Source organism: Trachypithecus francoisi, unplaced genomic scaffold, assembly GCF_009764315.1.
Source record: "Trachypithecus francoisi isolate TF-2019V2 unplaced genomic scaffold, Tfra_2.0 Lachesis_group0, whole genome shotgun sequence".
In the NCBI taxonomy this organism is placed as follows: Eukaryota; Metazoa; Chordata; class Mammalia; order Primates; family Cercopithecidae; genus Trachypithecus; species Trachypithecus francoisi.
Window position 1 is genome coordinate 143,164,830 of NW_022681453.1, and position 144,179 is coordinate 143,309,008.

The 144,179-nt window shown below is 39.6% G+C and overlaps 3 protein-coding genes, 1 long non-coding RNA gene and 1 pseudogene across 4 annotated transcripts; 3 read left to right on the plus strand and 2 right to left on the minus strand.

Annotated features, from left to right (window-relative positions):
* Nucleotides 1-1,524: 1,524 nt before the first annotated feature.
* Nucleotides 1,525-37,366, minus strand: SELENOT (selenoprotein T). Its single transcript, XM_033212324.1, has 6 exons — nucleotides 37,133-37,366; nucleotides 10,521-10,631; nucleotides 9,531-9,657; nucleotides 7,518-7,605; nucleotides 5,276-5,429; nucleotides 1,525-4,303 (listed from the first exon to the last, which is right to left on the minus strand). Exons 2-5 carry the CDS (start codon nucleotides 10,592-10,594, stop codon nucleotides 5,305-5,307), a joined length of 414 nt encoding a protein of 137 aa, XP_033068215.1. The 5' UTR covers nucleotides 10,595-10,631; nucleotides 37,133-37,366; the 3' UTR covers nucleotides 1,525-4,303; nucleotides 5,276-5,304.
* Nucleotides 19,600-20,236, plus strand: LOC117084023 (annotated as a pseudogene).
* LOC117084025 lies at nucleotides 34,858-38,168 on the plus strand. The gene is made up of 2 exons (XR_004437292.1): nucleotides 34,858-35,083; nucleotides 36,916-38,168. It is a non-coding gene; the product is annotated as an uncharacterized LOC117084025 (long non-coding RNA).
* Nucleotides 38,169-56,121: 17,953 nt separating this feature from the next.
* EIF2A (eukaryotic translation initiation factor 2A) lies at nucleotides 56,122-92,056 on the minus strand. The gene is made up of 14 exons (XM_033212325.1): nucleotides 91,436-92,056; nucleotides 85,191-85,260; nucleotides 81,954-82,028; nucleotides 77,806-77,924; nucleotides 76,861-76,960; nucleotides 75,777-75,859; nucleotides 72,096-72,169; nucleotides 71,819-71,963; nucleotides 71,568-71,684; nucleotides 67,030-67,601; nucleotides 63,454-63,567; nucleotides 58,562-58,690; nucleotides 57,098-57,163; nucleotides 56,122-56,518 (listed from the first exon to the last, which is right to left on the minus strand). The coding sequence occupies exons 1-14, from the start codon at nucleotides 91,461-91,463 to the stop codon at nucleotides 56,453-56,455; spliced, it is 1,758 nt and encodes a 585-aa protein (XP_033068216.1). The 5' UTR covers nucleotides 91,464-92,056; the 3' UTR covers nucleotides 56,122-56,452.
* SERP1 (stress associated endoplasmic reticulum protein 1) lies at nucleotides 92,047-96,257 on the plus strand. Its single transcript, XM_033212326.1, has 3 exons — nucleotides 92,047-92,246; nucleotides 92,503-92,578; nucleotides 93,783-96,257. Exons 1-3 carry the CDS (start codon nucleotides 92,163-92,165, stop codon nucleotides 93,821-93,823), a joined length of 201 nt encoding a protein of 66 aa, XP_033068217.1. The 5' UTR covers nucleotides 92,047-92,162; the 3' UTR covers nucleotides 93,824-96,257.
* Nucleotides 96,258-144,179: the final 47,922 nt, after the last annotated feature.

Below are 144,179 nucleotides of genomic sequence, written 5' to 3' on the forward strand. Positions count from 1 at the left end.
AGTCATTCTATACATGTGATGCATCTAGGACGAGTCATGAATCTTCTGCATTCTGCTGTGGTATGGTGCTACTCAGTGTAGACCAGCGGTCCCCAACCTTTTCTGGCACCAGGGACTACTTTTGTTGAAGACAAATTTTCCATAACAGACGGGGGGGGGGTTGGGGGGATGGTTTCGGGATGAAACTGTTCCACCTCAGATCATCAGGCATTAGGATTCTCAAAAGGACCACACAACCCAGATCCCTCGCAGGCACAGTTCGCAATAGGATTCGGGCTCCTATGATAATCTAATGCGCTGGTCTGACAGGAGGCAAAGCTTAGGAGGTAATGCTTGCTTGCCTGCCACTCACCTGCTGGTGTGCAGCTGGGTTCCTAATAGGCCACAGACCACTACCAGTCCATGGTCCAAGGATTGGGGACTCCTGGTATACACCACAGACTAACAGTATTTGCATTATTTTGAGGCTTGTTTGAAATGCAAATTACCTGGCACCATTTCAGATCAACTAAATCAGAACCATTAGGAGATCCAGAAATTTGTCCCAGTGATTTTTAAGCACATTAAAATTTTAAAACCACTACTGTTTGCGTGCTTTTTTATTCTGCTCATGCTTAACATAGGCAAAAGAACACGTTCTATTAGTCTTGATATAGAATGGATGACTTTACAGCTTTCTACTGTATCTGAAACCAGTTCATATTTTTCTTCAAGATACAGTTTGGAGCTGAGTCTGTCTCTTTTTTGTTGCTGTTTTTTGTTTTTTGTTTTGAGACAGGGTCTTGCTCTGTCACCTGCAGTGGTACAATCTTGGCTCACTGCAGCCTCGACCTCCTGGGCTTAAGCAATCCTCCTGTCTCAGTCTCCCAAGTAGCTGGGCCTACAGGTGCATGCCACCATGCTTGGCTAATTTTTTTTTTTTGTAGAGATGGAATTTCACCATGTTGCCCAGACTGGTCTGGAACTCCTGGGCTCAAGCAATCCACCCATCTTGGTCTCCCAGCCATGAGCCACTGCACCTGGCCTGTGGATCTATTTGTTTCTATTTGCTTTTCTGAAGCCTAGGGGAAAAGGAGCCAGCTGAATTTTTTTAAGAAGTCTGATCTTTGCTCTTTCTTCCGAGATTGTTAAATTGTCTATACTAGTTAATAGAGGGAAAGCATTCATTTTTGTTTCTCTCCAGATTTAAGGATGTTAGTGTGTTTCAGGAATTCTGCAGGTTGGGGGTAAAGACGGACAGTGATGTAAACTGTTCCACTTTAGACCACTCCAGCATAGAATACATCACAGAGCTATTGACAGTTCAGCAGCACTGAAGCACAAGTAGACTGTAAGTCTTGAGAAGTAGCGTAAGGTCCAAGAGGGTGCTAAGACTTGAGTGCCAGGCTGACAGTGGGTGGTAAACACTGGTCAGGTTAAGAAGCCATTAAAAAGTAATGACAATAATTTTTATAATGCAAAATTTTGCAAGTATAGTTACCATATAAAGTGCTCTAGTGTAGATTTAATTCCACAAACTAGGAGTTCCTTTCAAATCAGCTTAATAAAAGTTTATTTTCACAATGCTACAGAGGTAAGTCCCCAAACTTTACAATCCTCATTTGTTTCTTTCAAAAAGCTCTCTTTTTTAAAAAAAGGCTTTAGAATACCACACCATGTTTAAAATCCTGTAAGCTATTTTTGAAACCTAAATTAAATTCTGACAATGATAAAATGTTTGCCAGTCAATCAAAGTCCCAAACTAATTAACATTCAAAGAAAGAAAGGATCATCATTGGGATCTCATTATATTTTGATAGCTATAAAGGCTGACTGACTTCTGTCATTAATAATGTTAGTGTCATAAGCAAATAATATCACTTATATTCTAGAAAAAGAAATAAGCATATTTGTCTTGCACTTCTTACACACTGAGGTATAAAGCCATGTTTTACCAATTTTTTTTATTAATGTACCAAATAATTTCTTCCACAATGGCAACAGTGTTAAAAACCCCCATAGCATTAGCCAACCTGCTGGCATGTTCTATGGTCTTCTAATTAATATAGTGCACAGACATTTATAAACTACACTGCCACAGTAATTTACAAGTAACTAATAAATATTGAAATGTTGGGACTATAACAAAACTACATTCTAAATAGTTTACTTTCCCTTTTTCCTTATATTATTACTTTTATATTCATTCTTCTCACTCATTTTTTCACTAGACTCTATTAAAGTCAACATTTAAATATGGCTAAGCATAAGACAAAACAGGTTAAGTGTCAACAATATAGCTGAATTTTATCAGTGTCTAAGCCACTTAAAGCTATTCTCCAAAAGACAAGTTATTCAACCCAAGGCAAACAGAGAAAGTTGTATTTGAATCTTAGGTTCTTTATATATTTTTAACTGTCAGGTCCACAGGAACATCCAAGGCTCAAGTTCTGAATGTCTACATGTCATGAAGTTAACTGTGGCACTAGTGGAATGTCGATTACTGAAGATGAACCCCTAGACACATTCAGCAAGACATTCAACTTGCAGAAGGCAGGGAATTTGGAGTGGTACACAATCAGATAACAAGATTTCAAGCTCTAGTCAAAGATAAGATGATGTTATACCTGAATAACAATTTCTAAGGAACTTGAATAACCATCTCTAAGGACTCTTGTCACTATATGAAAAACTGAGGTTAATGGCTCCACACTCTTAATTAAAAGGACAGTCATTTAATCAATTTTCTACAGTAAATTATTAAACTAACTTCGTAGCATCTGGAGATTACAGTATGTTCCACCTTGAAGCTATCACAATCAAGACCATTACCTGACATGCATTCAACAAATATTCAATGACAAACTATAAGGTTAAATGTTACAGAAAGTTAGGTCTTTAATATCTAAGTGTTAGGTGGACTTAATGTTGAACCTTTCTGAGTGCCAACATGACACTTAAAGGAAATGCTCATGGAACATTTCAGATTTCATATTTGGGATGCCCAACTGGAAGTATAATGCAAATATTCCAAACTTTGAAAAAATTATGAAATCTGAAATATTTCTTGTCCCAAGCATTTTTGGAAAAGGGATACTCAACCTGTACCTTATAATTTTTCCCTAAATCACTTTTGGCTCTACCACTTATATTCCTATATGAAAGCTGAAGTATGTTATGACTGCTGTTACATGACTATTTTTCTACATTCTAGTTCTATTTCTGCAAAGTTTTTAACAATTTAAGTTTTTTAAAAAACTGCCTTTTTAGAACTCTGAAACAGTATTTAAAAATTAAATTTAAAAAATTTTAAGTTTTGTTCATCATATACAATAAAATTCTGATATATGATGTTAGACAAATTATTAGTCAGGTAATTTCCGTTCACCTAGTATCAATGCTGTAAAGAGGTTCAAGTGAACTTTCTTTAGTGAGATGAGTTTCAATGATCCTACAGATGGTAAATGAACCTATTATTTGTATATCTAAAGTGTGTACTCTTATGAAATTATCCATAAATCAAAAACAAAAATTTCAGCAGACAATTGTTAAATATAATGTTAACAGGTACATTGAGCAATAAATTGAAACTTTTAAATTTAACTCATATCTGCTTAGTTTTTTATTTAGTTAAGTATAAAGGCCCAGTTAATTAATCAACTCATTAGATTGGTCAAGGCATGACACTTGAACTACACAACAGGATTTAAAAAGCAGTTGGTTTTTTTTAGTAGTTCTCTGGTAATCACACGCACATACATACATACACAAAAATTTGTAGAGTACTCTGAATATAGGATTTCCCCCATAATCTTGCATCTGCTATATTTTGTAAACTATATAAACTGGACATGGCCAAATTAGAGATGTCTGATAAACTCTTATAAAGTATTTGGGAACTTCAACTGGATTCCCAAATAATCAATTTTAAACTATAAAAAACAAACATTTATATAAAAGCACAACAGATTTAACAGACATCTTTGGAAAAAAAAATCAAACTGTAACTCAATTTTCTACTTTTTCATATACAACTAAGAAAAAAAGTTACAGGTAGTAATGCCTACCTGAAAAAAAAAAAAAACAACACACGTTAACTGGGTGATTTTGTGGGGGGTGGGGAAAACTATACAGTATTATTGCACTCCATGAATGTGCAGAATTCCAAAATATGCCAGCACTGAAAAACTATCTTGCATTGAGGTTTTCCAAGAGGTACAACGAGCCTGCCAAGAAAGCATCTGGTCTGTACTAACAGCTTGCTGTCTTCAGTACAGGCCTTCATAATGTCAGTCACGCTGCTCTTGCAATGATCCCTTAATGCCTGAAAGATATATAGAAAAAAAAAAATATTTTATTTCAAAATCACTCATAAAAACTCTTTAGAAAGCCAATTCATTCATCAGAAAGAAACTGAGAACACCTCCGCTAAGCAAAAGTTAACTAATACCTCTCTGTGTTCACACATTAGCCTATAAATTTTTTATCTTGAGTATGTTCAAAGAATTTGCATACTTTCAGGAACTAATTACTTGAAGGTAAGGACAGGAAGTATACACACCTCTAGCATAATATATCAACTCTGGCCATTAGGAATTTAGAGTAAAGAAAATAAGGTTTTCAGATCCAATTATTAAGCCTTGAAGATAAAATTACTAACAACCTGACTTTATTTTGGCAGGTCCAAACTCTCTTCATACACTTCAACATTTTAATGAAGAATATATTCCTCTGTTTAATCTTAAATTGAAAACTCAAGTGATAATTGTCAGGCCTCTGAGCCCAAGCCAAGCCATCGCATCCCCTGTGACTTGCACTTATATGGCCAGATGGCCTGAAGTAACTGAAGAATCATAGAAGTGAAAATGCCCTGCCCCACCTTAACTGATGACATTCCACCACAAAAGAAGTGAAAATGGCTGGTCCTTGCCTTAAGTGATGACATTACCTTATGAAAGTCCTTTTCCTGGCTCATCCTGGCTCAAAAAGTCCCCCCACTGAGCACCTTGTGACTCCCACTCCTGCCTGCCAGAGAACAACCCCCCTTTGACTGTAATTTTCCTTTACCTACTCAAATCCTATAAAACGGCCCCACCCTTATCTCCCTTCGCTGACTCTTTTCAGACTCAGCCCACCTGCACCCAGGTCATTAAAAAGCTTTATTGCTCACACAAAGCCTGTTTGGTGTTCTCTTCACACAGATGCGCATAACAATAATATACGTAATATTTACTAACTTGCTGAGTCATAAGAATAAACAGGAACCTATACATTAGCTATATTTTAAACAACTTACAAAAGAGTTTTCAGTGCTGATAGGTGGTGCTATGATCGATGGTGTGGGATTGAATCCATATGCACATTGAGCTTCATTTCATTGTCAAGAATTTGAACAAGTTGTTGCATGGATGGAAGATGACCAGATTCCAGCTTAGACCACACAGGTACATCTATAAAAATAAATGGCACCGCCCCCCCCCCCAAAAATTAAAGATGATTTTATAATATGCACTCATCCCACAAATATTTATCATCTATGTACACAACTGGGGATACAAAAGTAAGCAAAAAAGTACACTGCTTGCTCTTAGGGAATTTACATTCCAGTAGGGGAAATGTCAAAAGAACTACACAAATGGCTACAAAATTACAACTGTGTACTTAGAGCTAAAACTGAAAGGCACTACTGTACTAGGAGGGACATACACACAAGGCTGTCCCTGTCTAGTCAGATAAAGAGTATCATTTAAATGAGATCTAAAAGATAAAGAAAAATTACCATGACAGAGTGGGGATTCATGAGAGTAGAAAACCTTTAAGGGAGAGAACAGAAATGTAAAGACCAGAAAGGAGCTTGGCACATGAAATGTAAGAGAAAATCAGCATAGCTGAGAGAAATATAGAAGAGGAGTGATATAAGGGAAGATGGGAAGGTAGAAAGGATTCGACTGGGGTCAATAAACTGTAAAGGGACAGAGAATAAACATTTTGCGCTAGGGAAGATATACAGTCTCTGACACAGCTATTCAACTCTTATAGCCTAAAAATGCAGTTGTAGCAATGCATAAACAAATGGGCATGGTTGTGTTCTAATAAAGCTTTATTTACAAAACAAGCAGCAGAGGATAAGATCCATAAGACCTTTGTTTGCTAACCCCTAAACTAGATAATACAGAGTCTTTTGGACACATTAAATGTTCCGGTCTTTATCTTGAGAAAAAAGTCAAGTCATTTAACGAATTGGGAACACTGAAGCAGCAAGATAAAATCTGCATTAAAAAAGTTATTGTTTAGGCTGGGCACAGTTGCCTGTACTCCCAGCACTCTGGGAGGCCTAGACAGATGGATCACGACATCAGGAGATCAAGACCATCCTGACTGACAGGGTGAAACTCCGTCTCTACTAAAAATACAAAAAATTAGCCAGGCGTGGTGGTGGGCGCCTGTAGTCCCAGCTACTCGGGAGGCTGAGACAGGAGAATGGTGTGAACCCGGGAGGCACAGCTTGCAGTGAGTTGAGATCGCACCACTGCACTCCAGCCTGGGCGACACAGCAAGACTCCATCTCCCCCAAAAAAAAAAGTCATTGTTTAGAACAGATATTGGTCAATTTTTCTGTAAGAAGGCAGATGCTAAATATTTTATGCTTTATGGACCAAGAGATAAAAATCAAGAACATTATGTAGGTACTTATATAAATTTCTATGAATTTTTCATTGATGCAACTCAAAACTTTAGTTATAAGCACAGAAGTTTGAATTTCATATAGTTTCCATGTGTCACAAAATATTACTTTTATTTTTTTTAACCAAAAAATGTAAAAAACACTGTTAGCTCATAGGCCATATTTGCCAACCCCTGGTTTAGAGAATGTAGAAAAGGGTAACAAGTTAATTGTGGCCTCGACTAGGGTGGTGGCAGTTAAGATGAACAGAAGGTAGATTTTTGAAAAATTTAGGAGGTGGAATTGAGAAGACTTGGTAATCCATCAAATAGGGGGACTAGGGAAGACGATGATGTTATCATAGGTTTCTGGCATGGGCAACTGAGTAGACAAATGATGGTGTCATTAAATAAATGTGAAATGTCAGAGGAGGAGCAAAAGAGTTTACAGACATTATAGAAAGGAGAAGTAAGCAAGCGTTTATTTTAGAATAGGTTATGTTTAAGATTCCTGAGCACAGCATTTTAGGAGAGAGACTGACAGATACACATTTAGGGATCATCATACAGATGTTATTTTAAAGCCATGGGAGTACATAAAGTTCACAGAGACAATCTGATCTAAGAAGAGGGCCAACTCCTCAAGGAATTCAAAGATGTGAAGTTCCAGTAGAGGTAAAGAGATTAAGCTGAGGGAGCGAATTTAAAAAAAAATAAGTTAAAATTTTCTAAATTCTTCTATCTCCTGAATTTTCAAATAAACTTATTTTTATACAAACACTAAAGAAGTTTCTCTTATTATAAAAGATAAAAACTTGATACTCATTATAAATCATTTAAAATCTATCACAAAATGCAAACTATTCAGAACCTACCATTTAAAGTTATCTCAAATGCACCTGTTGACATACACTGGTTCTCAATCATGTTGCTCAAGAAGAAAACCATCATACATGCATAGACCTAAAAGAAGATATAATTAAGCACAACAGGCAAAGTCATTTTTGGCAAATGCTCTTTTCAATCTACTTTAAAAATTCCCATAAAAACTATTACTGCTATTCCATATGTTCAGATAACATATATAAAGCAAAAGTAAACCAATATTAATTTGCAGCTCTACACATGCTGAAGCACTTATAGATGATATTCATAATGTACACAGAATTTCTAAGAGATTTCATAATAGCCTTAATAAGCTAAACAAAAAAAATAAGCATAAGAGTTCACTTTACCATTTTTATAATATATGAATTCATAAGAGACTTGTGATGCAAAATTAGTAACTCCATATAATATTCAATACAACCTGTATATGTTTCAAACAAATCATTTTAAGTCAAACTAATAAAGTACGTTAGAAAGCATAGGCATATCAAAGTACATTCATTCACCTTTCAAAGGCAAATCTATACTCTCCTAAAAGTGGCTAGGTGTTTCTTGTTGGACAGCAAAGTTTTACGTCAACAAAATCACCAGACTAAAAGTAGGATGCAGTGAGAATGCCAATTCACAGCAAGCTGTTTCAGAAAAATAAATCAAATGTTCACAGAAGATGAGAAAGAGCTTTCCCTACTACCCCACAGGAGCTAGGTGGGGTTTGTTTTTACAGGAATTACTTTACCATTTGGGAATGTTAAGTATATTTTCATGGGAACAATACACAAGGAAATGTCATAAAACCTACCAGGTAGAGATATATTTCAATTAGAGATACCACTTGAAGATATTTATATTAAGAAGTCCTGCCTGTTACTGGAAAGAAATGGTTACCAAAGAAAAAGAAGTACAGCTATGCAGGAGTCCGCTAAAGATATTCAGCCTGGCCGGGCGCGGTGGCTCAAGCCTGTAATCCCAGCACTTTGGGAGGCCGAGACGGGCGGATCACCAGGTCAGGAGATCGAGACCATCCTGGCTAACACGGTGAAACCCCGTCTCTACTAAAAATACAAAAAAACTAGCCGGGCGAGGTGGCGGGCGCCTGTAGTCCCAGCTACTGGGGAGGCTGAGGCAGGAGAATGGCGTAAACCCGGGAGGCGGAGCTTGCAGTGAGCTGAGATCCGGCCACTGCGCTCCAGCCTGGGCGACAGAGCGAGACTCCGTCTCAAAAAAAAAAAAAAAAAAAAAAAAAAAGATATTCAGCCTAGAATTAAAGGACAAGACCAGATAGAAGACTCCAAAAAGGAAGACTTCATAAAAGGAAGCCTAGAAAAATCTAATCCATGAGAAAAATAAAAATTAGACCCATTTTAGACAGGATGGTAAGCCCTCCAGAAAAATTATTTTAAGTAAAATAAATTAAAATAAGAGTAATCTAGAAGGAATGTATGTGGTAACAAGACCCTACAAAGGAAAAGAGAAACAGGACAAAGTTCTTAAGTATATTTATATTGTTTCTTTCAGGCAATTATTCAAACAGATCCATAAACAGAAGAGGCAAAGGACAAAGAATTTAAAAAGAGACAGATGAGTTTTGATAAGAAGAAGTTAATGGGAATCCCCTTTTTAATGTGAATCAACCCACTAATATGACATTAATTGGTTTAAAAGGTCTACATTATGTATATATGTTTTGTTGGATATGATTTGACCTAAGTAATACAATCAAAATCAGATAACAAATTATTTTGTGCCTAGGTTATACTAAACTAACACCTCCCTGTCCCCCAAAACTAAAAAGGATAAGACCTAATCATTCTTAATATATCAATATGGAAATGAAGGTCAAGGGAGGTTAAGTGACTTCCCCAGAGATAAAACGGGTATAAATTAAAATAATACATGCTAACAGTTTAATCAATAACAAGTATTCAAAATAAGAAAATCTATTAGAATATTTCATTGACAATGTAAAAACCTACAGTTACCAAAGCTATTAAGTTACATACCTTATTTTCTTGGCCCCACTGCCAGATGCTAGGAGCTTGCATGCCAAAGAAAGCAAAAGGATCCTTGCCAACAATTATTAAGCCTATTAATACTAGTTTGAAGACTGATAGGAAAGATGCTATGTGTCTATCAAAAGAAAAGAAAGAAAATCATCAGAAGCCACAATTTCCAACCTACTTTAAAATTTAGTAATTCAAGTGTATGTAAAGATTTTCTAGACACCAAATCTAAAAGTTACTTATAGAAAAAGCAGGCTGGGCGCGGTGGCTCAAGCCTGTAATTCCAGCACTTTGGGAGGCCCAGGCAGGCGGATCACAAGGTCAGGAGATTGAGACCACCCTGGCTAACACAGTGAAACCCCGTCTCTACTAAAAATACAAAAAAAAAAAAAAAATAGCCAAGCGTAGTGGCGGGCGCTTGTAGTCCCAGCTACTCAGGAGGCTGAGGCAGGAGAATGGCGTCAACCCGGGAGGCGGAGGTTGCAGTGAGCCGGGATTGTGCCACTACACTCCAGCCTGGGTAATAGAGCAAGACTCTGTCTCAAAAAAAAAAAAAAAAGAAAGAAAGAAAGCAATTAAAGTTTATTGTGCAGTTTTAAAACAAAAAAGTTTAATATATTTAAAATAAACTGAAAAATTAACCCACAAATTTATATAGAATTGGTCTTTAAAAATACTATTATTTTATGAAATACAGAATACCAGTTTCTGTAAAAATTTAGGATTGTTATTCTATTTCTACAATTAAAAATACATAGGAAAATACATCTTTAGAAGGGTTGCCATCTCTGAAATGACCCTATTCCTTCTTAAAGAAAAAGCCTTCTATATTGGGTCAAATAAACTTGTTACATATAAAACAGCATTCTCTGTATATTATTATAACCAACTAAGTAATTACAATAACTAAGGACAGTTAATGAAACCAATTCACAAACATTTATAAAATCAAATAAATTATTTTCCTTTTAAGTTATTAAAATTTCTTACCTATATATTGGTTGAGGGAGGTAATTCTCTCCTTCAATGCGGATGTCTGGGTACCGCTGGCTGATAACCCGCATGTACTCCTCAAACACCCGCCTATAACCTCAGGAGACACTGTAGAAAAAATAAGTGTTTCTATTAAGTCATTTAGCATATACCTAGATTTATTTTGTAGTTAGATAAAGCCTAAAAATTATCAAGATTACAAATTTTTCTCAAAATCAGTCACAAATTCATAATTGAACCAGGATGACAAATACATGGAGTTTTTTTTATAATACATTTCACATATTTCAGTTACCACCCCCTCAAATCCTTCCATTAAGACATTAAACTTTATATATGCCAGTAATGCGGCCTGATTTTTTTTAAGTTAGAAAGAAAAAAAGAACATTAAACTTTATAGATTTGGGTTACTGTTGGACAACAACAAACACCTATTCACATTCAGCATACTTTGAGCTCTCACACAGATTTGGCCATTTTGGGGGAGTATCAATTACTTGTATAAACAGTGAAATGAAAACAATTCTTCTTATTCATCTGAACTAGAGACTTTCAAATTTGGGACACAAGACTTAAAAAAAAAAAAAAAAAAAAATCAAGGCATGAGAGAATGAAACTCTGGTTCTTATTCCCATTCTGCCCCTAACCAGGCAAACTTGTCTGCCCAAGCACAACAAAAGGAACTTAGACTTAGATCCCTTCTAACTCTAAAATTTGATTTTACTTTGCAAAGGAAAATGAAGATTGGGAACATAATTTTCAGTAATATGGACAGAAAATCTTTATCATTACTCTAGAGATGAAAATTCTTATCATTACTCTAGACTCTCTAAAGTCTCTTAAGCAACTCACTTTCAGATATATGTTGCACCAGCCCCCCCCACCCAAAAAAAGGAAATATGCCACCAGAGTGCATATGAGAGAAAAAAGAAGATGGTACCATTATATCAACAGAAGAGCTTACAAATTCAGGTAATATTGTTAAACACTAAAGTTCACTAAACTCTAAGTTAAGGAACAGATAAATATCATAAGGTACCACTTGGTACAGAGGAAGTAGGGTCAGTAATTAAGTTACAGTAAAACCTGAAGTGCCAGCTTTGTCAATCAAGTAAAAAAATGATAACCACTACTACCAACCCAAAGGAACAGCATGGAGTTTCTATCTGACAGAGTAAAATGGTAAAAAATATTAGTAGATCTCAATTTAAGAAAACCTGTGTTTTTTTGGGGGGGAGATGGGGGAGCAGTAAGTGAGAAATTCACCAGTCTTTCTTTATAGTGAATATTTCCTTTACATTTAGAATGAATGTCCCTTACAAGTCTAAATATTTTGCGAAGAGATGCAAATCTCTATACTTAAGTGAACTTATAAATCTCTAAATACTATCCTTAACATCCACCTAATGTTTTATTATTACCATTGTTGTACTTTTTATTCTGTCTTGCTACATGCTGGGCTTTTCTGAGTTCAAATTACTAATTTAATATAATTTCAAATTTACAGGAAAGGTGCAAGAATAGTATAAAAGATCTTACATAAACACTTCATCTAGATTCATCACATATTAATATTCTGCCACAATTGCTTTCTCTGCAAAAAGTTTTATAAATCCTTTCTTTACACCAAAAAAGCAAAAGCAAACATAAAAAAAAGTTTAATATTGCTTTTTACAAAAATAATCTAGATAACCTATAAGCCTAACTACCTTAAAACCAAGAAATGCCACCAGATATCAATGCCCAAGTTTGCACTGGTGTTTACAATGGAGTTGATTATCTAAAATAACTGTATCTTTCTAACTTTTAATGCAGTAATTTGAGAACTAGAGACTTGGTTAGTCAAAACTTGTATTTTATAGATGAAGGGAGGAAAATGAAACCCAGAGAGATAAAGTGACTTTTCCAAAGTTATGCATTCAATGTATTATTTCACTCACTCAAATATTTACCGAATGCCTATTACATGGTAAGCACTGTAGTAGGCAGTGAGTATTTAGTGGTGAGTAACACAGATACGGTCCTGTCCTCACTTAGTGCCAGGGCTGGGACAAGAACACAGTCTTTGTGATTTGGGGTCCTAGGCCCTTTCCATGAGACCCCAAATTTAACAATTTGATGATTCAAGAGCTATCCTTCATATGTCCAGGAAGTAAGTTCTCTTTGTCCACAATGCCACCATCGGGTACCCATAAAATTGGCCTCCTGGGTTTTTCCATGATGAAGATACAGAGATTCTTCTGAGAGGACCAAGCTTATGAGCCCCAAGAAGTCCCTTAAGGGAAACCCTAAGAGACTTAACTAGAGATGTGCATATGCGCAGGCTGAACTAACAGTCAGATTCCCCCTAGTTACCCACTTTTCTGGCTAATGTGTTTAGAAGCATAAATCTACTCAGTTCATCAGGCCCTAAATCTTCAGTTAAGTCTTAGACCTTTGTGTGAAACTCCAAATAGAATTCAGCTAACAATCTCAGATTCCAAAAAGGACTTTAAAATGGAATTTTTCTTTCTTCTGAAAAATAAAGCAGTTTATAAGATGGCCACAACATATTTTTAGACAAGTTTACTTATGCATATTCCTCCTTATATTTGCTTCCAGACTTGTGAAGAAAAACCAAGGAACTTTTTTTCCTATATAATTGCTTTCCCTAAAATAATTTTTCTGTTGTGAAGCAGCAATCACTACTACTAACAGATGTTTTCCAAAATGTAACATACCAAAGTGGACAAATGTTAAAGGTATAAAGAGCTAGTAACCATCACCTCTACCACCTCACCCAGTTCTTTCAAATGATTCCACTCTTTCTAGGTCAATGAGTTAAAACTGCCTCTCCCAGTACACCTCCAAAGAAATATATGAACATAAAAATGTTGCATCAGCTGCCTATCCTTCTGCCCCTGGAATAAATGTCCTTAGTAATTAAACCTAACTCCTGAAAAGAAATCTTTTTTTTTTTTTTTGAGACGGAGTCTTGCTCTGTTGTCCAGGCTAGCGTGCAGTGGCGCGATCTCGGCTCACTGCAAACTCCGCCTCCCGCGTTCAAGCGATTCAACTGCCTCAGTCTCCTGAATAGTTGGGATTACAGGCGCCCGCCACTGTGCCCAGCTAAATTTTTTTTTGTATTTTTAGTAGAGATGGGGTTTCACCATGTTGGCTAGGCTGGTCTTGAATTCCTGATCTCATGATCCACCTGCCTCGGCCTCCCAAAGTGCTGGGATTATAGGCGTGAGCCACCACGGCCGGCCGAAAAGAAATCTTAAGCGCTATCACTTTGCAAATTTCCCTTTCTAGTAATACAGAGATACCTTACTATATGGAATCAACTGTTGCAATTGCTTGATTTAAAATATTTTGGAAACTGTACTTTTCTAAAAGAAGATCTTGCTTACATATTAGATGATCTATGCATAACAGAAAGGAAATATTGAAAATACAGCAAAATCTCTTGTCCATGCTATTTTAAATTGATTTTGTGGTTTTTAAAGTCTATCATAGGCTGGGCATGGTGGCTCACATTTGTAATCCCAGCACTTTGGGAGGCTGAAGCAGGAGGAGCACTTGATCCTAGGAGTTCAAGACCAGCCTACGCAATATAGTAAGACTCTGTCTCTAAAAAAAAAAAAAAAAAGAAAGAAAGAAAAATTGGCCGGGCGCGGTGGCTCAAGCCGGTAATCCCAGCACTTTGGGAGGCCGAGATGGGCGGATCACGAGGTCAGGAGATCGAGACCATCCTGGCTAACACGGTGAAACCTCGTCTCTACTAAAAATACAAAAAACTAGCCGGGCGAGGTGGCGGGCGCCTGTAGTCCCAGCTACTCCGGAGACTGAGGCAGGAGAATGGCCTAAACCCGGGAGGCGGAGCTTGCAGTGAGCTGAGATCCGGCCACTGCACTCCAGCCCGGGCGACAGAGCAAGACTCCGTCTCAAAAAAAAAAAAAAAAAAGAAAAATTAGCCAGGTATGGTACCACATACCTGAAGTACCAGCTACTAGGGAGGCTGAGGGGGAGGATCATTTGAGTCTAAGAGGTGAAGGCTACAGTGAGCTGAGATCACACTACTGCACTCCAGACTGGACGACAGAGCAATATGTGTTCAGTGTCCTAATTCATAGTGCCAACCATCCCACTTTTACCTTCTCTATTACATTTGCTGCTAATTGGAGTCAAATGCCTACTTATATCAAACCTGGGCCAATCATAAACCCCAGTCTCTCACATCCTCATTAAAAGACAACATGAACAAGATCGCAGATATTTACTGTTACAAAATAAATATTTGTTTGTGGTTTTCTGTTTTCACAATATCTCCAATTCACCCTCTTGTTTGATTCACAACAGTCATCCACGCATAGCGTTGGGTCTCATTTACACAATGAGGCCCAATTCCTTGCCATAGCTGATGCTCCAGAAATACAAACCTGTAACAAGAAGATCCAAACAGAGTTCCTTCTCTAGAAATGAAGAATTGGGATTTTAAAAAGTGACTATCGGCCAGTGCAGTGCTATAATCCTAGCACTTTGGGAGGCTGAGGCAGGTGGATCAGCTGAGATCAGGAATTTGAGACCAGCCTGGCCAACATGGTGAAACCCTGTCTCTACCAAAAATACAAAAATTAGCAGGGCATGGTGGCACGTGCCTGTAGTCCCAGCTACTTGGGAGGCTGAGGCATGAGAATCACTTCAACCCAGGAGGCGGAGGTTGCACTGAGCCGATACTGCACCACTGCACTCCAGCCTGGGAGACAGTAAGACTGTCTCAAAAACAAACAAACAAACAAACAAAGAAACAAACAGCTGTAAACACTCTGAATGAAGATAAAAAGCGTGCTCAGTTATTTTAAGTTACAAAAACAACACTACACAAGTAGTAGCTTATCAGGTTAAAGAACGATAGTACATGAGACCAGGTGATTTCTCTTACAGCTGCCGCACTCTTAGAGCATTACAGTGTCTACCACTGTAGAAATACACACAAAATGAGCCTAACACGTGGCTTCTAAGACATAGAAAGTCCTAGCTTCTTTATTGGGTTTATTCAAATGTCACCTGAAATCAATCTACAACCAACAGGTAAAAGTACAAGATAAACAGGAAATAAGCAATCCTTCCACCTCAGTCTCCTCAGTAACTGGTACTATTGGCATGTGCCACCATGCCCAGCTATTTTTTAAGTTTTTGTCGAGATGAGATCTCACTATGTTGTCCAGGGTGATTTCAAACTCCTGGCCTCAAGTGATCCTCCCGCTTCGGCCTCCCAAAGTGCTAGGATTACAGGCATGAGTCACCATGCCTTTCCTGAATTTGTTAAAACAAACTTTTTTTTTTTTACATTTCCATAATTACTAAATAAGAGAAAAGACTTAAGACTAGTTATAAGAAACACAGGTTGGAGAGATGAGAGGGAAAAAAGGAACACAGACTGAGAGAAACAAATGTACTCTGAACACAATATTCCTTACATATCCAGCCTTCTTCTCTCAAAGCAGTCCTCCAACTCAGCTCCATTATTTGCTTTTTCTATTGCAACTGGGCTTATCACCACATACCCATAGCCGCCTTTCAACTATTATAATAATTGGTATGCTGCTTTCCACCTATCCTTCCTCCAATCAATTCAGCTGCCTGAGTGTAGATTCCATCATAGTATTCACCTGCGTAAAACCATGTCTCACTTTGGCTGGATGCAGTGGCTCATGCCTGTAATCCCAGCACTTTGGGAGGCCAAGGCAGGTGTATTGCTTGAGCTCAGGAGTTTGAAAGCAGCCTGAGTAACATGGTGAAACCCCGTCTCTACAAGAAATATAAAAATTAGCTGGGCATAGTGGCATGCACCTGTAGTCCCAGCTACTTGAAAGTAGACATTCAAATAGCACTTGATTAATATTGACACAGGCCCATTTTATTCAAATGACAATGAATTACAGAATCAATTTTCACAGATGTTTTATAGAAGTATTTATACGGTCTATATAATTTCCATTGTTTTCCCACTTCAAGCCCTCTGTGAAACAACTCATAAATTCTAAATTAATAATATCTATTTCTTATAAAAATAATTTTAAAATTCTTCCATCTTCTTACCTACTGGATTGTTCTCTTACCTCTTTCCTATACCTATCAAGGTTCATCTTAATTACCCTGGCTTCTTTAAATATTCTTCCTAGCTGAATTAACCATGAAAGAGAAACCCTGGATCCTAGTTCTAGCTCTGTCACTAAACAAAAATCTTAGATAAACCTACAAAGTCTACTTTTCGTATTTTCATGTGTGAGATCCTTTCTAGCTCTAAATTCTACACTACTCCTTTCTAAAATCCTCCATTAAAAACAAAACAAAACAAAACAAAACAAAAAAACCCTCCATTTCTAGTCACATCTGACCTGCTTTTCCAAGCAAGAAACTTCAGGTATATTTATTTTGACTAACATTTAAAATCTGACAAGCTAATCTGTAGCTTCTAAGAATTACTAGCAGGAAGGACGTGCCTTACTTGAGCTTCCTCGCACTAGTCATCCCCCACCTGCCTCCATTCACAGCTCCTAAGAGTCTCCAACAGAATACCCAGCTAACTCGAATAAAGTTTTATATATCTGTTTCCTTTGTATTTGTTAGCATTCTCATTTTATAATGTTTATTATAACAGCATCTATAAGCCCAATTTATCTTTTTCTGGCACTGTGGTGCCACTACTCAAAACTGTTCAATAGCACCTTACCCTCTCTTGATCCCAAAGCCTTAGATTTTTAAAAAAATAAACATGAAGTGTACTCTCTTGATGAATAACTGCATGTGCTTTCTCCTGTGGCCAGGGTGGCTTGATCACCATTCATCTTTTGCATCTTGTACAAAACCAGTAACATACCTATCTGTACCTGTAACTACTGCCAGTCTTCAAGAGCAGAAGAGCCATCTTGCAAAGATCTTCTCTCCAAAAAACCTGTGAATCAATCAAGTGGCCAACACACCATTGGTTGGGAATCTTAGGGAACCTAATGAGATGAATGCACCATCATGTTAATTTAACCTGAACCTCTCAATCATCTCTGGGTCTTTTTCTCTTAAAAAAAAAAAGGGGGGGGGAGGAGGGAGGGATTGCATTGGGGAGTTATACATGATATAAACGTCATGCACATGTACCCTAGAACTTAAAGTATAATTAAGAAAAAAAAAAAAGAGATAAGAAAACAAAACAAAAAAAAAAAGTTCCCATCTTCTGCATAGTTTAGTGAACAGAACGTCCCTAAAGTATTTAACCTTAGATGCATCAAATTTTACAATTACCTTCCTTTATTCACTTTTGTGCAACTGCAATTTATATGACATAACACTCCACAAAACACATCAAAAAATGTATTAAGATGTTTGTACTATGTCCACTTTTTCGTCAGAAAACTACCTTCAGACTATTAAGTTATTACTAGGCAATGCTTTCCACATATAACAAGGAAATATGCTTTAACAGTGATTTAAAATTTTAACAAGTATGTTTGTGCTATGGTTTGAATATGTCCTACAAAAAGCATAGGATGAAAAGAAACCTAATGCAACACTGTTGGGAGGCAGGGTCTAATGGGAGGTGAGGCTGCAAGTTCAATCACCTGCTTTCGCTTGCCCTCTCTTTGACCTTCCACCATGAGCTGACTCAGAAAGAAGGCCCTCAACAAATGCCAGTACCTTGACAGTGAACTTCCCAGCCTCCAGAACTATGAGAAAGAAATTTTTCTTTATAAATTACCTTGTCTGTGATATTCTACTATAGCAACACCAAACTACGACAGTTTTTTATGTATAATTCTGCTCAAAAACCTTTAAATCTTTTGGACTCTTTCATCTTCAAGAAGGTACAGTAAAAATGTGAATAATGCCAAGAACTCTAACTTAGATCTTGAAAAATAGATAAGCTGGAGTTTGTGTGTGGGGAGGGATTCTGTCTAGAGTCACAAACAACCTTAATGAGAAACATAAAGTATCTTTTAAAAACTCTGCTTCAGAAACACGGCTTTTTGGTTTTAGACAATGTATCTAAAGGATAAGCACAAGAGATGAACATAACCAAAAATAAACTGGGCTACTTAAAATAATAAAAGCTAAAACAAAATGAACTTTGGAGATTGGTGCAGAATATAACAAAAGTGGCTTTCTAACTATGGGCAAAATAGAAAGATGGACAAAATAGGCTTACCAGCAGTTTTAACTCTTATTTCTGTTTTGATTCAGCCAACAGGGGAAAAAACATTAAGATTTATCAGATACCTATGTCCTTGAACAAACTAGCTAGCTAGCTATATTCTTACTAAACCCTCAAGACAATCCTTTGAAGTTCTATCATGCCCACTTTATAAATGAGCAAACAGACTCAGAGAGGTTAACTTGTTTTAGTCATATAACTAATAGGTGGCAGATCCAGAATAAGACTCGAAATTATGTGAGACCACCCAAATTATGACACCAAAATCTAATTAACCTCAAAGGAAAATAAGGCAAAGGGTTTTAACAATAAAAAGAATGACCAACATTAAAATAAATAAATATATATATATATATATATATAGCCAGGCGTGGTGGTTCACACCTGTAATCCCAGCACTTTCGGAGGCCGAGGAGGGCCGATCACTTCGGGTCAGGAGTTTGAAACCAGCCTGGTTTGAAACCAGCGGGGTTTCAGCCGAAACCCCGTCTCTACTAAAAATACAAAAAATAGCTGGGCGCGGTGGCGGGCGCCTGTAATTCCAGCTACTCAGGAGGCTGAGGCAGGAGAATCGCTTGAGCCAGGAGGCGGAGGTTACGGTGAGCCGAGACTGCGGCACCGCACTACAGCCTGGGCGACAGAGCAAGACTGTCTTAAAAAAAAAAAAAAAAAAAGCTTAAGTCCCCATGTGACAGTGAGCTGGGTCCCCGCTCCAGGAGACGCTCGACTCTGCGTCCTGGCCCTCAGCACTGTCCACTGTTTCGGCGCCAGCAGCAGCAGACCCAGTTGGTGTTCTGCCATGCCGCTAACTTGGTGTGCAGAGTGAACTGCCGCCGAGGGAGCGGCCAGGGGAGTGGGGATTTCTCTCAGCGCCGCTACCCCGGAGCTCGGAGACATGAACGGCTTCACGCCTGACGAGGTGAACTGCGGTGGGGAGGCGGCAGCCACAGTGGCCGCCGCTTGCTGCCGCCTTAGCCGGGAAATCGGGGCTGAGGGGCCGGGCACAGGGGCGGTCTCAGCGGCTGGGCCCCCGGGGGCGGCCAGGCCAGGCTCTGGACAACTGTGCTGCCTGCGGAGGATGGTGAGCAGTGCGGCCGGGCGGCAGGCAACGCCAGCTTCAGCAAGAGGATCCAGAGGAGCATATCCCAGAAGGTGAAGATCGAGCTGGATATGAGCGCAGGCATCTTTACATATGTGATTATCATAAAAACTTAATTCAGAGTATTCGAAACAGAAGAAAGAGAAAAGGGAGTGATGATGATGGAGGTGATTCACCTGTTCAAGATATTGATACCCCAGAGGTTGATTTATACCAATTACAAGTAAATACACTTAGGAGATACAAAAGACACTTAAAGCCAGCAATCAACCAGGACTTAATAAAGCACAACTTGTTGAGATAGTTGGTTGCCACTTTAGGTCTATTCCAGTGAGTGAAAAAGACACCTTAACATATTTCATCTAATCAGTGAAGAATGACAAGAACAAATCAGATCTCAAGGATGATAGTGGTGTTCACTAGAAGATGTGGAATTGAGACTAAAAACTTGGATGTTAACACTGTTTACTGCTTTTTCACATGTAGAAATGTTCTTTGTGTATTTTTTCTACAAAGGATTTTCTCTGATTTTATTTTGTTTCTGACTCTAATAATTAGTTGGAAACTGATGTAAAATGCACTTTCCTAAATTAAAAACTATTTTAAATAAAGGTTACTACTATTAAAAAAAGAAAACAAAAACAAATACACACACACACGACTCATGATGCAATAGTACTGTGGCAAGACTGTTAAATAGAGTCAGGAAATCAGCTCTCTCACTGACCAACAAGACAATGGTCAAGTCCATTAACCTGCTTTTGTCACAGTATCCACACCTGTACAATGAGTAGAATGACACCTGCAATACACAGGTAATTCTCAGAGTACGCAAGAGATAAGGCATGTAAAAGTGATACATGTATGTAGGTAGGTTATCACCATTATTAGAAAAATGTTAACAGCGTTTGGATACTTTAAATGTTAGTAAAACATTTTTTAGTCTCCTTTCCTGAAGGAGTTCACAATCTAATTTCAGAGAGACAAATACACAGCAAACCCTGGGGAACAATTATAAGGTAATGCAGAAGCAAACCCAGAAAGCAATGCACAAATTACAAACACAAATTAAAGAGCAAGGAGAGAAAGAACAATAATTTCACTGCTGTATCTTTGTCTATCACACTTCTCTTAGGTCATCAATTGTGTATATTCTATCCTTTCCTTCTCTCTACCAGCAAAATTAAAAATAATGAAACATGAACCCCATCTAATAGACTGATTGAAATGTTAAGACTGTTTTTAGTTACTAAGATGCAAATTTTAAGAAAAACCAAACACAGTGACATCCTGAATTTGTAGTGCTGAGATAACCAAATCAAATCAACCTTAAGTAGTTCTGCTTAATGACATAACTACTTATCAAATGAACACCTTGTCAAAATGAAAAGGGTACCTTTATACCTAATGAAAAGACTGTCTTGCTTGAGGTACAAATGCTAGGTTTCATAATGCCAAACTATAACAAAATTAGTTAAGCTACCTTCAAAAGTAAACACTGTAATGTGACAATAGAGACCAATCATAAGTAAAACAGTTGGGTTTCATTTTCATTCATATAACTACTGGGAACCTTTGATATCCTTTGATATCATTTGATATCAAAGGAACCTTTGATATCCTTTGATAACCTTTGATTTCATTTTCATTCATATAACTACTAGGAACCTCTGTTCCTCATTTTTTTCTACCAGCCAAAATTACCTTTTAAAACATTAAACTACTGAAATTCTCTAATGTAATGTAATTTCAGTATATAGCCTCTATCAAATTCTTCCTCAAATTCTGAAATCACAAAAATTCACAAAAATAAATCGTACCAAACACTGACACTAACAAACAACCTAATGACAAAATCTAGGTGAAAATTATATTAATTACAAGGTAGACAGAAAGGTCAAGATTAAGAAAAATTACCTAAACTCTGCTTCAGGAAAATTCCTGTCTGAAAGCTCACAGATCTAAGGCTCATCCCAAAGTAAGGTACTATCCATGCTCCCATTCCCAACTTTCTATATCCTGACAAAGGATGTGTTAAAAAGAAAGAAAACACCAAGGCTGGGCAAGGTGACTCCTGCCTGTACTCTTGGCACTTTGGAAGGCTGAGGCAGGACTGCTTGAGCCCAGGAGTTCCAGACCAGTTTTGCCAACATGGCGAAACCTCCTCTCTTACAAAAAATTACAAAAATTGGCCAGGCATGTAGTACCCGCCTGTAGTTCCGGCTACTTGGGAGGCTGAGGTGGGAGAATGACTTGAGTCTGGGCAGTCGAAGCCACAGTGAGCAATGACTGCACCACTGCACTCCACCCTGGGTGACAGAGTGAGACCCAGTCTCAAAAAAAGAAAAAGAAAACATCAACAGAATAAGTAGCAAGGGTGTGTCAGGGTATCAGGGCAGCAGGAAAAAGACTAGCAGTAGCACAGAGAATTCTGCAAATTTATAGTCCCATCTGTAGAGGCATGGAGGCCAGGCCAAAAAGTTACTGATGGCGCAGTGTATTCAAAACTTAAGTTTTACTCTCAACAACTTAAAGTAACATACCTCAAAATAGTAAGAGCCATCTATGACAAACCCATAACCAACATCATACTGAATGGGCAAAAGTTGAAAGCATTCCCCCTAAGAACTGGAACAAAACAAGGATGTCTACTGTCTCACCACTCCTATTCAACATAATACTGAAAGTTCTAGGCAGAACAATCAGGCGAGAGAAAGAAATAAAAGTCATCTAAATGGGAAAAAAGGAAATCAAATTATCTGTCTTTGTTGATTATTTCTTTTTCTTTTCTTTTCTTTTTTTTTGAGACAGTCTTACTCTGTTACCCAGGCTGGAATGCAGTGGCATGATCCTGGCTCACTGCAGCCTCTGTCTCTCGGGTTCAAGCGATTCTCTTGCCTCAACCTCCCGAGCAGCTGGGATTACAGGCATGCATCACCATGCCCGGCTAATGTTTGTATTTTTATTTTTAGTACAGACAAGGTTTCACCATGTTGCCTAGGCTGGTCTCAAACTCCTGAGGTCAAGTGATCCTCCCACCTTGGTCTCCCAAAGTGTGGAGATTACAGGCGTGAGCCACAGCGACCAGTCTACTGTTGATGGATAATTTTATACCTAGAAAACCCTACAGATTCTGTCAAAAGGCTCACAAATCAGATAAATTACTTCAGTCAAGTTTCAGCATATGAAAATCAGTAGCACCAGTCGTGATGGCACCGACTTTGTAGTCCTAACTACTCCAGGGGTGAGGCCAGAGGATCAACCCAGCCCAGGTGTTAAGGCTGCAGTAAGCTGTGATTGCGCCACTTAACTAATTTTGTTCTAGTTTGACATTATGAAACCTAGCAACTCCAGCCTGGGCAACAGAACATGACCCTGTCTCAAAAAAAAAAAAAAAAAAAAAATTAGTAGCATTTCTATATAACAATAACGTTCAAGTGGAAAAAACAAATAAAAAATGCAATCCCATTTATAACCACAAAAGACATAAAATACCTAGGAATACATCTAATCAAGGAGATGGAAGACTCTACAAGGAGAACTACAAAACACTGCTGAAAGAAATCATAGATGACACAAATGGAAAAACATTCCATGCTCATGGATTCTAAGTGTCAATATCATTAAAATGTCCAAAGGAATCTTAAAGACTCAGCACAATTCTTATCAACTTACCAACCTCATTTTTCATGGAATTAGAAAAAACTATTCTAAAATTCATATAGAACTAAGAAAGAGCCCAAACTGCCAAAGCAATCCTATACTACAATGCTACAGTAACCAAAACATGGTACTGGTACAAAAATAGACACACAGAACAATGGAACAGAACAGAGAACCCAGAAATAAAGCCACACACCTACAACCAACAACGGGAAAGGACCTCCTAATCAATAAATGATGCTGGGAAAACTGGCTAATCATATGCAAAGAATGAAACTGGACCCCTACCTCTCACCATATACCAAAATCAACTCAAGATGGATTAAATACTTAAATGTAAGACCTCAAACTATAAAAATCTTAGAAGAAAACCTAGGAAATACTCTTCTGGACATTGGCCTAGGCAAAGAATTTATGACTAAATCCTCAAAAGCAACTGTAACAAAAACAAAGATTGACAAGTGGGACCTAATTAAACTGAAGAGCTTCTGCACAGCAAAAGAAACTATCAACAGAATAAACAGACAACGTACAGAATGGGAGAAAATATTTGCAAACTATGGATCCGACAAAGGACTAATATGCAGAATCTACAAGGAAGTTAAATCAACAGGAAAAAAACAAATAACAAGCAAAGGACAGGAACACACACTTCTCAAAAGAAGACATATGAGCAGCCAACAAACATGAAAAAAATTCTCATCTCTAATCATCAGAGAACTGCTAATTAAAAACACAATGAGATACCATCTCACAACAATCAGAACGGCTCCTATTTGAAAGTCAAAAAATAACAAATGTTGGTGAGGATGAAGAAAAAAAGGTAACACCTAATACACCATGTCCTTTCCCTATCGTTTTATTTTTGTTGACTTTGTTGAAGATCAGTTGGTTGTAAGCGTATGGCTTTATTTTTGGGTTCTCTGTATTTCTCCCCTTGGTGGGACTGCAAATTACTTCAGCCCACGCGAAAAGCAGAAACTTCTCAAAGAACTAAATCAAAATTACCATTTGACTCAGCAATCCCATTACTGAGCATATACCCAAAGGAAAATAAATTATTCTACTAAAAAGACATCTGTATTAGTATGTTTATTGCAGCACTAATCACAATAGCAAAGACATAGAATAAACTTAGTTGCCCATCAATGGTGGATTGGATAAAGAATATGTGGTACATATATACCACGGAATACTAAGCAAACATTAAAAAGAAAAAGAAATCATGTCCTTTGCAGCAATATGAACACAGCTGTAGGCCATTATTCTAAGTGAATTAATGCAGAAACAGAACCAAATATCATATTCTCACTTATAAATCAGAGCTAAACATTGAGTACACACAAACATAAAAATAGAAACAAAACAGACATTGAAGACTCCAAAAAAGGTGAGGGAAGGAAGAGGGTAAGGGTTGAAAAATTATTTACTGGACACTATGTTCACCATTTGGGTTTAATAGAAGCTCAAACCTTGGCATCACACAATATACCCATGTAACAAACCTGCACATGTAGCCCCTGTATCTAAATTTTTTAAAAAATTAATTCAGGGTATATTAAAGTACAGAAATACAGAACAGTATTTCATGTTTAAAAATGAAACAATACGCCGAAAAGAATTACAGGCAACATTTTTCTGATCTTAGGGTAAAGAAAGCCTTTCAAGCAGAAAAAGCATCTTAAAAGAAAATTGTTGGTATCTCTGACTGCATATCAATTTAAAAATATCTGTAGCACAAAAAGTACCATAAATTGAATTTAAAGGCAGATAGGAAAAATATATTCAAAATACATTGCACAAGATGCATAGTGTTAGTATATAATTTTTCTTTTTTTTTTTTTGAGACAGTCTCTCTCTGCCTCCTAGGCTGGAGTGCAGTGGCATGATTGTGACTCACTGCAGCCTCCACATTTTGGGTTCAAGTGATTCTGGTGCCTCAGCCTTCAGAGTATCTGGGATTACAGGCATGCACCACCATGCTCAGCTAATTTTTGTTTTTTTGTAAAGATAGAGTCTCATTCCATCACCCAGGCTGGAGTGCAGTGGTGTGATCTTGACGCACTGGGCGTCTCCTGGGTTCAAGCGATTCTCATATCTCAGCCTCCCAAGTAGTTAGGATTACAGGTGTGTGTCACCACACCCGGTTAATTTTGTATTTTTAGTAGAGAAGGGGTTTCACCGTGTTCGCCAGGCTGGTCTCAAACTCCTGACCTCAAGTGATCCACCCGCCTTGGCCTCCCAAAGTGCTGGGATTATAGGCGTCAGCCACCGCCCCAGCCTAATTTTTGCATTTTTAGTAGAGATGGGATTTTGTCATATTAGACAGGCTGGTCTCAAATACCTGATATCAAGGGATCCACCCTCCTCAGCCTCCCAAAGTGCTAGAATTACAAGCATGCGCCACTGCACCTGGCATATAAATGTTTTATCTAAAACGAAAAGAATAAACGCCTCAATTTTTAAAAAGAGGCAATAGTTATGACCAGCCAAATCACAGAAAAAGCCATATATCAGAACACATTTAATAATAAATTTAAACTCACTAATAATAAAAGAAACACAAAGTAATTATAGGCCTCTATTTTTCACTTACCACAAATGTTTTTATTAGTAGTATCAGTACTATTATAACACCAAATGCTGGTTTGGTAGTTTCATGGTGTATAATTATCTCTGAACATATCAAGTTGTATATGCTAAATATCTACAGCTCTGTCTGGGCAGAGTCGCTCACGCCTGTAATCCCAGCACTTTGGGAGGATGAGGTTGGCAGATCACCTGAGGTCAGGAGTTCATGACCACCCTGGCCAGCATGGTGAAACCCCGTCTTTACTAAAAATACAAAAATTAGGTGGGCGTGGTGGCGTACGCTTGTAGTCCCAGCTACTCAGGAAATTGAGGCACGAGAATCACTTGAATCGGGGAAGGAGAGGTTGCAGTGAGCCGGGATTATGCTACTGCACTCCAGCCTGGGTGACAGAGTGAGACTCTGTCCCAAAAAAATAAATAAATAGGCTGGGCACAGTGGTTCATGCTTGTAAGCCCAGCACTCTGGGGGGCCAAGGCGGACAGATCACGAGGTCAGGAGATTCAGACCAGCCTGACCAACACAGTGAAACCCCATCTCTACTAAAAATACAAAAATTAGCCAGGTGTGGTGGCACGTGCTTGTAGTCCCAGCTACTTGGGAGGCTGAGGCAGGAGAATCACTTGAAACCGGGAGGCAGAGGTTGCAGTGAGCCGAGATCATGCCACTGCACTCCAGCCTGGGTGACAAGAGCTAGACTCCGTCTCAAAAACAAGAATAAAAAACATAAACAAAAAATAAATATCTACAGGTTTTATACACCAATCATACAAAACACCAACTGCTGTCAGTTGTAGGAACAGTATAAACTGTTACAACTTCTTCAGAAAACACTTTAATAATATCTACAAACAGCTTAAACAATGTCCATACAACTTGTCTCAATGGAGAAGAGTTTCTTTTTTTTCTTTTGAGACAGTCTTGCTCTGTTGCCCAGACTGGAGTGCAGTGGTGTGATCTTGGCTCACTGCAACCTCTGCCTCCCAGATTCAAACGATTCTCCTGCCTCAGCCTCCCAAGTGGCTGGGACTACAGTTGTGTGCCACCACACCCGGCTAACTGTATTTTTAGTAGAGATGTGGTTTCACCATGTTGGCTAGGCTGGCCTTGAACTCTTGACCTGAGGTGATCCACCCACCTCCTAAAGTGCTGGGATTATAGGCATGGGCCACCACCCCTAGACAGATAAGATTTTTAAATGCACTGCTTTTATATAATAAAATGCTACGAAGTTATTGGATGACAGGATTTTCTTTTCTTTTTTTTTTTTTTTGAGACAGAGTCTCGCTCTGTCGCCCAGGCTGGAGTGCAGTGGCCGGATCTCGGCTCACTGCAAGCTCTGCCTCCCAGGTTTACACCATTCTCCTGCCTCAGCCTCCCGAGTAGCTGAGACTACAGGCGCCCGTCACCACGCCCGGCTAGTTTTTTGTATTTTTTTTTTTTTTTTTTGAGGCGGAGTCTCGCTCTGTCACCAGGCTGGAGTGCAGTGGCCAGATCTCAGCTCACTGCAAGCTCCGCCTCCGGGTTTACGCCATTCTCCTGCCTCAGCCTCCCGAGTAGCTGGGACTACAGGCGCCCGCCACCTCGCCCGGCTAGTTTTTGTATTTTTAGTAGAGACGGGGTTTCACCGTGTTAGCCAGGATGGTCTCGATCTCCCGACCTCGTGATCCGCCCGTCTCGGCCTCCCAAAGTGCTGGGATTACAGGCTTGAGCCACCGCGCCCGGCGTTTTTTGTATTTTTTTAGTAGAGACGGGGTTTCGCCGTGTTAGCCAGCATGGTCTCGATCGCCTGACCTCGTGATCCGTCCGTCTCGGCCTCCCAAAGTGCTGGGATTACAGGCTTGAGCCACCGCGCCCGGCCGGATGACAGGATTTTCATCTTCTTTTTTTTGTTTGTTTGTTTTTGTTTTTGTTTTTTTGAGACGGAGTCTCGCTCTGTCACCCAGGCTGGAGTGCAGTGGCCAGATCTCAGCTCACTGCAAGCTCCGCCTCCCGGGTTCACGCCATTCTCCTGCCTCAGCCTCCCGAGTAGCTGGGACTACAGGCGCCACCACTTCGCCCGGCTAGTTTTTTGTATTTTTTTAGTAGAGATGGGGTTTCACCGTGTTAGCCAGGGTGGTCTGGATCTCCTGACCTCGTGATCCGCCCGTCTCGGCCTCCCAAAGTGCTGGGATTACAGGCTTCAGCCACCGCGCCCGGCCTCATCTTCTTTTATACATATCTGTATCTTCCAAATTTTTACATTCTAAATTTTTATAACAGCTACCAAGCTGAAGCAGAGGCAAACCAGGTAAAACCTACCAAAAAGAAACTGTATTGGCAACTATCAATTTATATGCATTAGGGATTTAGTAAGTGGGGGAGGGAATGTGTAGGATAGGTTATTATAAGGCCAACAACAGTGATGTGCTCATTTTTTAATATTAACTGATGACAGCTACTATTCTAGGCCTTAGAGATACAATCTAAAGCAAAACAGACAAAAATCTATGCCTTTTTGGCGCCAGCAACATTCTAATGAAGGTACAGTTAGTTAATACCTAAAGCTGTTTCTCTTGTCTTGCTTGAGAAAGGAGAAAAAAGAAAAAAAACAACCTGAGGGACTATGGAGAAAATGTCACAAAACAAAAAAGCAGTAGCTCATGTCTGTAATCTCAGCTGTTTGGGAGGTAGTGGAGGGAGAATCCTGAGGCGCAGGAGTTTGAAACCAGCCTCAGCAACACAGTGAGACTCCAGTGTCTACAAAAAAGTTTAAAAAATTAGCCAGGTGTAGTGGTATATACCTGTAGTCCTAGTTACCAGGGAGGATGAGGCAAGAGGATTGCTTGAGCCCAGGACTTACAGCAAGACCTCTGTCACTTTAAAAAAAAAAAAAGCAGAAACAGTAATCAAAGATTCAAAATAAGCACCTACATCCAAAAACATTCCGCAACAGGCAGAAGAAAAGGATGATAAAAGAGATGCTGAAGAACTACAAGGAAACTCAAAACCAAAAAGCAGATTTAAAACATATTTTGGGGCCCTCGCAATTAGGGTCATTAGAATGGCCACTATTAAGAGAACAGAAAGTAATAAGCATTGGTGATTCAGAGAGATTGAAACCCTTATACATTGTTGGTGGGAATATAAAATGGTACAGCCATTATGAAAAACAATATGGAGCCAGGCGCGGTGGCTCATGCCTGTAATCCCAGCACTTTGGGAGGCCGAGGCGGGCAGATCACGAGGTCAGGAGATCGAGACCATCCTGGCAAACACGGTGAAACCCCATCTCTACTAAAAATATGAAAAAAAAAAAAAAAAAATTAGCCGAGCGTGGTGGCGGACACCTGTAGTCCCAGCTACTCGGGAGGCTGAGGCAGGAGAATGGCGTGAACCCAGGAGGCAGAGCTTGCAGTGAGCCGAGATTGCGCCACTGCACTCCAGAATGGGCGACAGAGCGAGACTCTGTCTCAAAAAAAAAGCAAAACAATATGGAGGTTCCTGGAAAATGGAATTACCATATAATCCAGCAATCCCACTTCTGTGTATATATTCAAAATAATTCAAAGCAGGATCTTGAAGATACATTTGCACACCATGTTGATCACAGTATTATTCACAATAATCAAGAGGTGGAAGCAACCCAGATGCCCATCAATGAATGGATAAACAAAGTGTGGTATATAGATTTGAATGGACTATCGTGCTGCCTTAAAAAAGGAAATCCTGCCGTTTGCTGTAACATGGATGAAACTCGAGGACATTATATTAAGCAAAATAAGCCAGTGCCAAAAGGACAAATACTGTATGATTCCACTCATAAAGTGGTCCAAATAATAAAAAGTGAGAGTAGAAAAGTGGTTGCCAAGGGCTGGGAGGAAGGAGAGAGGGAGAATTAATGTTTAATCGATACAGAGTTTAGGTGTTGCAAGATGAAAAAATTCTAAAGCTCTGTTGCACAGTAATACAAATATGCTTAACACTAATGAACTGTGCATGCAGAAGAGATTAAAATAATAAATTTAATGTTATGCGTTTTTTACCAAAGTTTTCTTAAAAAACCTAGCAAGGCCTTAAAGAGAAAAAGTAATGTGGTAGAAAAAATTAAAATTACAGATCTGAATAGTATCATTATATATCATTATAGATGACTCTTAATAGACAGATCAAAGCTTTTTTCCTATAGAAAATACCTTATTTCTGAAGCCCACAAAACATTCACAAAAACTGACCATGTTTGTTAGGTCACAAAGAAAACCCAATAAGCAGAAACAGTAAACGTCATTCTCTGATTATAGTGGAACAAAATAGAAAAATTTTAAAAACCCAACCTGTCAGACCTCTGAGTTCAAGCTAAGCCATCATATCCCCTGTGACCTGCATGTATACATCCAGATGGCCTGCAGCAACTGAAGATCCACAGAAGAAGTGAAAATAGCCTTAACTGATGACATTCCACAATTGTGATTTGTTTCCGCCCACCCTAACTGATCAATGTACTTTGTAATCTCCCTCACTCTTAAGAAGGTTCTTTGTAATTCTCCCAACCCTTGAGAATGTACTTTGTGAGATCCACCCTCTTCCGGCAAAACATTGCTCTTAACTCCACCGCCTATCCCAAAACCTTTAAGAACTAATGATAATCCCACCACCCTTTGCTCTCTTTTCGGACTCAGCCTGCCTGCACCCAGGTGAAATAAACAGCCTTGTTGCTCACACAAAGCCTGTTTAGAGGTCTCTTCACATGGATGCGTGTGACACAACCCACCTTATGATCTTCCAGTAGGAGTATTAACTAATTCAACTATGTCAATATTTAAAATGTTATACCTTTTGTATTAACATTTTGCTTTTATGCATTTATTTCATGCAAACAATTGGACAAGTACACCATATTCATCTTGGCAAAGTAATTTTGTAAAAAAATTGGGCCAACATAAATGTTAACCAATAAATATTATGCCTGTTGATGCAAATCTGTATTTACTGACATGAAAACATAAGTGAGGGTGAGAAGCAAATTTTTTAAAAAGCATACAACTATGAATTGATTTATGTAAAATTATTTCATATAGTACGTGTCTATACAGAATCATTTTGAAGAAGACTATATAGACACATACTACTGTATTATATAGGATTTTTAACTGTCTTCCTTTTACTTATTTTTATAACTAAAATGTATTATTTTCATAACTAGCTATTTTCACGGATTTTAAAGCTGAGAGGAAAGTTTTCAAAGGCTTATTTAACAAAGATCTCATCATAGCATTAAACACTATTAATAATGAGGCCGGGTGCAGTGGTTCACGCCTGTAATCCCAGCACTTTGGAAGGCCGAAGCAGGCGGATCACTAGGTCAGGAGATTGAGACCATTCTGGCTAACACGGTGAAACCCTGTCTCTAGTAAAAATACAAAAAATTAGCCGGGCGTGGTGGCGGGCGCCTGTAGTCCCAGCTACTCGGGAGGGTGACGCAGGAGAATGGAGTGAACCCGGCAGGCGGAGTTTGCAGTAAGCCGAGACCACACCACTGCACTCCAGCCTGGGAGACAGAGGGGAGACTCCGTCTCAAAAAAAAAAAAAAAGACAATAATGAAAATAACAATAATAAGCAATTAATTGATAAACAGCAACATATAAACTGAGCTAGGTGTTTTAAACTGATCAGGGGACTTCAGCTTTCCTCATTTCCTGTCCCCACCCCCATATGATAAGTCAGGCTTCATTTGCATATGCTCTTCCCTTAGTTTGTAAAGCTTCTTCTCTGTATCTCTTGGTGGAGTTCTCGCTAACCTTTGAGACCTTTGAGGTGAATGACAAGTAGCCAAAAAAAAAAAAAAAAAAAAGAAAGAAAAGATTTCCAAGTGGCATAAAAAAAAAAAAGGCATAAACAAAAATTTAAAATATGTCCCCATCACTACAGGACTTGATTTATCAGCAGTTCATGCTAAAACCTACGCAACAAAATTTTTTCCTCACCAATTCCAGGCTGCTTGTCAATATTCCTTCCCTCCCACCAAAAACATTCATAGAACTCATTTATTTTAATTATCATTCCAGTGAATGGTGTAGCGTCACCACAGAACTCAGGAATCATCTTTGACATCTCTCACTTCATGCCACCTCTTTTTCCCCACAAACATATAATTCATCATTAAGAGCTGTTAAATTTACCACATAAAGATCTTTCAAATACGTCTCTTTCTATTTCTACCACCTCCTTTCTTTTCCAAGTTCCATCATCTCTTGCCTGGACAACTCCAAAAGCCACCCTAAATGGTTTCCCATCTATTCTTTGACTCCTGGAATGTCTTTTCCACAAGGAAACCAAATGGTCTTTGTTAAGCATGGCCTGCCAGACCCTCAAGCTCTTAACGGCACCTTCTTTTAGGTCTCTGAGGTCAGTAGGCTTAGGCTTCTCTGGTAAAACTGTGGTCTTTCCTACTATAAGAACACTGCACGTGTTATTGCCATTGCCTGGAAAGTTCTCGCCAAATAAATCCTATCCTTCGAATTTCAGTTCAAAGTTCATTTCCTCATGGAAACCTTCCCTGATCCTGACTAGCTATCTCTCATACCACCACATACATAATCTTTCTTCACAGCACTTAACACAAATTGAATTTTATGTGTGTGGTCAGTACCTGGATTAATGGCTGCATCTGCTCTTGCTGTGAAGTCCATGAGAGCACTGAATTGAATTCTCTGCCGGAAGCAAAGTGCCTGCACAGAGTAAGTGCTCCAATATCTGTTGAATATGCAAATATCAAGTCTACAGTAAAGTAACCAACATGATCTCTGTAACTCACAATTTCTCCAATTCAGCATTTTACTACTAATCTTGATGAGTATTAACATCCAAATCAGCCTTTGGTCTTTATTTTCTTGCTGTTATACTATGAAAGCCAAGGCTGAGTAGTTGTAAATTTAAATAAAAATCTGTTTTTGTAACAGTTTTTCATTTACCTCTTAAAACTATATTTAGAAGTTGGCTGTCCTAAAATTACAGCAGTAGATTCTCAAATTAACAAAACTTTGAAAATCCTGCCATATTCTGCTTATGTTTTGAAATCTCAATTTCATTTAATCTACTATTCTCAGCAATTCAATTGTCAAATGTTCAAGTAAATATTAACTGTAATGGGTTGTAGCCAATAATCTCTTTAAACTGCAACTAATTCAATGCTATAGATTTGATTACATGTTAAATCACAGCTACCTGTGAGGCTGAGGCAGGAGAATCGCTTGAGGCCGGGAGGCAGAGGTTGCAGTGAGCTGAGATCCAACCACCGCACTCCAGCCTGGGCGATAGAGCAACACTCTGTCTCAAAAACAACGGAATTTTAAGCTCTGATTAGAGAACTTCCTTTTTCTATGTTAAATGTTTTTTTTTTTTTTTTTTTTTGAGACGGAGTCTTGCTCTGCCACCCAGACTGGAGTGCAGTGGCCGGATCTCAGCTCACTGCAAACTCCGCCTCCCGGGTTCACGCCATTCTCCTGCCTCAGCCTCCCAAGTAGCTGGGACTACAGGCGCCCACCTCGTCGCCCGGCTAGTTTTTTGTATTTTTAAGTAGAGACGGGGTTTCACCGTATTAGCCAGGATGGTCTCGATCTCCTGACCTCGTGATTCGCCCGTCTCGGCCTCCCAAAGTGCTGGGATTACAGGCTTGAGCCACCGCGCCCGGCCTTCTATGTTAAATGTTAAACGTCCAAATAAGCGGAATAAATTTTTTCCAAGTATGAAGCCAATATAATCAAAAATATCTAATTATATTGCTCAATCGATATAATAAACCAAAGACTCAGATACACAAGTAAACTATGCCAGTCTGATAGGCTTCTTGAGATGGTCACATCTCTAGCATATTTAATTCCTGGCATATAGCAGGTGTTACACACAGCCTGGGCAACATGGCAAGACCAGGTCTCTACAAAAAATACGAAAATTAGCCGGGCGTGGTGGTGTGCGTCTGCAGTCCCAGCTACTTGGGAGGCTGTGGTGGGAGGATCATCAGAGCTCAGGAAGTCAAGGCTCTGTGATCATGCCACTGCACTCCAGCCTGGGTGACATAGAGAACTCTGCCTCAGAAAAAAAAAAAAAAAAAGGAAGAAAGAAAGGAAAAAAAAAAACGAGAATAGGTAAGTTACTCTACAAGCTTGATCTCTCAGCACTGTGTTGCTATTTTGTTGACTAACAATTGCAAAAAGTGGTACAATTACCAGGTGAGATATCGAGGTATAGTTATTTTTGATAAAGTACTCATGATCAATATGAGGGGAAAAAGTCAGTTGAAATGAAGGTAAAATAGTTCTCTTTTGACTGTTAGCAGTGGTAATTAACGAAAAACTGCATTTTATAATGCTGACTTCAAATGGAATTTTAAAATTCTCACGTTTATCCTCAAATGTATTAGCTTCCTGTCCTTTCTCAAACAAACTTGCAAATTAATGTCAAAAGATTCTAGCAAAACCAGAAATCCAATATTCACTTTACCACAAACAGATTAATCTATGGGGGAAAAAGCAACAAACAACAAGCTAAGGTGATCTGTATTTGGTGGGTCATATTAATAAAGTTATTTCCCATCTACAGATTTAAAAAAATGATCTCTGGTGGATAGTGTCAGAAAAATAAAAATAAAAATAATTTTTTAAATGGAAGTATTTTTGTTATATAACATGCTCAGGGTGACTGTAAAAGAAAATTATTAGGCTTTTGGGACAGGTCTGTACTTAAAAACAAAGAAAAACAAAGTATCAAAAGTTCAAGTGAAGTACTTACTACTTTTTTTTTTTTTAAGTTTAATTTGAAGGACTGAATGCCCTTCCCTACGTTTGTTTACACATTTTGAAAACCTTGCTATGAATAGCCTTGGTGGAAGATACACCTGGTAAATCATTGTGACAAGTGTTCCAAAACAAGCAAATGTAAAAGTGGTATTTTGGAAAAGCAAAAATGCAACCAAGAGATAAAGTAGGATACAGAAACATTACATAATTTGAAAACTGCAGTTTTGAAACTACTTAAATCTGTAAGTATCACAACCTTTAACAATCTTTAGGTTGGTAAAATGATTACTACCTTCTAATTTAAAAATTAAGGAAAAAAGTTAATGGTTAAACCATCCTCCCATTTGCAGTATTACATGAAAGATGATATATTCCAGGCACATAGTACACTGTACAGGGAGGTTTTTTGTTTCTTTCTTTGGACGGAGTTTCGCTCTTGTTGTCCAGGCTGGAGTGCAATGGGGCGATCTTGGCTCACTGCAACCTCCGCTTCCCGGGTTCTAGCGATTCTCCTGCCTCAGCCTCCCAAGTGGCTGGGATTACAGGCATGCGCCACCATGCCAGGCTAATTTTTATATTTTTAGTAGAGACGGGGTTTCTCCATGTTGGTCAGGCTGGTCTCGAACTCCCAACCTCAGGTGATCCGCCAGCTTCGGCCTCCCAAATTGCTGGGATTACAGGCATGAGCCAGCGTGTCAGGCCTTGTTTGTTTTTACTCAGGAGAAATTGCAATGTTTTTAGTTTTTACTCCAAAAATAAAGTCTCATCATCTTATTTTCTAACTCAAACATCACCTTAAACTGATTTTTAAAAATTATTTTAAAGATTTGCTTGGTCTTCAGTGAGTAAGCAAAAAGCTAGTTGGAGAAGTAGAAAAATCTAAACTTTAATATACTAATACATGAAGTTCTTTTTTTTTTTTTTTTTGAGACGGAGTCTCGCTCTGTCACCCAGGCTGGAGTGCAGTGGCCAGATCTCAGCTCACTGCAAGCTCCGCCTCCCGGGTTCACGCCATTCTCCTGCCTCAGCCTCCCGAGTACCTGGGACTACAGGCGCCGCCACCTCGCCCGGCTAGTTTTTTTTTTTTTTTTGTATTTTTAGTAGAGACGGGGTTTCACCGTATTAGCCAGGATGGTCTCGATCTGCTGACCTCGTGATCCGCCCGTCTCGGCCTCCCAAAGTGCTGGGATTACAGGCTTGAGCCACCGCGCCCGGCCTAATACATGAAGTTCTTAAAAGAAGGGTTTAAGTGAATGATGGCCAACACCAGCATTCCAATGTATCAGGACTCTGATGATTTACTAATCTGGCTATCCTGGGATGGTCAGTTTATCCTGAGAAAATGTCATCTTTGGGGGTGTAAGATTCTCATTTCTATAATTTTACAATTTTGGTGTTTTTTTCCCCAATTTTTGGAGCTTTTCAATCCCCACCCGCAACCTCACTTTACCGTATAAAATGCATCATTGCCCTGTTCCTAACGATTAGGTTAAAAACAAAATCATTTAAAGAACACTGTCGAAAACTGCCGAGATCTTTTCTGTGAATACACAAGACAACTGAAAGGTAGAACGAGATGCCAGAGCAGGCAACTCCTGGGAGGCAGGTGAGGGGTGAATGCGAGCGAACTGTCAAAGTTTAGAAGAACAACGTGCTCCTTTTCTGACACTTTGGAAATGGCAAACAGAACCAGCATCCCCAGACCTCCCCTCCACGCCCTCCAGCTGTCAGATGCCCCATTCGCAAACTCAACAGTCCCCCAGTAAGTCCTGGAGAAAAACGGCGTCTGTCACTCCCGGATCCTCTCCAACGACCCGAAGTAACCTTCACCTAGCCAGGCAACGAGGCCGCCCAACATAACCCCGGAAGAGAAGGCGGGAAAAGTGAACTGAGTAACAAATGCTTGGCGCTCCTCCGCTGACGCGGCGCCTACTCATCCCCATCTCCGCAGGCAGTCGGGGTGGCTATGGCGTGACGCCGCCGACAGGTCCTCCGTACTAACAGGTGTCCACCCGTCTTCGCCTTTCAGCGTTTAACCTTCTCGCGCCCTCTTTCCCCACTCCCACTGTTCTAGGAGGCAGAAAACAAGTGAGCAGTTGTACCTGGAAAAGGAGGGAGGCCTGACCGCTCTAAAAGGGCCCGCGAGAAGGCTGGCTGTGGAAGGACGCCCGCACCGCCCTGCGAGGCCAGCGAAGATGCAGCCAGCTAGGCCGCGAAGCCGGGGCCTCGCGTACCCAGCGGCGCCGAGCAGAGGCGCGGCGGGGTGGTCGGGGCCCACTGCACATACTCACCAAATCTGGAACTTGAGCAGCGGCCCCGTGGCGTACTGCATCTTTAATCTCTTGCTGGGCACGCCGCCCAGATTGGCCGAGGCCTCGCTCCGGACCATCGCCGACGCCGCCACTAGGAGAAGCAGCAGAAGCCTCATCTTAATTGAGCCAGCAGCTTCGGCCGCCCTCAGACTGAGACTGCAGCTAGCTCAAAGCCCAGGCGCGAGCTGCTCCCTACTGCGCAGGCGCGATCAGCCAAGGTCGGGGGGAGGGGAGCAGTAATGCGCCTGCGCGGCCCGGCGCCTGCGCGCACTCCTGGAGGGAAGAGCCGACCTGTTTCACTGTCCTGACTCACCACCATCTTGGTAGTGTGCAAGACTCTGGGACGGCATGAGAAAGGAAGAGAGGGAGCAAAGGAGCTGGTGGGGTGTCACAGGGCCCATGTATGAGGCAGATTTGAGTTCTATATCCAGTTTTGCAATTTATCCATTTATCTGCCTGACACACTTGGAAACACCTACTTGACAGCCCTGATTCAAGTGTTGGCGGATAGGAGGGAGGAGACTCCTGACCCTCAGAATGGTAATGCTGAAATTTTTGGGGTGCCCTGTTTATGGCCTTTTCTTTGATCTTACAATATTGCTTTCTCCTAAAAGAATATTAAACATAAGTTTTAAGAAACCTTTGAACAATTCCAAACGTATATTATACAAAAATAGAGTAACTACCTTAGCAAGCTTTAACAGTTACTAACATTTTGACGTTCTTGTTTTGTCTATATCTCTAAACATTTCTTCCCTTCCTGGGCATATTTGGAAGCAAATCTCAGACGTCATATCATTTCATCTCTCTCTATATAGTTAAACACGGTCTCACTGTCACCCAGGCTGAAGTGCAGTGGCATGATGATAGCTCACTGCAGCCTCACACCCCTGAGCTCAAGCAATCCTGCCTCAGCTTCCCAAGTGGTTAGGAATACAGGCACAGGCAACTATCCCTGGCTTACAATTATTTAAGCACATATCTCTAAAAAAGAACTATTATTTGAAAAAAAAAATGACCACAGTATCATTATCTCACCTTTAAAAAATAGTAATTGCTTAGTATTAAATAGTGTTCAAATGTCTCAATAACTACTTATTTTCCTACTGTTCATTTGTTAAAATAAGAATCAAAATTAAATTTATACATTGTCATTGGCTGATGTGTCTTTTAGGACAAGCCAAAAACTTTTAAGACCAGGAACACACCTGTAATTGAACAATTTTGTTTATTATTAATTGCAGCAAGAGGGATGCTATGGTTTGAACATGTCCCCCGAAAAGCGTGTGTTGGAAATTTAATGTCCAATGTAACAGTGTTGGGAGATGGGGCCTATGGGAAGGGTCCACCCTCATGAATGGATTAATGCCAATTATGAAAGGGCTTGAATGGATTAATGCCGATTATGAAAGGGCTTAAGGCTTCGATTTCTGTCTATTGCTCTTTCACTTTTGCACTCTCCTGCACATTTACCTTCCTCCATTGGACGACAGAACACAAAGCCCCCATAAGATGTGGAGCCCTTGATCTTGGAATTTTCAGCCTCCAGAACTATAAGAAATAAATCTGTGTCTTTATTAATTACCCAATCTCAGTTATTCTGTTATAGCAGCCCAAGATGGACTAAGACGGGGGAACGCACACCATGGGAAACCATGAGAAGACCCAATAAGGAGGTGTTAGGATCTGAGGCTTGATTGGATGATTTGGAAAATGAAGCTGGGGTGCTGAGTGGTTCTATTATCAAAGGTGTTCAATCCAGAGTGACTTTATCTTGAGTAGGGACTAAGTAAAATGAGGTGGATACCTGCTGGGCTGCATTCCCAGGAGGTTAGGCATTCTTAGTCACAGGATGAGATAGGAGGTCAGCACAAGATTCAGGTCACAAAGACCCAGCTGATAAAACAAGATACAGTAAAGAAGCCAAAACCAAGATAGCGACAAAAGTGACCTCTGGTCATCCTCACTGCTCATTATATGCTAATTATAATATATTTGCATGCTATCTCCTTTACTGCTTATTATATGCTAATTTAACACACTAGCATGCTAAAGGACACCCCCACCAGCGCAGTGAAAGTTTACAAATGCCATGGCAACATCTGGAAACTACCCTATATGGTTGAAAAGGAAGAGGAACTCTTTATTCTGGGAAATTCTTGCCCTTTTCCCCAGAAAACTCATGAATAATTCACCCTTGTTTAGCATATAATCAAGAAATAACCATAAAAATAGCCAATCAGCAGCCCTCAGGGCTGCTCTGTATATGCAGTAGCCGTACTTGTATTCCTTTACTTTCTTAATAAACTTGCTTTCACTTTACTCCATAGACTTGCCCCCAATCCTTTCTTGAGTGAGATCCAAAAACTGTCTCTTGGGGTCTGGATCAGAACCCCTTTCCAGTAAAATTAGATTTTTTTTTTTTTTTTTTTTTTTGAGACATAGTCTCACTCTGTCTGCCTAGGAGACCAGCCTGGGCAACATGATGAAACCCTGCCTCTACAAAAAATTTAAACATTAGCTGGGCATGGTGGCACACACCTGTAGTCCCAGTTACTCAGGAGACTGAGGTGGGAGGATCATCTGAGCCAGGAAGGTCGAGGCTGCAGTGAACCCTGATGGCTCCACTGCACTTCAGCCTGAGTAACAGAGTGAGACCCGTCTCAAAAAAAATAAGATAATGGGTGATACAGCTAGCCATAAAATGTCTTTAAACAATTGCCCCCAGCCATCAGGGGTGGTGTGACTGAAGTTCCATACTCCTGTTTCCCTGGACCTGATAAATTTTGCATACCTTGCCAGGCACAGTGACTCACGCCTGTAATCCCAGCACTTTGGGAGGCCGAGACGGGCAGATCACAAGGTTAGGAGATTGAGACCATCCTGGCTAACACGGTGAAACCCCATCTCTACTAAAAATACAAAAAATTAGCCGGGCGTGGTGGCAGGCACCTATAGTCCCAGCTGCTCGGGAGGCTGAGGCAGGAGAATGGCATGAACCCAGGAGTCGAAGCTTGCAGTGAGCCGAGATTGTGCCATGGCACTCCAACCTGGGTGACAGAGTGAGACTCTGTCTCTAAAAAAAAAAAAAAAAAAAAATTTGCATACCTTTTACAGCTCAAGCTACTCAGGTATTTTCCTTTCCTCGGGTCTAATTGTTAAAGCAGCAGCAGTCCCTCTTCGTGACCAAGAAAAGGAATGTTTGGTGTTTTGGGGGTAGCACAGTGACTTTTGGTCTGAGCTTAACAAAATTAAATATCTTTTTTTTTCCTTTTGCAATTTCTTTTATCTATATATCTCCCAACCTGCCCTGCCTCTTTGTCTCTTTTTCCCTTGCGACTTATTTGCTGAAGAAACCATGTGTTTGTGGGTTTTGCTGCTGATTACAAACTCATATACCATCCTTTTTTTTTTTTTTTGAGACAGGGTCTCGCTCTGTTGCCCAGGCTAGAGTGCAGTGGTGCCCTCTTGGCTCACTGCAACCTCTACCACCTGGGCTCAAGGGATTCTCCCACCTTAGCCACCCAAGTAGCTGGGACCACCACAACCTGCCTTTTTTTTTTTTTTTTTTTTAATAAAGATGGAGTCTTGCTATGTTGCTTAGGCTGTTCTCAAATTCTTGGCCTCAAGTGATCCTCCCACCTTGGCCTCCCAAAGTTCTAGGAATACAGGCATGAGCCACTGTGTCCTGCCATGGTGTACATTAATATATATCTCTGTCCTGTGTATTCTCTGTAAATTAGTAGTTACATCTAGAGGACTAGACACTTTTAAGTTTAATCCTTTTGACAAGACTATAAAGAAGGTGTTTTATCTTCATAATTTATTTTAAAAATTAGACATGAGTACAAGAACAGACACAGAATGATTATTGCCATTTAACATAACCCTTGCAAATAACAGATGGTAAATTGGTACCAACATGAGTATAAACAAAAAGCAAAACTCTGGCACTAAGATGGCATGGTAGTATTGATACTGGTGAGCTAGGGAAGATCTCGAAACACTGGTGGGACCCTTACCCTGGTTGTTGTCCAGGCTCTTGACACCATCTCGGGAAGGAATTCAACAAGTCAGAAAATAGTGAAAGTGGTTGGGAGTGGTGGCTCATGCCTGTAAACCCAGCACTTTGGGAGGCTGAGTGTGTCCATTTCAGTATCAAAAGTAAGAAATGAGATACCCCATATAAAAATTGATTAGCAAGCTCAATTATCTTGTGGTGGCTTCTTCATAATAAAAATATAATAATAATAATAATAATAATAATAATAATAAAATGGATACATGTTTTTCTCAGCATCTATTCCTTCTTCTGGTAATGGTACCTCAGTTTCTCTTCAGGGGACCAGCAAGACCCCATTGCACACAGCCTTGGGACTACCATTTGAGGTACTCAAAACATTCCCACCAGAGGTGTACCTGTGTCCAAAGCCAAAAGGTATTGAAGCTGATTAATTCTAATAGAAGAACCCTAAGGAAAGTTCTAGACCCCAAACTACTCTGGGTATTATCTTCTCCAGGGCCTCATTCTTCATCTTTTCCTTTGACTCTAAGAGCTACCACACATTTTGTTTGCAAACGAAGAACCCTAGCTTAGAGCCCTGTATCATCTTGGTTGATTCCTGAGAGGAGAACAGGGAACAGAGTGGCTCGGGAACAAAAACAGGAGAGAAGTTATTCTTATTGCATAAATAACTTTCGTATTTTAAAATTTTGTGCTGTTGTCATGTAATACTTATTCAAAAAGTAAATCAATGTTTTAGAATTCAATGAAAAAGTCCTTAACATAGAGTGTTAAAAAATTGAATTATGAGACAGTAAAGTGTTATCACATTATTATTTGTGTATTTTTTAAAGTACATAAAAAGGAAGACATGGATCAAAATGTTTTGCTTGGATATATTTCCTGTTAAACATATGTTATTTTGGTAATAAGGAAAAAAAGATAGCTGAGCGTGGCGGCACGCACCTGTGGTCCCAGCTACTTGGGAGGCTGAGGTGGGAGAATTGCTTGAGCCCAGGTGTTTGAGGCCACAGTGAGCCATGACTGTACCACTGCACTCAAGCCTGGGTGACAGAGCAAGACCCCATCTTAAAAAAAATACCAAATAGGTCAGGCGCAGTAGCTCATGCCTGTAATCACAGCACTTTGGGATACTGCAGAGGGGAGGATCACTTGAGTCCAGGAGTTTAAAGCCAGCTTGGGCAACATGATGAAACCTTGTCTCTACAAAAAATACAAAAATTAGCCAGGCATGGTGGTGCACACCTGTAGTCTCAGCTACTGAGGAGGTTGAGGCAAGAGGATCGTTTGAGTCAGGGAGTTCGAAGCCGCAGTGAGCCATGATCACACCACTGCCTCCAGCCTGGGTTACAGTGCAAGACCTTGTCTTAAAAAAAAAAAAAAAAAAAAAAAGAAAAAAAGGCCAGGCGCGGTGGCTCACGCTTGTAATCCCAGCACTTTGGGAGGCCGAGACGGGCGGATCACGAGGTCAGGAGATCGAGACTACCCTGGCTAACATGGTGAAACCCCGTCTCTGCTAAAAATACAAAAATTAGCTGGGCGAGGTGGCGGGCGCCTGTAGTCCCAGCTACACGGGAGGCTGAGGTAGGAGAATGGCGTGAACTCAGGAGGCGGAGCTTGCAGTAAGTGGAGATTGTGCCACTGCACTCCTGCCTGGGCGACAGAGCGAGACTCCGTCTCAAAAAAAAAAAAAAAAAAAAAAAAATTTAAATAAGAAATAAAAAGTTACAAAGAAAAAATAGAGAAGTAGAAAACAAAAATCTCCTCAGTTCTTAGTGGCTCCTAACCCAGAGCCAGCAGTCTTGGTGTGATTGGCCATTACCTCTTCCTCTTCTAGGGAACAGAGGGATGTCCAGAAACAAACTAAAGAGCTTCTTATAGGTCAGAGGGAGGTGGAATTTTAGTACCTTCTATGCAGGGTTGGCATTATGGGTATGTGACCTATGCAGTCACACAGGACCCTGTAGTTGGTTTAATGCTCTGTTGTCACAGCTTTGACATTCTTAATAATTTTGAACAAAGAACTTCACATTTTAATTTTGCACTGGGCGCTGCAAATTATGAAGCTGGTCCTACTTCTATGCCCAAGGCTGATCGCTTCTCTACTACCATTAATATTACCAAACTGTCCATTTGAAATTCCTTGAAAAAGTTTTTCACTGCAGTGTTTAAAATCCAAATGTCTGTTTGAACTTTGTGATCTAAATGTGTTATTTCAATCAATAAACTATGAGCCAGGCATGGTGGCTCACACCTGTAATCACAGCACTTTGGGAGCCAGAGAAGGGAGGATCACTTGAACCAAGGAGTTTAAGAGCAGCCTGAGCAACATGATGAGACCCTGTGTCTAAAAAAAAAAGTTATTTTTTGAGACAGTCTTGCTCGTTGCCCAGGCTGGAGTGCAATGGCACAATCTCAGCTCACTGCAACCTCCATTTCCTAGGTTGAAGTGATTTTCTTGCCTCAGCCTCCCAAATAGCTGGAATTACAGATCCGCACCACCATGCCCAGCTAATTTTTTTGTACTTTGTAGGAGAGATAGAGTTTCGCCATGTTGGCCGAGCTGGTCTCCAACTGCTAGCCTCAAGTGATCCACCTCCCCTGGCCTCCCAAAATGCTGGGATTACAGGCATGAGCCACCACACCTGGTGTATAACTTTTTTTAAAAATTTAATCAGGCATGGTGGCATGTACCTGTAGTTCCAGCTACTCAGGGGGCTGAGGTGGGAGAATCGCTTGAACCCAGGAGGTTGAGTCTGTGCTGAGCCATGATCATGCCACTGCACTCTAGCCTGGATGACAAACTAAGACCCTGTTTCAAAAAAAAAGTGTGAATGTATTGTCTCAGATATGACTGGGGGAGTGGGAGAAGAGCCACAAGCTAGGGACTTCAGTTTCCCTAAATGGGGACCAGATGTCCCTGCCGGGAAGAGGGAAGAAGATGCAAAAACAAAACAGTGGGCACAAAGATTCTCTCCAGTGAAATCACAATTCTAGGATTTGCTCTTTAGCTTCGGTGAATATAGTCAAAGAAAACTGTGCCTGGAAGTAATTTTGCCCAATAGTGTAAAGGCAAAAACCTCTGCTTTGCCAGGCCTGAGACTCTAAAAAATACAGCTGACTTTACGTCCCAAAAGGTTTGTGGATGTATTCCCAATCATATAGTGCCTGATTTGCAACTACTTCTGGGGTAAATCCCTGGGTTACCCATTCCTGGTTACCGGTTCCTCTCACTTCAAGAGTACTTATTCCCAACTCTCCCACTCAGTCCTCAAAAAAGAAACTGAGGTGGTGTCCTGGATGATGGCTCCCACTTAATTGCAATGTCTCTCCCTCACTGCCCCCTTTCCTTCTTTCTCTGTCCCTCTTATGTATATCTCTTTCTCCATAATGCCTTTCTCTCTTTCACTCCTCATTTCCAGTTTTTGCTTAATGATCTTAGAAAAATCTGTTTTCTTTCTTTCCCTTCCATCATTTTGTTTGTAAATGCTGGATTACTTCAGTCGTGGTTAAGCTTGAGAATGGTGAATTTTATACCAGGGAAAAGAGAAGATAAGCTTATATAAAGAATCAGTATCTAAAGCACAAAAAGCATCCTTGGGAATCTCCTAAAAATTATTTTCCCACACTTTTTCCTTCATTTTAATCTTGTTTTTCTAAAATAAAAAAAGTATTCAAACTTTCAACAAGAACTTTCATTCTATTTTCTTATTTCTTATTCTGGCATTAATTTTTAAATACTACATAGTTTTTTAAAGACAATTTTTGGGAGTTGTAGGTTCACAGCAAAATTGAGCAGAAAGTACACATTTCACACATACCCCCTGCATGTATAGCCTCCCTTACTATCAACATCCCCCACCAGAATGTGACATTTGTTATAAAGGATGAACCTGCCTTGACACATCATAATCAAAGTCCATAGGTTACATTAGGGCTCACCCTTGGTGTTGTATAGAATATGGATTTGGAAACATGCTTAATGACACATATCCATCATTACAGCATCATACAGAATATTTTCCCTGTCCTAAAATATTTACGCTCCCCACTAATACCTGGCAGCTACTGCTCTTTTCATTGTCTCCATAGTTTTGTCTTTTTCAGAATATTATGTAGTTGAAACCATACAGTATGAAGCCTTTTCAGGTTGGCTTCTTTCCGTTAGTAATATGTATTTAAGTTTTTTCTGTCTTTTCATAGCTTGTTGGCGCAGTTTTTTAAATCCTAAATATATTCCATTGTCTGGATGTATCACAGTTTATTCACTCATTAAAGGACATCTTGGTTGCTTCCAAGTTTTGGCAATTATAAATAAGTTTGCTATCAATGTATGCAGGTTTTTGTGTAGACTTAAGTTTTCCACTCCTTTAGGTAAATACCAAGGAGTGACATGCTGGATTGTATGTTAAAAGTATAGTAATAAACTATACTTAGTTTAGTAAGAAACTGCCAAACTGTCTTCCAAAGTGGCTGTACCATTTTGCATTCCCACCAGCAATAAATGAGAGTTCCTGTTGCTCCCAATCCTCATTAGCATTTAATGTTGTCAGTGTTTTTGGTTTTGGCCATTCTAATAGGTGTAAAGAGGTATTTGACTATCGTTTTAATTTGCATTTCCCTGACGATGTATGATGCGGAGCATCTTTTCATGTGATTATTTTCCGTCTGTATATCATCTTTGGTGAGATGTCTGTTAAGGTCTTTGGCCCATTTTTTAATCAAACTTAACTTCATATATTAAACAACTTTTACATATTTTTAAATGAATTTTCAACTTTAATATATAAAGTTGTTCGCTTACTGTGGAGTTTTAAGATTTCTTTGTATATTTTCGATAATCCCTCTTTATCAGATACATCTTTTGCAAACATTTTCTGTGGCTTCTCAGTCTCTTGAAAATTTAAGTTAAACTTTTTTTTTTTTTTAAATGAGCCTATACTCAGTTTTTGCATTTAAGGGTTTCATAGGCTCACCTCAACACCAATGGGAAAACACAGTCCTCTTTGCAAATAGTTGACTTATAAACAAACTGTTGGAACGAGATTCATTTGCACCAATAAAAGATCACTATCACAGAACAAGTTTAGGAGGAGGGTGGCAGTAAGTCTAATGGAAAAAGGCTAAAGAGGGTTAAGTTTGACAATGAGAAAAGACAGACTGGACAACAGTGTAAGACCCTGTCTCTAAATAAATAAATAAATAGCAGTAATCTAGGCTATTAAAATGGCAAGTTTTAAATGAGTGAACGTATTTTCCAATTATATTCTAAAATGTTGAATTCCTCATTAATTTCCCTATACTCCAGATCTTTAGAACCCTCTAGTGTCCATATGAGGAATTGGTTTAGGTGAACCAAGTAAAATGCTTTTAATTTGTACATTCATGTTATATATATATACATACATATGCTGGATGCAGTGACTCATGCCTGTAGTCCCAGCACTTCAGGAGGCTGAGATGGGTGGATTGCTTGAGCCTAGGAGTTTGAGACCAGCTTGGGCAACATGGCAAAATCTTGTCTCTATAAAAAATACAAAAATTAGCTGGGCATAGTGGTACATGCCTATAGTGTCAGCTACTGGGGAGGCTGAGGTTGGGGATCACTTGAGCAGTGATCATGTCATTGCATTCCAGCCTAGGCAACAAGGCAAGACCCTGTCTCAAAATGTATACATATATTATAAAATACAAAAAACCTTTAGAAGTGTGCTTGTCTAACTTCCAATTTAAGATAACACACTAAGCACATGCATCTGCCTCCCTCTTAGGATCTGAGTGACATGACAGGAAAGTGGTATAAGCAATAATTTTGTGGCAACATTGAAAAGAAAGAAGGACCAGTGGTCCAGAAACTGCAATACCTCCAGGAAAGAAGGAAGGACCAGTGATTCAGAAACTGTATTAAAAACTCTAGAAAACAGAAAGATGGATTCATAATAACTGGTTTACTTATCATTTCCACAACATACCAGCGGTAAAATGAAGTTTGGGGCTGGCGAAGTACTAGAGAGGTTCCAAGAACAAAATGGAGCATTATAGAGGGAAAGAGTGGCCTATGAAGCAGCAGCTCAAGAACAGCCATGTGTCACATAACAGGGATAAGTTCTGAGAAATGTGTCACTAGAAGATTTCCTCACTGTGTGAACATAGAGTGTACTTACACAAACTTAGATGGTATAGCCTATTGCTCCTAAGCTACAAACCTGTACAGTATGTTACTGTATTGATACTCTAAGCAATGGTATTTGTCTATCTAAACATATGTAGCATAGAAAAGGTACAGTAAAAATATGGCATAAAAGATAAAAAATGGTACACCCATATAGGATACTTAACTTGAATGGAGTTTGTGGGACTGGAAGTTGCTCTGGGCAAGTCAATGAGTGAGTGGTGAGTGAACATGAAGGCCAGGGGCATTAGTATACACTACTATGGACTTTACACTTAGGCTGTGCTAAAAATATTTTCCTTGTTTTAATAATCAATTAACCTTAGCTTACTGTAACTTTTTAAATTTATAAACTTTTAATTTTATATAATTTTTTGACTCACAGTAACACTTAGCTTAAAATACACATTGGCCAGGAACAAGCCTATAATCCCAAGATTTTGGGAGGCTGAGGTGGGATGATCCCTTGAGCCCAGGAATTCAAGACCAGTCTGAGCAACATAGTGAGACTCTGTCTCTACAAAAAGTAAAAAAAATTAGCTGAGTGCAGTGGTGCATGCCTGTAGTCCCAGGTACTTGGGAGGCTGAGGTGGGAGGATCACTTGAGCTTGGGAGGCAGAGGTTGCAGTGAGCCAAGATTGTGCCACTGCACTCCAGTCTGGGTGACAGAATGAGACCCTGTCTCAAAACAACACACAAAAAACACATTCACACACATTGTACAGCTGTACAAAAATATTTTTTCTTTATAGCTTTGCTTTAAAAACTTTCCTCTATTTAATTTTTTTTTAACTTTTAAAGACACAAACCCACACATTAGCCCCAGCCTACACAGGATCAGAATCATCAATATCACTGTCTTCACTTCCACATCTTGTCTCACTGGAAGGTGTTCAGGTGCAATAACACACGTGGAGCTGTCATCTCCTACAGTAACAGTGCCTTCTGGAACTCCTCCTGAAGGGCATGCCTGAGGCTGTTTTACAGTTAACTTTCTAAAGTAGGGGTACACTCTAAAATAACAAGTATAGTATAGTAAATACATAAACCAGTACCAGTAGCAGTCATTTATAATTATCCAGTATTATGTACTATACATAATTGTATGTGCTAGACTTTTTTTTTTTTTTTTAAGACAGAGTCTCACTCTGTCACCCAGGCTGGAGTGCAGTGGCGCGATCTTGGCTCACTGCAAGCTCTGCCTCCCGGGTTCACACCATTCTCCTGCCTTAGCCTCCCGAGTAGCTGGGACTATAGGCACCCACCACCACGCCCGGCTAATTTTTTGTATTTTTAGTAGAGACGGTGTTTTGCCGTGTTAGCCAGGATGGTCTCGATCTCCTGACCTTGTGATCCGCTCACCCTGGCCTCCCAAAGTCCTGGGATTACAGGTGTGAGTCACTGCGCCTGGCCTTTTGTGCTAGACTTTTATAGGACTGGCAGCACAGTAGGTTTGTTTACAAACAGCATGACTACAAACAAGTGAGTAATGTGTTGTGCTAGGATGTTACAAGGCTATCATGCCACTGGGCGATAGGAATTTTTCAGCTCCATTATAAGCTTATGGGACCACTATCATAGTTGCAGTTTGTCAGTGACAAAAACATCTTTATGTGACACATAACTGTAGCTGATTAGATCACTAGCTACCACACTTCAGGGCAAAGACTTTCTTCCCCCAGGTGCAGAAAACAAATGGTTGCAGCATTTCCTCTGGTCGTAGTCCTGCAAACTGCTCACCAAAGACAGTACTGAGCCTCAGATGATGTAGACCTCCTCAAAATCCTGAAGAGTAGAAAATGCTCCTCCCCTACAGAATACTTTTTTTTTGGAAATTGTGATGCCCCTGTCATCCTACAACCACACTAACAGGACACTTGCCAGTCACAAGACCAACTGTGAGCAGGCACTCAGCCCCGCATTCAGGGCAAGCCTTTGGTGTAAGCAGCTCTTTACAACCGCCACCATGTGCATGCCTACCACTTAACCTCATCGACTCTGCAGGGCTGAACTGTCCCTGAAGAGGTGTAATCTTATGGCTGGGCCTACGACTGACCACTGATCTGATGCAGGGATTACAGACAGTTAGCAGGTCTATGGCTGTTAATGGACTGTGTCTCTCCACAGAGAGCTGAAGAGCCAAGAATAAAATGCTCACCTTACAATTTACTTTTGGAAAACTCAACATCTTACCTTTTCGCCTTTTTGGATTGCAACAAAAACATCACAGAATTTCTGATACTAAATTTATTTTGGAATGTATGTTGTATTCTTTTTTACTTGGCAATGGGTATAAATTTAGAAAATGTTCAATTTAGGGTTTAACAGTTTGTCTGAAGCGGATTAGTGGCCCATGATCTTCATTAATCTTTTGGGCAATAAATGTTTAAATTGTTCAATCTGTGTCAAAACCAATCTGGCCCATTGCTTTCTTTCTTTTTTTAAACAAAGTTTAAGGCCAGGAGCAGTGGCTCATGCCTGTAATCCCAAAGCTTGGGAGGACGAGGCAGGTGGATAACTTGAGGCCAGGAGTTGGAGACCAGTCTGGCCAACATGGTGAAATCCCATCTCTACCACTAAAAATACACAAATGAGCCAGGCATGGTGGTACATGCCTGTAATCTCAGCTACTCAGAGGCTGAGGCGTGAGAATTGCTTGAGCCCAGGAGGCAGAGGTTGCAGTGAGCTGAGATCAAGCCACTGCACTCCAGCCTGGGTAACAAAGCAAGACTCTGTCTCAAAATTAGATGTTAAAATGCCAATTGTGGAGTCACATCTGATTCACTTAAGTAACTTGATCATGCTTCCACTAAATAAAAACAACAGAGTAATAACAGTACCAAATGTGAAAATAAATTGAGTAAAAAAACCCCAAACATAGTGAAGGAGAAAATCAGCAAGTAAAATAAAGATGATGATAATAGTAATAACAAAAAGTATTTACATTTTGTTGTTGTTTGTTTTGGAGGCAGGGTCTTTCTCTGTCACCCAAGCTGGAGTGCAGTGGCATGATTATGGCTCACTGCAGCCTCAAGTCTTCTGGGCTCAAGTGATCCTCCAGCCTCAGTCTTATAAAGTACTGGGATTACAGGCATGAGCCTAAATTAGTGCCTGGCCTAAATTTTCTAATGTGACGGACGTGACTCAAGAATTCCACTTCTAGGAGTTTACATAGTCAAGAATATAAGAAGCAACATAATTACATGGTTATTTCTGTGTTATTTTGTATTCTTCTACAGAAGGAATTAGTAATATTTTTCTGTAAAATGCCAGAGAGTAAATGTTTTAGACATTGCAAAAACATGACCTGTTGTAAATATTCAACTCTGCAGTTGCAGCATGAAAGCAGCCATGGAAAACAAGTTAATGAGTGAGCATGGCTATGTTCAAAGAAAACTTTACTTATGGACAATAGATTTCACATAGTTTTATACCATTTTCACATGTCATCAAATAATCTTTTGATTTTCCAACCATTTAAAAATGTAGGCCAGCTGCAGTGGCTCATGACTATAATCCCAGCATTTTGGGAGGCCGAGGTGGGCAGACTGTTTGAGCTGAGGAGTTTGAAACCCGTCTGGGCAACATGGCAAAACGCCACTGTTTAAATGGGGGGGAAGTCCAAATGTTAGATTCTGGACTTGGCTCTTCCTCTATTCAGCTGCCAACCATGATAAACACTTTAAACCTTAAAAAAACAAACAAACCATTTTCCTATTTAGAGCATGTTAAATCTTAGTTTTTCCCATAACGTCTTCCTTGATTCATTAGTTGTCCTTTACTTTTAAACAAACTGAAATTTATACTCTATATTGGTCTCCTCAGGCTGCCATAACTAAATACCAGACTAGGTGGTTTAAACAAAGGGAGTTTATTTTCTCACAGTTCTGGAGGTTAGAAGTCTGAGATGAGGATATCAACAGCATGGTTAGGTTCTGGTGAGGACACTCTGGCTTATAGTCAGCTGCTTTCTCACCATGTCTTCACATGGCAGAAAGAGACAGAACAAGCTCTCTGGCGTCTTTTCTTGTAAGGACACTAATCCCAATCATGAAGGCCCCAAACTCTTCACCTCATTTAAACACACTTACCTTCCAAAAGGCCCATCTCCCAATACCATCATATTGGAGGTTAGGGCTTCAACATATGAGTTTTAAGGTGGCACATTCAGTCTATAACTTCCTGTCCATATATTAGTTATGTATTAGGTATTATGTATTACCTAATGCATACCCAATCTGTATTAGTCAGGGTTTTCCAGAGAAACACACACACACACACACACACACACCCCGAGAGAGAGAGAGAGAGAGGAGAGAGAGAGAGAAAGAGAAAGAGACGGATCATGACCTCATCTAACCCTAATTACCTCCCAAAGGACCCACCTCCAAATATCATCATAGTGGGGGGTTGGGCTTTAACATACGAATTTTGGGAGGATACATTCAGTCCATAACACACCCAACTCACCTATTTATTTTTATTTTTATTTTTTTCAGAGATAGGGTCTCACTATGTTGTCCAGTCTGGTCTGCAACTCCTGGGATCTAGTGATCCTTTTGCCTCAGCCTCCCAAAGTGCTGAGTTCACAGGTGTGAGTCACTGCACCTGGCCCCCAACTCACCTTTGTCATGCCAATTTCAGACTTAAGTACCTTGATGGATAAACGAACATTTTAAGCAATCACATGGTGCTTCCTGACCACCAACATACGTTGCCTTCTTGGTCTCCTCATCGGTATGTGTGCAATAATCTATATCTAATATCTCATTATTTTAACCACATGAATCAACAATGAAAAAAAGTGGTAATACTTAGAATAAAAACCTTTAGTCTTACAAACTTAATTCTGAGAAAAGATGGAATTAATTAGGTGTGCCAAAAGAGAATATTAGTACGACATACCCACAGGATTTTGTTCAAATGTAAACAAAAAATAAAATCGTATGAAATATTATCAATATACTGAATAATATGTCCATAAAGCAAGCTGTAAAATATTTATATTTTAAGCTTTCTAGTGATGAACATATTCTACAGAAGAAAAAAGATCACTTTACTCTTACACATTTTCAGGAATGTATTAATACTGTAGGAAACTGAATAGCATAGGCTCGGTCTGTTTCTCAAACTTTGCTAACATATTGGAACAGCCTGGGAAATCTTTGAAAAATACTGATACCTGATCTCTACCACTAGATTTTTTTTTTTTTTTTTTTGAGATGGAGTCTTGCTCTGTTGCCCAGGCTGAAGTGCAATGGTGTGGTCTTGCTTGGCTCACTGCAAGCTCCACCTCCCAGGTCCATGCCATTTTGCTTCAGCCTCCCGAGTAGCTGGGATTACAGGCGCCCACGCCCAGCTTTTTGTATTTTTAGTAGAGACGGGGTTTCACCATGTTAGCCAGGATGGTCTCAATCTCCTGACCTCATGATCCACCTGCCTCAGCCTCCCAAAGTGCTGGGATTACAGGCGTGAGCCACTGCACTCGGCCCAATATTCTTATTTAATTGGAATGAAGGGGAACTTAGGCATTTGAATTGTAAAAGTTCCCCAAGTGATTTTAATGTGCAACGGAATTTGGGAATCACTGGCCTAAGTTATCCTGAGGATGAAAAGCATCTCCAAAATCTCAATGGTTTAAAAAACAAGTCTATTTCTCACTCATGCTACAAGTTCAAACTGAGTCAGAAGGGTGCTTATCCTCCTTCTCTGCCATCTCAACCCAGGCCTCAGGGTCCATCACACCAGGGGAGAAGGAATGAAGAATCATGTACTGGCTTGTAAATGATTTTATGCAGAAACAATTCACCTCGCTTCTCCCTAACATTTCATTAGCTGAAGCAAGTCACTTAGTCATGCCTAATTTCAAGGAGATGGGGAAGTGTAATTCTCCCACATGATCAGGAGATAAGAACAACTAGAAACATTGGTGAGGACAGTAATGTCTCCACCCCACCTCTACCTTTTTTTGAGATGGGGTCTCACTCTGTCAGCCAGCCTGGAATGCAGTGGTGTGGGCTCACTGCAACCTCTGCCTTCCAGGTGATCCTCCTACCTCAGCATCCCCAGTAGCTGGGACCACAGGCATGTGCCACCACGCCCGACCTATTTTTTTATTTTTGGTAGAGACAAGGTTTTGCCATGTTGCCCAGGCTGGTCTCGAACTCCTGAACTCAAGCAATCTGCCTGCCTCAGCCCCACAAAGTGCTGGGATTACACGTGTGAGCCAACGCACCTAGCCCTATATCCCATAGTTTTATATCAATGCTTTTTTTTTTTTTCTTTGAGACAGAGTCTTGCTCTGTCACCCAGGCTGGAGTGCAGTGGTGGGATCTTGGCCCACTGCAACCTCCACCTCCTGGCTTCAAGCGATTCTTTGGCCTCAGCCTCCCGAGTAGCTGGGCCTACAGGTGCGTGCCACCACACCTGGCTAATTTTTGTATTTTTAGTAGATACAGGGTTTCATCATATTGGCCAGGTTGGTCTCCAACTCCTGACCTCGTGATCTGCCCACCTCAGCCTCCCAAAGTGCTGGGATTACAGGTATGAGCCACCACACCCAGCCAATGATTGTTTTTATAATTTCCCCATGCCGCATCTTTTGGTACCAGGTCTTGAATCTTAAATTGTCTTCTATTTCATTTCAAAAACCAACTTAGAAGTCTACAAGTAAGTATATCTACAAATAATTTGATTTTTTTTTTTTTTGAGACAGAGTCCTGCTTTGTTGCCCAGGCTGGAGTGCAGCCGCGTGTTCTGGGCTCACTGCAACCTCCGCCTCCCGGGCTCAAGCGATTCTCCCCCCTCAGCCTCCTGAGTAGCTGGGATTACAGGGGCCTGCCATCATGCCCAGCTAATTTTTCTATTTTTAGTAGAGACACAGTTTCACCATGTTGCCCAAGCTGGTCTCGAACTCCTGGGCTCAAGTGATCTGCCTGCCTCAGCCTCCCAAAGTGCTGGAATTACAGACATGAGCCACTATACCTGGCCACTTCAGTGACTTTTGTTAACATTAATGTGCATCACTGTGAAGCTAGTGTGTGTGTGTGTATATATTTGTATATATTATATAGTATACATACAGTGTATATATATTTATATATAGTATATAGTGTAAATAGCTATATACTATACTATATATAAATATATATATATATATTTTTTTTTTTTGAGCAGGAGTTTCACTCTTGTTGCCCAGGCTGGAGTGCAATGGCGCAATCTCGGCTCACTGCAACCTCTGCCTGCCAGGTTCAAGCAATTCTCCTACCTCAGCCTCCCAAGTAGTGGGATTATAGGCATGTGCCATCATGCCCAGCTAATTTTGTATTTTTAGTAGAGATGGGGTTTCACCATGTTTGTCAGCTGGTGAACTCCTGACCTCAGGTGATCCACCCACCTTGGCCTCCCAAAGTGCTGGGATTACAGGTGTGAACCGCCTACACCTGGCCTCCAAAATATTTTAAGGGAGTACAGAACCACTATGTTGAGTATAAGCTGGGCATGGTGATGCAAGCCTGTAGTGTCAGATAATTGGGAGGCTGAGGTGAAGGATCACTTGAGTCCAGGAGTTCAAGGTGCACTACAGCCTGGGAGACAGAGTGAGACCCTGTCTCTAAAAACAAACACCACCACCAAAAAACCCCAAACAGAACAGTAAGTATATGCCATCATTTTTTTTAAAGTGTACGTATATGTATACTTGAATACCCATATGGTATCTATCATTAGAAAGATACACAAAAAACTGGAAAATGTGGTAGTGGAACAGACTTAATTTTCATTGCATGCCTTTGTATTGTTTGAATCCAAAAAAAAAAAAAAAAAATCCGTGTGTATACTTCAAAAAAAATTTTTTTTAAATAAAGGATTTTATGGGCCAGGCACGGTGGCTCACACCTGTAATCCCAGCACTTTGTGAGGCTGAGGTAGGTGGATCATGAGATCAGGAGTTCGAGACCAGCCTGGCCAACATGGTGAAACCCCCATCTCTACTAAAAATACAAAAAATTAGCTGGGCATGGTGGCACACGCCTGTAGTCCCAGCTACTGGGGAGGCTGAGGCAGGAGAATCACTTGATCCCAGGAGGCGGAGGTTGTGGTGAGCCAAGATCATGCCACTGCACTCTAGCCTGGGTAACAAAGTGAGACTCCATCTCAAAAAAAGAAAAGAAAAGAAAACAGGATTTTATGTTACTACATAGGATACTCTTACAAATTAAGAAGAAAGTCAAACACCCAAAGAGAGAAATGGGCAAAGGAAAAGAAAAATAAATTCACTAAAGAAATACAACCAACTATCAAACATGGAAAAGTACATAACCCATCTCTAACAAAAATAAATGTATATAACAGTAACGAACTATCATTTCTCCTTTATCAATGTAGCAAACATTTGAAAGCCTTATCACTTCTGATATTGACAACAGTGTGGAAAACTTTAAATGGCGCAAGTACAAAGCTTGAGATAGGGCAATTTGGCAGCATCCATGAAAACTAAGCAGGGTGCTTAGTGTTACTAAATGATACATTACCTGAGGATATAGGAGTAGTATATCATAGTAACCTAAAGCATAGGCTCTGGGATTAGATGGCCATTTCCTAGCTTTGAGACACTGGCAAATTTCTTAATTTTATGGCCTTAGGTTTTTCATTTATAAAATAGAGATTATGATAATTACTTCATAGATCCTTATGAGAATTAAGTAGTTTTACATGTCTTATAAATTAATAAAGGATATCTGAACTAAGGAACTTATAATAAAAGCAAAGTGATTAAATTTAAAATGTCTTTATTCATTTATATGGTATATATCACTCTCCACAAAAAAAAAATGACACTTGTCTTTCAATCTGTCAAGCTTAGCTAAAAAATTCATGAATCTCTTTTCTATATCACATATTGACATGATATAGGATGCAAGATATAAATATTAATTCAATAGACATTATTAAATAATTTTACTTATGTAGAATCTTGGATAAATGGTTAAAATTATAGATTGACATTAAGTGTGGGAACAGGAATATTCTGTGTATACCAATGGGTTTAACAGAAGATGTGTTTGCACTGATTTCTGGTCATCAACTTGCTTTCTGTGAATCTTTAAATACCCAATTCCAAATCTTTCAGCTCCTGGAGAAGGGCTGTTTCTTTCTGAATTTTCTCCAACTAGAAAAGTTTAAAACAATGAAGTTATTACGAAATAGTTAGTGGATATGTAACCAAAATAATACAGAAAAAAACATGATATTTCTGACAATTTATTATGTTCACTAGTAAACACAGATGTTTAAACAGGTTAGAAACAAATTCTAATTTGTTATCTGGTATGAATCAAGAGTGAAAAGAACAGACACTGTTTTATTGCATCCCTTTGGGCCCAAAAAATTTTCAATTCTATATTTGGGATTAAAATTGTTGAAAGGAGGAGGGAAAAGGCAAACAGGGCAGTACAACTTGAGATAATAATCTTATATTTGTCTAATACAACAAATTGCTATTATTTTCAATAGTAATAGCATAGTATGCCTCTTAGAAATATTGACTTTTTCATTCACATGAACCATATCTCCTCTATTTAAAAGTAAAGCTATTTAAAAGTAAAAATGTTAAAAAGAATATGGTATATGGTTTTCAAAATAAGTTTTTAAAATCTATGTGCTCTTTTACCTGACTAAATACTTGTTTATAATAAAAGGGGGAAGGCTGGTGGTCACCACAAGCCTAAATGAAAAATGCAGAAAGTACCTGATTTTTTTCTAGCTGTTTTCCAGTTGCTGCTTGTTCTTTCAGTTGTTCAATTGCTTTTAGTTTCTGCAAACATCAAATATGAGTCAAGTGGAAGGAAGTCACTTCAAATGCAAATTTCCTTATTAAGAATGTGAAACTCAAATAAGGAGATTAATAATCTTACATTTGTATCAAGAATGGTCTGTTAAAATGCTAGTATACCCTATTTTTAAAATTAAATGCTTTGGGAGGCCAAGGCGGGCAGATCACGAGGTCAGGAGATCGAGACCATGGTGAAACCCCATCTCTACTAAAAATACAAAAAATTAGCCAGGCACGGTGGCAGGCGCCTGTAGTCCCAACTACTCGGGAGGCTGAGGTACGAGAATGGCATGAACCCGAGAGGCAGAGCTTGCAGTGAGCCGAGATCACGCCACTGCACTCCAACCTGGGCGACAGAGCGAGACTCCGTCTCAAATAATAATAATAATAATAATAATAATGATAAGTTAAATACAAAATTGTAAATGTTAAAAACATGAGATTTGGCAAAATATTTTTCTCAGGCTTTTAATTAATGTTATCATGTATGTATGTGTATAGGTAAATGTATCAGTAATGGCACATTTCAATGCCCCATTGGACCTGGGTGATGTTTCTGGCTTTGAGAGAAATCTCACTGAGAGCATTCTGAAAGACTGTTGGTCCAAAGTCCTGCCCAATTAAAAAGAATGAAAGAGAAACCTCATAATGCAGCTGTGAAGCAGCTTGTTTTATCCCCGGGGCCACCCCAGCACACTGGCTGCAATATCACAAGTCAATACACTTCTTTTTCATCTCTGTCTCTTGATCTTCAAAACTAGAATATCTGCCCCTACTTATCACAAGGTTTCTAATGAAACACTGCGTATAAAAGTGTTCAGTGGCCAGGCATGGAGGCTCACGCCTGTAATCCCAGCACTTTGGGAGGCCAAGGCAGGTGGATTACGTAAGGTCAGGAGTTCGAGGCCAGCCTGGCCAACATGGTGAAACCCTGTCTCTATTAAAAATACAAAAATTAGCTGGGTGTGGTGGCGCACACCTGTAGTCCCAGCTACTCGGGAGACTGAGGCAGGAGAATCACTTGAACCTGGGAGGCGGAGCTTGCAGTGAGCCAAGGTTGTGCCACTGCACTCCAGCCTGGGTGACAGGGCGAGACTCCGTTTGAAAAAAAAAAAAAAAGTGTTCAGTATATTTCTATGCTAATGCACACTGAATTTTATTACTCCAAAAATCAAAGTACTAAGAGTCTTCAGACATTTGTGAATAGAACTAAAATCAATACCATTTCTAAGTGATAGTGCTTCTAGTGAGAAAACAACGAGAACTGCTGATACCAACTTCTTAGATAACTGTCTTTAGACATCTAAGTACTACCTTATTTATATAATTTTCATGTATACCTTTCAATATGCACGTCTATTTTTCATTTAAGTCTCTCACCTTCTTTAGGTTCTTGATTTTTTTGTCTATCTCAGGGTCCCCAGAAATTGACTGAGAGATAGTGTTTCGTGGTGTGCTCTGTGGGGCAGGAGTAGGTGCCAAATCTGGACTCTTGTCACTTCTTGCTTCCTGCAGGAAATATTTTTTAAAATTCAATTTAAAAAAACCAAAAACATTACAGTATTTAAATCAACATAGCTTTGGTATATGAAATACAGAAACTAAATATGTGATTTTATCCACATTTTATATAAAAAATCTGAATTAAAGGTCTCATGAAGTATGCTACATACTCCCATATTAGAAATAAAATGACCTTATCAGAGTAAACTAGGAGGTTTCTGTACCAGCAAACAAGCATTCCAAACTTTTGGATATTCTGAGATGTGCCAGTAGATAGACGGTTTGAACATATGAGAGGGCTTTTCTATTTAACGTGTTTCAAGTTTCACTCTTACAAGGCTCTCTCCAAAACTATAAAGAATATGTATGATCAAGTATATGTAATGGATTATGCTACAAGAATAAGAATCCTACAGATATTAATTCATAATCAGATCAATTCAGCTCTGCAACAAAGTACCACAAAACTTTTTTCTCCTTAAAGGGATGCTATATTGCTTCCAATATGATCAAACCTCTGATAACTTTTCTTGTCCCTCCTTACTGATTCTGAATCACTTTTATTTCTGCTAAGATGCTGTATACTCTTGCCCCTGGCCTTTGTGTACGTCTCCCTTAACCATGGTTTCAGTAACCAAGGGTCAACTGCAGCCCAAAAATATTACATGGAAAATGCCAGGAATAAACAATTCATCAGTTTTAAGCTGTGTGATGAAATCTCTTAGCATCCAGCCTAGGACAAGAATCATTCTTTTATCCAGTGTATCCACAGTGTATTCGCTCCCCATGTATTTTTCACTAGTAGCTGTCTTTGTTATCAGATCGACTGTCACAGTATCAACAGTACTTGTGTTTAAGTAACCCTTACTTTACTTAATAATGGTCCCAAAGTGTAGGGTAGTGATGCCGGCAATTCGGATATGCCAAAGAGAAGCTGTAAAGTGCTCCTTTAAGTGAAAAGGTGAGGCCGGGCGCGGTGGCTCAAGCCTGTAATCCCAGCACTTTGGGAGGCCGAGGCGGGTGGATCACGAGGTCAGGAGATCAAGACCCTCCTGGCTAACACGGTGAAACCCCGTCTCTACTAAAAATACAAAAAACTAGCCGGGCGCGGTGGCGGGCGCCTGTAGTCCCAGCTACTCGGAGGCTGAGGCGGGAGAATGGCGGGAACCCGGGAGGCGGAGCTTGCAGTGAGCTGAGATCGCGCCACTGCACTCCAGCCTGGGCGACACAGCGAGACTCCGCTCTCAAAAAAAAAAAAAAGTGAAAAGGTGAAAGTTCTTAATAAGGAATAAAAAATATTGTATGCTGATTTGTTTACAGTAAGAATAAACCTATCCATGAACTTGGGAAGAAGAAAAAAGAAATCAGTGCTACTTTTGCAGTTGCACCTTGAACTCTCTATCTTCTCTATCTTCTCTTTCTCTATCTTTGGCTACTTACTTCAGAGTCAGGACTAAGAAAGCCTGGATAAGGTGAGATTCTGTCAAGGGCCATTTAGCTTTGTTCCATCACACAGCCATAACTTTTACTAACTTCAGCCAGTCGTCCCTAAAATACATACTGAATAGTTTATCTTGCAAGTTGAAAACCTTTGCTATTACTGGAAAAACAACTCAAAAAGCAACTCCACAATGAGGGATTACTGGTATCACATTTGGTATCATCTTTAGTAAAAAAACATGTGTAGGTGCTTGATGACTGTATTGGCTCTTTTAAAAAAAAACCGACAGTTTGTATAAACTTGTAACTGAGAGTTATAAATTTATAACTGATCAGCCCAGGTGATCATACTATTTTTTTTTTTGGAACGAAGTTTCGCTCTTGTTGCCAGGCTGGAGTGCAGTGGCACGATCTCAGCTCACTGCAACCTCTCCCTCCCGGGTTCAAGCGATTCTCCTGCCTCAGCTTCCTGAGTAGCTGGGATTACAGGCGTCCGCCACCACACCCAGCTAATTTTTGTATATTTAGTAGAGACGGGGTTTCACCATGTTGACCAGGCTGGTCTTGAACTTCTGACCTCAGGTGATCCACCCGCCTCGGCCTCCCAAAGTGCTGGGATTATAGGTGTGAGCCACCATGCCCGACGGTGATCACACTACTACCATGAGCTATAAAGAGTTATACATTTATAACTGAGAGTTATAACCATTATTTATAATAATCATAATTTCATTATATTAATGTGAAATATTAAATAATTTATAAAACATACAAATATAATTTGTATATTATTTATATAATTAATATAATTTAGTATATTAATGGTTGTTATAATTATTAATAATTATAATCATGTAATTATAAGTAATTATTTATATAATAATTATAAAGGAATATTTGTCAGTATCACCAGTGGTCACATTAAAAACATCTTTTGATAAAGTGGAAGAAACTTTGCTTATAAAAATAGAATTCTAAGTTGAGTGGGTTTCAGAGAGGCCCTAAAACTCAAAGGGGCATCTTCGTTATCAAGTTGTAAGGATACTACTAATGTGTTGTAATATCCAGGGCCAGTAGAGGTCCCTACTTGTACTGATGAAGGGACAAGACTTGCTTTTATACAAATCTAATATCAAATGCATGAAACAGATCATTTTTACTTGGAATAACCTAAAGCTGACCAATTAAGATACTTCTGGGGATGAAATATATTAACTACAAATGAGCAGAATGGTTTTTCTAAAAGTCCAGATTTTAGCAGAATATGGTTGCATAAGACAATTCTACACCTTAAAATAGTAACTGCCTCCCAAAACACATAACCAGCCTAGACCTGTCAAAATTCAAGAATTATCAGCACGACTGTACTGGTGATACAGCAATCAGCTGTTAAAAATCTGCTCTTTCTAGGACGGCCACAGTGGCTCACGCCTGTAATCCAAGCACTTTGGGAGGCCAAGGTGGATGGACCGCTTGAGCTCAGGAATTTGAGACTACAGCAACATGGCAAAACTCGGTCTCAAAAAAAACCCCAAAACAAAACAAAACCAAAAAAACCTACCCCCATTTCCAGCCTGAAAAACAAAGCGAAAACCTGTCTTTACAAAAATGAAAAAATTAGTTGGGAATGGTGGTATACATGTATAGTCCTAGTTACTTGGGAAGCTGAGGCAGGATTACTTGAGCTAAGGGTTTGGGGTTGCAGTGAGCTGTGATCATGCCTCTGCACTCCAGCCTGGATAACAGAGTGAGACAGAGAGTGTCTCAAAACAAAAACAAAAACAAAAAAAACGAAAACCCTACCCCACTGCTACGGTCTGACATATTGGTGTTTCCCCAAAATTCATAGTTTGGGACCTAATACCCAATGTGATAGTATTAAAAGGTGGTGCATTTGGAAAATGATTAAGTCATGAGGAGTAGCTTCATAAAAGAGACCAGCAAGAGCTCCACTGCCCCTTCCACCACGGGAGGACACACAGAAAGAAGGTGCCATCTATGAGGAATGGGTTCTCACCAGATACCAAATCTGCCAGCACCTCAGCTTTGAACTGTGAGCAATAAATTTGTTTATAAATTATCCAGTCTAAGGTAGCAGCCTGAATGGATTGAGATATGTACTCTGCTGCCTGAATTGCAAAAATGTGACCACCATAACTTCACTAACCAGACATCCCCAGCCCAGCTGATCACACTGTCACCATGAGCTATACAATATCACAATTTGCAATTATTTATACTGGTGTGGCTTTTCAACTACAGTAAATAAAAAATATTCTGGAAATCTCCCATTATTTGGGTACTTCTGGTATTTTGATTCCCAGTTAAATAATTTCATATAGTACTGTAATACTGAGTGCCCAAATGGCTTTCTAGTCATGTAATTTCCAGCTTCTCTTAGTAAATATATGCTTCAAGGAAAGCAAACTACACCACTTTACACAAGTGCCACCAAAAGGGTCTACAGCAAGTAACATGCTACGTAATACTATTAGTGTCCCAGGTTATGATGTCAGGTTCCGTTTGTCACCCATAATATAGACAGGATTACTTAGAAATTCATAGGCAAACACAAACGAAAGATATTCTGCCTATTTAAGTCTAACTACAACTACATTTTATAACGTAAGAGCCAAGGTTTTTTGTGTTTTCTTTTTTCGGTCTTGCTCTGTCATTCAGGCTGGAGTGGTACAATCACAGCTCACCGCAGCCTCAACCTCCCAAGCTCAAGTGATCCTACCATCTCAGCTTCCCAAGTAGCTGGGACTATGGGGTACATGCCATTATGCCCAGCAAAAAATTTTTCGTAGAGACAGGGTCTCACTATGTTGCCCAGGCTGGTCTTGAACTCCTGGGTTCAAGCAATTCTCCCATGTTGGCCTCCCAAAATGCTGGGTTACAGGCAATGAGCCACCACACTTGGCCACAGTCAAGTATTTAGGACCACAATTCTTTAAATTTTAAGGCTTAGCGCTAACTTAACTGCCCTTTTTTTTTTTTGGAGATGGAGTCTTGCTCTGTCGCCCAGGCTGCAAGGCTAGAGTACAGTGATGCGATCACTGGTCACTGCAACCTCCACCTCCCAGGTTCAAGCAATTCTCCTGCCTCAGCCTCCTGAGTAGCTGAGATTATAAGCCATGCCCAATTAATTTTTGAATTTTTAGTCGAGACAGGGTTTCACCACGTTGGCCAGTCTGGTCTTGAACTCCTAACCTCAAATGATCCACCCGCCTCAGCCTCCCAAAGTGCTGGGATTACAGGTGTGAGCGACTGCGCCAGGCCATAACTATTTGTTTGTTTTGTTATGAGGAAATCAGTGCCCCAAATACCTGCTTTGCGGCTTTCTTAGCTTCATGCTTCCTTTGATTTTTAAGAGCTGTTTTTGATAATGGCTTATCATTTCCTGATTGAGATTTCATATTCTGAGGTGGTTCCTCTTCATGCTATGGAAAATGTAAAATAATTTTGAAATGGAGTCCATGTTGTAAACACCTAGAACAACAAATTATACACTTCTGCTAATACAGGATAAACTTATTTTATCAAATTTAAGATCATTAGCAAAGATTATTTCAAAACTCATTGGTAGTGGCACACTCCAACTGTCAGGATGGATTTAATCAGGATCTTCCTATTAGTTGCTATATCTTTCAATCATATCAGAGCTTGCAAAATTCACTTTAGTTTTGTTCAAACAACAGATTTTTTCTTAGCACTACTACAGACACATGAGTCTTATGAAAACTAGATACCAACAACAGCTTCTTCTGAGGCCTTTTTGGTTCTAACTACTGTCAACAGAAATCCAGTTGCCTCGCTTATTTTCTTCACACAAAGAATTACTTGCTAGATCTTCACTTGTAAAATCAAAGATTAGAAGATTAAAAATAAAAGCAAATGAAAAACCAACAATAGATTATAAGAAAATAAGTGAAACAGAAAGGAATAATTAACTAGATAATTATAAGTCTGGGACTGACATAATGAAGAGGCCAAAAAAAAAAAAGTACATGGTTTGTCAGATTACACAATGAAGATAATAATTTCCAACATCAGATATTTATGTAACCATGTAACAACTATATTCCACAATAGAAAATATAGTGAATTATAGGTTCAATGTATCTCCAGAATAGTTTTAGACAACATACAGTACAAGTGACGGCACTACAACTCCCTATCAGATTCATGTACTTACTGATTTCTATCTGTATTGCTATTATTTTAATGTTAACTCTAGACTCTATCATACCTCAGCACATCAAAAGTATCAGCTCTCCATGAAGTTTCATGAGTATTAGGTCTCAGATCTGCATTTTACTTATAAGTCCTATGTGGAAATGAGCAGAGCTCAAACACTTAAGATGCAGAATAACAAATAAGAAACCATAGAGTGACTTTATCTTAGCAAATGCATCAACTATTTCAGGTTATCAAAGTTCTGGGCATGTTCATATTCTACTTGAAACAAACTGAATATTATGAGAACCCACATTTGTAGAACAGCAGACACATTCAGAGTGCAAGGCTTTTTCATTTCATGTTTACCCATGTTGCATAAAATGCTACTTAAGTTATACAATATTTGCTGAACATTTGTTTTATACATAATATGAAAATCCTTTCAATAGCGGGCTCTTCTGTAGTAGTTTGCTTTGGCTAAAAAGTTTCTGCTCAGGAGAACTTTGATTAAAAATGATGCAAGAAGAAAAGGTAAGTTACAAGTCTCTTCCACACTTATGAGCATCATGTAAGCCACTGAGAGCCTTTCACTTGAGATGAAAAAATCCACACAACTACTATAAATCATGAGTTTTTCCTGGTTTTGGTACTATGTGCTCATTATGCATAATTTCGTTCTTATTAAGAAACTTTGTTTATTCAGTTATATCAGTTATTATGGGACTGTTTTTGATGAACACATTTTAATTTCTCAGCTCAATGCAACCTCCTCCTCCAGAGCTCAAGTGATTTTCCCACCTCAACCCCCCCGAGTTGCTGGGACCACAGGCAGACACCACCATGCCCAACTATTTTTTAAAAATTTTTAGTAGTGACGGGGCCTTGCCATGTTGCCCTGGCTGGTCTCAAACTCCTAAGCTCAGGTGATCCATCCGCCTCGGTCTCCCAAAGTGCTGAGATTACAGATGGAAACCCCTGCACCAGACCAACGAACACACTTTAAAAGGTGAAGGTTTTTTGGAAAGCTAATAAATATTCTTTAAGTATAATTTATATATAAATTTGTACTTATAAAATTTTTTTTTCTGTGGGGGAATAACCCAACACCTTTTTTCCCCTACTGCTGTGTAACCCTCCTCCTTTGTAAAGTTATCTACCACGCTGTCTTTGTTTCTAGTAATTTCTTGACAGTATTTTCTTTATAATTTAGCTCATTTCTGGAATTAGATACATGTAAAAATTTCTAATTACTGGGCATATAGCTACTTCAACTAAAATGATTTGACAGGACCACACAATCATCATGCCACATAAAAAAGCAACAATTTTTTTTTTTTCTTCTTTTGAGACGGAGTCTTGCTCTGTTGCCCAGGCTGGAGTGCAGTGGCCGGATCTCAGCTCACTGCAAGCTCCGCCTCTCGGGTTTACGCCATTCTCCTGCCTCAGCCTCCCGAGCAGCTGGGACTACAGGCGCCGCCACCTCACCCGGCTAATTTTTTTGTATTTTTTTTTTTTAGTAGAGATGGGGTTTCACCGGGTTAGCCAGGATGGTCTTGATCTCCTGACCTCGTGATCCGCCCGTCTCAGCCTCCCAAAGTGCTGGGATTACAGGCTTGAGCCACCGCGCTTGGCCTCCAAAAAAGCAACAATTTAATAGAAATCCTGAATGTTAAAAAAAAAATCCCGGCCGGGTACAGTGGCTCATGCCTGTAATTCCAGCACTTTGGGAGGCCAACATGGGTGGATCACCTAAGGTTGGGAGTTCCAGACCAGCCTGGCCAACAGGGCAAAACCCCATCTCTACTAAAAATAAAATTAGCTGGACGTGGTGGCAAGCACCTGTAATCCCAGCTACTCAAAAGGCTGAGGCAGGGGAATTGCTTGAACCCAGGAGGCAAAGGTTGCAGTGAGCAGAGATAGTGCCACCGCACTCCAGCCTAGGTAACAGAATGAGACTCTGTCTCAAAAACAAAACAAACAAAAATCCTGATTTTAAGTTATTACCTAATTTCATCACCATTTTCAAAGTATTATTTTCTGTATCAATTTCTCCCCATCACCAAAATAAACCTACTAATTTTATGGATCAAAGAATTGTGCCATCATGCACAGATAAAGAAAGCAGGATGGGTTGGAGTTACTTTTGTTTTCATCTGAGGTAAGGAAAATTCCAATACAGAAATAGGACAAATCCAAAGTCCACTATATATTTTCTTTTTAAATCTAAATAAATATGATAAATACAAATAAATACCATGTGTTTTTATATAATTTTACATAAATAAAATAATACTGTTCAAATAGTAAACATTTTGATGGAAATTAAGAAGTTTCAGACCACTGACACATTTTGTCCAGTCCAAGAGAAAGGTGGTAGTGGTTGTTTTTTTTTTTTTGAGACAGAGTCTCACTCTGTTGCTCAGGCTGGATGGAGTGCAGTGGTGTGATCTCGGTTCACAACCTCCGCCTCCAGGGTTCAAGCGATTCTCCTGCCTCAGCTTCCTGAGGAGCTGGGACTACAGGCATGCGCCACCATGCCCAGCTAATTTTTGTTATTTTTAGTAGAGACGGGGTTTCAACATGTTGGCCAGTCTGGTCTCAAACTTCTGACCTCAAGTGATCCTCCCGCCTCGGCCTCCCAAAGTGCCGGCATTACAGATGTGAACCACCACTCCAAGTACAAAATAAACTTTTTTCTATTAAAGTAGTAAAACTTTACTTACCAATTTGGAATTGGTGATTGGTTTATTTCTTAAAGCTGGGGGTCTATAAGCTGTTGCAACTTTAGGTTCCTCATTGGGTACTTCACTTGGAACTGCTTGGTAAGTTATTGTTTTTGCTGGAAATATTCCATCCAAAAATGGCTGCCAAGAAACCTGCCATAATTCTGCATTTGATGGCACATCATACTTGTGCAAGATAGAGCCAGTATAATGCCAAATTTTGTATCCATTATTAACCCGTAACCTGGGAGCACATGTAGCTGTTAAAATATGCTCACCATCCGGGCACCAAGCAAAATATGTAGAATCAGAAGCCACCGGTTTAGAAATAAGTTTGTAGTTTTTCACATCCCACACTTCCATTTGTCCTCTCAGATTTCCAAATCCAGCTAATACTAATATATGTCCATGAGGGCTATAGTAGGCTGCATTACGAGGACCAGTTCCAAAGTCAAATACAGGATCACATTTCAAGTTGAAAATTGTTGCTTTGGCAGGCATAAAACCATATACAGCACAAAACTCAGTAGAACTAGAATTCCAAACTACATCATAAATGGGGCCATTTTTTGCTAGAAAAAGAATATAAAGCCCAAATTAGCAATAAAGAACTATATAAATATTTGTTAGCAAAAGTTACCATCATATAGTACTCAGAACACATCAAACAGATAAATGTTAACATTAAGATTTAATGTTAACATTAAAATACTCATATTATATACTAGGGCGATTAATGTATAATCATAAATTTATATTTAAGAACCCCTACTGAATCTTAATTTCTTTTTTTTTTTTTTTTTTTTTTTTTGAGACGGAGTCTTGCTCTGCCACCCAGGCTGGAGTGCAGTGGCCGGCTCTCAGCTCACTGCAAGCTCCGCCTCCCGGGTTCACGCCATTCTCCTGTCTCAGCCTCCCGAGTAGCTGGGACTACAGGCGCCCGCCTCGTCGCCCGGCTAGTTTTTTGTATTTTTTAGTAGAGACGGGGTTTCACCGTATTAGCCAGGATAGTCTCGATCTCCTGACCTCATGATCCGCCCGTCTCGGCCTCCCAAAGTGCTGGGATTACAGGCTTGAGCCACCGAGCCCGGCCGAATCTTAATTTCTTTTAAACATTTTGTTAATATGGCCTTATAGTAATAGTTACTATTAATAAACTTTTTTTTGGAAAGGGTAATACGTGCAGATGGTAATCAAAATACAAACTATTTTATTTATTTATTTATTTATTTATAGAAATGGGATCTTACTTTGTGGCCCAGGCTGGAGTGCAGTGGCATGATCACAGCTCACTGCTGCCTCAACTTCCTGGGCTCAAGGGATCCTCCTGCCTTGGCATTCCAAAGTGCTAGGATTATAGGCATGAGCCACTGTGCCCTATATTTTTTAAAAAGGCACAAAAGGCCAGGTGCAGTGGCTCACGCCTATAATCCCAGGACTTTGGGAGGCCGAGGTGGGCATATTACCTGAGGTCAGGAGTTTGAGACCAGCCTGGCCAACATGGTGAAACCCCATCATTACTAAAAGTAGAAAAATTAGTGGGGCACGGTGGCATGCACCTGTAATCCCAGCTACTCGGGAGGCTGAGGCAGGAGAAGCACTTGAACCTGGGAGGCAGAGGTTGCAGTGAGCCAAGATCGCGCCACCGCAATCCAGCCTCGGCGACAGAGCGAGACGCCATATCAAAAAAAAAAAAAAAGCCACAAACACAGGTCACTTTATACAAAGGCAACCCTATGTTATATTTCTTGGATATCCTTTCAGAATTTTTTTTTGTTTTTGAGATGGAGTTTCACTCTCGTCACCCAGGCTGGAGTGCAGTGGCACGGTCTCGGCTCAACGCAACCTCTGCCTCCAGGGTTCAAACGATTCGCCTGCCTCAGCTTCCTGAGTAGCTGGGATTATAGGCATGAGCTACCACGCAGGACTAATTTTGTATTTTTAGCAGAGATGGGGTTTCACCATGTTGGTCAGGCTGGTTGTGAACTCCCGACTTCAGGTGATCCACCTGCCTCAGCCTCCCAAAGTGCTGGGATTATAGGCAAGAGCCACTGTGCCTAGCCTCTATCAGCAGTTTTTGATGATGCAGGCTTCCCCCTCACTATACTTCAACCATACTGTGTAGTTTCATATTTTTATCTTCATCAGCCTATTAAGTGAAAATATCTATCTTGTTTTCTATTTTTTTAACTGTAAGTTAAGCATCTTTTAATATAAGTAATTTTATTTCTTTTTCTAAGGGCTGATTTTTTTTCTTTTTTTTTAAAGAGATGGTCTCATTCTGTCACCAAGGCTGGAGTACAGATGTGGGATCTTAGCTCGCTGCAGCCTCAAATTTCTGGGCTCATACAATCCTCCCACCTCAGGCTCCTAGATAGTTGGGATTATATGCATGAGCCATCGCACTGGCTCTGAGGACTAATTTTTACTATCCTACGCCTATTTTATTTTTCTCTAATTATTGGTCTTTTACTTGGCTTACTTGATACATCAAGAACATTTACCCTTTCTCATAACACATCACTTGACTAAAAAATATATTTTCCCCAACTTCTTGTTCATTTTGTTTAATTTATGGACGCTTTTCTTCTCTCACTGTAATAATCCACTATTCTTCTATGGTCAAATTCATCATTTTCCCCCTTAGTACTTCTGTCTTGTTTAAAAAGTTTTTTTCTACTCTTAAGATTAGAAAAAAAATTCTCCCATATATTCTTCTAGTTCCTCTGCAGTCTTATGTATAAGTTTTTGACCCAACCAGAATTTATTTTGGTGAAGAAGATAATAACCTGTTGTTTCAAATGACTAGCCAGTTGTCCCAAACCATATATTAAATGATCAATATATTCTCCTCCATTGATTCAAATGCTGACTTTATCATATATTAATGTCTAAAAAAGTGTGGATCTATTTCTGGACTCTGTTCTCTTCCACTGATTTATCAGTTTTACCAGTATATCCATATACCACAACCAAACTGTCTTAATTATAATTGTCTTACTTTTTTTTTTGTGACGGAGTCTCGCTCTGTCACCAGGCTGGAGTGCAGTGGTGCGATCTTGGCACACTGCAACCTCTGACTGCTGGGTTCAAGCAATTCTCGTGCCTCAGCCTCCCAAGTAGCTAGGATTACAGGCACGTGTCACCACACCCAACTAAATTTTGTATTTTTAGTAGAGACGGGGTTTCACCATGTTAGCCAGCATGGTCTTGATCTGACCTCATGATCCGCCCACCTCAGCCTCCCAAAGTGCTGGGTACATTTTATTATCTGGTAGTGTCAGAACTCCAGACAACTTCCCCTGCCCTGCTCTTCTTTTACACAAGTTTCCAAAATATTCTTGTGTGTTCATTTTTCAACACCAACCTTAGAGCCAGTTTATTTAGTTAAAAAAAAAAAATCAGTTAGCATTTAAATTTAGTTTTAGATTGATAGCAGAGAAATGACATCTTTATAAAAATAATTCTTCTTAGTAAAGGCCATAGTTTATCTCTCTGAAGAGTTTTAAAGTTTTCTTCCCATTGGCCCTATATATTTGTTCTTATTATTTTTTTGCTATATATGGAATCTTTTATTTTTTTAAAGTAGCTGTTGGTTATAGTGTGACTTCATCTACATGAGCAGAGATGACTTTGTTTTCTTTCAAAACTGTATATATTCTACTTCTGCTGATTAGTTATAGTGACTAGGTATTTCAGAATGTTATTAAAATAAAGTGAAAAGGGGAGCCATCTTTGTTTCTTCTTTGACTTCAATGGAAATACAGTTTTTTAAAAGGTAGAATACCCTACTTACACAAGTTCAATTCAAAACGAGAAAATTAGAAAGCTGTCAGTATTTTAAAACTATTATTTTAAAGTTTTAGTTCATTAAAACAACAGATGAAGTGGTAACATTCTTGGATATTATTATTTTGAGACGGGGTCTCACTCTTTCACCCAGGCTTAAGTACAGTGACACAATCATAGCTCACTGCAGCCTTGAACTTCTGGGCTCAAGTGATCCTCCTGCCTCAGTCTCCTGAAGAGCTGGGACTACAGCCATATGCCACCATGCCTGGCTAAGTTTTTCTATTTTTTGCAGAGGCGGGGTCTCACTATGTTGATCAGGCTGGTCTTGAACTCCTGGGCTCAAATGATCTTCCCATCTCAGCCTCTGAAAATGTGTTGGAATTATAGACATGAGCCACCATGCCTGGCCTCTTGGATATTACTAACAATTCTAAATATAGTATTAAGCAATTTGCTGTCATAATTAGCTAAGTAAGCTCCAAAAGAGCTACTACAACGGAATTACCTCACTCAGGAAGTTTACTTCTAAAACGCTGGCATAACTCAAATACCTAATTGTATTCTGCCAAAATAAGGTATGTTTGAGGATGATTTTAAGTTTCTTAATTAAGAAGAATTTTATCTTAAAGGTTATTAAGGTATTTGAATTCTATCTTTTGATCAAGAATTTAGATTATCTCATCTTTATGGCATAGTATTTTTACTACCATTGTTTCTAATCAAAGGAAGACTGCTGGAATACTCACGTAATTGCACTACAGCACTTTCTCCATTTGTTGCAATATAGTGCAGAGTTTGCTCTCCATAGTAGGAAGCTCCTGTCTTGTCAACATCTGTGCTAGCTATTACCAACACAGCAGTAGCTATAACAGTAAAAACTTTAATTAGATTTAAAACACAAATTACATGGGCATTGATTCTTCTGTTACATGCATAGGAATATAGCCTAAATTAACAACTGGTAAACAAAAGGAGGGATAAAATATACTTAGCATACCTTTTTTATTCCACAGCATTGTAACTTTATCTGCCTTAAAGAAACTTTTATTAGCTAAAGCTGCATGAGGTCCAGCAAAGTTGGGGTACTGATATAATCTAACAAATGAAGGTGCACCTTTACTTCCTGGAACATAGACAGCCACCTAAGATACACACATAAATCATTACTTAATTTTTTGAGAATAAAAACTGAGATGGACATGTTTGTACAGTCACAAAAAACTAGGAAAAGGTTTAAACACATAATATTCCACTTAAACAAAAACAGCAATTACCTTGTATGGTTGGGGTCCAGGTGATAATACAAAATCATTAATTTTTTGCAAATGCAATTTATTTGCAATTGTGTCTAAAAAAAGAGTAAATTAAATCAGATTGATGAGACAGGCTAAAAGGAACATGTTAAACTCTGAATACATTATAAAGGATTACTATAACTACACACTAATAGTACTCACTGTAGTCTCCTGCTGGTGACACATAGTAACACAGTGGAAAAAGCATGGGGTAGCAAGACAGATGTAGGCTTTAATTTCTACTCAGTCATTTACTTGCAGTGTGAGCTTAGGCAAGTAATGGAATTATACCACCCAACTCTCAGTAATTGGTTTCAAGAGAACAGTGCCAGGCACATGGTAGGTATTTGATAAATGTCAGTTATCCTCTCTTCAATCGCTAAAATAAAGTGGTCTTACAGCCTATTAGAAGGAAAAGATCAACCTTGGCCTGCTACTGCAGAATGTGGATATGGAAATTCTGTAACTTAATGTGATAAACAGATGCATGATAATGATGATCACAACCATAGTAACAATGGCTGATATTAAGAGCTTACTCTATTCTAGGCAGTCCAAACCATGCTATTATTAATAAAACTGCTACCCTAGTTAATTAGATCAAGAGCTACTATACTTTCTTTGTTTGATTTCAGAGATCAATGGCTTTTCAAACGCAGCACACCAAACTGTCAAAGTGGTGATCCCTCTTCATTTGGCATGCTCACAAAGAGGCGAATAAGACAAGAAAGCGGCCAGGCGCGGTGGCTCAAGCCCGTAATCCCAGTACTTTGGGAGGCCGAGACGGGCGGATCACGAGGTCAGGAGATCGAGACCATCCTGGCTAACACGGTGAAACCCCGTCTCTACTAAAAAATACAAAAAACTAGCTGGGCGAGGTGGCAGGCGCCTGAAGTCCCAGCTACTTGGGAGGCTGAGGCAGGAGTAGGGCGTAAACCTGGGAGGCGGAGCTTGCAGTGAGCTGAGGTCCGGCCACTGCACTCCAGCCAGGGCGACAGCGTGAGACTCCGTCTCAAAAAAAAAAAAAAGACAAGAAAGCAAGTTAACCCAGAAACAGCGAGGTGCCAGTGTACCTCAAACACAGGAAAATGAAAGGCATAATTATACTGATTGGATACTGCTCAAAATCAGCCTACATGCCATCTTTGGTATGTGTGAACAAAGTTACCAATTCCTAGTCTAACTATGATATACTCAAAACTGTACAATCAGTAATGGGATGCTCTAAAGAGAAAAATAACTGCAAACTCTTTTTAAAAAATTATTTTCAGTACTGGTGTCACTTTTTGGTATTAAGATTCTAAGAATACCGTGTGGATAATGTGGAACAAACCAAATGAACGCTTATGTGAATGTGATATTCTCAAATTATCATCCCTGGTATTCCAGAGAAACAAGATTCTTGGTGGTAACAAAAGGCAATACAAATAAGATAGAAGAAGTTAAATAAAAACCTTGTAGTCTTTAATTTAAATAAAACTATAAGCATAAAACTTTACTTTAAAAAAAACTATGATTATTATTTTTTAAATAGAAAAAAATGCTTAGAAACAATGACCAATGCAACAGCAAATAAGAATCCCTAGAACCTAAATACAATTTTTTTTGCTATACTCAGCCAATTTTTCAAGAAACCCCATTTCCTTTTAATGTTTCCTTTACTGAGATCAAGAGCTAATACTTTTATTTGTTCAATTTCAGAGATCAATAGCTATTCAAAAGTAGCACACCAAAAAGGAGATAGGGTTTCCTGAAAAATTAGCCAGTTCTAGGTGTAATGGTTAGAAATGCACAAATTAATCCTAGAATGACTTTTCTTACCATATAGCAAAGAAGTCACTAAAGACTAATTGGTCAATGATGAGACAATTTGAGCATCAATAAGAAAAATAACTACAATGGACTGAAACACATGTATTTTCAATCCACATTAAGAATGGGACTAAAAAGGCCAGGCACGGTGGCTCATGCATGTAATCCCAGTACTTTGGGAGGCTCAGGCAGGTGGATCACCTGAGATCGGGAGTTCGAGACCAGTCTGACCAACATGGCGAAATCCCATCTCTACTAAAAATATAAAATTAGCTGGGCGTGGTGGCACATGCCTGTAATCTCAGCTATTCAGGAGGCTGAGGCAGGAGAATCACTTGAACCTGGGAGGCAGAGGTTGCAGTGAGCTGAGATCGCACCTTTGCACTCTAGCCTGGGCAACAAGAGTGAAACTCCTTCTCAAACAAAACAAAAAAAGAATGGAACTAAAAAACAGCCTGGGCAACACAGTGAGATCCTGTTTCTACAAATAATAAAAAATTAGCCGGGCGTGGTAGTGCAAGCCTGTAGTCCCAGCTACTTGGGAGGCTGAGACAGGAGAATTGCTTGAGCCCAGGAAGCCGAGGTTGCAGCTAGCCATGATTGCGCTCAGCTTGGACAAAAGAATGAGGCCCACTCTCAAAAAACAAGAATGGGGAAAAAGCTAATTGGTTACAATGAAGGTTGCTAGAGATAGAATACATTATATTAAAACTGATAAAAGCAAGAATATTTATCCTGCCTTTTCTATATAAATGCAGCACTAGGTAACCAAATAGTAGAAGGGGAAATTTTTCTTTATACAAGCAGTACAGCTGAAAAATAAGGGAGGGAGAAAACACCAGAATATCAACAATTTGCAACCATTGATGAAATAATGCATCTAGGCATGAAACACTGTCAGCTAACCCTACAAAATAAAAGACAACCAGACATTATGTGCTTCTTGATAAAAGAAGTGAACATCACCTTATAATGTAGTCTTACCCTTACTCATTTAAAAAAGAACCTGAAGCTGACCAACTCTAGAGTTAACTGGCAATTTATAGGGGACAGATGAACATGTTAAATTATACCATGGGATACAAAAGCAAAATTCAAACTATGGGAAAATACGCAAGACAAATAACCTTGTTTCTTAAACAATAAATTATGAAGAATAAAAAAAAACACAGATGGTGTGGAAACTTATAGGACCAAAAGAAACATAAAAGATGTATCAATCAACCACAATGTGCAGTACCTTATTTGGATCCTGAGTTTTAAAAAAATTGTAACATTTGCAAGTAGTAGAAATTTGAACACATATTTAATAATTTGTGATAATGGTTTTGTGGCTAAGTTTAAAAAATGAAAGGCCCCAATCTTCAGAAATCTACCCTGAAATATTTACAATTATATATTTAACAAGTATATAAAATTATACCATGTCTGGGATTTGCTTTCACTTAGTAAGAGAGATGGTAGCTGGAGAGATGCATGGATGAGATAAGACTGGCCATAAGCTGATGTTAGGACTAGGTGTCTGAAGTTTTATGTTTAAAATTCTACAGTATAAAATATCTAAAAAATTTGTGTCACAGAATTTCAATAGCAATTACATTCAGGAAAAGATATTCAAATGTCTTAATAGCAATTATCAGATAATAAAAAGTTACTGTAAAAGAAAACCTTTGTGTTATAGATTTTCACTGAATTCAGACTTATAAAAAATTATGAAAATGAATGTAATAGCAATTATTGATTAATAAATTAACAGTATTTAGGAAAACCCTATGGTGTCATAAAAGTTAATGAAAACTGTATACGATTACAGTAAGTAATAAAATTATGTCATGTATCTTTCCATACTAAAATTGTTGTTTTCAAAGAAGTGAACTTCATTGTTAACATTGCGGGCACAAAGAGTTTCATCTTCTGACCAGGATGGACACCTATGTCAAAAAAAAAAAAAAGAGTATAAAAAATATTCAGACGGAATGTAACATCACATTAACATGTTAAGGTAATTTATGCTACTGGTTACTATTTAAGGAAAAACACGGCCGGGCGCGGTGGCTCAAGCCTGTAATCCCAGCACTTTGGGAGGCCGAGACGGGCGGATCACAAGGTCAGGAGATCGAGACCATCCTGGCTAACCTGGTGAAACCCCGTCTCTACTAAAAAATACAAAAAACTAGCCGGGCGAGGTGGCGGGCGCCTGAAGTCCCAGCTACTTGGGAGGCTGAGGCAGGAGAATGGCGTAAACCCGGGAGGCGGAGTTTGCAGTGAGCTGAGATCCGGTCACTGCACTCCAGCCTGGGTGACAGAGTGAGACTCCGTCTCAAAAAAAAAAAAAAAAAAGGAAAAACACTTATAAAAATGATATCAAGTCAGTTACTAATAGTTTAAGTCAATATATGTTAATAGAAAAGTCTGGGCACGGTGGCTCACACCTGTAATTCCAGCACTTTGGGAGGCCTAGGCCTCCCAAAGTGGATCACCTAAGGTCAGGAGTTCCAAGACCAGCCTGGACAACATGATGAAACCCCTTCTCTACTAAAAATGCAAAAATTAGCCTGGCATGGTGGCATGTGCCTGTAGTCCCAGCTACTTGGGAGGTTGAGGCCAGTGAAATTGCTTGAACCTAGGAGGCGGAGGTTGCATGAGCCAAGATCATGTCACTGCACTCCAGCCTGGGCGACAGAGCAAGCCTCCGTCTCAAAAAAAAAAAAAAAAAAAAAAAAAAAAGAAATATTGTTCCTTTCCACTTAATACTAAAGGAAAGAAAGATCAAGTTTTTGCTCTATTACATTCCTACATACAAAATCCTTAAAAATGTAGATTTTTGTCTGATAAGTTATTTTTTTAAACCAATATCAGGAAAACAAATATTATACAGTGATTACATTAAAAATACTATGTAAAAAATTAGTATTTTAAACCATTTATTTACCAATTTTGCGTTTTTTTCTGGATGAAAGATTTCAAACATGTCCCAGTTTTCACATCATAAAGTTGTAGGTTGGGTATCCCAGCTGTGCCATCTTTAGAAGCTGCAATAAAATTTTTTTTTTTCAGTAATTGCCTTGTAACATTTGTAAAAAGATTATTTTTCTTATTTATTAAGTTTGACATGGATTACTATCAAATGGGTTAAATCATGAAAGCTTGCCTCTGTGTTACCAAAAAAAAAAAAAAGGTTACATAAACCACTCATGATTCTAAATTGATTCTCAGTATCTCTTTCATTCACTTGGAAAAATAAGATTCATTAGAGTTCATGCCTCTTGAAAGAACAAAAACACAGGATGTTTGTAACCCAATGACTTGGGTTTTTTATCATTTACTTATTCAACCATATCAACATTATTAGAAAATGTTTCTTAAAATAAGCCCTTATAACTACTTTATTACATGAAACACAGCTATATAAAATGTTCATATAATATATTATCATTAGGTATCCCTTTAAATATATTGGAAAATGGCACAACATTTTCTACTCTGTTATACCACACACATCCCTTAGATGTTTTGTCTACTGTACTTCCTTTCACGTAATAATTATTTAAAATGTCTTGATTTTAAAAGTCATTATTATTCTTAATCTTCAGAAATCTCTATCCAGCAGTCATTTACTTTCTGAATTTTCCCTTGAGCTTTTTCTTTTCCTTTAGCTCATACGGGCTCTTTACACTAACTTACCATATACCTTGAAATTACTTTCAATACATTCTTTATTTGGAGAGTACAAGATTCACTGTTGATCATAAATATTCACAAACACTACTATCGTAAAGACAAATTACTTTCTTATGAGGTTATAAACTTTATAACTTTTTCCCCCGACTAAACATAATTGATCCTGTCAGAGTATTTTTACTGAGAAAATACTTACTAGTATAAGGCTGCCACGTTGCCAGGACAGTATTTTTGGGCGAGAATTCAAGGCAAACTGCCTTTGGGAGGTCGAAGGAGTGCAGTAGTCCCTTGTTAGTGACACTGATAACATTTACTCTGGTTTCAAAAGAAATTATTTCAACAATGAAATATTGTTTTATAGTAGTCAACACTAACCAAAACATTCATAGCTCTTTTCAAACACAGATCACTCCAAACTGTTCATTTTTCATAAAAAGCAACTTCAAGTTGGTTCTAGAAAATATCCAGGAAATACCTTAACTTAAAAAAAAAAAAAAAAAAAAAAGCCAGGTGCAGTGGCTCACATCTGTAATTTCAGCACAACCCGTCTCTACTAACATTACACAAATTAGCCGGGTGCGGTGGTGGGCACCTGTAATCCCAGCTACTCGGGGGGCAGAGGCTGCACTGAGCTGAGATCGTGCCACTGCACTCCAGCCTGGGCGACAGAGTGAGACTCTGTCTCAAAAAAAAAAAAAGTATATATTTTACCAAAAGCCTCCTATATAAGGCTAGTGTTGGGAAATGATATAAAATAGAAGACACATGGATGATTCCACTTTCAGCTGAAAAGGAAAAAAACGCCTTTAAGTGAACACAAAACTAATCTGCAGAGAAGTTGAGGTCTATCAAATCAAAGGAAAGCCAAAGGTGCTAGAGAAAATGGCAAAAGTATACTTCGGTTTTATTTTTTATTTCAGATGGAGTCTCACTCTGTCACCCAGGCTGGAGTATAGTGCCACAATCTTGACTTACTGCAACCTGGGTTTAAGTGATTCTCCTGCCTAAGCCTCCTGAGTAGCTGGGACTACCAGCACATGCCACCACACCTAGCTAATTTTTTGTATTTTTGGTAGAGACGGGGTTTCACCATGTTGGCCAGGCTGGTCTCGAACACCTGACCTCAGACCTGTGTCTGGCCCGCAAAAGTATACTTTTAAATTTGAATAAATGGGCCAGGTGCAGTGGCTCATGCCTGTAATCCCAGCACGTTGGGAGGCTGAGGTGGGAGGACCGCTTGAGCCCAGGAGTTCAAAACCAGCCTGGGCAACATAGCAAGATCTCATTTCAATTAAAAAATATATATATTTTTTTAAATAAATGGAAGCTGTAGCAGCTAGGGAAATCAGCAAGAAGACATCTGACGTCTACTACAATCTCAAGAGCAATCTTTAAAAGATATGATTCTAAGAATTATTATAGTATAATGACAAAAATGACAATAATTGTATGATAAAAGCAGTTCCATTTTGGGATGTTTTCTATGTACCTAACCACTTTACGTACATTTTCTCATTTAATCCTTAGAACAATCTTATAAATGTCAACATTTCTGTTTTACATGTGCTTAAATTTAGGCTTAGAAAAATGATTTGATGATTTGCTCAAGATCATACTATTGATAAATGCCACAGCCAAGCTTTGAAATCAGTTTGGCCTGGCTTGCTTTTATGTACTAAACACTCTGGGGTGTTAAAAAAAAAAAAAAAAAAAGACACTCCATCTTATTCCAGAAGTTGCTGTAAGTAACTTTGTTCTACTCAGGTTTGAGGAAGATGAGTTTAAGATAAGCAGTCACTGAAAAGAATGAGAAACTACCACATATTATTTAAACACAGACACCTACATGGAAGTCTTTACAACGTGCTGCAAATAACCTATTTTAGAATTACGAGACGCTTTCTTGTTTTCTTGTTGCTGTTGTTAACCTTTATTCGTTTCTTTGCTTTTCAACCACAGCCTCCTCAGAATTGATGGTCTTTAATAGTTATTCTTCGTTTAATGACGGATGTTTATTTTAATTAAGAAAAAACATATTTAAGGAAGAATCATAATGGTTTCTGACTTAGTTAACCAGAAACTGAACAAAGACCATAATCAATACATGAAATCTAGTTCTCTTGCCCCAGAATAATAAGTACCATTGTGGTCACAGCACTTTAACGAAATAAATGCTAGAAGGTAATATAGACGAAATCTATTAAAATCATGGACATGACATACGAGGACATACTACAAGGATTCAGAGTTGAATCCAACAGAAGGTTAAGTGCAGATATGAGTGAACTATTTTTTTTTTTTTTTTTTTTTGAGACGGAGTCTCGCTCTGTCGCCCAGGCTGGAGTGCAGTGGCCGGATCTCAGCTCACTACAAGCTCCGCCTCCCGGGTTCACGCCATTCTCCTGCCTCAGCCTCCGAGTAGCTGGGACTACAGGCGCCCGCCACCGCGCCCGGCTAGTTTTTTGTATTTTTAGTAGAGACGGGGTTTCACCGTGTTAGCCAGGAGGGTCTCGATCTCCTGACCTCGTGATCCGCCCACCTCGGCCTCCCAAAGTGCTGGGATTACAGGCTTGAGCCACCGCGCCCGGCATGAGTGAACTATTAACAATAACTGCCAAGGTAAAAATAGACTTATTCAACAAACTAAGCTAGAAAAACAAGGAATACCTCAAAAACAAAACAAAAAAGACAATGAAAAGAAGTATAGTATAGCCCATTAGGCAGTAAATTTCTATTGACTCATTACTCAAATAATACAAATTAAAATATGGATTAAAAAATAAAATTTAAGTACCCACAATAGGTTACACAAAATAAGAATAAGAAATTTTGAGATCACATCTTATTTTTTGAGGCTCAGATTAAAACTGTTAACATTGTAGATAAGACTCATTATAATTATGTTATTAATGATTTGAGAGTAGTACATTCAGGCTGGGTGAGGTGGTTCATGCCTGTAATCCCAGTGATTTGGGAGGCTGAATGAAGCGGGTGGATCACTTGAGGTCAGGAGTTAGAGACCAGCCTGACCAACAGGGTGAAACACCATCTCTACTAAAAATACAAAAATTAGCCAGACGTGGTGGTGTGGTCTCAGCTTCCAGTCTCAGCTACTGGGGAGGCTGCGGCAGGAGAATCACTTGAACCTGGGAGGTGGAGGTTGCTGTGAGCTGAGATGGCGCCACTGTACCACTCCAGCCTGGGCGACACAGTGAGACCCTGTCTCAAAAAAAAAAAAAAAAAAGAGAGAGAGTAGTAGATTCAATAACTTAAAAAAAAAAAAAAAAAAAAAGGGTGGGCACAGTGGCTAACACCTATAATCCCAACACTTCGGGAGGCCGAGGCAGGAGGACTGCTTGGGCCCAGGAGTTTGAGCCTAACCCGGTCAACATAACAAGACTCTGTTTCTATTAAAATTAAAAAAAAAGAAAAAGAATAAAAGACCAATTTTTTAAAATTATAAAAGCTAATTCTGCCAGCTACTTATAGTCATAAAAGGTGAATCAACTAATTCAACATGTTCTCTTTAGTAGTCAATTTTTAATAAGCAACTATTAATCCAATCTCAGCTGGTAGTTGAAAGACTTCTGAATACATTACCATTGTAAAGAACAACGTTTAAAATTTGCTTTTCAAACTAATGCATGCATTTTCTCCCTTTTGAAAAACCTAACAGTATTATATGTGGTTTAAAACAATGTAAATAACTTTAAGCCAAGCAAGTATTTGGGCATTTGCATGGTCTGTGAAATAATATGTTGTAGTAACTCTTGAAAAATTAAAAAGCACTGGTTTTCTTAACAAAATAGAAGCATTTAATCAACATAACTTTTTGTGCAAGACCAATTTTGTAAACTGGTATTTTATGTAACATATATTATACTAAACATTCTTTTGAATAACATACACTTTTATATACATAAGATTAATAATAATAACTGCAGGTAGTTGTTAGCAATTTAACAGCAAAGATAAAGAGTATCTACATCTAGGATTAAATGAGTAAAGAGAATTATTTTCTCGATGTTAGTGCAGATTTAAGAAACTCCAACCAATAACTTAGAGCCCTATTTAAAACAACTTCTCAGTTTCTTTAGCATTAAATTATGTTTTTCATACATTAATTTTTAATTCTAGGTAACTAGGTAACTCAAGCAAGTCATGGCATATATATAGAAACGAACAACTTTGAAGGTATTCTGTGTAACGAGAGGTAATATCTCACTACATCATGACATTAAAAGATGGATTTTATTAATGACACTCAAATATCTGTTATTCAAATAATGCCAGTTGTGTTTATATTCATGATACACAAAATATGTTATATAAATGAACACTAACTTTTCTCCATTGCCCCAGGCAAACAAGCTCCCATCCTTACTAAAGGTATAGACTTTGCAATTCTTCCCAGATTCCCTGAAAATGACAAAAGAAAAAAGTTTAAATGAATAAGCATTAATACTTTTCAAAAAAATCTGATTATAAAGTCAACCATTTCGTTATCAATTTAATAACTCAGAACTTGCACAAATTTAAGAAAATTCCAAAATGCTTTCATCTGCCAAAATACGTTAAAATGCAATGCTAACAAACATTGTAAAGTAAGCTGGAAAATGATTTCATACTAACAGATGGATTAAAAAAAATAGAGCCTTTTGGGTGAATAAGTTTGTATGGTAGGCCTTCTATCAATTTCTCATGTGTAGAGATAGAAAGTATAACAATAAGAGGCTCCTCACTTAACTACTTGGGAATATTCTATCAAGTAATCAAAACTCTAAGTACTGTATCTCTGAACTGAAGATGTTTATTATGAATACATCACCCAGTGATAATGAATACCCAAAAAGAAATGTGTATCTGTGCACATGTAGATGTACATTAGTGTAGTCACAACATGAGATGAAAACTTCCTGAATTGCAAAATAACAACAAATGCATTGAGAACTGACTAATACATCCCTTACACTCTCTTTGCATTAATTCATCGGCACAAATGAAGATGACATTTGTGCTTCTGCAATCACACAATAATGACAGCTTACACTCAGTTTATAGATATCAAAACATTTTTAAAGTCTCTTTCCCATGGTGCAATGGCTCACATCTGTAATCCCAGCAGTTTGGGAGGTCGAGGCAGGCAGATCACCTAAGGTCAGGAGTTCGAGACCAGCCTGGGCAACATGGCGAAACCCTGTCTCTACTAAAAATACAAAAATTAGCCAGGTGTAGTGACGGTAGAGTCACTGGTCAGTAGAGTCAGATGATAACAGCCTGATTATAAAGTTCCCCATTAACAGTCATCAAACAGTTCAGCTATAGGTTTCAGCATCTTTTGATGATCATCTGCCTAGATCAGTGGTTCTTAAGTGGGGTCCCCAGATTTGCAGCATCAGTATCACTGGGGAATTTGTTAAAAATGCAAATTATTGGGCCCTACCGCTGAACTAATGAATCAGAACATTTGGAAAGAGAGCTGTAATTTGGATTTTAATGAGCTTTTCAGATGATTCTGATGCTTGGTAAAGTTTGAGACCAGTGGCCTAGATTCATTTCTTGAGGATGACAAAATGGTAATTGTCTGATCCAGCATCCATTCTGCATTTATTAACTGGAATTCGTCTACAAAGCTCTTTTTCTCATCAACCATTTGGTTACTCTGATAAACAGTTTGTTTAAGGCAAGATAAGTGCTTGATTCCTTCCCTTCATTTATCAATTTTCAAAGTAATGAGTGAGGACTCCATCAACCACCAATGCTGACCAGTAAGGTTTAAATGGAGGGGGGTTTTTTGGGGGGAGCATTTATATACTTGACACGCTTTATCTTTCTACTCATAATTCTTAATGTTCCCATCTTAGGTTGGTGTGAATCTCTTCAAGTTGATTCCTACGACCCTTTAACAAAATCTCATTAAGTCTTTTATAGCTTCTTTGCTTTCTGGCACAAAAGTCCCTACCACAACTTGTACATTTTCTCTCCCAGACCTCGAGTTGACCACTTCTCCAAGGAAGTGGTTCCTTTTAGTGAAGAACTGTATTTAGAGATCACAATCTGTGAGGCTGGGGTATTCACTGCTACTGTGTTATTGCTGCTTCCAGGCCTTTTCATTGGACAGAACTAGGAAATGCAAATGTTTTATGAAAAGAAATCATGAGTTCATATTGATACAGGCAAGTCCATCTTTTCACTCTAATGCTGAAAAATCTTGGTGCCTAACGACATTAATACAATTAATTTACTCTATCCTATAGTAGATTTAAATGACAATATCAACTTTCAGTTAAAAATAAAACTATTAGGCTGGCATGGTGGCTCACGCCTGTAATCCCAGCACTTTGGGAGGACAAGGCCCATGGATCACCTGAGGTCAGGAGTTTGAGACTAGCCTGGCTAACATGGTGAAACTCCATCACTACTACAAATACAAAAAAATTAGCCAGGTATGGTGGCAGCCACCTGTAATCTCACCTACTTGGGAGGCTGAGGCAGGAAAATCACTTGAACCCGGGAGGCAGAGGTCACAGTAAGCTGAGATTGCACACCTTACTCTAGCCTGGGCAACAAGAGCGAAACTCAGTCTCAAAAAAGAGAATTTTGCACATTTTCATATGGTTATGCCACCAGCCTGATATAAACCTAGAATTACTTATTTTAGTTTCCCATTGTTTTATTTTTATTTTAATTTTTTTTTTTGAGACAGAGTCTCACCTTTTTGCCTAGGCTGGAGTGCAGTGGCACGATTTTGGCTCACAGCAACCTCCACCTCTAGGTTTCAAGCAATTCTCCTGCATCAGCCTCCTGAGTAGAGTAGCTGGGACTACGGGCATCCGCCACCACGCCTGGCTAATTTTTGTATTTTTAGTAGAGACGGGGTTTCGTCACATTGGCCAGGTTGGTCTTAAACCCCTGACCTCAGGTGATCTGGCCCGCCTCAGCCTCCCAAAGTGCTGGGATTACAGACATGAGCCGCCACGCCCAGCCTTTAATTTTTAAATTTAAATCAATCATATGGTCCAAAGTCAAAACTATACCAAAGCTCTTTCACAGATGAGTCCCCTGCATCCTGTAACTCTCTCCCCCTATAGATAAGCATTTTTAACTAGTTTTTGGTTTACTTGTCCATTGTCTTTTTGGGAAAAAAAAAATATCTAGCTAGCTACATACTATGTGCATATATATGTCCTCCCTTTTTAATATCTTTTTCATTATGATTTCACTAAGATTACTGGCAGCGATCTGGCTATCAAATTTGCAAGTTTTTCTCATTCCTTTGAACTCTTGTAAACTAAAGGCTTGTATTCAGTCACACTAGTGTCTACACTTTTTCTTAGTATTGCTCCCCCTACCTTATAGATAGGCTTAAGTTACTATTTTCAGATCTGAAGATCATTTTCCTTGATAGAGAATATGTATTCTCTTCATCTTCGGTTAACATTATACAATACAATATTATACAATACAAACGAATTCATCTCCTTTTCCTTTCTTGTTCAAAACACACCACCAACAAAACACTTTAGATTGTACTGTATGTTCCCTGTAACATATAACATTACTTAACAAAATAAACCATACCTTGGAAACACTGTGCTTTCTGTAAAATGTGGTGGTCCATTCACCATGTACAGTCCTTCTGATCCTCGGACTAAAGAAATAAAAAGAACCACAATTACTTTGTTAATAAAGACTCAGTTAACACAAATGTCTTTTTTTTAAAAAAAAGCTTTAGTAAAAATAATAATGAAATCATTAAATATTTCATTGAACTATAGAACATTAGCAACAAAAGGGCATATTTTCTTACTCTGTTACATAAAATCATATAATTGCTGAGAAATACGTAACTTTTTAAATAAAAACTCGAAACTTTGTCACCACTGAAAGAAAGGCAGTTGTCTTGTGGTACAGAGGACATGAACTCAGAGGCTGACCTAAATTTATAACTGCCTGTAGCATCTTGGATACATTACCACCTCTGAATCTGTGACCTAATCTGTAAAATGGAAATATCAGAACACAGGATAGCTGTATGCTTTACATAAAGTAATTTAAAAAAATAGTATATGTTTAAAGTTTTTAGAAACATAAGGCATTATTAATATATTCACAATTTCTCAAACTAAGAGAACAAGTGGAATGAGACATATTCATTTACTAAGGCCCCAATGACAGCAATAGCCTAAAAAATGAAGTGGAAACAAAGTTCAAGATTAAATAATCATCTACAGAACTAGACCATACTTCTTATTTCTATGTTTAAATTATTTTATTTTATTTATGTTTTTGAGACAGGGTCTTGCTGTCACCCAGGCTGGAGTACACCGGCACGATCAAGGCTCACTGCAATCTCGAACTCCTGGACTTAAGTGATGCTCCTGGCTCAGTCTCCCAAGTAGCTGGGACTACAGGTATGTGCCTCCTTGCCTGGCTTTTTGTTTTGTTTTGTTTTGTAGAAACAGAGTCTCACTGTTGCCCAGGCTGATCTTGAACTCCTAGGCTAAGGCAATCCTCCCTCCTCAGCCTCCCAAAGTGCTGAGATTACAGGTGTGAGCCACCGCGCCTAGCCTAGACTACACTTTTTTAAATGGTTGAATTAAATGCTTCTAAAGCTGAACCAAATAAATAGATTCATTTAGTCAACAAATGCTTGGCGGGAAAAAAATGAACAAACTACCTCCTAGGCCCTATGTTGAACATTGGCGATATAATAGGAAAGAAAATCAGCCTTGTCTCTGACCTCATTGAACTTTGCAAACAGTAATCAAATAATTAGCCAAATACACGGAACTGTATACCTGTGTTTAGAGCATCAAAGGAAAGCTATATGGTACCACTGAGGGTATAATAGAGAGTTTTGACCTAAAAATGGAAGGTTAGGGAAAGTATCCTTTCAAGTGTTTTGTATCCTGAGATGTAAAGGATCAATGGCAGTTAACAAACAAAGAGAACAGTAACAAGTGCAAAAACCCCATGGAAAGAAACATGACAGAGCATCAAGGGGATAGGAAGGCCTATGTGGCTAGAGGATGACGAAGCTGGAAAACAAAATAGGGCTCAGGCCAGGCGTGGTGGCTCACACCTGTAATCCCAGCACTTTGGGAGGCCAAGGCGCGAAGATGGCTTGAAACCAGGAGCTCCAGACCAGCCTGGGCAACATAGGAAGATGCTGTCTCTACAAAAAGTAGCTGGGCATGGTGGCACATGCCTGTAGTCCCAGCTGCTCGAGTGGCTGAGGCAGGTGGATCACTTGGACCTGGGAAGTCAAGGCCACAGTGAACCATGATCATGTCACACACCACCAAGCCATGTTAAGTTTTGTATTTCTTGCAGAGATGAGGTTTTGCTATATTGCCTAGGCTAGTCCAAACTCCTTAGCTCAAGCAATCCAATCTGCCTTCCTCAGCCTCCCAAAGTGCTGGGATTACAGCTGTGAGCTACCTTGCCCAAACTGACATTTTGTATTTCTTTTTTTTTTTTTTTTTTTTTTTTTGAGACGGAGTCTTGCTCTGTCGCCTGGGCTGGAGTGCAGTGGCCAGATCTCAGCTCACTGCAAGCTCCGCCTTCCGGGTTTACGCCATTCTCCTGCCTCAGCCTCTGGAGTAGCTGGGACTACGGGCGCCCGCCACCTCGCCCGGCTAGTTCTTTGTATTTTTTAGTGGAGACGGGGTTTCACCGCGTTAGCCGGGATGGTCTCGATCTCCTGACCTCGTGATCCGCCCGTCTCAGCCTCCCAAAGTGCTGGGATTACAGGCTTGAGCCACCGCGCCCGGCGACATTTTGTATTTCTAAGATACCTTGCTAGATTTAATTACTTTGTAGTTTCATATAAATTTTTATAAAAGGATACACCATTTAATTAATTTACTCTTGATAAGCTGTGATACAAAGTTTATTAGAAAAAACACAAAATCAGGTCCATAACAGAACATAAACTGTTTTATTTTTATTTTTATTTTTATCACAAACTGTTTTATAACTAATAAAACCAAAAAAAATATATGGACTAAAAAACCTTTCAATACTGAAACAATTTTTTTCTACATGTAACTTTCTAACAAGGAGTCCTTTTTAATTACAAGTATCTGAACGTGAAACTAAATACAATATGAAGTTAGCTCAATATAGTGTATTCTGAGTTTATGTGATTCCCCAGTTTTAGAGATTTCCCTCTTCAATCAAATGGGATCGGCAATATGTTCTAGCAGAAAGAAAAATCTACAATGCAAGCAGTTCTTTTCATTAAAACAACAAATAAACGCCAGAGTTTCACACAGTAGCTGTGTGAAATACATTAAACATCTACATAATCTTTTCAAAGCTTACTAGCCTTTTTAGACACTCATATACTATTTATTGCTCTAGGCCTGAGTTAGAGAAAAACACAGGGCTTCAATCAACAAGGATCCTATGGCAGGGGTGTAGTCATCTTTAAAATATGATACTTTTCCCAACTCTTACATTCACTGAACTACGTATTAGTTTAGGAAAATGACTCAATTTTGAACAAATTATCTCTGTGACTTCAACTGGTCAAGCAGATTAGACAATGTGAATTTCATATAATGGACACTGCTGTTTTATGTGCCTAGCACCCAGCTCCTCTTCTTTAGGAGGCTCTCATTTTCTTTTGAGGAGTATCCAGGAGTGAGAATATAATTTAGTCCTGACTACATGATTAAAAGTTGACTGATACAAAGATGAGCCAAGCAAAGTCAAAGGCACTTAGCCTTGAGATTTTTGCTGAGACTACTGGCAAAAATGTGTTCTTTCCTTTGGAGCTGGGCGTTTGGTTGAATGTCAGTTTAAAGATGAATTTAATCTGGAGGAAAGCAAGAGCCTAGAGATGAAGAAAAACAGATTTCTGGACAGTGGTGGCCCACGCCTGTAATCCCAACACTTTGGGAGGCAGAGGCCAGTGGATCACCTGAGGACAGGAGTTCGAGACCAACCTGACCAACACTGTGAAACCCCATCTCTACCCAAAATACAAAATTAGCTGTGTGTTGTGGTGCATGCCTGTAATCCCAGCTACTTGGGAGGCTGAGGCACAAGAATTGCTTGAACTTGGGAGGTGGAGGTTGCAGTGAGCCAAGATCACGCCAGCCTGGGCAACAAAAGTGAAACTCTGTCTAAAAAAAAAAGAAAGAAAGAAAAACAGATTTCTGAAGCATGTGAGTATCTGGATCTAGCAGCAGTGAGGTTTTAGGTTAAAAACAAATCCCTTTTTCACCTGCTTTGGCTTGTCATTCCCAATTAAGAGTTGGGGTTAACAAAATTTACTGGCTAATCTGCAAGCTATTCATAGCTCTAAAATCCCATGAGTCTAAATTTAACAGAAGATCTTGGAAGTAAAATAATCTACTGTTGAATGAAATACGTACATTGAGAATGCTTAAAAGATTAAACAGTTTGTTCTAGTGAAAGAAAAATGGACCATAGAGTTGAGCAATCTGAGTAAGTATAATCCTAATCCTGCCAATCTGCAGTGTGAATCTGACCACTTAATCTCTCTGGGCCTCTAAGAATATGAGAATATGAAGAGTACACTGAACAGACAACATTTAAGCTTTTACAAATTCCCTCATTTTAAACACTGTAAGACAATTGTCATCCTTGGTTAATTTACTATAAAGTGGCTATCCTTCATTTAGAAGGATAGTCTAAACAGATAAATCTAATCTAGATCTCTTGTATGCACAGTTCACAATACGATTTGCCCTCTTATGAGGCTCTAATGCCCCCACTGATCTGACAGGAGGGGAAGCTCAAGTGGTAATGCTCGCCTGGTACCAATCTGGCCCGGGGGGTTGGGGACCCCTGATTTAGAGTATCTATTGTCTACCAGGCACTGCACTAGTACTGAGAAGACAGATATGAATAAGACCCTGTTCCTGACATTGAAGGATTCACAGTCTAGCAGGGGAGAAAGGCAAGTGAATGTCTAATTATCCTACTTAGTAAGTGAAACAAAATTTCAAATACACTTAAGGTACAAAAATAGCCCAGGAAGTGACTGACTCTATCTGGGTAGAGTGAGGAAAGGCTTCACAGAGCAACGATATCTAAAATGAATTTTAATTTCAACAGATGATAAAGAGTTTGCGAAATCAACTAGAGGCATAGGATAGTACTAGACTGAAGAAACAGGTTGTTCAAAGGTACTCACAAGCAGTTCAGTATTGATGGAGCACAAAATAGGATGGGATAGCAAGGAAATAAATGAGTCTCAAGAGCACTTCAAGGATTATAAATGGTTACATACCCTATGCTACATGAGATGGAATCTACCCTGTAAGCAGTGAGGAACTAACTACTGTAGGCATTTTTAAAGGAGGGGTTATTTATCAGATGTTAAAATGTCGTATTTTTTTACTAGAGTTCAAATAAGAATTTAGTATTAAAAATTGTGAATAACAAGCTACCTTTACGAACCGAAAAAAAATTTATTACGTAACTTTGCCCAACAGTCTTTGCCTAACATATTATCTAGCACATTATAGCCAGCGTTTGATAAATGATGACTAAACTGTAGAAGACAGACAGTATCTGTGGGCATGGTGCTTAATAATAAAGATTTTAAAATGTAGAAATAGAAATGTAGACTGGCAAAAAGTGAAAAAATGTTTTAAAGTTCCTTTTTTTTTTTTTTTTTTGAGACAGAGTCTCGCTCTGTCGCCCAGGCTGGAGTGCAATGGCGCGATCTCGGCTCACTGCAACCTCCGCCTACCGGATTCAAGCAATTCTCCTGCCTCAGCCTCCCAAGTAGCTGGGATTACAGGCGCCCGCCACCACGTCCGGCTGATTTTTTTGTATTTTTAGTAGAGACGGGGTTTCACCATGTTAGCGAGGGTGGTCTCGATCTCCTGACCTCGTGATCCGCCCACCTCGGCCTCCCAAAGTGCTGGGGTTACAGGCGTGAGCCACTGCGCCCGGCCCTTAAGGTTCCTTTCAGGGGGTGGGGGGAAAGGGAGGGAATAGCCTCCCCCCTCAAATGCAGACAACGTTTCTCTTAATGACTTTTTTCCTTCTAGTTATCAGAACTTAACCAAAGCCTTCTTTTCCTTCCCAACTCTTTCCCTTACATAATACTCATATGCAAATACTCCTAGCCACACCCTAGTAAAGCAACTTCCCCAGCATTGTCCAATCTAAGTTTATTATCTTCTTCAACACTACATACTCTGTCTTCAGCTTCAAAATTTCAAACGTCCTCTAATGTTTTAATATGCTCATAACCATTTCAAAATCAAATGTTGCCAGAATATCTCTATCATGCTCACTGCTATACCTCTTCCAACCACACCTTCATGATTTGAAACCTGCATTACAGCTCCACTCTCCCTATTCAGTCCTACAAACCTCATTAAGGAAGGAAGGCTAGACTTTGGAATTACTTAAGTCCAGGTGTATTTAATGTGCGTGGTCATTCTAGTGGACTAACTCTGTTTGTCTTTGTCCTTACTGTAGAGCTAAATGCCTTCACAAGGGCCCGTGTAACACCAGTATTGCAGACCCAGGTGTCACAAATTCAATTAGCACATTCTGTTTTTCTCCCCCTTCTTCTATTCCTGTAGAAGATGAATCCGCAGGCAAGAATGATGGATGAGTGAAAGGGAGGGGGAATACGAAAGCCCAGAGGCGGAGACTTCACTTCCGATTGCCACGCTGTATCAAGAAAGCCAAGAGATAGTCTGGCCTTTCCGGAAGCCACAAGAAAAGGCAGATCAGACTTTCGGGCTCCTCGGGTAGTTCTCAAAGACAAAGACAAAAATAAGAAACTAGTCTGAAGAAAGAGAGTCCCTTGCTTCTTCAGAACTCACCTGTCAAGAGCGGCGTGGACGGCGCCATGTTGTCCCGGAAAGAGAAACCGCTCGGGTGAGAGTTCACGAAGGCCAAACCCGGCCCCTACACGTCTCCTCCTGCGTGGAAACAGCGAGCTGGTGTTTCCGGAGCCATCAGCCTCGGGGCCAATCACTTCTGGTTGCGGAGTGACGCGCAAAAGGCGCCCGAACGCGCAAGCACAGATCTGGGGCGACGCTTGACAGAGCTTGGGAGGGCTGGACTGGGGCGGGTGTGCCTGCTTTCGCCCTCCTTCTCTAGCAGGAGGGGCGCGCACTTCCGCGGGGCGGAGCCCGCCTAGTGCTGACGTTGGCAGCCGAACCCAAAGTAGTTCGAGGCGGCGGGCTGCACATTCCCGTTGTTGCGTTGCGTTTCCTTCCTCTTTCACTCCGCGCTCCCGGCGGCGGCCTAAGCGGCGGTGACTGCGGTGCGAGAACTACCCGACGGCCAGTTATCTTCCTCCCGCGCACCCACCAGGCTTGGCCAGTCAGTCGGCCACCGGCGCCCGGCTTGTGCTCGGCGCCCGGCTTGTGCTCAGCCCCCGCGCTTGCCGCGCCCAGGCCCAGCGGCCGTAGCCGGCGCCTGGCCTGAGAACCTCGGCGCTCCGGCGGCGCGGGCGCCACGAGCCGAGCCTCGCAGCGGCTCGAGAGGAGGCAGGCGAGCGAGCGAGTCCGAGGGGTGGCCGGGGCAGGTGGTGGCGCCGCGAAGATGGTCGCCAAGCAGAGGATCCGTATGGCCAACGAGAAGCACAGCAAGAACATCACCCAGCGCGGCAACGTCGCCAAGACCTCGGTAAGGAAAGAGCGGGCGCCCCTCTGCGTTCCGCAGCCGGGGTCCCTGGGGCCGCGTCGCGTTTTCTCCCGGATCCGGCCGACTGTGGGCTGGTGCCGTGGAGGGGTGGGGGCCCGAGTCTGCGAGCCACCAGACTGTAGGGGCTTGGGAACCGAAGGGGAGACCTGTGGGTGAGGGGGCCGGCCACCGGGGCTGTGGGAGCCTGGGGTCCGAGTGGTTTCTCTGCATCTGAAATGGTGGATTTTCGCTTTTGCAGAGAAATGCCCCCGAAGAGAAGGCGTCTGTAGGACCCTGGTTATTGGCTCTCTTCATTTTTGTTGTCTGTGGCTCTGGTAAGTGCCTTGCGGGCTCCCATCAGGTAGAGTCTTGGATTGAAAGGGTTTGGGATGACGTGGTGACCGGTCAGTAGTGAGTCCTACCTGCGTAGTTCTTAACCCACCTGCCGAGGACTCCACATAGTTCATCTGAACCAAATTACTTGTTCCACATATGCACAGAGGGTGATGCTGCAGAAACTTCTCCTAGCTTAATTTGTACTCACAGGAGACCAGAAAGGAGGTCAGGTCTTGGTAATGATCGACTTGGAATAAATGTAAGACCGGACAAAACCTAACGGAATGATAATTCAGAATGTTTTTTAACTCCATTATCAGTTTTTGCAAAGGAACCTATAAATATGTACATACAGATGTTAGCACTTGATTTAACATATACCAGAATCTAACGTCTTAATGTCAAAATTGAGTATATTTTATAAAGTAAAGGTTGTCCAAAAAATTGATTCACTATAGAGGAAATGTACCTGATTGGCATTTTAATGTGTGAGTCAAAAGTTTTTAGGTTAATAAAAGAAACGTTTGACATATGGTTTAAAAAAAATTGTCAGGGTAGCCTGCTGTCAGAGTAACAGACACTTGCCTTTGCAAATAGATTACAAAAAAAAGGCCTTTCCTCTCTTCGTTTATCTTCTTAATATGCAAGCTGTTAATATTGAAGTAGAAGTTTGTTTTCCACTTTGTAAAGTTACTGAGATTTCTGTTTAACGTTTCACTTTGCCTTTCTTCTGCACTTACCAATTGGAAACTTTCCTGATAAATGGCTGAAAGCCAAGCAGTTTATATAACCTGAAGATTATTGAATTTCAGCTTTGTGAGAATGAGGAAACATGCTTGTGTTATAGGCCAGGCCTTAAACGGATGCTTATTTAGGGATAAACCAAAATAATTCTATGCTGGAAAAACCTGTTTGCTTTGGTGCTTTAAGTTCTTTGTAAAATGATTACTTATCTGCAAGTTCTCTTGGTAATACTTAGATATAAAATTCAGCGAAGCTAAGATTAAAAAAATAACTCAGGGACATTTCATTGTTTTATTTGTTCAGATAGGCCTGTCTTCACTTCTTATTATAATGAAGTTATGTACCATTTGCAAATGTAAGAGTACCTTTGGATTCTACAGCTACCTTAATTAATATTTGTTAGTCACCAGACCTGTTTTATTCAAAGCTTATTTTAATATTTGCTCTTTCTTTTTACAGCAATTTTCCAGATTATTCAAAGTATCAGGATGGGCATGTGAAGTGACTGACCTTAAGATGTTTCCATTCTCCTGTGAATTTTAACTTGAACTCATTCCTGATGTTTGATACCCTGGTTGAAAACAATTCAGTAAAGCATCCTGCCTCAGAATGACTTTCCTATCATGCTTCATGTGTCATTCCAAGATTTCTTCATGAGTCATTCCAAGTTTTCTAGTCCATACCACAGTGCCTTGCAAAAAACACCACATGAATAAAGCAATAAAATTTGATTGTTAAGATACAGTAGTGGACCCTACTTATTCAGTCAATTAAGAGTAAGTTTTTTTATGTGGTTATTAAAACACTATGAACAATTAGTCTAAGTCTGCATAGACAGGGTCTAGATTTTGTTAACCCTAATGTATAAATGCAGTTAGCTTAAATTACAATTTGAAGTCTTGTGGTTTTTATATAGCTAGGCACTTTATTACTCTTTTGAACTGAAAGCACACTCCCTTATAGGGTCATGTAACTGTCCTGTAATAAGGTGCTTGTAAATGGAACAACTACATAGCCTAGTTTTGCCACAACCTTTAGCATCTAAAACTTTTTAAAAGCTTCTAAATGTCTAATATAAAGAGAGATGCTTGTAGCCACAACATCTATTTTACCAATATTGTTTCCATTACACTACCTTGGATTTTGCATGAGTGAGTATAGTAACCCAAGATGCCATAGAAAAAACTTAATCATTTTCTGACTTAATCAGTTACTGTGGTTTCATTAAAAGCTGCCGTGGTGGAGTGAAGTCAATCAGGGAAGGTTTATGTTACATTGATTATGTTACATTGATTTCACCAGAATTATTTTAATATATCAAAGGGGTTTACTATGCCAAACAAAATTCTAGGGAAAATACTACTAAACCTGGATGCCTCATTAGAACATGCTGTTGAGTCCAATGTGCCGTAAGATATTTTATTTTAGCGTGTTAAATAGCACTTTTAATAGCAAAAAAAGGCACATCAACTACAAAGTTATCCTTAGTTTGGAAGTGCTTTTCTAGATGAATGATTGAAATGCCGTTAGGGTACTAGACACATCAGCCTAAAGTGGCATCTGGAATTGAATGGATTTACTCATAATGATCAGTCTTTAGTCTTCCCTTTGTTATATGATTTTATAGGTTATGAATGATCAGATTTACGTTTTACTAATGGTAAGGGTGAGGGTGATAGGGCAGGTTTTGGGTTTTCTAGTACTGTTGAAAACTGCAAGTACTGGCTGTTTGTATACTTAGCCATAACTTGGTGAATAAAAACCTGAGCAGTGTCTATGTATTAATGCGTTGGAAAGAAAGCTGCTTGTGTTTGCTTTGTTAATTGCCTCAGGATATTTCTTTTAAAATAAGCTGTTTTAAGAGGAACAGAAGGGAAATCTGCTACCTAGTCTATACACAGTGTGAACCTCATAGAGGGCTTCTGATACCCTCAAACGTGGAGAACAGTAAGGGAGCGGAGTGGTTAAGGACTATCAGGAACTTAACTATTCTGGAATAAGAAATTAATCAACTGACCTTGGGCCGGCAGGTTTTTAACTAAATTGTTACTTGCCTTTCTCACCAGTTAATCAATTTCTGTACTTGTTTCCCTTTTTGAAACAAGTATCTTGGTTAACGGATTCTGTTTTATGGTTGCGCTAAATTCATAGCAGGTGCCTTATTCTTTGCTTTGAGTCAAACCATTCCATATCAGAATTTTCCTTGGTTTACTATAGATAATTGGCTTTAAGTTGTTTTTGTTTTTTAATGTACAATGTTCTGATAAATTTGACTGTTAAATTGCTATAGCTGGCAATCATTTTACATATGTAAAATTGCGTTCCCTTTGTATTTCATGTGTGATTTACCAATTAAGTGCATTTTATATTTAGGTTGGATTATGCATGTTTGGGTAAATGAAAGCTGTGTCTTATTTGATTTGTTCTTTAAAAATAAAGTTCCCTGAATATTTGATGCTTTTCTTATAAAAGCGGATGATTTTACAGTTATCTGAGTGTACCTTTTGTAGTTAGTAGAAAATGATTTTAAAGAAGGTTTAGTATTGTACTTAAAAGAAATGGTATGCAGAGGCACAGATGTAAGATTTATAACTGGATATATAGAAAGCACAATGATTTGAATATTTTTCCAGTTAGGATTTCCTAATCTCCTTGTCATCCAATTCAAGCTCAAGATAAAGCACAATTCTTTGATCTCCCTTTGCCAGTTGAATTTTATGGATCATCTAATGTTGAGCACAGCATTACTCAGTTACTCTTTGTGGTTTAGCTCTAACATTTCAACAAGTTGTCAATTATTGTATCTGTTTATCTGTTGGGTTGTATATAATGTTGCTCAAAATAATTAAGTGGACTTCCAAAAATAAGATTTCCATTGTAACAGGATGCATTGTAATGGGCTTTGACTTACATTAAAGAAATGTGGATAGTCAACTGCAGGGCCATGACTCTTCTCACTGAAGTTACTGGAGTCTGTTGGTACAAAGGACGACCATGTAGAGCTGGATTATGTTCCTGGGCTCAGTAGCAGGTTCACCGACAAAACTTTATTGTGCTTTATTGTCTGTAAAACTTAGAACACCAGATTCTCCGTTTGGAAATTGTCTTTAAGTTTGATTTGCCTTTACCTGGCTTTTTAGTTTTTAAATTTATTTTTTAGATGTAAACCCTAACTTCCAGAGGTAGGAGTTGGTTGGCTGCAACAGCAAACTCTGTGGCACTCCCTCAGAGAAGCATTTCCTGTCTAAACTTAGTACCACACTAGCTACTTGTACTACTTTATTTTCAAATTGAATTAGGACACATGTCCTTATTTAGAAAGAGGATTAATGAGCAATAAAAGGCTAGAAATTAAGGGAAAAAATTAACTGCCTAGGCTTAGGTAATTTAAAGTAAATTAAAATGTATCACAAACATAAAGATAGAAGGGACATGGAAAATTTAGTCCAACTGCTTCAATTCGCAGATTAACAAAAACATGCATTTTAGTCAATGAATAACTTATATGCCAGGTATGGAACTGTGAATACATAGTCCCGACACTGAAATATCTTTCAGAGCAGTAGAGAAGGAACAGACATAAAATGAAAGCATAACCACAATCATAATAAGTATTTCAAAGGACAAGTAAAACCAGATAAATTTTTGTTGTTTTTTGTTTTTTTCCATCACAGAGCTAATTGGGGGAGAGCACAAACGAACCAAAGTTTCTTGTACCCTATGGTAATAGGAATGATTGCAAAACTTGCACTTAGAACACTTCTGTTTTCATGAGCTATTTGCTTCTGCTTTCACAGAAGTTCTTTAATTTTTTAAAAATTGCCAATTCAAAGAAGGAAAAAGGAATCCATCCTTTTGTGGGTGCATTAAAAAAAAAATTAGTGACAAATTTACTTTCGGTGTTCTCTCTACAGCATAAAAATGCAAGGGTCAGTAATGTTGCCACTGTGATACATTCAAGGTTACGTTTTTAAAAATTATTTTGCTCGAGTTTTGTTGAATAAGTTTTCATCTGGGCCGGGCGCGGTGGCTCACTCCTGTAATCCCAGCACTTTGGGAAGCCGAGGCAGATGGATCACCTGAAGTCAGGAGTTCGAGACCAGCCTGGCCAACATGGCGAAACCCCATCTCTACCAAAAATACAAAATTAGCCGGGTGTGATGGCACATGCCTGTGATCCCAGCTACTTGGGAGGCTGAGGCAGGAGAATCACTTGAACCTGGGAGGCGGAGGTTGCAGTGAGCCAAGATCGTACCATTGCTTTCCAGCCTGGGCAACAAGAGCAGAAACTCCATCTAAAAAATAAAACATTTTTCATCTGTGATGTCGAAAAGTCTAAAATAAATTGTTTTGTTTTTAATTTTTTAAAAAATAGAGGTGGGGTCTCTCTATGTTGCCCAGGCTGCTCTTAAACTCCTGGGCTCAAGTGATCCTCCTGTCTCAGCCTCCCAAAGTGCTGAGAAGACTGGCAAGAGTCACCGCACCTGTCCAAAATAAAAATTTTTAATAGGCAGTCCAGTAGTCTGAAAAATGAAGTAATGTGCTCTCCAGAGATACTTTTTGTATCAAAGGGTTTAATGAATATTTTCCAGTGTGCATGTTTCTACTTTGCAATGCAGATAGAACAAATCTGTGTATTTATTAAAACTGATTACAGTATCATTACATGGACTAATAAATTTTTATTTTCTAATACAGTGTGTTGTGGAGAAAGCCTGCCAAACAGGAGAATGAGAATAATTTATTTTGAACTGAAATAATTGATTCAGGAGCTTTAGAAATGATCTTGATTTGCCCTTTTATTTTACATTTGAGGACGTACGGCCTAGAGATACTGTCCTTCCTGACACCAATAAAGCAGTGACAGAGCAAGGATTAGGAAACTGGGTTTGTAATGATGAAATTGTCACTTAGTATGTTGAATGCCAAGGAATTATGCTTTAAGCATGTCTCCTCTTTTTTTTTTTTTTTTTTAGCAATTTAAAACACTTTTATATTAAGAATGTAATGTCTCATTTTACCTGTGAAGATTGTGTATTAACTAACGAAACTCTATGAGTTCTCCATGGTGATAAAATCTGAAGATTTGTTAACCTCAGATGGCTTCCCACTGCCGTTGGGAAGAAATAACTTTTTGCCTTGGTTTTCAGGAGGCTTCACAACCTACCTTTCGGCCTTGTCCTCCACAGCTTCCCTCCATAGAACTGTTCTAGCCCTGATTTTGCAGATACCTTGTACTTTAGGTGGTTTTGCCCACTTTTCCTGCATTAAGATACTACCTACCCTTTCCAGCTTTAATTTCACCTCTCCTGTAAAGCTTTCTCTTGCCATGGGATTCAAGAAGACTCTCTTTGGGACATACAGCTCTGGACCAGTTAGCATTTATTATGTTTACATGTTTATTATGTGTGTTTCTTAGTTTCTCAGACATGGAATACTCAAGGACAAAGGCTATATTTTTTCTTTATTTCTTCATCTACTGCCATCACTCCCTTGGCTAGTACAGAGCTTTACACATATAGTGGGAGTTCAACATACTAGTTGAGTGATAAAGTGAAAAAGATCGATGAATGCCTTATATCAGGATAATCTTTAAGAAGCAGGTCTTTTTGTAAAATCCTCTAACCCTGGTATAACAGTCATCCCAACTACTTCCAAGCCTGGTCACCTCTGGTTGATGACTGGGCTCAACACCAGAATTCAGTTTCTTTACCCTTTAAACAAACTCCTCCAAGATAGGCTTGATATTTGGAAGTACTTAAACAGTCATATTTGAGAATGGTTCATAATGTGTCATTGAGAAAACAAAAAAGCACTTTATCAAAGAAAGTTGACACTTGACCACACTGGTCAGTCCGGTTATAAGGAAAGAGTCAAACAGCCATGCTTGCTGGTAGAGCAGGTGCTGTGGGCTGTCAGCTGCCCTCTGTCCCAGCCCCATCATAGGGTATAGGACGGTACAAGGACACCACACCAGTGCACCCTTCTCTGTGCCAGACCCATGCAAACCAGGCGAGTAGACTCCAAACCAAACCCAGCCCCTGAGTAGAGACAGCTTGTTCTCCTCACAAAGGAATTCCCCACAGTAAGTCCACACCATTTTGACTATCATTTAGGATGTGGTGTAGTTGCCAAACCAGGTCTCACATTGGGCAAAGGAGACTTCCAGCACCCTTTTGGGAAAATGTCATCCATGGAGTCACACAAAGCACCCTACTCACAGCACATCTAGCTTCTGGCACCCAGAAGTGCCATGAGACCAGGGTAAACCACCAAGACGCTGCGACTTTGTTTTCTGTTTGACATATGCAGCACCAATAAACGCACAACTGCAGATCCCAAAGCACAAATGCATCTGGGATTAAGATAGATTGTAATTGCAGATAAAGCCTAAATCGTAAAGTTGATTTTACAGTGGGAGTGTCCAAGCATGTTTCTGCCTAGCTCCAGCCCTAGTTACTAGTGCACAATCTGCCTGTCAATTACTCGTGGATTAAGTGGAGAAGAAAGGTACCACAGACAGTGAACAACACCCGGAAAGTCGTTTGTTCTTGCTTGAGAATAGTATAAAGATATTTTTCAAGGCCAGATTCCTTTCTTTTTGTAAACATCCCAATAAAATTCATCTATGTTGCCAAACATACACAGGGAAAACTGACCCAGCAGAATTTAATACTGAGCCTGGTTTTGTCCAGGCGCGGTGGCTCAAGCCTATACTCCTAGCACTTGGGGAGCCCAAGGCAGGCGGGTTGCTTGAGCTCAGGAGTTCAAGACCAGCCTGGGCAATATGGTGAAACCCTGTCTCTACAAAAAATACAAATATTAGCTCGGCTTGGTAGCATGTGCCTGTGGTCCCAGCTACTCAGGAGGCTGAGATGGGAGGATTGCTTGAGCCCTGGAGGCAGAGATTGCAATGAGCTGAGATCACACCACTACACTCCAGCCTGGGCAGTGGAGCCAGAACCTGTCAAAAACAAAACAACAGCAACAACAAAACTCAAACAAAAACAAAAACTCAGCCTGATCTTATCTATTACTCAGAGTGTAGTTTGGGGACCAACAGTAACCTGGAAGCCTGATAGAAATGCAGTGTCTCAGACACCCCACCAAAGGCCCACTGAATCAGAATCTGCATTTTCACAGGATTCTCAGGTGATCTATCTGCAAACAAAACTTTGAGAAGTATTGAAAAGGGCCTTGAGTTCTGGTTCCAGCTCTGGCACTAACTAGTTCCATAGTCTTGTATCCCAAAACCTCCTTGAGCTTCATTCATTTCACTTGAGGAAAACAAAACACCCATCTGCCTCATACAGTGAAGTCCAATGATGGTAAAATCACTTTGAAAAATTAGAAATACTCTATGCAAATAAGATACCACTGACTTTGTGAGCTGCAAAACCAATAGAGCTTTGATAGGTTGAAGGACCTTCCTCACTGAAAACAAAAAGAAATCATAGCCTTCATATTGATATTTGGCTTGGCTGAAAGTCACCTACCATCCTAGGATCACTAGCTATTTTTAGATCTCAAATTATACTTTTACCTTTCCAAAGTTTTGCCTTCCAAATGGCTTCTCAAAATTTATAGGACTGTGCATCATATTTTGCTATTTAGCTTCCGCTAAAAAACGTTTTGCGCATAGCAGGTTGAGAACATATTGGTCTCAAAGATTACTCTTCCACACTAGTTAGCTCTGCTTCAGATGCTCTTATGACACCCCTTTTATTACCTTACATCAAAATTACCATCACTAGGAAGTGCGGTGATTGTACCTACAGGTAATGCCACCCTGGACATGAAAAAGGCACTCGGCAAATATATAGGCTCTTAAAACTTGTCCTTGAAAAGTTGAATTCCCATTAAAAGAAAACAGAAAAATGTTTAGAGAAAATATATGGACTTTGGACTGGATGTGGTGGCTTATGCCTTTGATCCCAGCACTTTGGGAGCTGAGGTGGGAGGATTGCTCAAGCCCAGGAGTTTGAGACCAGTCTGGGCAATGTAGTGAGACCCCATCTCTATAAAAAATAAAAAACGTAGCCAAATGTGGTGGCTCATGCTTGTAGTCCCAGCTACTTGGGAGGCTGACGTGGAAGGATCGCTTGGGAGGTCAAGGCTGCAGTGAGCTGAGATCACACAACTGCACTCCAGCCTGGGTCACAAAGTGAGACTCTGTCTCAAAATAAATAAAAAATATGGAATTTGATTTTATACCTTCCTCATTTTCAAACAAACTTGGATTTACAGAAAGGTTGCAAAAATAGCATAGAGAGTTCCTGTATATCCTTTACTCCACTTCAACTAACATTAACATCTTATATCCATGGTATGTTTTTCAAAACCAAGAAAGTAACAGTACAGGAATACTTAAACTAACTTAGGATTATATTTGGATTTCACCAATATTTCACTAATGTCCATTTTCTGTTTCTGGATCCCGTCAAAGTTACCACACTTCAATGTAGCCTTCAGTCTTTTTGTTTGTTTGTTTGTTTGTTTGCTTAAGAGTGTCTCTTTCTGTCACCCAGGCTGGAGTACGGTGGTGCGATCATTGCTCACTGCAGCCTAGAACTCCTGGCCTCAAGTGATCCTCCTGCCTCGGTGTCCCAAAGTGCTGGGATTACAGGCATGAGCCACTGCACCTGGCCCTCTTTTTTGTTTGTTTGCTTTTTAGTAATGAGGAAATTGTGTCTCATATCAGATATCAGATAAAAATTCAGTACGCTAGATTTTTTAATATTTTAATTATAAAAAGTTCAAATATACATAAAATAACATGACATGTCTACATGTCATTATCAATATACCACAGTTGTTAAAATTTTGCCATATTTGCTTCAAATCTCTTTTTTAAAATGTAAACAAAATGTTACAGTTAGGATGAAAATAGCCCTTATTTGCCCCCTAAAGTCAATGTAGGCTATTTACATATTTTTCTGGTACTTTTAGAATACATGTATAAATTTATGAGTGAAACATACCCTTGTACACTTTTAAGATTTTAATAAGTGGTATCAAGCTGTACATTGTCATATGAAACTTTACACTCAATGTCATTTTGAGGTTTCTTCAGTGGATCTGTTTCATTCATTTGAATTGTTTTATAGAATTTATAAATAAGCCACATTTGTTTATCTAACTTCCTTATGAGGGATACTGAAGTTGCTTCCACTTGTTCCCACTTGTTTGAAATCTGGGTTGTAATGAATATGGGTGTTTATATTAATATATTTTCTCCTTGTTTAGCTGTATACAGAATTTCTCTAGTCTAGAATTTGGAACGTCTGGGCATGCGGTATGTACATCTTCAAATGTATGAGGTATGGTGAAATTGCTATCCAAAAGAGGCTATAAAAAACATTGTTTCCGCTAGCAATGTGCAAGAGTTTGTCTATCCTCAAGTGCTCACTAAAATTTCGTTTTATCAGATACTAACTTTTGCCCATCTAATAAGAAGGTAAAGTTGCCTCCTTGTTTTAATATGCATTCTCTGATTACTAGTAAGGTTGAGTAACTTTTCAAGTGCTGGCTCTGAAGCCTGGATTTGTATCTGTTTTCTGTCACTTTGTATCTATATGACCTTGGGCAATCTAAGCCTCAGTTTTCTCAACTATAAAATAAAGATTAAATGAGCTTATATATGTGAAACACATAGAAATGAGACTGGTGTAACAAGATGCCCTGGATTCATCTGAGATATTTCCTTCTCTAAACTTGGAATCAGCCCTTTTCTCCAGGAGTTCTGGTTCTTTTTATCAGGATATGGTATTTAGAGATTGCAACCTGGACTCTGGGGGAGCTCATTACAGCTGTGTTGTCACTGCTTCTAAGACTTTCAGTGAACATAGCTTATAAAATATGTATTTTTAAGAGGAAACTTATACTGTTATTTATACTGGTATAATTTATACTGATATTTCCAATTCAAATGTAAGACTATAGTTTTCACTTATGTCTTTAATTTTATGTTTGTATCCCTTAAAAAAATTTTGTTTAAGAGACAGAGTCTTGCTTTGTCACTCAGGCAGGTTTAGTGGAGTAGCTCATTGAAGCCTCAAACTGCTGGGCTCAAGTGATCCTTCCGCGTAAGCCTCCTGAATAGCTAGGACTACAGGTACTTACCACCATGGCTGGCTAATTGTTTGTATTGTGTTGTAGAGACAAGGTCTCACTATGTTGACCAGGCTGGTCTCGAACTCCTGGGCTCAAGTGATCTTCCCACCTCGGCCTCCCAAAGTGCTGAGATTACAAAGAGCCACTTTGCCCAGCTTTCCTTCATGTCTTTCAACAATGTTTTGCAGTTTTCAGAATATAAGTTTTGTTGTTGTTAAATTTATTTCTAAGTACATTATTCTTTTTGATTCCATTGTAAGTGGAATTTTTCCCTTAATTTTATTTTATTTTTGCTCACTGCTACTGTGTAGATGTTCAGTTGTTTTCGTATATTGATCTTGTACCCTGCAACCTTGTAGAGCTCATTTACTAGTGCTAATAGTTGTTTAGTGAATTCCTTAGGATTTTCCACACACAAGATTATGTGATCTGCAAATAGAGAGTTTTACTTCTTTCCTTTCCAGTCTGAATGCCTTTTCATTTACTTGTCTAATTACCCTGGTTAAAATTAACCTCCAGTACAATATTGAATAGAAGTGGCAACAGTGGGCTGGGCACGGTAGCTCATGCCTGTAATCCCAGCACTTTGGGAAGTCGAGGTGGGTGGATCACTTGAGGTCATGAGTTCGAGGCCAGCCTGGCCAACATGGTGAACCCCATCTCCACTAAACATACAAAAATTAGCCGGGCGTGGTGGTGCACACCTGTAGTCCCAGCTATTTGGGAGGCTGTGATGGGAGAATTGCTTGTACCTGGGAGGCAGAGGTTGCAGTGACCCAAGATCGAGCCATTGCACTCATGCCTGGGAGGAAAAAAAAAATGGCAACAGTAGACATCTTTGTTTTGTTCTGGATCTTAACAAGAAAACATTCAGTCATTTACCATTAATTATGATGTTAGTTGTGGGTTTTTTGTAGATGTCCTTTTTCTTTTTCTTTTTTTTTTTTTTTTTTCAGATGGAGTCTTACTCTTTTGCCCAGGCTGGAGTGCAATGGCATGATCTTGGCTCACTGCAACCTCCGCCTCCTGGGTTCAAGCAATTCTTCTCCCTCGACCCCCTGAGTAGCTGGCATTACAGGCGCCCACCACCACGCCAAGCTAATTTTTGTATTTTTAGTAGAGATGGGGTTTCACCATGTTGGTCAGGCTGGTCTCGAACCCCTGACCTCGTGATCCACCCACCTCGGCCTCCCAAAGTGCTGGGATTACAGGCATGAGCCACCGCGCCTGGCCAGATGTGCTTTATCAGATAGAGGTTTTGGTTTGCTAGTATCTCTGTAGAATTTTTACATTTATGTTCATAAGAGATCTTGGTGTAGTTTTCATTTCTTGTTATCAGAGTAATACTGGCCTTATAGAATAAATCAGGAGTTATTCTCTTCTGTTTCCTGGAAGAGTTTGTGAAGAATTGGCATTAATTCTTTAAACATTTTGTAGAATTCACCAATAAAGCCATCTGGGCCTAGGCTTTTCTTTGTGGATAGTTGTTTTGTTACAAATTCAATTTCTTTTCTTCCCCCCTTTAGACAGGTTCTCCCTCTGTTACCTAGGCTAGAGTGCAGTGGCACAATCATGACTCACTGCAGCCTTGACCTCCTAGGCTCAAGCAATCCTCCTGTCTCAGCCTCCTGAGTACCTGGGACTACAAGTGTATGTCACCATGCCCAGCTAATTATGTATTTTTTGTTTTGTAGAGATGGGGCCTCGCTGTGTTGCCTGGACTGGTCTCAAACTCTTGGGCTCAAGTGATCCTCCCACCTCAGACTCTCAAAGTGCTGGGGTTACAGGTGTGAACCACTGTGCCCACCACAAATCCAATTTCTTTACTTGTTAGAGGTCTGTTCAGATTTTTTGTTTCTTCTTGATTCAGTGTTAGCAGTTTATGTCTTTTTAGAAATTTGTTCGTTTTGTCTGTTATCTGGTTGGCGTACAGTTGTTCACAATATTCCTTTATAATCATTATTATTTTGTAACATTAATAGTAACATTTCCTCTTTCATGTGAGCCTTCTCTCTTTTTCTTGGTCAATCTAGCTAAAGGTTTGTCAACTTTGTTGTTCTTTTGAAAGAACCAACTTTCAGGTTTATTAATTCTCTCTATTGTTTTTCTGTACTCAATTTCTTTAATTTCTGTTCTATAGCCCTTGGTATTCTAGGCTTGCCTGTGCTGGCATGGAACCTTTGCTGTATGAATGGGCTGGAGTGAGGGGGATTGGACCCAGTATTCTCAGTAGATTCTGTTTCCCACGAGTGGGGGCTGGGTGGAAGAGGGGGGCTCCCACCTTTTGGCTACACCACCCAGAACTTAGCCTTTGCAACAGTTAGATGGGGAAGGAGGAGAAATGGAGACATGCTGTCCTGATGGGAAGATACTGCAGCCCTCTAGTTGGGAGGTGAGGGCAGAGGGAGCCTTGTGTTCTTGGCCGTTTCTACCTGGAGTAGGGTTCCCATCACTCTGAATATGGAAGGGTAAGGAAATTGGTCATGACTCAAATGCCATAGACTCTTACTATTCCTAACTAGTTTTAGTAGGTTAGGTTTTCTTTTCTTTTCTTTTCTTTTCTTTTTTGAGATGGAGTCTCACTGAGTCACCCAGGCTGGAGTGCAGTGGCATGATCTTGGTTCACTGCAACTTCCTCCTCCCGGGTTCAAGTGATTCTCCTGCCTCAGCCTCCCGAGTAGCTGGGACTACAGGAATGCATCACAACACCCAGCTAATTTTTGTATTTTTTAGTAGAAACGGGTTTCCACCATGTTGACCAGACTGGTCATGAACTCCTGACCTCTCAGGTGATCTGCCTGCCTCAGCTTCCCAAAGGGCTGGGATTACAGGCATGAGTCACCATGCCCGACCAGTTTTAGTAGGTTTTCTTGAATAAATGTTTCTTCATTTGCTATATGGCCTTAAGACAATTTCTAAAGAACTTAAATTTCATGTTTTAATGATTTTCACCAGTTTCATTGTGGAATGGGTCCATAGAGGTCCTCAGGTTGCCATGCCAGAAAAATAATCTCAGTGGTTGCTTTTACATTTTTAATTCAATTTAATAACTATATATTATATTTACTTTATTTTAATGTCAAATCTATTAAGCCAGATATAGTCAGAGAAATCTAGTTCTTATTTCTTGTTTTCTTTCTTTGATACAGGGTCTTACTCTGTTGCCCAGGGTGGAGTGCAGTGGTGTGATCATAGCTCACTGCAGGCAGTTTCTACCTCTTGGGTTCAGGTGATTCTCCCAGCTCAGTCTCTTGGGTAGCTGGGATTATAGATGTGTGCCACCATGTCTGGCTAATTTTTTGTAATTGTGTGTGTGTGTGTGTGTGTGTGTGTTGAGATGGGGGGGGTTCACCATATTGCCAGGTTGGTCTTGAACTCCTGGGCTCAAGCGACCTGTCCACCTCAGCCTCCCAAATTGCTGGGATTACAGGTGTGAACCACTGTGCCTGCCTTCCGTTCCTAATTTTGTTCTTTCTCCTTTCTTGTCTCTACCTATTGATAAGGCTACAATATTTTGTGAGATTAATATAGTGTAACATTCACCCTTTTAAAGTGTACATTTCAGTAGTTTTTAGTATATTTTACAAAGCTATGCAACCATCATTACTACCAAGTTTCAGAATACTTCATTTCCCCAGAAATAGACTTTGTATCTGTCACTCCCTTCCCCACACCTGTTGATGCTCATTGCCCCTCCCCTTTCCTCTATCTCTAGCAACCACAGAGTCTACTTTCTCTCTAGATGTGCCTACTCTGGGCTTTTCATATAAATGGAATAATACGGTATGTGACCTTTTGTGATTGACTTCTTTTACTTAACATAATGTTTTCAAGGCTCATTCATTTTAGAGCATGAAATAGTACTTCATTCTTTTTGATGTTTCCCCATTCATCAGTTGATGGACATGTGGATTGTTTCCATTTGGGGGCTATTATGAATAATGTTGCCATGAACATTCATGTACAAGTTTTTGTGTTTGACATATGTGATTTCTTTTTTCTCTTGAGTATATACCTAGGAGAGCAATTCTTGGGTTTTAGATAACCTTTAAAAAAAGGCTTTCTTTTATGCTTTTATTCATTTTCTTAGATAAATGGTAGGATTGCACAGATACCCTTTTCTTTATCTTACTTTTTCCACTTAAAATATATCCTGGAAAGCAAAAGCAAAAAATATATATCCTGGGCATCAGCCCATGTAAGTGTATAGAGATATTCCTCACTTCCTTTTATAGCTCCATGATCAGGATGTGCCATGATTTATTCAACCAGTCACTATTCATAGACATTAGTTTTACTGTCTCTTGCCATTACAAATAGAACTGGAATAAATTACCTTATGTATTATATCTTTTCATATTTGTGCAAGTGTGTTTTAAGGATAAATTCTTGGAGTAAGATTTCTGAGCCAAAGGATAAATGCAGTTCAGTATTATCAAATTCCCTTCCATTGAGGTTATTCTGTTCTATGTTCCTATCAGCAATGTATCAGAGTGATGGTTTCCCTATATAGTTACTTTTTAAAATGTACTATATATGATTAAAAATAATAGGCCGGGCGCAGTGGCTCACGCCTGTAATCCCAGCACTTTGGGAGGCCGAGATGGGCAGATCACGAGATCAGGAGATCGAGACCAGCCTGGCTAACATGGTGAAACCCCGTCTCTACTAAAAGTACAAAAATTAGCCGGATGTGTTGGCACATGCCTGTAATCCCCAGCTACTCGGGAGGCTGAGGCAGGAGAATCGCCTGAACCCAGGAGGCAGAGATTGCAGTGAGCTGAGATTGCGCCACTGCACTCCAGCCTGGCGACACAGCGAGACTCCATCTCAAAATAATAATAATAATAATAATAATTTAAAAAGTGTATTCTCTAGTTTTTGGTGCCAGCTCTATGTTAGTTCCTTTGTTCAAGTTGTTAATTATGTTGTTTACGTGTAGATTCTTACCAGTTTTTTACTTTTTGATGCAGGTTTATGGACTTGTAAATTTCTTCCAATATTTCTGTAAATTTTTCTTTAAATATTTTGAGGCCCTGTTAGGTATATTCGAATTTAGAGATATCTCTGTGATAGATTATTTCTTTTTCATTATGTGACATCCATCCAAGTCTCTAATAGTGCTTTTTCACTTACAGTCTATTATATTTCATATTACGGTTACATATAATCTTATGTACATACACACACATACATATACATATACATATACTCAAATATGTAGTCAGCCCTCCATATCTGTGCATCTGTGAATTCAACCCTCCAAAGACTGAAAATATTCAGAACAAAATTCCATAAAATTTCAAAAGGCAAAACTTGAACTTGCCATGCCTAGTACTGTGTTGAATTTACACGAATGAAATGATATGTAGGCATTGTCTTAGATGTTGTAAGTTGTCTAAAGATGATTTAAAGTATGTGAGAGAATGCGAGTAGGTTATATTCAAATATTGTGCCATTTTATATAAGGGACTTGAGCATCCACAGATTTTTGTATTTGCCAGGGTCCTGGAACCAATCTATGGATACCTAGGGCAACTGTATACGTTCAAACATACTGAACAATACATATTCAAATATATATTTATATATTCAAATAATATGTGTAATGAATGTATGTATTTACCTTCCTTTTGGATGCAGTTTGCACAGTTTTTTTCTACTCATTTATGTTCAATATCTCTATGTCCTTGTGTTTTAAGTATCTAGTATAAATATGTGGATTATAATTATGTTTTTATGTAGTTTAAAAATACTGTTTAATTCATCTACATATATTAAAATTAGTAATGTTTTGGACTTACTTTTACTATCATATTTATTGCCTTTCTGTTTACTGTATGTTTTAGTTTTTATTATTTTGCTTACTTTTAAGTTACTTCTGTTGGATTGATTGGGATTTGGGATTTCCCGCATGGCATATTCTTTTTTCTTTCTTTCTTTTTTTTTTTTCTTTTTTCTTTTGAGACAGAGTCTTGTTCTGTCACCCAGGCTGGAGTGCAGTGGTGCAATCTCGGCTCACTGCAACCTCCCCCTGCTGAGTTCAAGCGATTCTCGTGCCTCAGCCCCCCAGGTAGCTGGGATTACAGGCATGCACCATCATGCCAGGCTAATTTTTGTATTTTTGTAGAGACAGGGTTTCACCATGTTGGCCAGGCTGTTCTCAAACTCCTGACCTCAAGGGATCCACCCACCTCAGCCTCCTAAAGTGCTGGGATTACAGTGTGAACCACCATGCCCAGCAACATTTTGTTTACTGTAATGCTTACCTGTGGCTCTTCTATTTCGGAAACTAGTGGGGAGCTTTTCATTAAGTTGTATTTCTTTCCTCTTTCCCACTTTAGGGATAATTTGAGAAAGGCTTAATTTGTAGAAATTAATATGAAATTGTTTTTTCATTTAGAAATCATAATTTATGTTTACATAAAGTACAGAAAACTGTAGCTTACCGTGTAGCTTTTGGGGTGAAAATGACATTTTTATCATAATCTTTTGTACTGTAAAAATAATATATGTAATGCTTACTATCAAAAGATAGACTCTTTTGAATAACCCCATTATTGGGAAATACATGCCAAAATATTTAGGGGTAAAAACCCATGATGTATATAACTTACCCACAAATAGTTCAGGAAAATAATTATATCCAGAGAGAAAGAGAGAAAATAATGAAATGAATGATGTAAAATGTTGAATAGGTAAATCTGGGTAAAGGGTATATGGCTGTTTTTGGTACTTGTAAAAAAGTTTTTGCAGCATTTTATAACTTTGAAATTATTTCCAAATAAAAAGTTTTAAACTCCATATTTAGCAAAGGATAACAAAAATCTCTTCTTTGTGAAATTTTTCATTCACATTAAATTTTAAAGTGAATGATAGTATTTTTTTATAATGATTGGGTGCCCCCTAGTGTTCGATTTTCACAACTACTAATCTTACAAATTCAAACCCAACTTCTTACAGCTGTATTTAGAAATGCCTTTTTGTTGATTTTTTTTTTGTGGTGATAACATAAGATTATGTTTGTTTGTTTTTTTTTCTTGAGACACAGTCTTGCTCTGTAACATAAGATTATGAGAAGAATGTGTATAAGATCAACATTTGTATAAAAGAAAAATAGCCGCAAGCTACTAAAATATGAAACCAGACCCATGCATTATGATATCAAATGCAGATTTCTGCCTCCCCTAGGACCTTAATCAGTACACAAACTAGTTAAAACTGTGGTTTTTTACATAGTCTATGATAATTATAGGGCATAGAATTATTCAAAACATCCATTGACTGGAGGTGAAGTGGTCACAGCAGGAAAACTAGCAACACATTTTCTCCTTTTTTCTTTAAACAGCAGATGTTATTGTCTTTCATCCAAATAAATTCCTTACGACAAAAGAACAAGTAGGTTTAACATTTGTCTTATGGTAAATCAGCATCATAAGTTGTGAAAGAAACACACAATTTTAAAACAAACATCAAAAATCAGTCTACTTTAACAAACTTCACTCATTCTGATGATCTTCTAAGTCTTTTTCATGGATTGTGGCTATCATCCAAATGTGCAGTGATTCTCTGAAAAACCGGAATGTAAAATGTTGAGTTCAATTTAAATATCCCCGGTTATCTTCATCATTTCCTGTGTCATTGACTGGATTTAGGCATCATCTCCTGGAACAGACGTAATCTGCTTTTGACAGTGATTTGTCCTGGAAGCTCAACATGGACCTTTAGATGTTCAGCTTTATTAGTAATGTAATGTGAAAGTATGTAACTTTGTTGTCTAGTAGTCTTGCAAGCCCGGCCATATAATGTCCAAAGTCTTTATCCAAACTTTTTCTTTCCATTTCTTTTGACCAACAAAACATGTTGTTTCAGTCGGGTACAGTGGCTCATGCCTGTAATCCCAGCACTGTGGGAGGCTGAGGCAGGTGGACCACCTGAAGTCAGGAGTTCGAGACCAGCCTGGCTGAGACAGGAGAATCGCTTGAATCTGGGAGATAGAGGTTGCAGTGATTTGAGATTGTGCCATTGCCCTCCAGCCTGGGTGACAAGAGTGAAACTCCATCTCAAACAAACAAACAAACAAACAAATGTTGTTTCTAACTGTCCATTTGCCAACATGTACATTAACTGAGCTTACTGGTCCATTCTCCTTTTCAGATTCATTCTCATTTCAGATTCATTCTCATTCTTACCACCATACCTATTTTTACCTTTGTTCTGGGCAGAGCTGGATGGAGGGCTGGGTCTCTATCTCCCTCCGTGGTGTGTGGGGCACAGCAGTTACAGGAGGCCTGGTACTGTGTGTGGGAGAACGCTGGCACATATGGGAGAGCGTCCATTTGAGATTTCCTTATTATATTCTCCCCTCTGTGTTTTTCATAGTTACACGCTCTATCTCTATTCTCTCAAAAACACCCTTTAAACATAATCAGGTATATTTGATGAAGTCTAAAATGAATCTTTATTTCTACTTTCTACTTGAACAAAGCCTGTAAAATACTTTGATTTCAATTATCTCTTCCATATTTTACATAATGTTATCTAGTATTTTTGCCCAAATTAGCTATTATTATTATTTTTTTATAAGCATGCACTTTTTTTGTTTTTACATTGCTTATCATTCCTTCTTGTATATTATTCTTTCTGGGTTCCATTTTCTTTTTCCTGAAGTACATTCTTTAGTGTTCTTTCAGCAACCATCAAGGACAAGTCCTTTCATCTCTTTGTAGGAAAATGTTTTGATTTGCCTTCTCTCTTGAATGAGTTGGGTATTCACTTCTAGGTTGACAGTAATTTTCCCTTAGCCATTAGATGTTATTCTATTTATTTATGTATGTGTTTATAGACAGGGTCTCACTCTGCTGCCCAAGCTGGAGTGCAGTGGCATGATTATGGCTCACTGCAGCCTCAACCTCCCTGGACTCAGTGATCCTCCCACCTCAGCCTTCCTAGTAGCTGGGACTACAAGTGCATGCCACCACACTTGGCTAATTTTTGTATTTTTTGTAGAGATGGGATTTCGTCATGTTGCTCAGGCTGGTCTTGAGTCACCATGGTCACCAATCAGATTATTTCCTGGCCTCTCTATTATTACTGTTATAAAGTCAGTTATCAGTTTTATTGTCTCTTTTTTTTGAGACAGACTCTTGCTCTGTCGCCCCAGGCTGGAGTGCAGTGGCACAATCACGGTTCACTGCAGCCTCAACCCCCCTGGACTCAGTGATCCACCCACCTCAGCCTCTGGAGTAGCTGGGACTACAGGCGTGTGCCACCACACCCTGCTTATTTTTGTGTTTTTAGTAGAGATGGGTTTTTACCATGTTGGCCAGGCTGGTCTCGAACTCGTGACCTCAAGTGATCTGCCCATCTGGGCCTCCCAAAGTGCTGGGATTACAGGTGTGAGCCACTGTGCCTAGCCAGTTTATTGTCCTTCTTTGTAATATATATTTTTTCTCAGGGTCTTTACGTCTTAAAAGTACTTTATCTTTGATTTTGGTGTTTTGAAGTTTCACTAAGGTGCGTGGAACAGTAGTTCTATTTTTTACTTTTCTGACTTTGTGAACATAGTGATCTTTGAATCTGGGGTATATGTCTTTGACCAAGGCTAGAAACTTTTCTGCCCTTTATCTTTTCACATTTCTTTGTTTTATTTTATTTTTCAGAGACAAGGTCTCTCTCTGTTGCTCTGGCTGGAGTGTATTGGCACCATCAGGGCTTACTGTAGCCTTGACCTCACAGGCTCAGGCCATCCTCCCACCTTAGCGTCTCAAGTAGTTAGGACTACAGGCTTGTGCCACCACTCCTGGTTAATTTTTTAATTTTTTTTTGTAGAGTCAAGAGTCTCATGTTGCCCAGGCTGGTCTTGAAGTCCTGGCCTCAAGTGATCCACAGATGCAAGCCACTGTATGCCTAGCTCATCTCTTCAAATTTCTCTCTCTTTCCCTCTAGAATTCCTATTAAAATATGTTTAACCTTCTCATGTTGTCTTTGTTTCCTAATCTCTTTGTTACAATCCTTTCTTTTTATCTCTCAGCAATATTTTGGATCATTTTCTCATATCTACCTCCTAGCTTGATAACGATCTCTTTAATTTGGTCTAATGGATTGTTTTGCTCATCCTTTGTGGCTTTGAAGTTCCAATAATTCCTTTTCACTTCTAAAATTACTTTTATTTTTCTTTTTCTCTCTTTTATTTTTTTTTTCTTTTTAGTCAGGATCTTGCTTTGTTGTCCAGGTTGGAGTGCAATGGCACTGTCTTGGCACACTGCAACCTCCTCCTCTCAGGTTCAAGCAATTCTCCTGCCTCAGCCTCCCGAGTAGCTGGGATTACAGGTGCCTGCCTCCACACCTGGCTAATTTTTGTATTTTTAGTAGAGATGGAGTTTTCCCATGTTGGCCAGGCTAGTTTCAAACTCCTGACCTCAAGTGATCCACCCACCTCGGCCTCCCAAAGTGCTGGGATTACAGGCGTGAACCATCATGCCCAGCCAACTTCTAAAATTTCTATTTGATTTCTTTTAAGATTTTTTCTGCGATCATGCTTGTTTTTTAAATAAGGTCTTATTTTCCTTGGTTTTTCTTTTTCTTTTTTCTTTTTTTAATTTGGCTTTCTTCAGACCAGAGGTTTTGATTTTTTAAAAACACATTTTTAATAATTTTAAACATAATTATTCTTTTTTTTATTGTCTCAAGTTTTGGTACTTGTGTTTACTGACTCTCACTTCTGGTGGAATAATTCACTGTGCTTTAACAATTTTTTACAGTAGGCTATCTTTAGTCGGGGCTGTGTTTTCCCTGAAAATTATCAGTGGCTTGAGTTGTAGAAATATTCTTTCACAAAAGGGCATTGGCTTTGCAAAGAGCCATGGGACCCAAGGATGTTGTTAATCTCACATTATTTTATGTTAATTTTTCAGCCGAGGTTTGGGGGTTAAAGTTCTTGGATTCTAAAATTTTACACTAGATTGGGTGCGGTGGCTCACGCCTGTAATCCCGCACTTTGGAAGGTTTAGGTGGGCGGATCACCTGAGGTCAGGAGTTTGAGACCAGTCTGGCCAACATGGAGAAACCCCATCTCTACTAAAAATATAAAAATTAGCCCGGCGTGATGGCAGGCACCTGTAATCCCAGCTCCTCGGGGGGCTGAGGCAGGAGAATCACTTGAACCTGGGAGGCAGAGGTTGCAGTGAGCTGAGATTGTGCCATTGTACTCCAGCCTGGGCAACAGAGCAAGACTCTGTCTCAAATAATAATAATAACAATAATTTTACACCAGATCTGGGGTGAGGTAATTAGGTCCAAGATTTTAAAATTCAAACAAATAAATAAATTTTGTTTTCTGCATTCCAAAGTCCAGAAAAGAGAAAGATAAGCTTCCTAATTAAGCATCTTTCTGAGTTGGTAGATACATTTCATGCTGCTCCACTTTTTTACTCAAAGATCTCAATTTATTCACCTTCACCTCCCTACCTTTGTGGATTCAAGAGTTTATCTCTAGTCCCTTTGTAGCTTCTAGGACAGCCACAGGATTATCTGCTGTGCTAAGTTTTCCATTCCTTCTTCACTCTGGCACTTGGAGATTCTCCTTTATAACTTGTGGGTTTAGCTACTCAAGAGGATTATTGTTGTATTTTATTTAGCAATTCTTTGAATGTAAGGGTCGATTTTCCTGGTCCTCTTATTGAAATTGGAAGGCTTGACCTTGTTAAAGGATGATTTTCACTATTTTTTTTTTTTTTTTTTTTGAGACCAGGTCTCTGTCACTCAAGCAGGAATGCAGTGGCACAATCACAGCTCACTGCAGCCCTGACCTCCTGGACTCAAGCAATTCTCCCCCTTCAGCCTCTCAAGTAGCTGGGACTACAAGCATGTGCCATCACATCTGGCTAATTTTTTATTTTTATTTTTTGTAGACATGGGGTTTCAGTATGTTGTCCAGGTGGTCTCAAACTCCTGGGCTCAAGTGATCCTCCCGCCTTGGCCTTCCAAAGTGCTGGAATTATAGGCGTGAGTCACTGTGCCTGGCCAAGGATGATTTTCAAAAAGAGGTAAAAGTATGACTCTATACAGATATAAAATGAATGTGTTAAAGATTTTATCTAAGTCATTATAAACTAAGAAATAGTAAGATGTTAAACAACAAGTTCAAAGGAGAAGTCAAAGAAGCACAGATTTATGTGGAGCAAAGCAATACTAAAATGAATTTACAAATGGATAGAGAAACTGACTTTTTCAACAGGGAGCAGAAAATTGGATCTCTAACAAAATTTCTTTGTAAACAACATTAATTTAGCACTGTTATCATTTACTGACAATTTACGGAGTTGTAAAATAATTCAAAAGCAATGGAAAGGTACAGTCAGATAACCTGAAAGGTGGGTTCTAAATAGTGCTTAGTTTTCCATTTGAGATACCCAATAATCTTTTTTGCTATTTCCAAATGTTCTAACCCTGGATTTTATAGGAATTTTTCAGAGAAGACTTTCTTATATTTTTTCACCTTCATAGTGAAAGAAAACAGTATTTTTTCCTGTATCTTTTGCTCAGTTGATAGAGCCAAACTTTGGAGTAGGAGCCGGGGATAAAGAAAGAAAAGGAATTATAGTCAGGTACTGTATAGTAATGTTTTGGTCAACATTTGACCACATATATGACGGTGGTCCTATAAAATTATAATGAAATTGAAAAATTCCTATTTCCTAGTGACATCATAGCTGTCATAAGCCATCATAATGTCATAATGCAATGCACTTACTTTTCTATGTTTATATATATTTAGATACACAAATACTTAACATTGTGTTACAATTGCCTACCACATATTGCCAGCAACATGCCGTATGGGTTTATCGCCTAGAAGCAATAGGCTATACCATGCAGCCTAAGTGTGTAGTAGGCTATGTTATCTAGGTTTAGTACCGTGTAAGATGCTCCCCTAACTGTGAAATTGTGACGTATTTCTCAGATGTTCCTGTTGTTGACACCTGACTACACTTTAACATCATTATTCCCATTTTCTCCAGAGACTTCTGAGAAACTCTAAGGGGCCATTAAATGAACATTTGATTCTAGCCACTGTCAGGGAGTTACCTATCAGATGCTTTATCTATTTATGGGAGAATTGGTGATGGGCAGTATGGAGTTATTGTTGATTTATGGACTATGCACAGAGTATACATATTTTAAGGTTCTGGGAACAGAAAATCCATTCACCATTGACCTATGCCAAACAGTTCCCTGTGAAATGCATTTTGGAAACCACTGCAGAAGCTTGAAAGATGAAGTTACATTCAGGATTTTCATCCAGATTTCAAGGTTAGGCCTTATCACTTTTGTTTCTAGGAAGGAAGATTCAGCAGATTTTGCTCCTATATTATCAGAGTTCTGAAAACACTTTGTGGACACCTCTATGTGCCCAGCCCAGGGAACTCTAAAGGCGTTAGAGGGATAACATGTTTTAAGGTGGAATAAAAGGCAAGAGAGATGACCTCTTCCTCTAGCAGTGGGCAAGCAGCTGGCTCTGCTTCTCACTGATTTTATGGCTTTGTCTGTGAAGCAACAACAGTGTTCCACAGAGAGGCGCTTGACTGAGACGGTTGCTGTTAACTGAGCAAAAGAGAGCCGGGAGTACAGTAAAATGTGGAAAACATTCTGTTTCCTCTAAATGTGGGAAGAACTGAAAAACTTACAGGGGAGAAAAGACTGGTAATTTTGCTCTGAATACGTAAGTAGAGTCTGAGGAGTGGAATTAATAGGTTGAAGGATATGTGCATATTATAATCAGTGTCATGTAGACCCTGTAAATTAATTTCATAAAGCGTATGTGGCAACAAGGTGACTTGGTAACGTGGAAATCAATAATAAGTGAGAAGGGCAGGACATAAAATATGTGTACTGATATATACATACTAAAATGGGAAAGGAATATGGAAAATATTAGCTTGGTGATTTTTTTGATAGGGTTATGTGGGTGTTTTAAAAAAATGTATAATATATTTGTTTGCTTGCTTGTTTTGAGACAAGGTCTCTGTTGCCCAGGCTGTAGTGCAGTGGTGTGATCAGCTCACTGCAACCTCTACCTCCCCGGCTTCAGCAATTTTCCCACCTCAGCCTTCGGAGTAGCTGGGACTACAGGGACCAGCCACCACACCCAGCTAATTGTTTTACTTTTTGTAGAGATGGGGTCTTGCTAAATTTCCTAGGCTAAATTGTTTATATTTTGATTACTGTGTCCATAATTTGATAATTTTAAAAAGCAAAACTAAAGAGGAAAAACATGTGTTTGCTTACTGCTGTAATTTGTTGCAAGCTTTCACATTTTACCCTTACGTATAACCCTGAAGTGTATTAAATAACATATGATGTCAGGTTACTTAGGTAATGGTAGGAAGCACCTACTATCCTGTGGCAAGATGATTTCGGGACTTGGTAATTTGTGTTCTCTCCAAATTTCGGTTCCGTAGGGCTTTCAGGAATGTTGCAGGATTAAAAGCAGAAGCAACCACAATTCAAACGTTCTCCCGACCTCTTGTAAAAGCCGGGGAAGCGACGAAACCTGGCGTTGTGGAGGGTGGGAGAGCGGAGCTGCGGGTTTTCTGGGGCTGGGGGTGGCGCGGCGGGGTTTGGGGGGACCGTTTGGACGAGATCGCCGGTCCCCCAGCGAGGTGTGGAGGATGAGAGCGCCCTTAGGACCACCGCGAGCGACGACCCTGAAGAAGTCAGTGGAGGTCGTGACAGACTGCAAGCGAGACCCATTCCAGTTCTATCTGTGCTGCAACAGCGGAGGAGGAGAGACGACACATGACCTAGATGACACCAGGAGGGAGGGTCTGAATTAAGGTAATAATAAGTCCGAGTTTGTGACCTGAGATTCATACAACAAACCCCGAGGAGAACGAGGAGGACCGAGAGCTTTTGTCCCGCGCTTGTGAGCTGAAGCCAGGTGTTTGATATGTTTGATCTTCTAGAAAGTCCTTGCCCACCTAAAGTAATTGGGTGCAGCTGAGCTTCTCAAATTTGAGCGTGCACCACAATCACCCGAGGGGTAACCTGGAGTGCACTTTGGGAGGCCGAGGCGGGCGGATCACGAGGTCAGGAGATCAAGACCATCCTGGCTAACACGGTGAAACCCCATCTCTACTAAAAATACAAAACATTACCCCAGCGTGGTAGCGGACGCCTGTAGTCCCAGCTACTCCAGAGGCTGAGGCGGGAGAATGGCGTGAACCTGGGAGGCGGAGGTTACAGTAAGCCGAGATCCAGCCTGGGCAACAGAGTGAGATTCCCTCTCAAAAAACAAAACGAACAAACAAAAAAACACCTGGAGTGCTGGGGAGCCCATCCCCAGAGTTTCTGATTCAGTGGGCCTGGGTTGGGGCCTGAGAATGCGCATCTCTAACAGGTTCTCAAGTGATGCAGATGCTGCAAGTCCCAAGACGGTGCTTCCACAACTGGTGAATGCTATGCTTTTCAGATAATTTGATATCAAACGTTTGCATGGCTGTAGCTACCTAAAGTGGTGTGTCAGTTTCACCAGAGGTTACTTTTCACTTAGTATTGGCTTGGTTTATTTTCAGATTTAAGAGTGGAACATTTAGAGTGTGTTATTAATAGATTCATTTACAAGGCTCATTTGGAGGAAGCTGTTCCAGTGCTTTCACTTACTTTATAGATGACCGTAATTTTTGGAGATTTCCATTATATAATTAAAACTATGTCTCGGTCATTTGTGTGACCTCTTTCATATCTGTGTTATCTGGTTATGGTATTTCTCTTAATGTAAATATTTTAAAATATGTCTTTGGGTCTTTTTAGCAGCACTCCCATGAGGTAGAGCATTTGTTTTGCTTTTACGGTGTTAGTCATAGATCTAGGCTTAACTTCACATTGTTTCCCAGTGAGTGTATGTGCAGGTAACATCACAGGTGTGATAAAAAGGGTGTGGTTACTGAATAATGAGAGGAAAACCCAGGCAATACAAAGGAATGTTAATTATATGACTCTTTGAGACTTCAAATAACGTAGCCTGCCCAGCTTGCTTCCTGGGAACCCTCCTTCCTGATAAGCCTTCAATTGGAAAGAGAAAGAGGCCTCAGCCATAAAGGAAAACCTTTCTTAGAGGGGTTCTGAGACAGGTCCAAATTCCAGCAGTCCCTGAAGCCACAAGGTTTCTCTGCCTCCAGGTTTCTCTGAAATCAGTTAGTGACAATCGAAGGCAGCCATGAAGAGGAAAAGTTAAAAATATGCAGACTATGTGGCTCTGGAGAAGTGGAGAGAAGCATTTGATCCAGTTTGCTTCAGTTATAGAGAAGTTTCCAAGCTAACTAGATTTGTGGGATAGCGCTTTTTATTTTATCTACACAATTTTTGTTACAGTGCTTGAACTTACATAGTAAAGTGAACAAATATTCAGTATACAACTAAATGAATTCTTTAACATGTATGTGTTCACAAACATACATACTCACACTCACTCTTGTACCCACCTTCCAGATCAAGATAGTAGAGCATTCCCAATACCTCAAAAGGCTGCTTTATTCCTACCCCCAGAGGTAATAGCTGCTGACTCTATTGCCATTGAATGATTTTACCTGTTCTTGAACTTTGTATAAATGGAATCATAAAGTATGTACTATTTTGTGTCTGGATTCTTTCACTCAACACTATGTCTGTTAAATTAATCTATACTGTTGCATGTAGCAAGAGTTTGTTCTTTTTCACCCTCACCTTGATCACCCATTTCCCCAGCCCTAGGAAACTATTAATCCACTTTGTCTGTATAGATCTGCCTATTCTGAAATTTTCGTATAAATGGAATCACGATATTTTGTCCTTGTGACTGGCTTCTTGGCGTGTTTTCAAGGTTCATTCATGTTGTAGCATACGTTAGTAGCTCATTTCCTTTTACTGCTGAAAAATATTGAGTATACCACATTGTATTTATCCATTCATCAGCTGATGGACATTTGGGTTGTTTCCACCTTTTGGCAATTATGAATAATGCTGCAATGGACTTTTTTTTTTTTTTTTTTTTGAGACGGATTCTCACTCTGTCGCCCAGGCTGGATGGAGTGCAGTGGCTTAATCTCGGCTCACTGCAAGCTCTGCCTCCCGGGTTCACGCCATTCTCCTGCCTCAGCCTCCTGAGTAACTGGCACTACAGGTGCGGGCCACCAGGCCCTGCTAATTTTTTGTATTTTTAGTAGAGACGGGGTTTCACCATGTTAGCCAGGATGGTCTCAATCTCCTGACCTCGTGATCCACCTGCCTTGGCCTCCCAAAGTGCTGGGATTACAGGCATGAGCCACCGCGCCCAGCCGCAATGGACATTTGTATACAAGTTTTTGTGTGGAGAGTGGAAATACGTTTTCATTTCTCTTGGGTATATATGTAAGAGTGAAATTGCTAGATCATATGGTAACTCTATATTTAACTGGTTCAGGAGTTGTCAAACCATTTTCCAAAGCAACTGCACCATTTTACATTTCCACCAGCAGTGTATGAGGATTCCAATTTTCCCACATCTTCATCAAAGCTTATTATCTGTCTTTTCTATTTTAGCCAGCCTACTAGATGTGAGTGGTATCTTACTGTGGTTTTCATGTACATTTTCCTGATGGCTAATGCTATTGAGCATCTTTTTGTGTGCTCATTGGTTATTTGCATATTTTCTTTGGAGAATGTCTCTTTAGATCATTTGCCTATTTTTTAAAAAAATGGGTTGTTTGCCTTTTTATTATTGAATTGTAATAGTTTCTTATATATTCTAGATATAAGTCCCTTATCAAATATACAATTTGTCAAGTTTTTCTCTCATTCTGTGGATTTTCTCTTCACTTTATTTTAACTTAAATTAATTAAGTTAGAGACAGAGTCTTGCTCTGTTGCCCAGGCTGTAGTGCAGTGGCACAATCATAGCTCACTGCAACCTCAAACTCCTGGGCTCAAGTGATCCCTCCTGCCTTAGCCTCCCAAGTAGCTGGAACTACAGGTGTGTACCACCACCCCTGGCTAACTTATCTTTTCACTTTTTCGATAGTGTTCTTTGATGCCCCCAATTTTAAAATTTTGATAATGTTTACCTTCTCTAATTTTTCTTTTGTTGTTTGTACTTTCGGCATCATATCTAACAAACCCAAAGTCACAAGATTTATGCCTTTTTTTCTAAGAGTTGTATAGTTTTAGTTCTTACATTTAGGTCTTTGTTCCATTTTTGAATTAATTTTTGTATATATTGTAAGGTAGGGGTAAAATTTCATTCTTCTTCATATGGCTATCCAGTTGTCTCATCATCATTTGTTGAAGACTATTCTTTTCCCATTGAATTATCTTGGCATCCTGTCAAAATCAGTTGAGAAAGTTTGTTTCTGGACTCTGACTTCAATTCCATTGATCTGTCTGTCTAGCTTTATGCCAGTACCACTATCGTGATTTCTGTAGCTTTGTTGCTTTGTTGTAAGTTTTGAAATCAGGAAGTTTGAGTTGTCCAAAATTTTTTTTTTTTTTTTTTTGAGACAGAAGCTCGCTCTGTCACCCAGCCTGGAGTGCAGTGGCACAGTCTTGGCTCATTGCAACCTCCGTCTCCTGGGTTCAGTAATTCTCCTGCCTCAGCTTCCTGAGTAGCTGGGATTATAGTGCATGCCACCATGCACGGCTAATTTTTGTATTTTTAGGAGAGATGGGGTTTCACCATGTTAGCCATGCTGGTCTTGAACTCCTGAACTCAAATGATCTGTCTGCCTCAGCCTCCCAAACTGCTGGCCGAACTTTACTTTTTATCAAGATTGTTTTGGCTATTCTGGGTCCCTTGTAAGTCCATATGAATTTTTCAGTTTCTACAAAGAAGCCATCTTGTATTTTGACAGTGATTGCATTGAATCCATAGATTAGTTTGTGGAAACATTGCTATTTTAAATTAAATATTAAATCTTCCAATCTATGAAAATAGGATACTTTCCATTTAACTAAGTCTTCTTTAATTTCTTTCAACAATGTTTGTGTTGAGTGTATATTTTTGTTAAATTTACTCCCCAATATTTTATTCTTTTTGATGTACTTGTAAATGGAATTGTTTTCTCAATTTCATTTTCTGTTGGCTCAGTGCTACTCTGTAGAAATACAATTGATTTTGTATATTGATTTTGTGTCCTGATACTTTACTGAAAATTTTAATTAGTTCCAGTAGTTTTTTAGTGGAATCTGTAGCATTTTCTACCTACAGAATGGTATTATCTACAAATAGAGGTTTTCTTTCCAATCTGTATGCCTTTTACTTCCTTTTACTTCTTGTCTCACTGCTCTGGCTAGAACTTTCTGTGTGGTGTTGAATAGAAGTGTTGAGAGTGGACATCTCTGTCTTGTTTCTGATCTTAGGAAAACAGCATTTGTCCTTCACCATTAAGAATGATATTAGCTGTGGGTATTTTGTAGACGTCCTTTATCAGGTTGACGAAGCTCATGTTTGTTGTTGTTTTTGTTTATAATCAGCTTTAGCTTGCTGAAGAAAGTCCACTTCTATTCCTAGTCTGCTGAGTGATTTTACCATGAAGAGCTGTTGAAGTTGTAAATATTCTTGTACATTCCTTTTTGGGTACATATTAAGTACTCATTTCTGTTGTAGCTATAACAAGGACTGGAAATGCTGAGTCATAGGGTATGAATAAGTTTAGCTTTAGCAGACATTGTCAAACAGCTTTTTGTTTGTTTGTTTGTTTTGAGACAGGGATCTGGCTCTGTCACCCAGGCTGTAGTGCAGTGGCTTGATCATGGCTCACTTCAATCTCTGCCTCTGGAGCTCGAGCCAACCTCCCACCTCAGCCTCCCAAGTAGATGTGACTACAGGCACACACCACCACGCCCAGCTAATTTTTGTATTTTTTGTAGAGACGTGGTTTCACCATATTGCCCAAGCTGGTCTCAAACTCCTGAGCTCAGGTGTTCTGCCAACCTCAGCCTCCCAAAGTGCTTGGGATTACAGGTGTGAGCCACCACACCTGTCAGTTTTCTAAAGCGCTTGTACTAATGAACACTCCTACCAGCATCTTATGAGGACTCCAGTTGTTTTTGCAGGTTGCTGCTTTATTAAACTACCCGCTAAGGGCACCATCTGCTCACCTTTGCCATAAAAAATAGGGGACAGCTGCATGCCCAGCCAGCACTATGGCTATGGGCAGTGGTTCCTATACTTTCACAAATGCAGGAGTAGCAGAGTCACCGCTTCCATGGGCGCTTTGGTGGGAGTGGTTAGTAGGGTGGGGAAAATGAAGGGTTTTAACTTGTGCCTATATAAGGTGAGAAAAATAACACATTTTTGTTTTCAATTTTTAAAAACTATTAATGATATTGAAACAAATTTTCATAGCTTTCTTAGTCTTTTGTATTCTGTAGATTTTTTGTTCATGTTCTTTGCCTTTAAAAAATAAGATACTTGATTTTTTATTGGGTTTTAAGCCTTTTTTATTAATAAAGTCATTCTATTATCTGTAACATTTATACATTTTTATTAATATTTTTCCAGAACCTTTGTTTATTTTGGTGGTTTTATTTTATGGATGTGGAACTGCCAGTAAATTGCCAACTCTGTATGAGTTTTGGCATTGGTGTCATGTTAAGAAAGGCTTTCTCATCTAGAAATGTACAAATATTCTATCTTTATCTTAGTTTTCTTCTCTGTTTTTTGAGAAGGAGTCTCGCTATGTCGCCCAGGGTAGAGTGCAATGGCTCATCTTGGCTCACTGCAACCTCCACCTCCTGGGCTCAAGCAATTCTCATACCTCAGCTTCCCGAGTAGCTGGACTTACAGGCACATGCCACCATGCCAGGCTAATTTTTGTAATTTTTGTAAAGACAGAACTTCACCATGTTGGCCAGGCTGGTCTCAAACTCCTGACCTCAAGTGATCTGCCCATCTCAGCCTCCAAAAGTCCTGAGATTATAGGTGTGAGCCACCATGCCCGGCCTAAACATTTATTCTTTAATGTATCTGAAATTTATTTTAATGCATGGTGAGAATTGGGGATTTCGTTTTATTTTTCTTTAATATGGAAAAAATATACAATAGTCTGTGAGTTTTCATTACCTTTAACAGGAACTGTGCATCTTTGCACTAAATTGATTAAGAGATAATTGCTACAGATTTGAAAAGAGAAGTTGTACTTTTTTTCCTGAATAAAGTGGTGATATTTGTTCGTTGTAGAAAATTTGGAAACCATAAAAATATCTAAAACCTAAAATCAAAATGAGGTAATGATACTTGCCTCTACTGCAGTCTTGTCTCAGTCCTGGCTCCACTCCTGTGTATTCCACATGCACACTGCGGTAGTTTTCTACGACCACAATTTCATCTCTTCTTTCCTGTTATCAGGTGAATTGGTAACCCCAGGGGCTCCTGCCAACCTCAGTTTAAATTCCTTGTGGCGATTCCTCAAGGATCTAGAGCCAGAAATACCATTTGACCTAACAATTCCATTATTGGGTATATACCCAAAGGATTATAAATCATTCTACTATAAAGACACATGCACACGTATGTTTATTGCAGCACTGTTCACAATAGCAAAGACTTGGAACCAACCCAAATGCTCATCAATGATAGACTGGATAAAGAAAATGTGGCACATATACACCATGGAATACCATGCAGCCACAAAAAAGGATGAGTTCATCTCCTTTGCAGGGACATGGATGAAGCCAGAAACCATAATTCTCAGCAAACTAACACAGGAACAGAAAAGCAAACACTGCATGTTCTCACTCAGTGGGAGCTGAACAATGAAAACTCATGTACACAGAGAGGGGAACATCACACACTGGGGCCTGTCAGGGAGTGGGGGACCAGGGGAGGGATAGCAGTAGGAGAAATACCTAATGTAGACGATGGGTTGATGGGTGCAGCAAACCACCATGGCACATATATACCTATGTAACAAATCTGCACGTTCTGTACATTTATCCCAGAACTTAAAGCATAATTTAAAAAAATTTAGAAACAAACAATTCTCTTTGTCTCTTTGTTTTTGACTATGATGTGCATTGGGGAAGACATTTTCAGGTTGAATCTATTTGGAAACTTTTGAGCTTCCTGAATCTATGTGTCCATACCGCTCCCAAGGCTTAGGAAATTCTCAGCTATTATTTCATTAAATATGTTTTCTACACTTTTTGTATTTCTTTTCCTGCTGGTATTCCTATAATGTGAATATTTGTTCACTTAATGTTGTCCCTTAAGTCCTGTAGACTTTCTTCACTGTTTTTCATTTCTGTTCTTTTGTTTCTGACTGGATAATTTCAAACGACTTATCAAGTTCGGAGATTTTTTTTTTTTTGCTTAATCAAGTCTGTTATTGAAACTCTCTGTTTTGTCCTTTATTTTATTAAATTTTGCAGCCACACAATTTCTTTAGTTCTTTTTTTATGATTTATCTTTGTTGAATTTCTCATTCATATTGTGAATTGTTTTCTTGGTTTCATTGAATTTTGTATCTGTATTTTCTTATGTCTTGTTAAGTTTCCTTAAGATCATTATTTTTGCACTCCAGCCTGACCCTGACCAACAGAGTGAGACCCCATCTTAAAACAAACAAACAAAAAAGTCACTATGTTGAATTCATTTTCTGGAAATTCATGATTTCCTTTTCCTTGGGGTCTGTTACTAGAGAGTTGTTATGTTCCTTTGGTGTGTCGTATTTCCTTTTTCATGTCCCTTGCCTTTTTGCATTAGTGCCTATGCATCTGGTAGAACAATCACCTCTTCCAAACTTTTTAGAGTGACTTTTATACAGAAAGACTTTCACCTTTATACAGAAAGACTATACTTTCTGTATAAAAAAGGAAGACTTTTTTATACAGAAAGACTTAGTATGCTGGTTGGGAAGGGTGTGGTGACTTTGTATCCAGGTAGGTGCGGTGGTATAGACTCCGTTCAACTTCTTTAGCTGTGTGCAACATCAGCAATAACTATAGCCACCTCAGTTGTCTAGGCTATAGAAGTTTGTTGCAGAGACCATGGTGGCATAGGTTGTTGATGCCCTTAGTAGCAAGGAGTTTGGGGAATCTTTCTCTTTTCATGGGGACACAATGAAAAGACATAGCCAAGATGATCCTTTTTGGTGTCAGTCTGACATGGCCTACAAACAGCCACAGTGGTGTTGGGTTCCAGGTGCAGGTGTTTGGAACAACTGTGGGGCCAGGATCCTAGGCTCAGAGTCTCACGAAACTATTCTGGTACGTGGGTCTTGGGGTACAAGTTTTCTCTCTGTGGCTGTGTTGGATATAGATTACCCATAGAGCCAGGATCTATGACTCTGGGACACCCCCTAGCAGCTCATGTTCAGGGGGCTAGGTTATAGCTGTGATTCTATCACTGGAGGGAAGGACACAGCACTGGCCTAATTCTGGGGGAGAGGTGCTTTGAAGGTTTGGGCCTGGGGAATAGGGTAAGCTACAATTTGAGAACTGAGCCAATAGGGTTCAGTAGCAACTTGGGTCCCAGGGGATGAGGCACCATGTGGTATGATGCTAGGCCCTGGGGTGGTAAGGCTTGGCAGTACCCCAGACTCTATGAGGCCAAGTGCAGTAGCAACAGGTACCCCCAGAATGGTGGAGTACAGCTGTTGTTTGGGCTCTGGGGGCCAGGGACCATCACAACAATGACTCCACTCCCTAGGGAAAGAAGTGTCTCAGCAACTCATTCTCTAGGAGGCTACTCCAGCTTCAGAAAAGCAGATTAGATTTGGTTTTCCTGGATGGCACTGTGTCTCAGCACAGCCACTGCTTCGTTTCCTTGGAACATGGGGTACTGTGTCAGGTCAGCTCCAGGATGTGCTTCTGCTCAGTTCAGGTAAGGCACTAATTCTCTAGGAGTGATATACCACTGCAGCTCAGGCCTGGGAGTGTGACTGTTCTGGGTGGCCCAGGCGCCACTTCCCTGGAATGCAGGGCACTGTACCAGCTTAGGTACCAGGGTACATGACTGTGCTGGGTGGTCATGGCACTATTTTTTGAGAGGCAGTGTGCTGCTTCAACTTAGGCACCAGGGAAGTGTGGCTATTCTGGGAAGCCAAGGCACCATTTTCCCCTGGTTGCCTGGTGTTGCTTTAGCTCTAGTATAAGGGGGAAGGGTGCAGCAGTGACTAGGAGGGTTATGTGAAGTGGCTCTGCCAAAGCACTATTTCTTTGGAGGTAGTGCGCAGTTGCAGTTTGAATCCTGTGGGGCAAGGCACAGCAGCAACTAGGAGGAGTTTTTGGAGGAGCTCTGCTAATCTACCATTTTCTCCGGTGGAGGTGCATGGCTTCAGCTCATGCCCCTAGGGACAGGGTGCAGCATCAACTAGGAAGGGCAGGTGGAACAACTCTGCCAAGATACCATTTCACCAGGAGTGGGGACACAGCTTTAGGTCTGGCCCTGAGGGGCCGGGCACAGCAGTGACTAGGAGAGGTGGATGAAACAGCTCTGCCTCAGCACCTTTTCTCCAGGAGGGCATATGTTGTTTTAGCTCTGGTCCCTAGGTGTAGGGCACAGCAGCGGCGGCGGCGGCGGCGGCGGCAGTGACTGTGAAGGGTGGCTGGAGTAGCTCCACCAAGACGCCCTTCCTCCAGGAGGGAGTGTGCTACTTCAGCTCCAGCCTGAGGGGGCAGGCTCCGCTACAACTATGAGAGGTAGATAGAGGGTTCTGACAAAGTACTGTTTTCCCAGGAAGGATTGTACAGCTTTGGCCCCAGAGGAAAGGGTGTAATAGCTGCTTGCAGCTCAACTTGGGGATGTGAGGCCACCAGGTGAAGGTGGTTTGGTGGCTTAGTCTCAGGGATGAAGGCGTGCCGTAGCTACTTGTACTCAGAGCAAGACACTCCAACATTTGTTCATTTGCTCCAAGATAAGGCAGTGCAGTAGCCCTGAGGGCCACTAGGGGCAGGGCACAGTGTCAGCTCCTTGTCTCAGTGGGAAGCACAGCTGTGGGGACTCCAGGTGGCTCCCTCAGCTGGTCTTAGTGCTTGTGAGAATTGCAGGGGATCCCAATGGCGAAGACTTTCCATGTCCAGGGTGTTGATGGGGGCTGCTGGGATCCTCCTGCTTACCTTTTTGCCATAGGGAGAAGTTTCTCCTGGTTCTCTGCTGATGCAGTCTGAGGTATGTGGTGGTGGAGTCCCTTTGTTTCCTTCTATTCTGTATGTGGCTACCCTCAGTTTAAGTGCTAACTTGGGTTTTTGTCACTCCTTCGATGTTCTCTGGTGCTATTCTTTATTTATTATTGCTAAAATGTAGTTGTTTGTTCATTATATTGGCTGTCTTTGTGGTGGGGATGAGTGTCAGGATTTCACTCTATTTTATCCCATTTTAACTATTTTTCAGGGGAAGCCTAATTTTTTAAAAATTGTGGTTAAAAACACACACACGCACACACACACACAAGGCTGGGTGTGGTGGCTCACGCCTGTAATCCGAACACTTTGGGAGGCCGAGGCAGGTGGATCACAAGGTCAGGTGCTCGAGATCAGCCTGGCCAACATAGTGAAACCCCATCTCTACTAAAAATATAAAAAATTAGTCAGGCATGGTGGCAGACACTGTAATCCCAACTTAGGAGGCTGAGGCAGGAGAATTGCTTGAACCCGGGAGGCGGAGGTTGTAGTGAACTGAGATCGTGCCACTGAACTTCAGCCTGGGCCACAGAGTGAGTCTCCATCTCAAAAAAAAAAAAGTACCATTATAATCATTTTTAAGTGTACTACTGCTCAGTAGGGTGAAGTATATTCATAATTATGAAACAGATCTCCAAAACGTTTTCATCTTGCAAACTGAAACCCATTAAACAACTTCTTTCCCCACTCCCCAGCCTCTAGTAGCCACCATTCTACCTTGTTTTGGTGAACTTGAATACTTTAGGTATCACCTGTAAGTGGAATTATACAGTATTTGTCTTTCTGTGATTGGCTTGTTTAACGTAGATAATGTCTTTAGGCTTTACCTGTGATGTAGCATGTGTCAGAATTTCCTTCCTTCTTAATGGCTAAATAATATTACATTATATATATGTAAAATATTAAGACATCATATTCCATTGCATGTACATACCACATTTTATTTATCCATTGATGGATAATAGGGTTGCTTATACTTTTGTTTTTTTAAAAATAATTTTTGCTATAAGGAATACTTTTGTGATTTGAGGACAACATTCATTTGAAGGAAAAGTACATGGAAAAAGAATTATGTGCGACTTCGCCGGGTGCAGGTGGCTCATGCCTGTAATCCCAGCACTTTGGGAGGCCGAGGCGGGCAGATCACCTGAGGTTGGGAGTTCGAGACCAGCCTGACCAACATGGAGACCAACATATCTCTACTAAAAATACAAAATTTGCTGGGCGTGGTGGCACATGCCTGTAATCCCAGCTATTCAGAAGGCTGAGGCAAGAGAATCACTTGAACCTGGGAGGCGGACGTTGTGGTGAGCCGAGATCGCACCATTGCACTCCAGCCTAGGCAACAAGAGCAAAACTCCATCTCAAAAAAAAAAAAGAATTATGTGCCACTTCATGATATTTATTTATTCTAAGCATCTACACAGTCTTAGAAGAAAGTCTCTCCTAGTACATTGTGTTAGTCTTTGTGACACTCTGATCACTTGTGTTACCCACAATTGTAATCCCCATTAACCCCAAGTTTCATGGGAGGGACCTGGTGGGAGGTAATTGAATCATGGGGGTGTTTCTCCTATGCTGTTCTCATGGCAGTGAGTGAGTCTCACAAGATCTGATGCTTTTATAAGTATCTGGCATTTCCCCTGCTTGCATTCATTCTGTCTCCTGACACCCTGTGAAGAGATGCCTTCTGCCATGATTGTAAGTTTCCTGAGGCCTCCACAGCCATGCAGATCTGTGAGTCAATTAAACCTCTTTTCTTTGTAAATTGTCCAGTCTTGGGTATTTCTTCATAGCCGCATGAGAATGGACTAATATATGAGAACAGTACTGCAGAGAGTGAGGTGCTGCTATAAAGATACCTGAAAATGTGGAAGTGAATTCGGAACTCTGGAGCAGACAGAGGTTGGAACAGTTCAGAGGGCTTAGAAGAAGATAGGAAGATGGAAAGTTTGGAACTTCCTAGAGACTTGCTGAATGCCTTTGGCTAAAATGCTGACAGTGACATGGACAATGAAGTCCAGGCTGAGGTGTTCTCAGATGGAGATGAAGAACTTGCTGGGAACTGGAGTAAAGGTTACTCTTGCTATGCTTTTGCAAAGACACTGGTGCCATTTTGCTCCTGCCTTAGAGATCTGTGGAACTTTGAACTTGAGGGAGATGATTTAGGGTATTTGGTGAAAGAAATTTCTAAGTGACAAAGTGTTCAAGAGGAAACAGAGCACAATAGTTTGGAAATTTTGCAGCCCAATGAAGCAAAAGAAAAGGAAAACCCAGCCGGGCGCGGTGGCTCAAGCCTGTAATCCCAGCACTTTGGGAGGCCAAGACGGGCGGATCACGAGGGCAGGAGATCGAGACCATCCTGGCTAACACGGTGAAACCCCGTCTCTACTAAAAATACAAAAAACTAGCCGGGTGAGGTGGCGGGCGCCTGTAGTCCCAGCTACTGGGGAGGCTGAGGCAGGAGAATGGCGTGAATCCAGGAGGCGGAGCTTGCAGTGAGCTGAGATCCGGCCACTGCACTCCAGCCTGGGTGACAGAGCAAGACTCCGTCTCAAACAAACAAAAAAAAAAAAAAAAAAAGAAAAGGAAAACCCATTTTCTGGGGAGAAATTCAAGCCAGCTTCAGAAATCTGCATAAGTAATAAGGAGCTGAATGTTAATCACCAAGACAATGGGGAAAATGTCTTCAGGACATGTCAGAGAACTTCACAACAGCCCCTCCCATCACAGGCCCAGAGTCCTAGGAGGGAAAAATGGTTTTATAGGTCAGGCCCAGGGCCCCACTGCTGCTCTGTGCAGCCTTGGGACTTGACGTCCTACATCCCAGCCATGGCTAAAAGAGGCCAAGGCACAGCTTGGACCACTGCTTCACAGGGTGCAAGCCCCAAGCCTAGGCAGCTTCCACATGATATTCAGCCGGTGGATGCAGAGATGTTGAGAATTGAGGTTTGGGAACCTTTGCCTAGATTTCAGAGGATGTATGGAAACACCTGGATGTCCAGGCAGAAGCTTGCTGATGAGGGGGAAGCTCTCATGGAGAACCTCTGCTAGGGCAGTGAGGAAGAGAAATGTTGGGTTGGAGCCCCTACACAGAGTACTCCCACAGGAGCCCTGCCTAGCAGAGCTGTGCGAAGAAGACCACTGTCCTCCAGACCCCAGAATGGTAGGTCCACCAATAGCTTGCATTGTGCATCTGGAAAAGCTGCAGACACTCAATGCCAGCCCATGAAAGCAGCTGGGACGGGGGCTGTATACTGCAAAGTCACAGAAATGGAGCTGCCCAAGGCTGTGGAAGCCCACCTCTTGCATCAGCATGCCCTGGATGTGAGACATGGAGTCAAAGGAGATCTTTTTGGAACTTTAAGATTTAATGAATGTGCTCTTGGATTTTGGACTTGCATGGGGCCTGTAGCCCCCCCTTTGTTTTTGCTAATTTCTACCACTTTTTTTTTTTTTTTTTGAGATAGAGTTTTACTTTGTCACCCAAGCTGGAGTGCAGTGGCGCAATCTCAGCTCACTACAACCTCTGCCTCTGGGTTCAAGTGATTCTCATGCCCCAGCCTCCCAAGTAGCTGGGATTACAGGCACCTGCCACCATGCCCAGCTAATTTTTGTAATTTTAGTAGAGACAGGGTTTCACCATGTTGGCCATGCTGATCTTGAACTCCTGACCTCAAGTGATCCACCCACCTCGGCCTCCCAAAGTGCTGGGATTACAGGTGTGAGCTGCCATGCCCAGCCAATTTCTCCCATTTTGAATGGGCGTATTAACCCAGTGCCTATACCCCCACTGGATCTAGGAAGTAACTAACTTGCTTTTGATTTCACAGGCTCATAAGCACAAGGGACTTGCCTTGTCTCAGATGAGATTTTGAAACTTGGACTTTTGGATTAATGCCAGAATGAGTTAAGACTTTGGGGGTCTGTTCGAAAGGCATGATTGTGTTTTGAAATGTGAGAAAGAGATTTGGGAGGGGCCAGGGGCCAAAAGATATGGTTTGGCTTTGTTCCCACCCTAATCTCACCTTGAATTTTAATCCCCATAATCTTGACATATTGTGGGAGGGATCCAGTGAGAGGTAATTGAATCATGAGGGCAGTTTTCCCCATGCTGTTCTCATGGTGGTAGTGAGTGAGTTCTCACAAGATCTGATGGTTTTATAAGTGTCTGGCATTTCCCCCTGCTGGTACTCATTCTGTCTCCTGCCACCCTGTAAAGAGGTGCCTTCCGCCATGATTGTAAGTTTCCTGAGGCTTCCCCAGCCTTGTGGAACTGTGAGTCAATTAAACCTCTTTTCTTTCTACATTACCCAGTCTTGGGTATTTCTTCATAGCAGTGTGAGAATGGGCTAATACAGAGAGGTTACGTATCTTTCTCAAAGTAACATTGGAACTAAGTGCTGGTGCTGGGTTATGAACTTTGGTAGTCAGTTTCAGAGTCCATGGGTTTAAATCAACGTTTATCATATGAAGTAATGTGTTTGAGAATTTGAACTGAGTAGGCTTGCATACATTTTGCATTTTCTTGTAGTTATAAAAACTCAGAATGCTTAAGAAAAAAAGAAATGTTAATATTAAGCCAACTGTGCATTTTACCCCCATGTCTATTTTCATTTACTGGCCCCCATTGAAGACCAGAATTATGAAGATTATCACTAAGTTTTTTTAACTAAAAGATTTAAAGAAGACTCATCTCTCAACATCAGGAGTATTCTTGCATACTTTCATCTTCTACTTCCCTTTCTTTTGAATCCTCCATCAATCTTCAGTCAAAGTAGTATCTACTTCATGCACTCTGATAACCCATGAAGATGTGGTTTATTACTATTTTTCCTCTCTGAAGAAGAGCGCTTTGTCTCTTTCTCTGCTCCACCGCTGTTGTAATCTAGGCTTTTCCAAGAGCAGAAACTAAAATATTGAGAGGTTGCTGCTTAAATGACTATACATTGACACAAAAGGAGCTCCTCTTGGATCTCCATACCTGTGACCATGACAATTTAGAACAGAAGAAAGGTCTTGAACCCATACCATGGTATTCCATCAATTCTAAGATGACACTGATTGTAGGAAGGACCATTATTTTATATGTCACTAAGAACAAAAGGGAATGTTGCCAATTAAACTAGGATGCAGTGTCTTAGCTGTAATACTTATGCAGTAATTGATTATACTAACCTCTCATTGCTTTAACAATTCTTTCATCTATTCTGAAGGATTTGGCAAGATCTCCAAATATATTCAGGATGCATTTCATAGCATGTGCTATGCCAATGTTTCTCACATTTGACAGGGCAGATAAATCACCTGAGTGTCTTGTTAAAAAATGTTAGGTTCTGACTGAGTAGGTCTGGGGATAGACCTGAAATTCTGCATGTCTGACATGTTTCCAGGTGATATGGATGCTGCTGGTTGCAGACCAATCATTGAGTAGCAAGGTGATCTTTTACATACATCTCCCTAACCAAATGTAACTCCTCTTCATCTACTTGTGGGTCTCTTCCTTTCTTAGATCTCATAAACTACTTGCTTGTTGCTCCACAGAAAAACAGGGTTATAGTAATTCCTCCAACAACAAATATTTCCTTTACAAATAATCAAACTTATTTCCACCTTTGCTACTAGGTCTTTCTTTGTATGCCTTTTTGTTTTAGCATTGAATTATACTGTAAAATTTTTGAAGACTTTTTAAAGAGCAATTAAGATGAACATATCCAATAGGAACAATGCACATGACTCAACAGAAGTGAAGGTACTATGTCAGGTGCAGTGGCTCACACCCGTAATCTCAGCTACTGGGAGGCTGAGGCAGGAGGCCAGGAGTTTGAGATCAGCCTGAGCAACATAGCAAGACAACTGTCTCTAAAACCAAAAAAGAAAAATAAAAATAGTAAAGTGAATAGAATATAAACAACTATGACCAGGTTCATTAATCACAGGCAATGACATCTCTATCACAGCTACTGCCTGGCTAACAGCAAACACAAGACACCATCAGATTATATGACTCATCCCAATTTCTCTGCAGTATTAAAATAAGAAGACAGTAGAATTGTGAAAGACAGTATATTTAAAAGAGCAAGACAATAAGAGGGCAAGAAAAGATATAAGAAACAAAACTACATAAAGTGCTTTGCATTTCTTTGTTCATTCATGTTATATTTATTGATTATTGACCATAGGTAAGGCAGTACATGCTGAGATAATAGTGATGAACAAGCAGTTCCACAGCTTCTGCCCTCAGATACCTTACAATTCAGCAGGGAGACTGACATTAAGGAAACAGAGTCAATCCTCATTATTTGTGGATTCTATATTTGTGAATTCGCCTTTGGGTCAGTCTACTAGGGCTGCCATAACAAAATACCACAGACTGGGCGCTTGAGTAACAGAAATATATTTTCTCACCGTTCTGGGGGCTATAAATCCAAGACTGAGGTGCTAGAAAATTTGGTTTCCAGTGAGGCCTCTTTTCCCGGCTTGCAGATGGCTGCCTTCTCACTATTGGTCATATTGTGAAGAGGGAAGAAAAGAGATGGAGGCGGGGGAGATAGACAGGAGAAGAGAGGAAGGAGGAGGGAAGGAGGGCTCTCTGGTATCTCTTTATCTTCTTATAAGGGCATCAGTTCTATCAAATTAGGGACCATTCTTATATAAGACTGCATTTAACTTTAATCGCCTTCTTAAAGTCCTATCTCCAAACACAGTCACATTGGGGGTTACGGCTTTAACATGTGAATTTTGGGAGGATACAGGACAGTCTATAACAGCCTGCCTGCTAAAATTTGCTTGTAACCCCCAAATCAATACTTGCAGCACTTTGTGGTCATTTATAGACATGTGCAGAGCAGCAAGAGATTTGTGTTGTCCATTGCACACATTCCTAGCTGAGGCTGAACGAGGCGACTCTCTGACTTATTTCGGCTCCCATATTGTAAACAAGTGTTCTTTTTGTGGTCTATTAGTCCCATATTTTTCTCACTTTTGTGCTTTTTGTTGATGATTTCACTGTTTAAAATGGCCCCAAACATCGTGCTGAAGTGCTGTCTAGTGTTCCTAAGCAGAAGGGTGAGATGTGTCTTACAGATAAAACATGTGTTAGATAAACTTCATTCAGGCATGAGCTGGCCAAGATTTCATTGTTAATGAATCAACAACACATATTAGGCTGGGCGCAGTGGCTCATGCCTGTAATCCCAGCACTTTGGGAGGCTGAGGCGGGTGGATCACTTGAGGTCAGGAGTTTGAGACCAGCCTGGTCAACATGCTGAAACTACATCTCTACTAAAAATAAAAATTAGTCAGGCGTGGTGGCATGTGCCTGTGGTCCCAGCTACTTGGGAGGCTGAGACATGAGAATTTGTTGAGCCTGGGAGGCGAAGGTTGCTGTGAGCTGTGATTGTGCCACTGCACTTCAGCCTGGGCAGCAGAGCCAGACTCCATCTGAAATATATATATATATATAATGAAATTCTTTAATGGCAACGCACCTAAAACAAGGTTATGTATTGATCAGTTGATGAAAATGTGACCAGAGGTTCGCAAGATCCTAACCCTATATTTCTCCTAAAAGCAGTGGTTCAGTATTTGCAACTTCATGGAACACTAACTACCAAGAATAACAATAACTGTAACTATGAAATTAATTATTTAATAATTGCAATGTGAAGGCACATTATAAGAGTCTATGAGAAGGTTCTATAGAAGCATAAGGGTCTATATTTAATGTATTCATTCAACATATTTACAGAGTGAAAAAATACTGCATATCAGAAAAAATAATAGATGAGGGGAAAAATTAACATTGGAGTCTCATTATGCAGTATATAGCTCAAAGTGTGATGGGCTTTCATGAGTCCTGCTCCGTATTATTTATTTGTTAATTTGTTTGTGTTTTTAACAAAATAAGATTGCTACAATAGTAGGACTTTCAATGCTGTGAGTGTTTCAGTTCCAAATTTGGAATCTACACTAAAAACTGTGAATGCATCTGGAGTGAGGGGAGCCAGGGGGCTGGAGGGTGGCAGCTTTTTTGCTGAGGTGGATGAAGATAGGACGTTAGGGAAAATACCAGCCCCTGGTAGAAAGTAAACCCAGAAATAAATTTGAAAATTAAGAAGCTTTCTCTATTCTTGGTTCTTACGAGGAAGCAAAACAAAGAAAGAAAAGCGTAGATCAGTTTTAAAAATTTTTGTGATAATTATCTTTTTTTCCAGTTTGAAAACATTTTCTAACTAAATAATTTGATCTCATATACATAAGGGAGGCACTGAAGTGATTATTTTTCCAGTTCCATTAAGGGCTTGTGTTCTGATTTACAACCACCAGGTGGAGACAAAACAAAACTAAAGTATTTCCCATATTTTGTGCTTTACATTGAATTTGAGCAATTCTTTAAATCAGGAGTAAGGAGAATTTTTTTTTTTCTTTTCTCTTATGAATAAGCCACTGACCTCATAGGGCCAAAAACTTCATAGGTCAAAGATCACATACAAATTCAAAACAAGCACAATTTTTGAAGAGAGTCATAATGTGTTCAAATCCGTCTGTTAAAATTAAAATTGGGAAATATGTATATTTTAAATAAGTTTTTAAAAAGTAAATACATTTTCATCCTGCAGGAGCCAGATAAAAAAAATGAAAAATAAAATTTCCAGGTGACACTATGGCCAGTTAGAGAATGTGAATGATGAAGTAGAGAAAAATAGGAAAAAACAAAACAACAAGGAGAAGAAAGAAAGAGGAAGAACAAAAAGCAGACACAGAAACAGACAGGCATACACAGAGTGAAACGCTGAGTGGCTGAAGCTGGCCTAGAGTGTGAGATTGACACACAGAGGCGGCCTAGGCCTATTATGGGGCCAGCATGGTTTTGTTCCTTCTCCAAGTGTACTGAGGGTATCTGGGTCAACAGTCCCACAGAGTTCTTTAAGAGACTGATTAACCTCCAATCATCCCCTTTCTGAACTGGGAGTTGGTTCTGCTTTTATTTTCAAACTTCAAAGTTTAATTTCACAATGAAGATTTCTCTTTCCACCAAAAGTGAGAGATTTTTCCCACCCCATGTAAAGGGGGTGGGAAAACCCCTCTAAAAACTCGAGTTTCTAAAAGTTCCCTCTTTGTAACTTTAGAAATTTGGGGGTGATATAGTTAATATTCACAGGTGGTCAGGTAGCCTTATTTCTATTATTTTATATTTAGGGGTTTTTCATTTCATAGTAGTTGGAAGTTATAATTCTAGTGGCCATATACTTGTTCTGAACCTTATCGGCAATCAAACCTATTGTGTGCATGTGTGTGTATGCTAGCAGTCACATGCCTGTGTGCCTCATTAGAGCCCTGTGAAGATGTTCTACTATAGGAACAAAGACAAAATTTCCTCTCTGGGAAGATGAGGTAACAGCAGACCCTTCTTTCTGCCTATTAAAGGATCCAAGAGTTTCAGTCACCATAGCTCACCACAAAGAGGAGGAAATGGCCCTCGGTTGCAGCTCACTTCTCATTATTTACTAGGAACTGGATGCAATGAAGTTAGGAGCAAGGTCCCAGTAATGAGCTGAACTTCTCCATGAGTCTCATTGTTCAGATGAAATGTCTGGCACAGTTTGTCATTGTACCTACAAAGTAATGGGGAGGGGGGTATTGGAACGAGCCTGTTTTAGAAAAACTCATCTCATAGGCATTGTGAATCATTACAATTTACCACATTTGAGACTTTGGTAAAATTATATGAAAGTTGGTAGCCTTTTGACAAAAATGTCACATTTCTTCCTATAACACTTGGGGATTTTTAAAAAATTGGAGCAAAGGCCAGGTGCGTGGCTCATGCCTGTAATGCCAGCACTTTGGGAGCCCAAGGCAGGCGGATCATGAGGTCAGGAGATTGAGACCATTCTGGCCAACATGGTGTAACCCCATCTCTACTAAAATACAAAAAAATAGCTGGGTGTGGTGGTGTGTGTCTGTAGTCCCAGCTACTTGGGAGGCTGAGGCAGGGGAATTGCTTGAACCTGGGAGGTGGAGGTTGTGGTGAGCCAAGATTGCACCACTGCACTCCAGCCTGATGACACAGCAAGACTCCATCTCAAAAAAAAAAAAAACTGGAGCAAAAAAATAAAGTCAACACTGTCTTCTTATTTAACAAGTACCTACTTACTTTTTAAGAGCATTAAAATTGCCTCACTGGAAGCCACTGTGTGACCTTGGGCTACTCACTCAACCTTGCTGGGTGTCTGAGTCTCAAAGGTGGAGCATGCAGTCCCGGGGACATGGGCAAGATGACCCACTGAGGAGCTGGAGGAAATGTTAGAAATTTTACTTATAATTTTCCATCGAAAATGTAAGGGAAAATGTTAAGCTTTACTAACATTTGATATATGGATTGACTGAGTACAAGTATATAATTTGTACATGTACAGATTAGGGAATGTGTGTTCAAACATGCTTTCCTGTTACTGGTGTATGATTCCAAAATATATGGAGATTACTGACCTATATCATTCAAAGATTAAGCCAGATTTGGTGGTTTTTTTTTTTCTTTTTTCTTTTTCTTCTTTTTTAGACAGAGTCTCACTTTGTAGCCCAGGCTGGAGTACAGTGGTGCAATCTCAGCTCAGTGCAACCTCCACCTCTCAGGTTCAAGTGATTCTCGTGCCTTGGCCTCCCAAGAAGCTGGGATTACAGGCGCACACCACCACACCTGGCTAATTTTTGCATTTTTTTTTAGTAGAGATGGGATTTCACCATGTTGGCCAGGCTGGTCTTGAACTTCTGACCTCAAGTGATCCACCTGCCCCAGCTTTCCAAAGTGCTGGGATTACAGGCATGAGCCACTGCACCCAGCTGATTCAGTGTTTTTTCAGATTGCTAGTTACAACCTGCTTGATGGGTTGTGCAAACAATTTAGTGAATTTTTAAAGAGTGAAATAAAATATCAATGTCATTGCTCATAGTAACAATTAGGTGTTATCTGTGAAAATTTACAGATGAACACATGTGTGAGCTTTGGGTTCTGATGTAAAGTATATCTCCCATTGTGGGTTATCTTTTGAAAAATGGAAAGAAATGGATGAGAGCAGTGTTTCTCAGAGTGTAGTCCTCGGACTATCAGCAGCATCACCTGGGCATTTATTAGAAATGCAAATTCTCTAGGACCATCTAAGATTTCCTGTATCAGAAACAGATTATTAGAAATGCAAATATCTAGGACCATCTAAGGTTTACTGTATCAGTCCACAGCTATTTAATGCTTAGGTGATTTTTTTTTTTTTTTTTGGTGTAGTTCTTTTTTTATTTTAGTCAACTATTTTCACCTCTAAAATTAAAATAAAAAAAAAATAGGCCGGGTGCCGTGGCTCACACCTGTAATCTTAGCACTTTGGGAGGCCAAGGTGGGCAGATCACTTGAGGTCAGGAGTTCAAAACCAGACTGGCCAGCAGGGTGAAACCTCATCTCTACTAAAAATACAAAAAAATTAGTTGAATGTTGGGGGTGTGGAGATGCCTGTAATCCCAGCTACTTGGGAGGTTGAGGCAGGAGAATCACTTGAACCCAGGAGGTGGAGGTTGTATTGAGCCGAGATCACACCACTGCACTCCAGCCTTGGTGACAAAGCTAAATAAATAAATAAATAAATAAAAACATTGTATAATGAAAGTTTACCTTTATGATATCTTCTGTTAATCTCAGCACTATTTTTACCTTGTATTTTTATCTGCATTTAATGACATATTTTTGCTTTTTGCCATTTATTTTATTTTTTAATCCAGTCAATTTGACACCTAGCCATTTATTTTAATTAATTTATTTTTGTTTATCTTTATTGTGGTAAAAATACTTAAAGTGAGATCTACCGTCTTAACAGATTTTTAAGTGTGCAATACATTATTGTTAACTATAAACACAATGTTGTACAGCAGATCTCTAAAACTTATTCATCTTGCATAACTGAAACTTTATACTTATTTCCCCCTCCACCCATCCCCAGGCAACCATCATTCTACTCTCTGTTTCTATGAGTTTGACTATCTTAGATACCTCATATAAACAAATCATGCAGTGTTTTTCTTCTGTGACTGGCTTATTACACTTAGCACAATGTCCTCTAGTTTCATGTATGTTGTCACATATGGCAAAATTTACTTGTTTTTTAAGACTGAATTATATTACATTATATGTATATGCCACACTTTCTTTATCCATTCATCTATTGATGGACATTTAGGTTATTTCCATATCTTGGCTATTGTGGAAAATGCTGGAATGAACATGGGAGTGCATGTATCTCTTCATGATCTTGATTTCAATTCTTTTGAATATATACTCAATAGTAGGACTGCTGGCTCATATCAACTGAAGAATAACGAGGTTCATAAATTTGGTAAGGATAACTTCATTTCTCATAAAGTGTTGCAGCCTGCAGGGTGACCATTCTGAAAGGCTGGGAAGTGTAGCCTCCAGCCAGAAGCCAGAAACAGACACTTCTAGGGAGGGCAAAGGGAACAGGAATTTATGCTGACCAGGGTGGCTGAATACACAAACACACACACACACACACACACACACACACACACACACACATATATTTAATAAGCTAAAGGAGGAGTCATGAATATTTATGAAAGGAGAAACTTGCACATGCATAATTGAGCTTCAGGCCTTTCCATGGAACCCATGTTCAAAAAATGGCAGTATTAGCATAATCTGAGGGTGGAGTTTTTGGCCCTCTGATATCAAAAGGTGAAGCAGAAGACACAAACCTTTACTATGCATCCTCTGTAGACTAGTCATGAACCACGCCAGAGTTGGTGGTCTCTTATCAAGAAGGGGAATGCTAATTGTTTGTTTTGTTGAAACTATAAAAGAGAGGGGCAGTGTAGGGCAGTTGGTTGATATCAGAGGTGGAATGAGTCCAAAGGGCTGGTTTCTGTTTAAGTCTTAGGAAAAAAGGACTAATGACAGTAGGAAGGGAGGGAGTACAAGGTGTGTCTGAACTCCTATCATGTTATTATGGCTGGGAATGTAGCTCCCAAGGTTTTTCTGGAGTCCCCTTGGCCAAAAGGGGGTCCTTTCAGTTAGTTGGGGGGCTTAAGATTTCACTTTTGTCAGTCATATGGTAATTCTATTTTTAATTTTTTGAGAAATTGCCATACCATATTTCATAGCAAGTGCATCATTTTACAACCCCACCAACAGTGTACAAGGGTTCCAATTTCTCTGCATCCTTGCCAACACTTATCTTTTGGTTTTTTTTTTGATAATAGCCATCCTAACGTGTGAAGTGATAACTCCTTTTGGTTTTCATCCAGATCTTCCTGATGATTAGTGAAGTAGAGCATCTTTTCATATGTTTCTTGGTCATTTGTATGTCTTCTTTGGAGAAATGTCTTTTCAAGTCCTTTGCCCATTAAATTTTTTTTTCTGTTGAGTTGCAGAAGTTCCTTGTATATTTTGGATATTAATCCCTTATCGAATATATGATTTATAAATATTTTTCCATTATGTAGCTTGTCTTGTTATGCTACTGTTTCCTTCCTTCACTGTGCAGAAGATATTTGGTTTGACGTAGTGCCATTTGTCTAATTTTGCCTTTGTTACATGTGTTATTTGTGTCATATCCAAGAAATCATTGCCAAGATCAATATCAAGAAGATTTTTCCCTATATTTCCTTCTAGCAGTTTTATAGTTTCAGTTCTTATGTTTAAGTCTGATATGTTGATCTAAAAGGAAAAAGCTGAGGCAAAATTATTATAAGTAGAGAGTTTATTTGGGCCAAACTTGAGGATTGCAACCCAGGAACATAGCTTCAAGTTGCCCTGAATATACACTCTAATTAGCAACAGTTACAAGTAGGTTATTAGAGGAAAAGAAGAGGCCATTCCTAGGTTGCTTACTGAGAATTTACATTAAAACAAAATAAGCTATTTATTGGATATACATTGTTCTTTTTATCACAAATTCCAGGAACATGAAGATAATGGGGGAGACAGCCAGTCAGGAACAAAATACCTTTAAACAATTGTCCCAGGCATGTGTGTGGGAGGGGGATACAGGGTAGGCAGAAGGGACAATGATTGAAGTCCCATATGCATGTCTCTCTGAACTTGATACCTCACAGAGCTCAGATGGCTCTGGGTTTTCTTTTTCAAGTCTATTTTGAGTTTATTTTGTATATGGCATAAGATAACTGTCCAATTTCATTATTTTGCATGTGGATATCCAGTTTCCTTGGCACAAAGAGACTATGCTTTCCCCAGTCTGTGTTCTTGGAATCCTTGTTTGAAGATAAGCTGACTGTATATGCATGGGTTTATTTCTGTACTCTTGACTCTTTTCCCCTGGTCTATAAGACTGTACTTATGCTCGTACCATAGTTTTAATTAATATAGCTTTAAAATGTATTTTGAAATCAGAAAGTATGATGCCTCCAGCTTTGTTCTTCTTTCTCAAGATTGCTTTGGCTACTTGGTGTCTTCTATGGTGCTATATAAATTTTAGGATTTTTTAATCTATCTCTATAAAAAATGTCATTAGGATTTTAATAGAAATTGCACTGAATCTGTAGATCACTTTTGGTTCAATTCATGAACATGGTGTATCTTTCCATTTATTTCTGTCTTTTAACATTTCTTTAATCAATGAATTGTAGTTTTCAGTATATGATTCTTTCATTTCCTTGGAAAAGCTTATTCCTAAATATTTAATTATTTTTAATGCTATGACAAATGGGATTGTTATTTCCTTTTCAGATACCTCATTGTTAGTGTATAAAAACTCCACTAATTGGCTGAGTATGGTGGCTCATGCCTGTAATCCCAGCACTTTGGGAGGCTGAGGCGGGAGGATCACCTGAAGTCAGGAGTTTGAGACCAGCCTGGCCAACATGGCAAAACCCTGTCTCTACTAAAAATTCAAAAATTAACTCGGTGTGGTGGTATGCACCTGTAATCCCAGCTACTCGGGAGGCTGAGGCAGGAGAATTGCTTGAACCTGGGAGGTGGAGGTTGCAGTGAGCTGAGATCATATCATTGCACTCCAGCCTGGGTGACAGAGCAAGACTCTCTCTCAAAAAAAGAAAGAAAAAGAAAAAGAAAACTCAACTAATTTTTGTATGTTGATTTTGTATCCTGCAACTTTACTGCATTTATTAGTTCTGACAGTTCGTGTGTGTGTGTGTGTGTGTGTGTGTGTAATTTTTGGGATTTTCTGCATATAAAATCATGTCATCTACAGAGATAATTTTACTTCTTCCTTTCTGACTTGGATGCCTTTTATTTTTTTCTTACCTGATTGCTCTGGCTAGGACTTAAGTACTATATTGAATAGAAGAATTGATGGTGGTGCTATGAAATTCCTCTTAGTACTGCTTTTGCTGCATCTCCTAAGTTTTCATATGTTGTGTTTTCATTTTTATTTGTCTTGAGATATATTCTGATTTCCTTTTGGATTTTTTTGACCCAATGGTTATGTATATTCATTTCCATGTATTTGTGAATTTTTTCTTTTGTTTTTGATTTCTAGTTTTATTCCATTGTAGTTGGAGAAGACACTTGATGTGACTTTAATCTTCTTAGATTTGTTGAGACTTGTTTTGTTATCCAAAATGTGT

Excerpts from the sequence above, each read along its gene's own strand:
- SELENOT (XM_033212324.1), bottom strand. The coding sequence starts at position 10,594 with ATGCGGGTTATCAGCCAGCGGTACCCAGACATCCGCATTGAAGGAGAG. Across the intron at positions 9,658-10,520 it reads CTCCCTCAACCAATATATAG|ACACATAGCATCTTTCCTAT; the intron begins GTAAGAAATTTT and ends TTCTTTTGATAG. Across the intron at positions 5,430-7,517 it reads ATTTGAGATAACTTTAAATG|ATGTACCTGTGTGGTCTAAG; the intron begins GTAGGTTCTGAA and ends TTATTTTTATAG.
- EIF2A (XM_033212325.1), bottom strand. The coding sequence starts at position 91,463 with ATGGCGCCGTCCACGCCGCTCTTGACAG. Across the intron at positions 77,925-81,953 it reads GCCTGGGGCAATGGAGAAAA|AGTAAATGTTATCAGTGTCA; the intron begins GTTAGTGTTCAT and ends TTTTGAAACCAG. Across the intron at positions 56,519-57,097 it reads AACAGCTAGAAAAAAATCAG|TTGGAGAAAATTCAGAAAGA; the intron begins GTACTTTCTGCA and ends AAACTTTTCTAG.
- SERP1 (XM_033212326.1), top strand. The coding sequence starts at position 92,163 with ATGGTCGCCAAGCAGAGGATCCGTATGGCCAACGAGAAGCACAGCAAG. Across the intron at positions 92,247-92,502 it reads GCAACGTCGCCAAGACCTCG|AGAAATGCCCCCGAAGAGAA; the intron begins GTAAGGAAAGAG and ends TCGCTTTTGCAG. Across the intron at positions 92,579-93,782 it reads TTTTGTTGTCTGTGGCTCTG|CAATTTTCCAGATTATTCAA; the intron begins GTAAGTGCCTTG and ends TTCTTTTTACAG.